Raw genomic sequence first — 126,147 nt, forward strand, 5'->3', positions numbered from 1 at the left:
TCAGAAAAATCTTTAAATGTTGGGAAACTATCAAGTTCATACTGGTGGGTACAAGTTTTCCAAAACTTTAATTTTTACTTGCAAATTCAAATTGTATCACTGCCAACAAATACTATCAATCATTGTCCTTAAAATGACAGGTTCACTTCATTCATTTTGGAGGAAATGCCTGCCAAATATTCAAGTGTGAAAAATGTAGTTTTTCTGTTAGATGTTCTTTCAGAAAGTAAAAAGGGTGCTCCATGAAAAATGTAGCTAGTACAGTCTGCAATTCAAACAGTGGTTCAAATTCTCTTCTTGGACAACCATTGGATGCAGGATGCAGCAGAATGCTTTATGCATACTTATTTCATACATAGGATATTAAAAAGATGTGTATACAAGAAATAAGATTTGACATAATGAGTGACTTTGTACTGCGTTATCAAGAATATTCCTTTTTTAAGATTATTTATTTATTTATTCATAGAGACAGAGAGAGAGAGAGAGGCAGAGACACAGGCAGAGGGAGAAGCAGGCTCCATGCAGGGAGCCTGACGCGGGACTCAATCTCGGGACCCCAGGATCACACCCCGGGCCAAAGGCAGTGCTAAACCACTGAGCCACCCAGGCTGCCCCAAGAATATTCTTACGTGATATTGGCTTTTAAGACAATCGCCAGTGCATGGAGATGAAGAATGCCACCAGGACATACAGTTTGGTGCCTCTGCCACTGTTTTTCACCATAAGTCAACACAGTATTTAAAAAAAAAAGTCAACACAGTACACAGGCAAATAAAATCTGATGTTCAGAGGCAGGTGATAAGAGGTTGTAAACTGAAACAGTATTCTGGTTTTGTTGTTTTTAAAAGATTTATTTATTTCTTTTAGAGAGAGAGAGCATGAGTAGAGGGAGTGGGAGAGGGAAAGAGTCCCCTCTGAGCACAGAGCCCGATGTGGATCCCATGAACCATGAGATCATGACCTGAACTGAAATCAAGAGTCATATGCTTAACCAACTGAGCCACCCTGGCACCCCTGATATAGCATTTTTATTTTTTTAAGATTTTATTTACTTATTCATGAGAGACATAGAGAGAGAGAGAGGCAGAGACATAGGCAGAGGGAAAAGCAGGCTCCCTGTGGGGACCCCGATGCGGAACTCGATCCCAGGCCCCGGGGTCACGACCTCGGGGAGTACAGTCTCCTACATTTGGAAGGTACAAGTGGACACAAGTGGTAAAACCCTAAAGGATGCTCCCCTATGCGTGTGCATTTCTGTAGGGGAGCAGAGCACATGGAGACCTTGCTGTGCCAATTCCACCTGCGGAGGAATATAATTTTCTGTTCTTTTTAAACTGCTGCCAGATGGTCGGCAACATCCATTAAAATCTTTACACAAGGGATCCCTGGGTGGCGCAGCGGTTTAGCGCCTGCCTTTGGCCCAGGGCGCGATCCTGGAGACCCGGGATCGAATCCCACGTCAGGCTCCCGGTGCATGGAGCCTGCTTTTCCCTCTGCCTGTGTCTCTGCCTCTCTCTCTCTATCTGTGTGACTGTCATAAATAAATAAATAAAAATAAAAATATATATATAAAAAATAAATAAAAAAAAAGTTTCCTCTGAAAATCCTTTAAAAAAAAAATAAAATAAAATCTTTACACAAGACTCCAGTTCATTTGGAGCTAGGGGGAGCTAGTGAATCCAAGTCAAATGAAAAACCAAGAGGTATACAACTGAATCGAGAAAGCATCTGTCCTGGGTTGAATAGGGTCCCTACCCTGCCAAATCCATGTCTGTCAGAAACCTATGAATGTCACTTTATATGGAAGTCAAGTCTTTGCAGATGGAATCAAGTTGAGATGAAGTCATAGTAGATCTAGGTAGGCCCTAAATTCAGTGGCTGGTGTCCTTTTAAGGAGGGATATTTGGAGACAGAGATGCAGAGACCCAGACACAGAGAGAGGAAGGCCATGTGGCCATGGAGGCAGAGACTGGAGGGACGCAGTGCCCCAGCCGCCAGGAGCTAGAAGAAGCAAGGAAGGTTTACCTACAGGTTTCAGAGGCAGCATGACTCTGCTGCTACCTTGGTTTCAGACTTCTAGGCCCCAAACTGAGGCAATTGTACAAACCACCTTTGTGGACCTTGGTTACAGCAGCCCTCGGAAACTAAGACAGGACCTTCAAACCTTCTGTTTGAGAAAATTTAACATCAGTAATTGTGAAGAGTTCTTGGACATCTTTAGGCCTAAAGGTGTGCATTCGCTGGAAACATGGCCTTGGGGCTGTGACTGGTAATTAAAGATAGCAGTTTTAAAAAGGTAACAGTGAAAACCCATGTCATTTAAACCAGGAGGCCTTAGAGGTGTGACCTGTGTTTTTCAGATGCAGGCCACTGGTTCCCTCTCCCTAGGAAGACACAATTTTCCCACACAATTTTAGGAGACCCCAGAGCAGGACCCTGACTGGGGTGAGGCAAAGGGGCGACATGCGTGTTTCCCTCAATGCTGCACCCCAAGGCTGGCTCTTACACCACCTTCAGCTGTGCCCCAGTGTGCCCACAGTGTGCACAAACAGAAGGACATATTGTGAAACCATATCGAAGACACCCTGGGTAAGACTTCCCTGGTGGGCAGGTGGACTCTGCATTTCATGAAACTCTCCAGGTGACTCTAAGGATGGTCCAGGTGGTGCTGGTGGAAGGGGTCACAGCCAGGCCCAGGAATATGATTCAAATATATATATATACATATATATATATGTATATATATATTTATGCTTTTTTCCTTATGCCTGCTATGTTCATATGGGTTTAAAATGCAAAAACTCCAAGGGATGTTAACACAGTCTCACACTTTGCAGAGGGAAGTGCTGAGAAGCTAGAGAAGTTGGACATGGCAAATGAATTAAAGACCAGAAAGTCAGGACAGTGAAGGATGATTACATTTGAATAGGTAGATCCATAGAGACCGAGGGTAGATCAGTAGTGGCCAGCGGTCGGGTCGGGAGAGAAGATGGGGAGCGAGTGTTTAGTGGGTACGGAGTTTCCTTTTGAGGAGATGAGAAGCTTCTGGAATCTTTGTTAGGTGAATGGATAAATAACCCCTCGTTACAACATGCGGCGTTACTGAGTGCTAAAAAGAAGTGAACCATCAAGCCATGGAAAGACGTGTTGGAAATTTAATTGCAAAGTGAAAAAGTTCATCTGGGGGGCTCATCTGTGGGATTCAAGCTCTACAATGATGTTCCAGTTGCCAGGGAGGAGGGAGGTGGGAGCGATGGCTCTGAGCGAAGCCCAGAGGATTTTTAGGGCAGTTAAACTGCTCAGCTGGATACTGTAAGGGCAGATGCAGATCCTTATAAACACGTCCAAACCCACGGAGTGATGACGGCCAGAGTGGACCCCAGTGTAAGCCATGGACCGAGGTGGCTCTAATGCCTTGGTAGTCTATGTGAATAACCCCAAACCTAAGCCAGAGTCAGTGCACCCAGAATCCCAGAAAACCAAATTTAAGGACAAACAGCCAACTCATCTATCCCAAATAAGGCAACTACTCAAGCTACTGCTCCTCAAATCACTGCTTTGCTCTGCTCGCCTGTCTTCTCCAGAAGGACCTTTCCGCAGCCTCCTGCCCACGGAGTGCTCCTGCCACGGAGTGCTCCTGGCCACTCTCTGCCTGATTCAAATGACGCCTGCTCAGATAATCCCCGGACTTGTAACGTGCCTCAGTCTCTTACTGGTCACCGCGGGCAGGTGTGCGCACGGCAGGGGCAGGATGCTGTGATGGGGGCCACCCAGCTGGGCTCGGCGGAGCTCAGACGAAGTCTCGGGTTGGTCTGTCCGTTCTCCTGAGCCCACAGACACTTTCTCTGCCCACCTAGGGTGATGTGGCACTTTATTTTCCTGCACCTTGCAGCGTATCACTTGACACTAATTTTAGAGGCGCTTCCGCATCAGCACATCCTTCCCGACTGCGGTAGAGACTTACAGCAGGACACACAGGTTTGCTACAAAAAGCGCCCAATTTAGCCCGTGCAATTGATACCGCAGGGAACTCTCGGAGCATAATGGGAATTTCACACGTGCTTATGCGTGATTTCCTTTTCAAGAAATGCCAGGTGACGCAGAAAGCTGCTGGCTGCTGCACGGAGCCACAGCAGGACCCGTGAGCTGCAGGCAGGTGCACACCTCAGACCCCCTCTGCAGGCAGGTGCACACCTCAGGCACCCTCTGGGGGCTCGGGGGCTTGGGGGTGTGGCCCTTGCAGGGAAATGTCACTCTCCAGCCAGAAGAGAGCCACCCAATCTGCATTTCACTTTTGCAAACCAAACGCCCCGAGCCTCTGTGTCTGGCTAGCTCCTGCCAAAGCACCCAAGCACCGGAACGGTGAAGTCACAAGTGGTTGAGACATTTAAAGAGACACTGAAACTTCTCGGATGCAAGAGAACCACATTCCCTTCTGACACTAAAAGAGCGTGGGAGGACCTGATTAACACAATGGGGAGAAAAGTAACAAAATTGTGAGCCAGGAGGTGGCGCCTGGCACACAGCTGGGGGCCTGGCAGCCCAGATGTGGCCTCCTGGAGAAGTGAGGCTCCCCCAGCCATGGGGATGGGGTGGCCTGGAAGCAGGGCCCGGCCTGAGGGGGAGGATCTTAGTGACCCAACAGTCCAGACCAGAAACCGGAAGAATGACTTTTTGCCTCTCCCACTCACCCCCCAACAAACGCTAGAGATTCACAGATGCCTTGGGCTGTCCAAGGAAATGGACCCCAACCCAAGATTCAGACCAACAAAATCTGCATTATAAGCAGCATCGCGGAGATCCTGGTGTGGGCGTGACCCTGAGGTCGGGGCTATAATGATTTTTGATGAAACCAGCACATTTTACAACTTCAGGTTTGAGCACATTAATAACTAGAATCGGATCTCAGCTCTCCAGTTCACACAAGGCTTTCAGTCAAAGGGGGGTTTTTTGGAGACTCAGAATTACCTTTATAAAAAGGAGGAGGAGTCAGGCCAGCCCACCACCAGAGCCTTCCGTTTGCAAAGCACAAGAAACAATGTTTGCAAGGAACAAAGTTTGTTCCTGGGCCCCAGGCAGCCCCCCTCCTAGTGCCCCAGGTCAGGGCCAGACCAGGCCTGGGTTACCTGGATAGTTCTCCCAACTTGAGAACCAGATCACCTGGGAACCTGCTGCAAGTGCGGTTTTGTGGGCTCCCACCCAGACCTATGGGTTGGGAGACTCTGGGGTGGGGTCCAGCAATCTGTGTTTTAACAGGGGCTGCTGACACTGAGAACCACTGAGCTACCTCGACCAGGCCCTAAAACCTGATGGCATCCTCAGTGTCCAGCGTCTCCATCACGCAGCTGAGCGAAGGAGGGAGGGATCACAGATGATGGGGGTGGGGGGGTGGGCAGGCCTGTTTCTAACCTTTCCCTCCAGGCCCGCATAACCTGGTCCTTGGGGCTTGCCTATCTGTTTCCTGCTTCTCTAAATAGCCACCCCCCACCCCCCCACCCCCACCCCACTCCCCAGGAAGTTTATCTGAGATCAGATAAACTGCATCAGGGCCCTCTCTGCCAAGTAAATACATCAAATCTTAAATAAAATAAACAGAATGCTTATCACTAACTCACTGCATCAGATTAGAGGGGGAAGTTATTCCCATCACAAAGGGATTCCCCCCTTTTTTTTTTTTTGGTGTTCAATTTGCCAACATATAGAATAACACCCAGTGCTCATCCCATCAAGTGCCCCCCTCAGTGCCCGTCACCCAGTCACCCCCACCCCCCGCCCACCTCCCTTTCTACCACCCCTTGTTCGTTTCCCAGAGTTAGGAGTCTCTCATGTTCTGTCTCCCTTTCTGGTATTTCCCACTCATTTTTTTTTTCTCCTTCCCCTCAAAAGGGTCCTTTTAAGAAGCAGCTTCTCCCTGCACCCTCACAGACTAACATGCCTAACAGAGGGAGAAACCAAAGGCTGAAGTGTTCCCGCTTGCTGCCTATTAAATAGAATTAGGCACGGCGATCAATGTGATCTGCCATTATGATGCTGAAAAAAGTATTTTTTTTAGGAATATTGTATTTATTTATTCATGAGAGACACACACAGAGAGAGAGGCAGAGACACAGGCAGAGGGAGGAGCAGGCTCCATGCAGGGAGCCCTGCGTGGGACTTGATCCCGGGACCCCGAGGTCATGACCTGAGCCAAAGGCAGACGCTCAGCCACTGGGCCACCCAGGTGCCCCTGAAAGAGTATTTTTATGTGTTTCTCCCTCAACGGTCCTTTCACCAGTTATGTGTTTTACTTCACTGGGAAGGAAGCTAAAGTGCCAGATTGTTCTGCTCGATTTTGGCTGCAGGGAGAGGCAGGCGACTGGCAGAAGGGGCAGACCCGGGACTCTGACTCAGTCTCCCCGGGCTCACCCACCTCCAGCCAGGACCACCTGCCCAGCCACCTCCAGCCTCCAGCCCTCCGCCAACCCCCATCCCCCGGTCCCTTGGGTCAGCCGAGTGCCTCCACGTAATCCTGCAGGGCTTCCCCACGCAGGACTGGGCCTCATCTCAGGACAGCCCCTTACCCACTGCATCCGGGCCGCCAGCATCATTCCCTCTGAGTGCACTCAGCCTCTTCCCACCTCAGGGCCACTTCCCAGGTGGTAGCTGGTCTGGAAAGTTCTCGCCTTCACTGGATCACCTCCGGAATCTCTCCCCCCGTGGAAACTGAAAGCTCTGTACGTGCTTTTTACATCATCTGTCTGGTTTATGGCCTTCCTCAGCCTTAGTTCCTGCATGTAGGGAGTATGGGTGAAACGACCCCGTCTTTAGACCTCCCCCGTCAGCTGGAGTAGAAATTCTGCAGCAACTCCCCAACTGGGAAAGCTTCCAACACCACCAAGCAATTTCAGATTTCTCTGGAATTTTATGTTATCTTTTACCACCATGCAATTAAAAGCCAAGGGGACATGTTATTAAGTCCCTGTGAGCATTCTAAATGGTTGTTTACAAACAAAAGAGACAAGTAAAATTTCTGTAAGATAACTGAGTTTCTAAGCAGTACTCATTTTTTTTTAATTTATTTATGATAGTCACACACACAGAGAGAGAGAGAGGCAGAGGAGGCAGAGACACAGGCAGAGGGAGAAGCAGGCTCCATACACTGGGAGACCGACGTGGGATTCGATCCCGGATCTCCAGGATCGCGCCCTGGGCCAAAGGCAGGCGCTAAACCACTGCGCCACCCAGGGTTCCCCTAAGCAGTACTCATTTATTTCTTTGGCACAGTGTCCTTGAAAGACCTCCCTGGGAGAAGCTCCTATTTACAAAGGCAACCAAAGATTTAAGGTACCGGGGCATAAACTTGAAAAATAAATGCATCAAATGATGTGAAGGAAATTATAAAAACTTCACCAAGAGACATAAAGATCTTAATAAATAAACACCAAATGAGGGGTGCCTGGCTGGCTCAGTCGGTGGAGCGCACAACTCTTGATCTCACGGTTGTGAGTTTGAGCTCCATTTTGGGTGTAGGGATTGCTTAAAAATAAAATCTTTAAATAAAATGAGCACTGAATGAGAATTCTCAAAATTACGATACTGAATTAACCCTGTGCTCTGCCTTATCCAGATCAAAACACTAACAGTTAACTTTTCTGAGGTTTTTTACCAAATGGTAGGAAAGAATATATCTACATGGTATAATGACACACAAAGACAGCCCAAGAATTCTGAAAAGGAAAACTACTGAAGAGGGACATTTCCCCTCCAAATGTTAAAGACATGTACAAGAATGTTCATGTAGCGTTATTAATAATAGCCAGAAATTAGACATAATCCAAGTGCCCAGCAGCAGTAGAATGGGTAAATAAATCATTGTATCTTCATGAAATTATACAGCAATAGAGAAAGAAGTCCTGCTATACCCAACAATGTGGGTGCATTGGAGAGAAATAACAATGAGGGAATTAAGGCAGTCATCAAAGAGTACACATACTATATGATCTATTTATATATAAAGCTCAAAAATAGACAAAACAAATCAAGCATGATCAAAACCAGAAGAAGGGTTACCTCGGGGAAAACATTGATGGGTAGAGGGCACAAGAGAGGCTCCTGGCATGATGGTTACACATGAATACACACTTTTTATTTGTTTAGTATAATTATTATTAAATATTTTGTTAAGCAATCTCTATACCCAATGTGGGACTTGAACTCACAACTTCGTGATCAAGAGTCACATGCTCCATTGACCGAGCCAGCCAGCCGCCTCGAATATACATTTTTTAAAACTGCACTATTAGAATATACCAAAAAATACATCAGTAAAAATGAATGAACTGCTGCTGAACCAACAACATGAATAAGTTCACAAAGATAATAATGAGTGAAAGAGATCAGACACAAATGAGTGCACACTTGTATGAGTCCATTTATGCAAAGCTAGAAGAGCCAAAATCAATCTTTGATGTTAAATGTCAGAAGAGTGGTTATAGGCCGCCTGGTGACTCAGTTGGTTAAGCATCTGCCTTCAGCTTGGGTCATGATCTCAGGGTCCTGGGATTGAGCCCCACATCTGGCTCCCTGCTCCGTGGGGAGCCTACCTCTCCCTCTCCCTCTGCCCCTTCCCCTCCACTTGTGCTCTCCTTCTTTCTCTCTCTCTCTCAAATAAATGAATACAATCTTTAAGAAAAAAAAAAAGGTTACATCCGGAATGGTGAGAACAGGAAAGGGTGGGGGGAGGGATGAAAGCGGTATTGGTTGTTCATATTTTTCTGTTTCTTGATTTGGGTGGTATTTTTTTAAGATTTTATTTATTTATTCATGAGAGACACAGAGAGAGAGAGAGAGGCAGAGACACAGGCAGAGGGAGAAACTGGCTCCACGCAGGGACCCGGGTCTCCAGGATCACGCCCTGGGCTGAAGGCAGCACTAAACTGCTGAGCCACCCAGGCTGCCCCGTTTGGGTGGTATTTGCACAAGTATGTTCTCTTTGAGATTATTATTTTTTGTATATTTTTTAATTGGAATTCAATTTGCCAACATATATAGCATAACACCCAGTGCTCATCCCGTCAAGTGCCCCCCTCAGTGCCCATCACCCAGTCACCCCATCCCCCCACCCACCTCCCCTCCCACTTGAGATTAGATCAAACTATCCACTGATGATGTGTGCCCTTTCTGTATACAAGATATACTTTAATCTGTAAGTTCGTCTTTTATGAGGTACGTGCATTCCCTTTGACCTTGCCATTTCCCTTTTATCATTTTCTTTTCTAAGGAAAGAATAATAAAATCATCCAAAGATGTACAAAGAAATGTATCAAAGCACTGCTTCTAAAGTATAAAAATAAGAAACAATCTAAATGTCTGATGATAGGGGAATCAGATGAATAATTTAGGAAACATGCATACACTGAGATACTATCCAGTCAACCAAAGGTGACACAGATCTACATTTATTGACCTAGAAAAAGTCTCACTACAAAGGTTCAGATGGCAAAAGCTGGTAGATATACTGATGTTTTCAGATATAACACTAAAATGTTTTCTGTGGTAACTTTGGACAAGGGATGATTATTTGATTGCGTTTGTATTTGCCTCAATCTATTTTCTGCCTTTCCTATAAAACCCATCTCTTTTCTTTTTAAAAATCTGTTTATTTAAGTAGGTCCTATACCCAGCATGGAGCCCAACGTGGGGCTTGAACTCACCACCCTGAGACCAAGACCTGAGCTGAGCTCAAGAGCCAGGCACTTACCTGCCCAGGTTCCCCATAAAACCCAGGTGCCCCATAAAACCCATATCTTTAAAAAGATCTTTAGTCATTTTATTTACATCAAGATGGCCCAGCCATTAGCAAACAGATGACTTGCCTCCCTTAAGAACATAGACTCTGTGGATAGATCCAGAATGGCATTCCCGGCTCAACCACTTATGGACCACGCTACCTTGGAGGTGTTGCCTCAATTTCAGAGCTTCCTTTTTTAGGCCAAGAAAACTGAAGATAATTGTATTTAGAGGATTTTAAATATTTCAGTATCTGTAAGGCATTTATCAATGGGTGACACACAAAGACACTAATAAATGTCACTGCCCTGCCCATAGGGCTCTTAATTTCAGAATTTGGATTTCAGATACAACGATCCTTTCAACAGACGCTCAGTTTCCAGGGAAGTAAGAAATAGCCTACAGTCTCTTCTGTTCTTGTGAAGTTGTTTTTTGACTTGTGTTAGCAGCTTTTGATCAAAACTGTTGACAGTTCCCGGACCCCTTTCCTTCAGGAAGGCAAAAGAAATGGCATGACCGGGCCAGAGCAGAATATTCTTGTTTACCCGTGTCAACAGGTGCAGTTACTGCACTTGCGCCTCCGAGTTTGATATCTGAAGGGTCAGCAGCCCAAAGGGCTGGGGAGGACCTCTGGTGACACAGCAGACCCGAGGCGGCAGAGAGGTCAGGATCCCGGAGCAGAGCTGCTGGCTCCTTGACGGTGTCTCTCCATCCAGGACCCATAACCCAAGGACTTCACGCGGACAGGGCACGGCACGCCCAACGGTCCCTGCCTCTAAAGTGTCAGCCTCAGGCGCCTGGGTGGCTCAAGTGGTTAAGCGGCTGCCTTTAGCTCAGGTCATGATCCCAGGTCCCCGGGATTGAGCCCCATGTCGGGCTTCCTGCTTAGCTGGGGGTCTGCTTCTCCCTCCCTCTCTCTCTCTCCCTCCCTCTGCCCATTCCCACTGCTCTCTCTCTCTCTCTTTCTAATAAATAAATAAAACCTTTAAAAATTTTTGGGAAGATAATTTCTGATGTTGAAACCTGGCTTTAACTTTTCTTTATTTTTAAAAAAAGATTTTATTTATTTATTCATAAGAGAGCGAGGCAGAGACACAGGCAGAGGGAGAAGCAGGCTCCACGCAGGGAGCCCGACGTGGGACTGATCCCAGGTCTCCAGGGTCACACCCTGGGCTGAAGGCGGCCCTAAACCACTGAGCCACCCGGGCTGCCCTAACTTTTCTTTAAAGGCAGTTTGCTTTATATACAATAAAATCACCCTTTCAAAATAAAATCTTAAAAAAAAAAAAGAGAAAGAATGAAATGCCCTCTCAAACATGGCAAGTCCTAGTGTAAACCCCAGCGTCTTGCTGATGTTCCAAAGGAGGAAAATGCGATGATCGAAGCTCCCCAGAACACGAATCACGTTAGTAAAAGACAGCTACATGCTGTACGAAACCGAAGTTCACCTAGGCTGCGTAAACACTGCCGTGTTCTCATTACGAGGAACTAGAGACAAAGTCGCTGTGAACAGCTTCCTGTGAGGAGACCCCACGGGTAGGGGCAGGGGGCCCCTATTTTATCCACTGAACGAGGTCCCCCACTTGCTCACCCCTCCACGCAGCAGTAATCGTAGCTAAGGCTTGCATCCCACTTGGTGCCACTTCACTGCACAGACTCGTTTATTCCCCATCGCGACCTGTGAGGCAGACGACCTTCGAGGTGTCAACCCATTAGACTGGGCAACGCAGCCTTGCTACGTCTCTTCATCATCCAGCTCTTTCAGCCACTTTTGGGCTCTGGCTAAAGACCAGTCTCCCCCAGCCAGGCCTCTTGGCGATCAGCTCAGAGCTGCCAGACCTTGAAACACCTAGAGATGGCTCCCTGCCACCCGTCGACATCGGTGACACTGGGTTGGGTGTAGTTGTCTAGGGCTGCCAGTACTGAGACTGCTGGTCACACTGCCAATCCCAGGGATGTGCCACCCAAGTGGAGTCTGAATATTGTCCCACTAGGCCGCTTCCACCACTTGAGCAGAAGGGAATCCTGATGATGCCTCGGATCTATCTAACAGTGATTCTCAATTTGAGGGCTGTACATTGGAATCACTTGGGGGAACTTTAAAGAATCCATTGGCCAGGGACAACTGGGTGGCTCAGTGGTTGAATGTCTACCTTTGGCTTAAGTCATGACTCTGGGGTCCCACGTCAGGCTCCCCACAGGGACCCTGCTTCTCCCTCTGTGTATGTCTCTGCCTCTCTCTGTGTGTCTCTTATGAATAAATAAATAGAATCTTTAACAACAACAACAACAACAACAAAATAATCCATTGGCCAGCTGCATGCTAGGCTAACTGCACCAGAATCTTTGGGGGTGGGGACCAGGCATCAGTATTTTTTAAAACTGCAGGTGAGCCCCAGCTGAAATCCCCTGTCAGCTGTTACTGACCTCAGTGAAAACAGTCTTGGAACTAAAGTGTTAGAAAACCCAATACAGAACTGTGATCTGGCCCTCCCTTCTTTTCAATTTATTAAAAGTATAAAACTTCTAAATGGGCTAGATTTCATTTTCTTATTACAGAGAACAGAAAGATAAGCCTTCTGTAGTAAACATCTGGACCCACTATTTCCCCAAACTAGGAGGCCTGAAGAGAAGAACCTTCTTGGCTAGACCAGAAAGAACAGTCAAAGAATGGCCACTTTCAACAAACAGCTCTTGAGCAGCTACTCTATGCCAGGTATTGTGCTTGACGCTGGGGAAGACAGGCAGGCAGACAGACAGACAGACAGGCGATCACAGTTCAGCACAATATCTATGATTCAGAGGAATACCATGAAACCGTTGAACAGACAAGATGAACTTTTGTCAGTCGGTCAACTGCATTAGGGACGGCTCCCGGGACGGAAGGTCAGAGTGTGTAGGCAGGGCGGTTCGCCTTAGACTTCTGCAGGGGGGAAGAGACAGGTTGCAGGGGTGGGGGACTTAACAGTGGGGCTGTTTGGCAGTTAGGGGAAGTCTCCAGCTAACCGGGGAATGTTCATCTCTGTGTCTACCTAGTTTCAAGGGGACAAACAGTTCTAAGCTAATCACTCATGAGACACAGAACAGGACATTGGCCAAAGGCAAAAGAGTCCACATGTCAGGAGAGACCTGAGCTGGCAACAGAGATTTGGCAACCGTCTGCACAGATGTGCTGGAGGTGGGAAGGGAGCCTAGGCCCGTGATCAGAGCGAGGCCAATGTTTAAGTGCCCAGCAGAGCAGTCTCATGACATCTTGGCATAATTTCTTTAAGCTGCATAAGTGCATTGGTTCATTATTTCTCTTGTAATGTGTTCCTGTGTGAAAAACAAAACTATGAATTAGGGTCACCTGGGTGGCTCAGTGGTTGAGCATCTGCCTTCAGCTCAGGATGAGATCCCAGGGTCCTGGGATCAAGTCCCACATCGGGCTCCCTGTATGAGCCTGCTTCTCCCTCTGCCTGTGTCTCTGCCTCTTTCTCTGTGTCTCTCATGAATAAATAAACAAAATCTTTAAAACCCCCAAAACTATGAATTATGGCAAAGTCTATGCCTTTTCTTTGGAACCAGTAAATCTATGAGATGGCAGCAAGTTGGGGTACAGCTGGGGGTGGTGGAGGGGATAATGAAATGATCAGGAGGAGAGAGAAGCAAGCTGAGTCCCTGGGAATAAGACGTGAGGGTTGGGGGAGGCAAAAGCACCGGAAGCCACACCCGCCAAAGGGGCAAACAGGTAACAGAATGAGCCTGGGGACCCCACGCAGAATACACATTTAACAAAAATCCATTTTCTTTACTAAAAATTAAAGACATCATAATGACCATTTCTTAAGAGCCAGGGGCTTGGCATCTTCTCTCCGTGGTTTCACAGTCTCCGGGACACCCCACCGCGGAGGGATTCACCTTCCTGTCTGCAAATGAGGAGCCGCAGGGGGTGCCTTGCCGGCGAGAAGCGCTGGAAATGACCCGTGTTCTGACTCAGCCACTCGTCCCGCTGTGCCAGCCGGGGCAAGTCGCTTCACCTCGAACCCCTTAAAGACACCTGGCAGGTGAGAGAGCCCCGCTGGAGGCGCCAAGCCGCAAGGGCGCCAATGCCCCTGCACCCCCAAGCCGCGGCCCGGACCGCAACATCCCCATTTTACAGATGAGGCCGCGGAGGCCAGAGGCAGAGCTGGGTCTGGGACGCTGGGCTCCCGGTTAGTGGGAAGCTCTCGTCGTGAAGCTGCAGGTGCCGGCGCAGCGGCGCGGACAGCCAGTCCCTTCTCTCTGGGGCGTGATCCTGGGGTCCTGGGATCGAGTCCCGCATCGGGATCTCCCGCTGCCTGTGTCTCGGCCTCTCCCTCTGGTTCCACATAAGGAAAAAATGCGCAGAGGAGATGCCACAGCGAGAACAAAGCTGGCGGGGCGCACTCGCAGCCCGGCTGCAGGCTGGGGACACCCCGCCCCCGCCCCCACCCCACCTCCACTTCTAACCCCACCCCACCCTCATCTCCACCCCACCCCATCTCCCCCGCCCCCACCCCCACCCCCACTCCGCGGCCGAGCCCGACCCCGAGCCCGAGCCGGGGGGTATCCGGCTTCCGGCTTCCAGGCCCTACGGATGCACCGCCTCTGCCCGGGACCCGTCTCCTGGAGCCGGGGACGCCAGGTCGGTTCCCTCCTCGCGGCCCGGCGGCAGTCGCCATGGAAACCGCTGCCCGCGTCACCCGGGACCACAGCTCCCCTCCTTCCCACGCAAGGGGGAGAGAAATTTCGACCAATGAGATGGCGAGAGCCCCGTGACGTCAGCAGTCGCTGGGTGGGCGGTCGGGGCTGGAGCCTCGGGCTGGGGGTTGGGCAGGAGGGCGGGCGCGGGGCGTGGAGGAAGGGGGCGCGGGGCGGGGGCGGCAGGGCTCCCGGTCCCCCGGACGTCCTGCAGGCACCTCCTCTCGGGTTCTCCCGACTCACCCCCCCCCCACATCGCATCCCTCCTGCTCCTCCCCGGGAGCAGGGCCGGAGAAGTCTGGGCGAGGAGTCGGGTCGCTGACTTGCGGGGAAGGTGGGGCTCAGGCTGCAGGTGCAGGGGAGCGGAGGGCGGGGGACTCCTAGGGGACGCCTGGGGGCCGGGGGCGCCCGCCAGCCCCGCGGTGAAGGACGGAGCCCGAATGCCCGCCGCCTCCTTCCTCTGCCGCAGACCTGGGTCTCTAAGCCGCAGAGGCCGGCGTGCGCCTTCCTCGTGGCAGGCACCTCCTCCCTGGTATTTGTGGTTGGGGTGAGGAAGGCGGGTGTCCCTGTCAAGGGTTCCTCGGCCCAGAAGGTTCCTTAGCAGGCGCCCGAACCCGGCTCAACCCAGCTCGAGAGGCTCCCTGCAGGGAAGCCCCTCCTGCCTCCCTGCGTCCCTTGCTCAGCGCGTGCAAGGGCCCCCTGTGAGCCAGGCCCAGTTCCCAGGACTGCAGGTGCGGCCCTGGGGAAGACAGGAGGCTCCTGCCCTCCGGGAGATGGCACTCGGGGCGGCCTTCGAACCTGCATTCTCCACTCGAGACCAGGACGGCGCTGAAAGTGCCCCTTTGTGCTGAAGGCAGTGAGGAGATCATGGCCAGACATGGCCCTAAAAGAGGGTAACCCTCCCCTCCCCTTAAAAAAAAATAGCTTTGTTGAGGTTTAATCAGCACCTACAATTGTAAGATATTTGAAGTGTACATCGCAGAGAGTTGACATACATACACGTTGTGGAAGGATTCCCCCCACGTAGTTAATTGACACATTCATCACCTCACATGCTTGTCTTTCTTCTCTCTCTCTCTCTCTTTTATGTGGGAACATTTACAGTCTACTCTCTTAGCAAACTTCAGTAACACAATACAGTGTTTTCAATGTGGTCACCATGTTTTACATTTTTTAAAAAGATTTTATTTATTCATGAGAGACACACACAGAGAGAGAGAGAGAGAGAGAGAGAGGCAGAGGGAGAAGCAGGCTCCATGCAGGGAGCCCAACTCAAGACTTGATCCCAGGGCTCCAGGATCACACCTTGGGCCTAAGGCCCCGCCAAACTGCTGAGCCACCCAGGGATCCCCGTGTTTTACACTATAATGCTCCTCAGATCCTACTGATCTTAGAGCTGAAAGTTTATATCTCTTTACCAACTCTCCCTATCTCCTCCCACACCCCAGCTCCTGCAGCCACTTTTCTACTCTGTGATTTTTTAAGATAAGAGGGGTGTCTGGGTTCATTAAGCATCTACCTTTGGCTCAGGTCATGATCCCAGGGTCCTGGGATAGAGCTGGCATCAGGCTCTCTGCTCAGCGGGAACTCTGCTTCTTCCCCTCTGCCCCTCCCCGCGCCTCTCTCTCTCTCTCTCTCAAATAAATAAATAAAATCTGAGGGACCTGGGTGGCTCAGTCAGTTAAGCATCTACCTTGGGCTCAGGTCATAACCCAGGGTCCTGAGATTGAGCCCCACATTGGGCTCCCAGCTCAGCAGGGAGCCTGCTTCTCCCCTTTCTCCCAGCTTATTCTCTCTCTCACTATCTCTTTCTCTCAAATAAATAATAACATCGTTTTTTAAAAAAATCTGATAGCAAGAGTGAAACCATACAGTGTGTGTGTCTGGCTTTTCACTAACAAGTGTATCCTTTCTTGATGACATCCTGACCATATCCCCCACACTACCCTTCCCTGGTACTAGGTAGGGACTGAGGCCTCAGGGCCAACTCTCCGGGCCCTGTGTAGTGTCCATCCTCTCTGCCCCAGAACAGTCTCTCTCCTTTGGTCTCAGATGGGAAGATTCACCCAGGAAGAATGAGGCCTCAGTTCGAGCCTCAGCCCTATCCTGAGCCAACGTCTCAGGAAGGAGTAAGAGGGGTATGGTGTCGAGGTTCAAGGGGTTTGGGGGCTGGCCCAGGGAAAACATGACCATGAGGGGCAGTAACACACAAGATTTAACAAGTTTGCCCTCTGGAGGCGGGGCGGGTGGGGGGCGGTGACCCTCTCATAGCATGAAACCATCAGAAGCTCTAAGTGAGCTCAATGAGCCACCATCCAGCAGAGGCAGGCAGGGGAGCCCCCAGGGATGTGGGACTCACAGAGGGGGCTTCCTTGTCTAGCTACTGGTGCTCAGCAGCAGGGTGGAGAGAGCCTGGGTCAAAGGGCAGCTTGGGGTTTATAACTATCAGACTGTCCTCTCTCTGGCTCGCAGATATGGGGTGAGCTGTGTCTTGCAAAGTGTGCAAAAGCAGGCCAGCTCTAAATGGTTAAAAATCTGTTTGAGCTATTTTTGAAGTAAGTGGATGTGTAAAAAATTTGAGTTTTGCCCCAGGGATGGGGTGGGCTTTGGAGCTGATGGGTCTCAGCCCACAGCCGAGGAACAGCAGCCTAGGGACTGACATGTGGAGGCCGTCTTTGGCTCATTTGTGTAATACACAAGCAGAAGGAGCCTAGAAAGATCTGCTGATGGTGAGGGCATCTCACTGTGGGTATTTCCCACCCTCGGAGGACTCGGGAGCCTGCCATTCAGGGTGCTTCAAGATCTGGCCCCCACTGGCTTCTACACCAGCCGCTAAGTATTGTAATGGCACAGGGGGGAGACGGTCTCTGTAGAACCACCCTCCTCACATCATTTTCCCCCTCGAAAGCCACCGTGGCCTCCCTATTGTCCACTTTGTCCCACAGGCTGGGTTGCTTGAAACGACCAGATTTATTGTGTTAGAGTTCTGGAGGCTAGAGGTCCGAAATCAAGGTGTTGCAGGACCCCATCCTCTCTCTGGAGGCGCTAGGAGAGGAATCCTTTCTTGCCTCATCCAGCTTCTGATGCTTGCTGGCATTCCATGAGTTCCTCGGCTTGGGGGCGAAAATCTGCCTCCAGCATCACATGCTGTCTTCTCCCTACGTGTCTCCCACTGTCTGTGTCTCTCTTCTTACAGGGCCATCGATCACATGGGGTTAGGGCCCACCCTTAATGACCTCATCTTAACCTGATTACATCTGCAAAGATCTTATTTCCAAATGAGGTCATACTCACAGGTGTGGGGATTAGGACTTCAGTGTATCCTTTTGAGGGATACGATCCAACCCATAATACCAGGTGACTTACGTCCTGTTGAGTGGCCGTGCTGGAGATATGCAGGTGCTTCCAGAGACCTTTCTTAGGAGACAGCCTGTGGGTTCCCTTTGCTTTGTCACTGTCTCTTCCTCCATCCTGCTACCCAGCACTTGGACTCTGATGTCGAGGCCACGGGAGACGAAGCAGCAACATAGGGGAGCCTGGGTGCTACATGGCGTGGAGTACGCTTCCAGCCCTGGACAGCCAACCTGGACTTTTACTTTTAAGGGGAAATAAATTTCAGGCTTTGCTTTGCTACACTAAAAGTTAGAACTATATTGGGAATGATGCAGAGAAGATTAGCACGGACCCTGAGCCAGGATGACGTGCAAATTTGTGGGGTTCCATATTTTATGGATGGACCTAGAGAGTTTCATGCTAAGTGAAATATGCCAGTCAAAGAAAGACAAATACTGTATGATTTCACTCATATGTGGGACTTAAGAAGCAAAACAAATGAGCAAAGGGGGAAAAAATACCAACAGAGAGACAAACCCAAAAAAAGACTCTTAACTCTAGAGAAAAGACTCATGGTTCCCTAAGGGGAGATGGGTGGGGGTGTGGGGTCCCAGGGGAAGGGGCCTAAGGGGTGCACTAGTCAGTGGGGAACACCGGGCGATGCAGGGAAATGCTGGATTACTATGTTGTACACCTGAAACTAACGGAACACTGTATGTTAACTACATGGGAATTAAATTAAAAAGAATTTTTTTTGAAGCATGTAAATCCCTTACTGGGGAGAAACCCATTGCAGCAGAATCCTGTTCCAGGGAATACATTTTGTGCCATCCTGGACTTGGAGCTTGGCCGTGGGGTTTGGGTTCCCCTCAGAGTTCCCAAGGGGGAGATGAGCCTGGGTCCTTTCGCTTCTAGATTTCCACACTTACGTGGGGAGTCCAGCCCGTACCACTCCCCTTCTCGGGGCCACTCAGCCATGCCCCGTCTCCCTCTGTGCTTCTTTTTGATCCCTTCCTCAATGCAGAGGGTCTCCCGGGGCAGGGAAGAAATTACTCCCTTGCATTCACCCAAATCTCTGGTTTCTGCCATAAGCTGCCTGCCCTGAGTCCCTTGGGGCTTTGGCTTTTGAAACTCAAAACCTTTATCTCTCATCCAGTTGCCTCCAAGATGTAATCTGCGAGCCAGAAATCCAGGATGGATATTTTTGTGTTGCTGCTGGCCTCCTCCTTTCTCTGGGGTTCTGAGCCCAGGAGGCTACAGCTTATGCTCTCGTAGGGGAAAGGTCACGACGGCCTAGGAATGGCCAGGAATGAGGACACGCTGGCTAATTTATCAACTATGACCCTGCTGGAATGAGCCATCGCCTAAATGCGGCATCAGAAACTGCCAGTACTAGAAGATGCCTTTACGGGTCCTCCTCAAGGGCGCCTGGGTGGCTCAGTCGGTTAAGCATCTGCCTTCGGGTCATGATCCCAGAGTCCTGTGTTGGGCTCCCTACTCTCTGGGCCTCTGCTCCTCCCCCCTGCTCGTGCTCTCACTCATACATGTGCACTCTCTCTCTCAAGTGAATAAAAAAAATTATTTTAAAAAAGGAATCTCTGAACACCAATAAAAAATAAATTTATAAAAATAAAAAATAAGGTAAAAAAAATAAAAGGAATCTCCCCCAAAAGAGCAGTTCTGGGTTCAAATAAGTTTGAGAAACGGAGCTTTTGCTATGCAAATACACACTGTGCAGTAGACAAAGTGCAGTATATCCTAAATTTATCTTCCTTTCCAGAACCATACACAACACACCAAAGCACACGAGAGTTCTGTCTTCTAAAAATGCATCTCCACTAGGAATATAGGCGTGTGTTGTCCAGGAGGGAACATAAGCTGGGACCAAGGGTGGCCTCTGGGGATCCAAGGTGGGAAGTAGATTTCCTGTTCACTGTACAACTTTTGCTCTTTGGGGTTTATGCTTTCCGTGTGTCTCTGTTACCCAACGGTCTATAAGGGGCACTAACTCAGGACGTGAGCGGGTGAGCCCTGGCACTGCCAAGGCGAACTGCCCCATCCTGGGGAATCCTGGGAGCTGGACAGATCCAAGCATAGCTCCTGGCTGGGTTTGCCAACACTGTGGCTGACCAAACTCAGATAAGCTTGTTGCAAGAGAAGCCAATAACTCAAGAGACAAAGGTTTGGAAAAGAGAAGGAGAGACCTATTTGGGGTGCTGGTATCTGGGACAGGTGCGACAGAGAGGGCAGAGAGCAAGGGGTCCCAGGTGAGGGTGGGGGGTATGTGTTCAGCATGTGATCGAGGGCAGGGCAGGGGACGTGTGGGGTTTGGTCTTCCAGGCATTCTGTTGCTACTGCGGCTTTCCTGAGCTGGCGATCGGAATGTTCGGGTCATTGCAAAACATCTTCGGCGCCTCAAGAAGGTGCGATGAGACATAGGGACACGTGCGGGCAAGCCCCCTTGCTCCCCTATAGACCCCAACCACTGAAATCAGAAACAGACGAGACCGCTAACTCATGCTCTACCTGAAACCCATGGCTCTCTTTCTCTTTCAAATAAATCTTAAAAAAGTAAAATAGATGGAATAAATTGATGGAAGCTTAGGTAAGCCCAAAACTGGTTACTGAGTTGACATCAATCACATTTAACCAAATCCTCCTGGGGATTGATAGCTGCTGACTTTTGTCATTGTGGGAAGCATCCTTCAGATGCTCACCACTGGGGGTGAGTGATGCCAGAATGACATTGAGGATGCCGGGAAATAGGAAAGCAAGAAAAACAAGAACAAAATCTACTTTGAACTGCTCTAGTGTGGAACTGGAAATAGCAAATGTTTTAAAAGCTGGAATGTGTAGCCAGAGTTGAGACCCACTGGGGTCTGAGAGTAAAATTAAGAGGTCTTCTTCCAGAAGCCATTTCTCTTGTTCTGGATAAGGCAATGGGGTGAATTTATTTATTTATTTATTTATTTATTTATTTATTTATTTATTTATTTTTTTTATTTTTATTTTTATTTTATTTTTAATGGGGTAAAATTTAAAAAGTGAGTAAAACTTGGCCACTATCTTCAAATGGCTCCTGGAGCTGGAAGTTGCTCTGTGTCTTATCAGAGATGTTTCTGGAAAGAGCCTCTCCCCGGCTCCCTGTCTACCCCCAGCTTCATTACGTAAGAGCTGAGGTTGGGGCTGGGTTTGCTCAGAGAGAGCTGACCTGGGGGCTTGTGTCCGCCTTGGGAGACAGCGAGCTTTGGGACACTTGGAGCACTGAGGGCAGCTGGCCCTTCCAGGAACTTCTGGGAGAATTCCACATTCCAGGTCACGCGTGCAGGCCTTGAAATCCAGGCCGGGTCCCTTGGCTTGTAGAGACAGATCCAAACTTTGCTCTAGAAAAGCCTTTCTGATCGCCAGCCCTCGGACGAACTAACGATATTTCTTACCAGCCTGGTACAGAGTCACACAACCTTTTTTCCAACTCTAGCAATGGAGAAATCATCATTTCTCAGGAGAGAGCATTCCAATTTCGGAAAATTCTATTTTATTTTAAAATTCTTACCTCAACATAATTATAGGCTCGCAGGACACGGCACAATTAGTACAGAGAGTCCTGTGTGCCCTTCACCTCACCCCCCCCACCACCACCATGACATCTTATTTGAAACTGTGACACAGTTTCAAAGCCAGGGGATTGGCATTGCCCATTACTGTTCTATAGGCCTTACTCACTTTTCATCACTTTTTAAATTAAAAAAAAAAAAAAACACCCTGCATTCACTTGTGTTTGCAGCTTGTATAGATCCTGTATAGAAATTCCTGTATTTGAGATATAGATCTGTTTCATCACTAAAAAAGAACTCCCTCCCGCTACCTCTTTGTGTTCACACCCACCCATTTCTAGACGGGGAATGTTCTATAAATGGACTCGTACAGTACACAGTCTTTATTTTAACTGTAACAGTGTGGGTGATATATAATTCACAAACCACTCATTTAAAGTGTACAGTTCGGTGGCTCTGAAGATACTAAGAGTTCTGCAACCATCACCATCGTCAAGTTAGAGCCCTTACATCACCCTGAAAGGAAACTTCCCACCAATCAGCAGTTGGTCTTTATTTCTCCCAAAGCCTCAGCCCCAGGCAACCACTAATCTGCTTTTTGTCTGTATGGATTTGCCTGTTCTGGACATTGCATTCAAATGGAATATATAAATATACATACATAAATTGTATTTATAAATATATATAAATAATAAATAAATATATAAATCATATATTTATAATCATATATTTGTAGTCCTTTGTACCTGGCTTTTTTCACCGAGAATGATGTCATCAACGTTCATCCATCCATTTATCGGTTGTTTCCACTTTTGGCTCTGATGAATTGATTGAACGGATTGGCTATTTTATGGATCGAACTGATTGACAATTATGAATTAACTATTTCCTCTTTGGGCTATTGTGAATAGTGTTACTATGAACATTTACATACAAGTTTTTGTGTGGATGTAGGTTTCTATTTTTTTTTTAGGTATATACCCAGGAATGGAATTGCCAGATTATACCATAACTCTATGTTTAACCGTTTCAGATACTGCTAATGAAGGATAGCTGGAAGAAAGGCAGGCAGGGACAAGGGGCCGCCAGGCACCCCGAGAGGAAGCCACCCTTAAAAGGGTTTTACTTCACCCTGGCAGGAGCCATCCACTTTTGCTCACATGATAGGTAGATGACAAAACCTGATGGGGTGACATGCTTGGGGAGGGTTGATGAGATTAAACCAGCCTGCTCCCAAGCCCATAAAAGCCCCTAGACTTAGGAACTCTGGGGACAACCCTCTTGGGTCTCCTCCCTCTTTGGGAGCTTTGTACTATCGCTCAATAAACTTTGCTTTGCTGCCCACCAATCTTCATCTGGTCGGCCTCTTCACTCTTCCTGTGACCAGGAAGCCCTGGCACTGAAGGAGAAGGAATCCTGTAACATTGCCAAACTGTTTTCCTAAGCAGCTGTGCTATTTTCCGTTCTCACCAGCAGTGGATGAGGGTTCTGATTTCTCCAAATCCTCACCAACACTTGCTATTGTCTGTCTCTTTGCTTCTAGCCATCCGGGTGGGTGACGAGTTGGACCTCACTGTGGACTTCTTCAAAAAAGATTTTGTTTTGGGGGCGCCTGGGTTGCTCAGTTGGTTAAGTGTCTGACTTTAGCTCAGGCCATGATCCCAGAGTGCTCATGTTGGGCTTCTTGCTCTGCGGGGAGCCTGCTTGTCCTCTCCCTCTGTCCCTCCCCTTGCTCTTGCTCTCTCTCTCTAAAATAAATAATTAAAATCTGGGATCCCTGGGTGGCGCAGCGGTTTGGCGCCTGCCTTTGGCCCAGGGCGTGATCCTGGAGACCCGGGATCGAATCCCACGTCAGGCTCCCGGTGCATGGAGCCTGCTTCTCCCTCTGCCTGTGTCTCTGCCTCTCTTTCTCTCTGTATGACTATCGTAAATAAATAAAAAAAAATTAAAAAATTCTTGGTTTAAAAAAATAATTAAAATCTTTTTAAAAAATAAAATGAAAGACTTGACTTTAAATAATCTCTACACCCAACATGGGGCTCGAACTCACAACCCCGAGATCAAGAATCACACACTCCTACCGACTGTGCGGGCACAGTGCCCCTCACTGTGGTTTTGATTTGAATTTCTCTAATGACTAGAGACATTGGGCATCTTTTCCTGTGCTTGATGGCCTTTGCAAATCTTTGGAAAAAATGTCTACTTGCATCCTTTGTCCGTTTTTAAATTGGATTATGTCTTTTTATTGTGACTGTTCTCATATAATCTAGATACATGTCCCTTAGATTTATGACTTGTGAATGTTTTCTTCCATTCTTTATGCTTTCTTGATGGTATTCTTTGAAGCACAAAAGATTTTAATTTTGAGGAAATCCAATTTATCTATACATTTTTCTTATGTTTTTTTTTTTTTTTTTGTCTTATAGCCCAGAAGCCTTTGCCTAATCTAAGGCTATGAAGGTTTGTCTCTGTATTTTCTTCTAGAAAAGAAGGACTCTTCTAGAAAAGAGATTTGTAGGTGTAGCTACGTCATTTGATCCATTTTGAGTTAAAGTTTGTGTATGGTATGAATAAGAAGTCTAATTTCTTTTGTACATGGATACCCAGTTGTCCCAGCACCATTTTATTGAACGACCATTCTTTCCCATTGAATTGTCTTAGCACCCTTTTCCAAGATAGATTGACGGTAAGTGTAAATAAAGGTTTGTTTCTGGACTCTTGATTCTATTCCATCAATCTGTTTGTCTATTCTTATGACAACACTACACAGTCTGGACTGCACCAGCTTTGTAGTACATTTTAAAATCAGGACTGTTCTTTGACAACAGTGTTTTGGCTATTCTGCATTTCTTGACTTTACATATGAAGAATCAGTCAGTTCCTGCAAAAAAAAAATCAGTAGGAATTTTGATAAGGATTACATCAACTATGTAGATCATTCTAGAAAGTATGGCCGTCTTAGCAATATTAAGTCTTCCACACCATGAGCACAGGGTGTCTTTCCATTTATTTAGGTCATATTTAATTTCTTTCAACAATTTTTTTTAATTTTTCAGACCATACATGTTATATGGCTTTTGTTAAATTTTTCCTAAGTGTTTTACTCTTTTGACACTATTGTAAATGGAATGCTTTTTTTTTTCTTGGAATTTTTTTTCTTAATTCCAGTTTCAGGTTATTCATTGCTAGTATATAGAAATACAACTGATTTTTGTATATTGATGTTGTACTCCCTAACCTTGCTGAACCTATCGGTTGTAATCATTTTCAGTGGATTCCTTAGGATTTTTTATATACAAAATGTCGTCTGCAGATAAAAAGGTTTCTTCTCACGCATTTTTATTTATTTATTTATTTTAGAATGAGAGAGAGAGAGAGAGCATGCGCACGAGCAGTGGAGTGAGAGCAGAGGGAGAGACAGAGAGAATCTCAAGCACACTCGGTGCTGACCATGGAGCTGGACACGGGGCTCGATCTCCTGACCCTGAGATCACCAGCTAAGCTGGAATCAAGAGTTGGAGGCTTAACTGACTTCACCACCCAAGCGTCCCTCCGCGTTTTTAAAATAGACTTTATTTTTTAGAGCAGTTTCGGGTTCACACTAAAATTAAGAGACATATACCCTCTGCCCCTATACACATAGGCTCCTTCATTTTCAACATTCCCCACAAGAGTGGTGCATTTACTACAATGGGTGAAGCTACACTGGTGCATCATTAGCACCCAGAATCCACAGTTTACATTAGGGTTCACCCTTGGTGTTGTACCTTCCATGGGTTTTAACAGATGTATAAGGACATGAATCCATCATTATGGCATCACACAGAATCTTTTCACTGCCCTAAAAATCCTCTGTGCTCTGCATGTTCATTCATCCCTCCTCTTGAAACCCTGGCAACCATTGGTCTTAACTATTCCCATAATCTTGCCTTTTCCGGAATGTCATTTAGTTGGAATTATGTAATATGTAGTCTTTTCAGGCTGGCTTCCCTCAGTTAGTGGCATGCATTTAGCTCTTTAGAGCCGAACAATATTCCATTATTGGATGGATCACAATTTATTTATCCATCCCCCTACCAAAGGACATCAAGGCTGCTTCCAAGTTTTGGCAATTAAAAATAAAGCTGCTATAAACATCCAAGTCCAGGTTTTGTGTAGATGTAAGTTTTCAACTTCTCTGGGTAAATACCAAGGAACACGATGTTGGATTGTATGGCAAGAGGATACCTAGTTTTCTAAGAACCACCAAATTGCCTTGCAAAACAGCTGTTCCATTTTGCACTCCCACCAGCAACAAACGAGGATTCTTTTTGCTCCACATCCTCAGCAGCATTTAATATGGGCAGTGTTTTGGGTCTTGGCCATTCTAATAGGTGGGTAGTGGGATCTCATTTTAATTTCCTTGATGACTTATGATGTGCGGCATCTTTTCATATGCTTATTTGCCATTTGCATGTATCTGTTAAGGTCTTTGGCCCATTTTTAAATTGAGTTGTTTGCTTATTGTTAAATTTTAAGTGTTCTTTGAGTAGTTCTGGATAATAGTCTTTTAACAGATGTGTCTTTTGCAAATATTTCTCCCAGTCTGCGACTTGTCTGTTCATTATCTTGACAGTGCCTTTAATTTGCATTTTTCTAATGGCTAATGGTGCTGAACATCTTTTCATGTGTTCATTTGGCAGTTAGTGTAATACCTGTTTTTGCCTTTTCTCTGTTTCTTTTTTTTTAAATTTTTATTTATTTATGATAGTCACAGAGAGAGAGAGAGAGGCAGAGACATAGGCAGAGGGAGACATAGGCAGAGGGACATGCACCCGGAGCCCGACGTGGGATTTGATCCCGGGTCTCCAGGATCGCGCCCCGGGCCAAAGGCAGGCGCCAAACCGCTGCGCCACCCAGGGATCCCCTTTTTCTCTGTTTCTTAATTGGAGTTTGTTTGTAACTGTTGAGTTTTGAGAGTTCCTTACATATTCTTGACATAGGGCCTTTGTTGGATATGTGCAATCATATACTTTAAAAAATTAGTTTCAACCATGTAAGTAGTACATGAATGCATTCTTTTTTTTTTTTTTTAAGTAGGCTCCATGCTCAACACGGAGTTTGAACTCATGATCCTGAGATCAAGACCTGAGCTGAGATCAAGAGTCAGACACTCAACCAAATGAGCCACCCTGGTGCCCCCCATGAATGCGTTCTTTGTTTAAAAATAGTAAAACAGGTTTGATAAAGTTTAAACCCCCAAATCCTTTCCTTTTCCGCCATCCTCCCAGGGATGACCATTATTATGGATTTGAGGCATATCGCATCTAGGTTTTTTAAAAATACTTTTCTCAAGATACACAAACTCACAGAATGTATATGGTGCTGTTTTGTATCTCAGTTTGACAAAAAGGTTGTACTGTTTGTATCACAGTGCAAGTGCAACAGATGCATTTTTGAATTAAGGATATTTTAGAGACTTTCTTAGTGTTGATACATATCTCCAGTCTGTTCCTTCACACTATTGTAAAAGCCTTGCGTTGTAGGACTATGTTATGTTTAGCCACAACTCTGCTCCTCGACTTCCAAGTGGTTCCCAGTGCCTCTCCAGCAAACAGTGCTGCAGTGAACCACCTCATACAGGCCTCTGGGCACACGTGGGAGTGTTTTTTAGCAAGATATAGAGAAAGGGAATGATGTGAACATTAAGGTATGTGCTCTATCTTTATATGTAGTGTATATATATATATATATTTTTTTAAGGATTTTATTTATTTATTTTAGAGAGGAAGGGACAGAGAGAAAGAGATGGGGCAGAAGGAGAAGGAGAGAGTCTCAAGTAGACTCTGCGCTGAGCATGGAGCCAACGTGGGGCTGGATCCCGCAACCCTGAGATCATGACCTAAGCTGAAATCAAGAGTCCGGATGCTTAGCCGACTGAGCCACCCAGGTGCCCCGTGCTTTTTGTATTTTCATAGATCCTGCCAAATCACCCTCCAAGATGTGCATTTTCCCCACACCTTGGCCAACAACCAAGAAAACCACATCTTCTGAATGTAAGGCACACTATTTTGTAGGCCAACTGCCTACCAGCTGCAGTGAAGAAGGCAGTCAGAGGGTGGGGGAGAGGGGTGGGGTTCAGAAACGCTGCCGCCGAGGATAAGGGGGCAGCTCTCACTGGGCCTTCTGTGCCACGGGGCCTGCGCCCACACACTTCCAGCTCCTCTCTACGAGGAATTGTCATTGAGCAGAGGAGACAGAGGAGACATGAGGACTAAGTTCAGTGCGGATTCTGGATTAGAACATGAAATAGGAGAAGTGAGAACACTGGTGCGACCCCACGAAGTCTGCAGTTTAACTGTTGTGCACCAGTGTCAATTTATTCGCTGTGACCAGCGTGCCCTGGTGATGTTAGCATCAGGAAAGGCTGAGAGAATGAAAAACAGGATGTCAGATCTTGGCAACAGGCCTGTAAATCTAAAATTATTGTAACATAAAAATTTGTAAAAGAAAAGACTTGAACGTGCAATAAAATACAATGTGTGGACTGTACTTGGATCCCAATGGAAACAAACCAAAAAGAGACTTTTGGGGGGGAGGAAACAGCCAATATTTGAATATAGACTGGGTATGGGTATTAGACAGTATTAAGGAATCATTATTAATTTTGTCAGGTGTGATATCATGTTTTATGAACAAAAATTACCTACTGAAGGTGCATGCTGAAGTGTTTATAGGTAAAATGATATAATAGCTGGAACTTGTTCTAAAATATTCAGAAATGATGGGGGTGCCCGGCTAGCTCATTCGGTGGAACATATGAGCCTTGATCTCAGGGCCATGAGTTTGAGCCATGTTGGGTGCAGAGATTACTTAAAAACATAAATAAAATATAAATGGATAACTCTTTTTTTAAAAAGTGAAAATATTCAGAAACAGAAGTACTTTTGGGTAAAGAGATATAATCTCTTGGGGTTACTTTAAAATAGCCCAGAAAAACAGGGCACCTGGGAAGCTCACTGGTTGAGCATCTGCCACCTTCGGCTCAGGACGAGATCCCGGGGTCCTGGGATCGAGTTCCGCATTGGGCTCCCTGCATGGAGCCTGCTTCTCCCTCTGCCTGTGTCTCTCCTGAATAAATAAATAAAATCTTAGAGAAAAATAGTCCAGAAAAGAAAGTGTAGTTGGGAAAAAAGATGAAAAGCAGTTGGTAAAATGTTGCTACTTATTGCACCTGGATGGAAGATGACAGGGTGTGGGTGGGTGTCTATCAGCCTTTTCTCTCTGCTCTTACAAATGACTCAGGTTTTCCGTAAGAAAAGGCTAAGTAGACAACGCTGCCCCAGGATTGGAGTGACTTAGGGACACTCCACTTTTTCTTCTCACCAGACTTTTTCACACTTCCATAGCGCTTCCCACGTTGTTTGACTTCGTCCATAGAACTTGTCTCCTCTCCAGTCTGAGGGATCCTCGTGGCTGTTTCCTCTCTGCACCAACCGCATCCGCCCCGACAAATGCTTGCTGAGCATTTATCTGTACCAGGCCCTCTGCTGCCCTGGGGGGTGCGGGTGGGCAAGATGATAAGGAAAAGCAACTGTTGCCAACTCATTAAATTTATCATCCAGGGTGGCTCATGTCCATGGGCCAGGGCCCTTGGCTCTCAGCTTCTATTGTCCTACTCGTTTTCTCACTTTAACTTTGACTTTTCTGCCTCCAGCTTATAAGGACCCTTGTGGTAACACTGGGTCCACTGAGATAATCCAGGATGATGCCCCGTCTCGAGAGCCTTTACTTAATCACATCTGCCAAGTCTGCTTTGCCAGGTAAAGTAGTGACGTATTCACAGGTTCTGCGGGTGAGGACGTGGACATCTTGGGAGGGGTGTTTTCCAGCCTGCTACATCTTTTTTTGGAATTCTATGTTTATAAAAGACTTGAAGTCAATGAGATGGTTTAAGTGAAGGGAGGACCTGATGGGATCTGACCTCTGCTCTGATTATTGTATCCAGGAAGGACTGGGTGGGGGTAGCAGGGGAACAGGGGTGGGAACAGTGTTAGGAGGCTGTTGGGATAGCTTAGGTCAAATCATCCAGCTTGGATGAGAAAGGAAGGGTAAGGATGGGGAAGAATGAAGAATCATGTTTGATGGATGGATGGATGGAAGGATGGACGGATGGAAGGATGGATGGATGAGCAAACAGCCTGTTTTGCAACAAAAGGGACCTGCTTCCTGGCTTTCAGTTTCCACTCTAGAAGCACAGTGTGCTCCTCTGCTGCTGGGACGTGCAGCCCTTGACCATCACAGGATGGCCCTCCAAGGCCCACGTGGCCGATGACCTCAGAAGGCTCCTTGTGCCTTCTTTCCTGGAAACTTTTATCTTTGGCTTCAGGACCATGACCCAGCTGAGGCCTCTCCCAGCAGGGGAGCAAAAACACCCAAGCAGTTGCTCTAGTCGTGTTTCCACCTCCGTTCGAGCTGAGCTGGCCTTCCCAGGTCCTGCGCTGGAAACAGCCCCTGAGTGTTGACCTCAGTTTCAGAATAAACAACTATGACTCCGGTTTCACAATTTACTTAGCTGATCTGTTTGTGTACTGAGAGGCCCGGCACTTTCCTTCTGGAACTTCAGGCGTGCTGTAGGCCGGCGGCCAGAGCAGCCAGAGGCAAGGTGTGATGTGGGTACAGCGGGGCATGTGCCCACTCCACCCCCTCCCTCATGCGTGGGCCCCTCCAAAGACTGCCTTTGTGACTGCAAGGCGACCCCCGATGGAGGATCAAGGTGGAGGCAGGTCATTCTATTTTGGTGTCTGAGTCGATGAGCCAGCCCCCCCCCCCCCCCACTTCCCAAAAGGCCACCTGACTCAGTCTATGAAGTGGGGCCGGCTCATTCAACCCCACAGACTCTTGGAGCTGGTTCCTCGGATTGCTTTACAAAAATTCTTGGGGGGGCAGTGGTGCCTGGCGGGCTGCGTCGGGGGACTGTGCGACTCTTGATCTCCGGGTTTTAAGCTTGAGCCCTGTGATGGGTGTAGAGATTACTTAAAAAATAAAAACTTAAAAAAAAAAAATTCTTTGGGAATGAGACTCTTCAGCTGTGCCCAGCTGTAGCTTCCTGCAAACCAGACGTCAAAATGTGGAATGTTTGGACGGCCCCAGGCTCAGTCAAGGAGGAAGGGGGGGCTCGGCCCGGCCGGAGGGCGCTCCTGGGGCCCAGGGACCGCGCAGGCCCCTGCCAAGGACCCCGGCCTTTGCCCCCCGCGGTGCTCCGGGGGCCGAGGAACCAGCAGCCCTGTGACCTGTCCTTCCCCCGGGACCCTCCGACCTCGCGGGGAGGAATTCCTGACCCTCGAGGTGGGCCCGGGTCGGGCCCACCCGCGGCAGCTGCTCTGGTCCCGCCGCCCCCCCCTCCCCCCGCGACCTCGGCTGCTCCCCCGTGACCTCGGCCGCCCCCCGCGTGACCTCGGCCGCCCCCTGTGACCTCGGCTGCCCCCTGCGACCTCGGCCGCCCCCCGTGACCTCGGCCGCCCCCCGTGACCTCGGCTGCCCCCCGTGACCTCGGCTGCTCCGCCGCGACCTCGGCTGCTCCCCCGTGACCTCGGCCGCCCCCCGTGACCTCGGCTGCTCCCCGCGACCTCGGCCGCCCCCTTCCCAGCCCCTGCGGCTCCCCCTCGGAGGCCCCTCCCGGCGCCCGGCTTCCGGGGCTGCCGCCCGGGGCTCCCCGAACCCCGCCCTCCCGCAGGCCCCCCGGCTCCTCGGTCCCCGACGCGGACGAGGCACACGGCCGGGGGGGGGGGGGGGGGGCGGGGCGGGGGTGTTTGTCCGCCTCGATCCGGGCCGAACAGGACGTGGCCCGGGCCGGCGAGGACCTTCCTCCGCGTCGAGAGGTCCATCCTGGGCAGCGGGTCGGCGCCGCCTTCGGCCCGGGGCGTGACCCTGGGTCCCGGGATCGAGTCCCGCGGCGGGCGCCCTGCAGGAGCCTGCTGCTCCCTCCGCTGGGTCTCTGCCCCCCCCCCCCGGTCTCCATGAATAAATAAATAAAATCTTAAAAAATATATAAAATAAAGAATGCGTCGTGCCCCGCGTGCGGCCCCGGCGCTCACCCACCGGCGGGGCAGGCGGCCCGGGGACCTGGGGACCCGGGGACCCGCCCGCGCCCGCGTTTCCCCCGGGAGCACCCCCGGCGGCGCCCGGAAAGGGGCGCAGTGCCCGAGCCGTGACCCGGGGCCTCGGCGGGGTCGGACGCGCAAGTCGCTGCGGGTCCCGGCGGGTGAAACCCACCGAGCGCGGGCTCCGGCCCCGGGCGGCGGCGCCGCAGGACCCGGAAAGGACACGGACGAGCCACCGCGCCCGGGGCGCCAGGGTCCTGCACCCCCCCAGGGGCGAGCTCGGCGGGCGCCCCGGAGGCGGTGGCTCCCACCCCCCCCCCTCCAGTTCACCCCACTCGTGTTCCTCGGCCTGGGGGAGCGTCGGTGCTGGGTGCTTGCGAGCACCTGAACACCTCGGCCGCTTCTGTTGGGGCTTTTGAGCTTTTTTTTTTTTTTTTTTAGATTGTATTTACTCATGAGAGACCCAGAGAGAGAGAGGGGGGCAGAGACACAGGCAGAGGGAGCAGCAGGCTCCACGCAGGGAGCCCGACGCGGGACTCGATCCCGGGACCCGGGGTCACGGCCTGGGCCCAAGGCAGCCGCTCAGCCGCGAGCCCCCGCCCCCCGAGGGGCGCTGCTCCTTCCTGAGGTTCGCAGTCGCACGGGGAGGCCGCCCCCAGGGTCGAGGGGCGCCTGTCTCTGGCAACCAGGCTGCGCCCCAGCGCCCGGCCGGCTCACAGGCAGCCGAGCTGTCCCGTCCAGGACGGTCGTCAATCGGCACGCGTGGCCCCGGCCCGGGAAGTCTGGGGGTGGGGGTGGGGGGCTCCCACCTTCGTGCGGCCGCCAAGCCTGCCCTCTGCTCCTCACCCTGCCCCCCTTCCGCCCCCTGCGCCCAGGGCCGCCACCTGGGGCTTTGGGGCCCCGACACGTGACCTCACTGCTCTTTGGCCGGTTCCTTCGTCTGCAGAGTAGGGGGTAGTGATGGCACCGGCCTCATAGCAGGAATATGAAATTCAGATACGTATAGCCGGTGTCTGGCATAGAGGATGCGCGGTTTGCTATCATGACATTATTTTTTTTAAGCAGGCTCCATACCCAACGCGGGGCTCAAACCCACGACCCTGAGACCAAGACCTGAGCTTTGGTCAAGAGTCGGATGCTCAAGAGCCAGATGCTCCACCAACAGAGCCGCCCAGGTGCCCCTTATTGTTGCGATTGTTTTTACCTGTTGACAATCAAGAAATAGGGGGTGTAGCCCAGAGTAAGGAGCCCTCATCTTTTTTTTAACTTCCCCTCCTTCCGCAAGGGGCACAGAGCTACCTTCTGCAGCATGGGTCTCCGGAATGGCACTGGTGTCTGTCCCTCCCCTGCTGCGTTCCCAGCAGCGCCGGTGCCCACGAGGTGGACACACTATGTAGGAAAGGCACAGGCACGCACGAAGCCCTCTATTTAGCTGCCGCCCCTGACTTCCCAAGTCAGCGGCTAAAGGAGGCTTCAACCACTGGATTCAATCAAAAGGATTACCTCGACGACCTCGACGACCTCACAGGCACTTTTGGTAAATGCTTTGAGGCTTTTACTCTACAGGTAGTGATGCAAGGTTGCCAAATCCATTTTACCTTCTTGTCGTACAATTTTGAGACATGACGCTCTGATTTAGGACTGGAACTTAACCTGACCTTTATTTGGTGTACATTTAGCATCATGCCCCATACTGGTGTTAAAAGTGGGCCCAGGGGCTCAGTCCGCTAAGCGTTCAACTCTTCTTGGTTTGGGCTCAGGCCATGATCTAGGGTTGTCAGATTGAGCCCCACGTTGGGCTCCACGCTTAGCGGGGAGTCTGCTTCTCTCCCTTTGCCCCCCATCCCACTCGTGTGCTTGTGCTCTCTCCCCCCCAAAAGAAATACTTTAAAAAAAATGGGTCCAGCGAGGGAGGTTAAAACTACATCAGTTAGAACTTACATGTGCTTATGAATTAAGAAATTAAGATCAACTGGATTTTGCAAGGCAGTGCTGAGTCAGTACGGGGCCGATCGGTTCTAACCCAGGCTGGCCGACAGTTAATACACCATTTCCCACCGACATGCGACGCCAGACAGAATGAATGATCTGAAGCTTGATGAAATGGCAGCAGGGTGGGGACTCCTGCCACAATCTGGAAATTAAATGATACGTGAGGATCATTCTGATTAGAAGGTGAATATAAAACCATCACCTAGCCACTCGGGACTCTGGGAGTATTCTGAAAGTACAGCACACACCGTGACCTTCGGGACCACCCAGGGTTTCTCCCACGTAATTGTGCACATAGGATTTGCCTGCTTCTGAGCCTGGGCTGCCGCTGACCAATGATGCTGCTGTCTAGGAAATCTGGGGTTACACAAAAGCAAACCCTAAACTTGAGAGCTCGAGATTTAGTGTTTGTTTTGTTTTGTTTTTTAAAGATTTTATTTATTTGACAGAGACAGAGAAAGCGCACAAGCAGAGGCAGAGGCAGAGGGAGAAGCAGACTCCCTGCTGAGCGGGGAGCCGGATACGGGGCTCGATCCCAGGACCCCGAGATCATGCCCTGAGCCGAAGGCAGATGCATAACTGACTGAGCCACCAGGAGCCCTGATATTTAGCGGTTTTAAAACCTCTGGTCAGGGTGCCCAGGTTGATAAAGCTGAACGCTGCGTGTTATATATATTATAAACATCAAGTAACACCACAAGCATTTTTAAAAAAGGAAGTTTATTGGTCTTTAAATGGCTCAAATTGCAAATAAACCAATCGGGTAGTGGCATCAGCCTAAGACATGTGATGCATCTTTGTCAGTTGGCTTCATAGCACCTCAGTACCCAGGAGAGGAAAGGTCTCAGAGCGAAGTCACAATGTTAGTGGTTAGGACCCCTGGTTAAATAAGACTGCAATGAGTACACGTGGAGATCGCTGGGCCCGCCGGGCCAGTGTTACATCGGCAACTTTAATTCTGCACATGGCATAGCCTATGAAAAAATACGAAATGAAAGATGTACATCTCAAACCCTTTAAGGACAAATATTTAACATGACAAGTCAGATGTAATATCTAAAGAGCTGAGAGTTCCTAAAAAGCCTATTTTTGTTAACTTTACGTACACACCTGTTACCTGGAATGCCTGAACACACCTTTGACTTGTGGAAATTAGGACTGAGCGAAAAGAAAGACGAACTTTGTTGAATCAACTGCCTTAGTCCCAGTCCGAAGAAGAAAAGAAACCTCTTGACAGTGGTGTATTTCCCATTGAAACTACGTCCCCGAATAGCATGCTAGAATTTTCCCAGTGGGCACAGCACACAATGGCGACACAAGCTAACGTCTGGCCTGCGTGTGCCACACGTGCTTTCCGCACTACACTCAGGCTGCCCGCCGGGTGTTAACTTTAGGGAACCGCGCTCTGGCGTTCTTCATTATGAACGCGGACCAGAGAGACTCCCGAGCACTCCCCGAGCCCAACTGCAGCCTCCTGAGCGCACCCTGAGAAATGGCCAGGTGGCAAGCACCCAGGCTTTCCCCAAGTGTTCCAGTGCAAAGGGCCTCAGCTCTAGTGACGTTCTCCGTGTGCCCCGTTCCGGAGAGACCAACGACCTCACACACGCTCACCACTTGTGGGAAGGGATTTCCAGGGACCGGCGTCTTAAAGAAAAACGGGCTCACTGAAACAGAAGTGTGCTGAGTCCTCACAGTCTAAAATTATCTTACAAGTAGATGCTGGCCCTTCATTTCACACTACCTTACAGTTAATTAAAAGTAATCAAGGAGCTCTGGAACCTTACTTTCAAGAACCAGAGTATGGCACACATTTTAAATTTTGGACAGACTCCTAGCAGACGGGTTATTTTTCAAGAATCTTCTATACAAAAGTTGTACTTCATACCAAGCAAGCATTCTCTCACCAGGACACACGCGGCGACAGGCCCACGGCACCAGTGAGGACACACCCAGAATGATGTCACCGGGTATTTTTCGGTTTCTAAATTAAGGCATATTCAAAAATTTCCATGTACAAGTTTACACCACTTTCTACGTTAATCACCAGGTAATTAATGCAGGTTCACAGATGAATTACTCTCAATTTAACTATATGCAACAATCATGCCAATAACTTTTCTTCTATGTTTTGCATAACAATGGTTAAAAAAAGTGGTACAGTTTAACTACCATGTTCACAATTGTCATTTTTCAAGGCAGTAGAAGACCAAGACATTTTAAAATGATATAAAATTTAAGCTTTATAATAAACCAGAGGAAGTAGCCTTTCCTCCCATTCCCCCCACCCCGTCTCAGCTCTAACAGTTCCAGAAAGACTGCCCGCAAAACACAAGCCCACACGCTACATTCGGGACTGCAATAAATGTAGGCAATTATGAAAGAAGTTGAACTTTGCTTCTTGGTGAAGCCACATTAATTTCTTTTTTAAGTGAATTTGACTTTCAGTGCAGTTCCAATTCATGCTTTTAGTGATACATAACAATTTCCAAATTGTTAAAGTAATTTCAGTCAATTGAGCCTTCGATGGCAATGCTTATAAATTATATTTATTAGTATGGTCAAGATAAGAAAGGAGTTTGGGCTTTGATTATAAAATGCAACATCTTTCTCTGATTCTCTTGGCTAAACTTTTCCTCTTCTTTTTTCCATTCTTTTCTTTGCTGTCTTCCATCTTTCTGGCTCGAATTTCTCTCATTAAATCAAAAAATACCTAGAAAGAAGAAAACAGGGTAAATAAAACCAACATATCATATGAGCTTGGTACTTCTTGGAACCAAAGCCGCAAACCTGGGAAATAAGCTAAGAATGACGACTTAAGGGTTCCTGTTCGGGGAGCACAAGGAGAAGATGGCACAAAACCAGAGAGACTCGGCAGGAGGGGGCCGGTGGGGAAGGATCGCCGTTGAGATCCCGCCCCGGCCCCCACCCAGTCCCACCCGGTCCGCCGGCTCAGCCATGATCAAGGCGATCCTCAGCTTCAACAACCACGGGAAGCCGCGGCTCTCCAAGTCCTACCAGCCCGACAGTGAAGATACACAACAGCACATCAGCAGGGAGACATTCCATTTGGTAGCTAAGAGAGATGGAAATGTTTGTAATTTCCTAGACGGAGGACTGTTAATCGGAGGATCTGACAACAAACTGATGTATAGACATTATGCAACGCTGTATTTTGTTTTTTGTGTGGATTCTTCAGAAAGTGAACTTGGCATTTTAGATCTAATTCAAGTCTTTGTGGAAATATTAGACAAGTGTTTTGAAAATGTGAACTGGATTTAATTTTCCATGTGATAAGGTTCACGATATTCTTGCAGAAATGGTGATGGGGGAAATGGTATTGGAGACCAACATGAATGAGACTGTTACACAAATTGATGCACAAAATAAACTGGAGAAATCTGAGGCTGGCTTAGCGGGAGCTCCAGCCGTGCTGTATAAGCTGTAAAGAATATGAGTCTTCCGGAGATCCCAAGAAATATTAACATTGGTGATATCAGTATAAAAGTGCCAAACCTGGCCTCTTTTAAATAAAATTAAAAGGCCACTCCCAGGTAAAATCCAGGGGGAAAAGTCATCTAAGTTTACCATGCACTTATTTACCAAAAATAAGAGGAAGAGAGTCTTAACTTTTGCTCTGGATTTAAGTCAAGGTACTGTATAAAAGTTGTGTAAAATCGTATGGAAGTTCAATGTTGCTTTTCTTGCTCAGTGATTTTGAAGAAATTGAGTAGTTCCAGTGTGATATTTCTCTTTCTTTTCTAAACCGCATTCCTGTGCCCACCTGAAAGCATGCCTCTATGTATTGGCTACTACAGTAATTCAAACAGTGTTTGAGACATTTCTTTAAATTATGTACAATCCACAATGTTGGTGTATTGTATGGATCACAAGTGCAGCATCCCATAATTCTTTGTGTTATTTGTCACGGTTGTTATTTAAACAACCAAATATGTATTGCATGAAAACATTATGACCTTTCCTCTTAGTTTAAATAAACTCCAAGGTAACTGGACTTCTAAAGTACCTTTCTATTTGCCTGATATCTACTTTAGCAATAATTTTTTTATGACCCTCTGACTCAACAAAGTAAATAAAAGTATATTTTATCACTGTTAAAAACAAACAAACAAACAAACAAACAAACAAATCCCAGAGACTCCTTCCCCAAGGTACTGGGAAAACTGGGAACTTTCCTGTACTGCACTTTTCGGTAAAATTGTTCCCATCATTAACCTAATCTTCCCATTCCAATTTTCAGGGGAAAAAAAAAAAAAAAAAAAAGACCAAAGCCCTACAAATGATGATAGCTCCAAAGTTAAAGCTCAGTGGATTCCATCTGAGTAACTTAAAACGAATGAATGTATTTTACTCATTCACATTTAAAAGTAATTAATTTAATAAAATTTATAGGTAATAACTATAGTTTACATATAGATATAATATCTAGTTAATAATTTGACTTTTCTTCAGCTCCATTTTTAGAAACAAAGCTAAGGAAAACAAGTCCTTCCTTTATCATTTTGATACCAGATGCGAAGAAAACAATTTCTTTCAACATATTTGAGAATTTATCAATTCTGATGCCTAGAAACTGGCAAATGAGAGATATTCGCATAATCATTTAAAAATTACTAGTGTAACCACTCAAAAGTTAAATGTCAGTAACAAATGTCTGAGGGCAGACAGGTCTACAGGGACGTGGGCTCAGACTGCCCAGTCATGAGTGTGTGTGTGATGCCTGGAAGAATGACTTTCATGGGTTACATTCTAAAATTCTGAATTAAAAAAAATTGTTATAATTTCTATTTTATTTTTCTCATAAGCATGAAATAAGATGTGACATCACACCAATGTATTAAGAACTCACTCAACTGAAATCAGAGATTTAAAAAACTCTAGTTAGCTTGTGCATTGCTGAGTGTTGTAAGTAAGCAAACGTATGCTATGGAATGGCTGCTGGGCCTTTTCAAACACTCCTCCAGCTGTCTAAAGGAAACACTAACTGGAAAAGACAGGTGCTGTCAAGGATAGCAGAGAGCTACCTGCATGTGTGCAGAACAGGAGTTATGTGGATTTGCCTGCATTTGAAATGGAAACAATGAAATGATAAACCAGACGCCAATATTATTTTCAGGAGGAAGAGAACAGGGGACACGGAACAGTGAGGCATCTCTGAATATACCTCGTCATACAACTTCTACTTTGGAAATGTAAGTGTTTTACAGCTTAAAAAACAAAAATAAGGGCAGCCCCGGTGGCGCAGCGGTTTAACGCCGCCTACAGCCTAGGGCGTGATCCTGGGGACCCTGGATTGAGTCCCACGTCGGGCTCCCAGTATGGAGCCTGCTTCTCCCTCTGCCTGTGTCTCTGCCTCTCTCTCTGTCTCTATAAATAAATAAAAAAATTAAAAAAAATTAAAAAAAAAACCAAAAAACAAAAATAAACACAAAAAGCAGCTGCCCAAAACTGAAAATCAAACTAAAACAAGACTAACTACATGTTCGTAGTTATATACAAGATATATACAAGTATATATACAAGAATAAAAAATAAAACCTCAACAAATAAAAAACAAAACAAGAAAAATCTTAAACTTCACTTTGTAATTTAGCGGTTGGTAGTTACAGTGGTATTACTCTTTTGGAAGAATTTTATATATACGCTGCAGGATAGTGTATGAGCAATTATGTGGGTTAGGAATGACGATTTTCAGTGTAAGAGAGATGATACATCTTTCTTATATCTAAGTAAGATATAAAGTCAAAGAGGTAGAGATCCTGAAAGCTAAAATTGAATTAGCAGTAACAGTATGATCTCATGATTTGTTTTCTTTCAATTATACGCATTTCCCAGCACTTCACTGAAAGGCCATGAAGCAATGACAACCCAACAGCAGTAAGCACATTAGTCCTCAGGCTGTTGCTGCTAAACACCATTCCTCCCAAGAGAACCAGTGTTCCTTAGATAAACGGCTGATTCCTGATCTGAAGCAAGAAACAGAAAGTAAATCAGAAGGCAAGGAAACTACTGGGGGGAAAAAAAAAGGCAAGGAAGCGACCAGAGACTAATGGCTTAAGTCAAACGGACACAGGACCAACACACAAAGGGGTGTGAATGGTTAGAACAGGGAAAAACTGAGCAAAGCAAGCCCACAGAGAGTGCAGGAGACTGAAACACATGGGTAACACGACCCCTGGGGTCTCTGCCCTCACTCCTTGGATCTTGGCTTCCCTGCGGCGATTTTAGAATGTCTGTGCTTGGAGTGCACAGCTGGCCAGCTCGGGCAGGAAGCTTCCAAACTAGCTACATATAGTATCAGAGGACTTGCTTGTGGCTTCCTGATGCACATAGATCACTATGGAGTGAACTTCAGAAGAAGGTTTTTTTTAAAGTAGGCTCCACACCCAGCATGGAGCCCATCACTGGGCTTGATCTCATGACCCTGTGATCACGACCTGAGCTGAAATCAAGAGTTGGACGCCCGAACAACTGCACCACCCAAGCGCCTGTTATAAAATTCAAAAAGTAAACTACAGAAATGGATGATCTTCATACACAGAAATATTTTATATATATATACAACATATATGTGTGTGTATGTGTATATATATATTTATTATTTATATAAATAAAAGTACTATATATAAAAATCCTATTTATACAGGGAAACACAAGCAAACACAAGCTTTCCCTTAGACTCTAGATATTGGTCTTTAAATGCAGATAAACGTCTGGAAAGACATACTTAAGTTAGTACGAATTTTTCTTATACAATAAGCAGGTGTTCACGTTTTTAATGACAAAAAAATTAAAAATACAGTACATTTCTCCTAAAATTCTTTTCCCAACATAAAATTGGCTCTCTTTATGTAATAAATCATATTCTCCTTTTTGACATCTACTTGTTCAATCTCTTTCCATTCCTCCAAGGTGTTCCTTAAAAATTAAGAGCAATCTTGGAGTTATGCATTAAAGAACCAGGACATTTAGCCAGAAGGCCACTAACAAGGTCATGAAGTGAACCTGGCACCCAGTGAGTCTAAAAAGCAGGTTTGCCAGGTGGACCCTTGCCTCTGGGTGACTCCCCTGTGACAGGCATGGCCTCTGAGACAGGCGAGGCCCCGGCTGGACCACTCAGATGGTCATGAAGCTTTTTACAGGGTGGACTCAAAATCTGCCTCTGAAACTTCGATGTGATGGTCTATTTGGAATCCAGATGAGGACACGGCATGAGCCCTTAATGTCTCGTAGGGGAGTTGAGCGTTTGTTTTCTGTGACAAAACAAGATACTACCTAATATAATAGAAGGAGACAATATTAACACTCACTACCCCAGAAAACTTGTCCAGGCTTCATAGTGGGTGACGTACGCTCTGGGGGATACCACAGGTACTCCAACTGTTGTGTGTTGTAAATAGTCGGGAGATGACACAGGCACTTAGGTCGGCCACACCTAGAACCAGCAGACGCCATCACAGGCCTTTTGAACTTGAATCGGGTATGTAATCTCTCTGCATCTCAGTTTCCTCATCTAAAAAAGTGAGCATGGGAAGAGTACTTACACCTTACGGGGTTAAAGATACCTGGTTAGTGCTGCCTACAGTGCCTGCGTCTTATAAGCACAAATGAATATGTGCTCTTCTAATTATTAACTTTATTTCCTTAGCAAGAAACCAAATATAACCTAATTCTAGAAACTGGATAGTTGCTTTAAGTTACTTTTATTTAGCCACTGAGGTATTTTATCTGGCATTTACACTCTTCGGGCTGTTGTGGTACGTGAAATGACGGTATTTATAAGCCGCCACATTTAATGTTATTTTGCTTTGGAGAGGTGACCCCTGACTACAGACTACATTTCCCCAAACTGGCCACAGCAACACCCCCCTTCCTGCTTTTCCAGCACCTTGCCACCCCCATCAGGAAGTGGAGTGGATTCCCCTTCCTCCTGAACCTGGGCGGGACTCTGTGACCACTGCAGTTAACAGGGCAACATGGAAATAATGCTGCATAACTTCCGAGGCTAAGTCATAAAAGGTGATGTGGTTGCTGCCTGGTTCTTCTCTTGTGACACTTGCCCCTGGCGCTCACCATGCCACCCTTCTACAGGGACGGGTTTTTGTTTGTTTTTTAAATATTTTATTTATTTATTCATGACAGACAGAGAGAGACAGAGGCAGAGACACAGGCAGAAGGAGAAGCAGGCTCTCTGCAGGGAGCCCAACATGGGACTCGATCCCGGGTCCCGAGGATCACGCCCTGGGCTGAAGGCGGCGCTAAACTCCTGAGCCACCCGGGCTCGGCATGACGCCTAAAGCACGACACGTGGAGAAGGTCCCATGGTGAGGAACGGAGGAGTCCCTGGACAACAGCCAGCATCAACTGGCTGACTCAGACACGTGTGAACAGTCTTGTGAACCTAAGTGGAGATGCTTCCAGCTGAGGCACCAGATACTGTGAAGCAGAGACAAGCCACCTCCACTGGGACCCGTCCAAATTCTTGGCCCAGTGGTTCTCAGAGCATAGTAAACGGTGGTCTGCTCGTGATACAGCCAGAGTAACCAAAATAGCCTAGACCCAGCCCCGCCCCTGCCAGGGCCGCAGTCTGCACCACTGGGGAGCTTGCAGGAAATGCAAATTCTCAGCTCCCACTCATAGCACATGAATCAAAATCTCTGCGGGTAAGACCCAGGAATCCGCGTCCGTCCGTGAAGTCTCAGAGACAATTTACAGCTAGCAGTTGAGAGGCACTCGGCACAGCCTAGATGCCGGGGGCTGGCAAAGGCCCCATTGCGGGGCTCAGGGAGCCTGCCCTGCCTCAGCCGATGGGCAGTCTTCCGGAAGATGTGCGTCTCCGACAGGAGGATGAAATAAGGCACCTGGGCCGGCTCCTAGAAAGGAGGCAGGACTCGGGGAAGGGCCACCTGAACGAAGGGGGAAGATCGGATAGAGGAAAAAACAGGGTGGGGAGCGGAGGCGTAGTAATAGATTTCGAAGCCCTCTTCTCTGGGGCTCCTGTCTCGGGAGGCACCTTTACTTCGGAGCACCGGTATGGGGTTGGGCAGGTGTCAGCTCAGAGGACTTCTGCCACGTCTTTTAAATTATCCAGCCGATCAGGATTAAGAAACGAAATTTTTTAAAAAGGCAGGGATTCAGGTCAGAATCCTGTCAGCACGAGGAAAAAAGTCTCATGTTGCGGTGTCTCTCGGGAACCTGAGGACAAGGTGAAGTAGGAAATTCCTCACGTGCTGCACTGGAGCATTCAGGGCGGATACAAATCAGCACATGCTAAATCACCATTTGCAAGTTTCACAAATCTCTAGACAGTGGAGCTGAGACAAAGCGAATCAACTTATTGTTAACATGATGTGCAGTAAGGAGGGCCACCCTTTACCTTGTCGACATTAGCTCGGGTTTTCGCAGATGTTTCCACATAGTTAACATTCCACTGGTCGGCTCTGGTTTTTGCCTCTTCTACAGAAACCTGCCTTTTATCTTCTAAGTCTGATTTGTTACCAACCAGCAGAAATGGAACATTCTCATCTTCTTTTACTCTTAAAATCTGCTCCCTGGACAAGAGGAAATGAGAAAGAAATATTAAAATTACCCCCACATGTTATACTAACAAAATAACAAAACCCATCTGCAATTAGCATTTGTTTACATGTTCCTTTACAATAGCAACTAGCTCATGCATGGTAGGAAATGAGCCGCGCCTCCTCCTTATTCCACCATCGATCACCTGAATTACATACTCACTTCACAGATGAAGGAAAAATGCACTAGCGAGGAGAACATAAATACGGCAGTAGAGGCACAAAATCCAAGTGTCAAACGCAACTTTCTCCAAATGCTTTTTAAAAATCAACTTCTACTGGAAGGATGGTTTTAGATGTGTAGGACAGTCGCAAAGACGCTAGAGTTCCCATACCCTCGCACCCACGTTCCCCTTACGGGCAACATCTTAACGTTAGTGTGGTACATTTATCACAACTAATGAGCCACTCTTGAGACGTCTTTATTAACTGAAGTTCGAATTTTATTCCAATGTTCTTAGTTTTTACCTAATGTCCTCTCCCTGTTCCAGGATCCTGTCCAGGATCCCGCGTGACATTTAGTCATCACATCTCCTCAGATTCCACGTGGTTCTGACAGTTCCCAGACCTCCTTTGTTTCTGATGACCTTGACAGTTTTGAGACATGCTGGGCAGCTACTTTGTAGAAAATCTCTCAGTTGGGATTTGGCTGATGTTTCTCTCATGATTAAAGTGGGGTCACAGGTTTGGGGGAGGACTGCCTCACATCACCGGTCCCACTAAATGTTTCTAAAAACCCCACAAAGGCCAGACATCTCTCGAGTACAGATGTTTATTATTATTATTATTATTATTATTATTATTATTTAAGATTATTATAATTTAAGATTTTATTTACTTATTCATGAGAGACAGAGAGACAGGGAGAGGCAGAGACACAGGCAGAGGGAGAAGCAGGCTCCATGCAGGGAGCTCGATGTGGGACTTGATCCCGGGACTCCAGGATCAGGCCCTGGGCTGAAGGCAGCACTAAACTGCTGAGTCACCCGGGGTGCCCAGATGTTGTGTTTAGAGAGAAGTTATGTGCCATCACCAGTTTTAAAGGTGTCATGGTTCTCGGCCCTTCCCAGTCATGTGACTCTGGGCAAAAATGCTTCTTTGCCCTGGTCTCCTCACATGGAAAATGGGGCTAACCACAGAACCTTCTTCAGCCAGGTGCTATGAGGATGAAATGTAAAGTACCTAGACTTGTGTCTGCCACACAGTGAATCCTCAATGAATGATAGTTGCTCTTAGTGATTGCTGGAGAAAGGTTTCTTCCAAAATCAACACTCTCTGGCTATCTTACTGATGCCCCTCCTTTGAAATTATTAAGGGATTTGAAACTACAGGAACAATATTTTAGACTAAGAGAAAAGGAGATGAGTAACGGGGTTATTAGCATGACAGATTAGCAGAGGACACGGACTTTGCAGCGATCTCTCGTGATGTTTGAGATGGAATACGAATCTTTGCCAAGCCTTAATCTCACATTTGTCTATTCTGTGCTTCCTTGACAGCATCGCCTGAATACCACCACCATCTCCACTGAATACCACCACCACCTCCACTGCTGCTAGCATTTTACTGAGTGCTCGCAATGGCCATGGGCTTTAAATGTCACTAACTGCACGCGTTATGTTATGCACCACTAAGAAAAACTGCTGCCAGTCATAATGAAAGATGTTCTACTAGAAGACAAGGGCCTGATTTTAAGAGATGATAAGATGTAAAAGAATGTGTGTTTTAGAATCTATGAAATTCGCTAGTATCCAGCTCGTCTTGTTCATCTTGTTCACTGAGAGCAGTGCCTGGTGCGTGGTGAGCACTGTGTATTAGGCAGTGTTATTTTTAGTATTCCTTCATTCACCTGGTTACCGATGTTGTCGTAAACATTCCAACACACTCAGCGCTTGCAGGCAGCTGTCTGGACCTGAATTCCTAGTTTTCTAGCATGAGCAGATTATGGACCACACAGTCACCTCCATCTTTCACTGATCTGTACTTACCTTAACCACCCTATGAGGAATGAAACAGGTCAGGGGGCCCAGTAACTGGGGGACGTGTGCTAAGCTGTACAGGACAGGAGGGCTGTGATGTTTTCCTCCACTCACGTGACCTCTTGCAAAGACCATGGCCACACCACCATTACTCCTATTAAATTTATGTGTTTGTGAAGAGGACATTGGCCAGTCATAATCTTTTTCCAGTGTTGGGGACAACAATGTGCTGTTACCTTCTTAACCAGGTTCTTTTGTGATCAACAGCCTCAACGAAGATGTCAACAATAGACTTATGACTTGATCTCACTAACTACCAGAGACTGACTCTGGTTTCTTTGACTCTAGTACTTCTGGTCATATGTATACACAGTCATTAATATATTTCTTAGTAAATACCTACTAGGCTCTCTGCGTCAGGGGCTTCAGGAAGACCAATACTTCCTGTTACTGTGTGATGAATGCTACCACAAATGTAGCCGTGGAAAGCCCATGCACTTCCTGGGTTCAGGGATGAGAAGACATTATTTCTTAGAGTGAATTAGTTGGTTTTAATTAGCTACTTTCCTGGATGTCAGAGAAAGGCAATGCTCATCTTCATTCACATTTTACTTAATGTGATGCTCCCTTTAAATAGAATTTAAAGGCAACTATAGAATTTTAGAATAGGAAAGTACCTTTACAAACTGGTCCAACTTCTTCATTTTTGACGTGCGAACTAAAAAAAATAAGAGAGTTTTCTAACATTTCTTTCTTTTTTTTTTTTTTAAATTTTATTTATTTATTTGAGAGAGAGCCAGAGTGAGAGAGTACAAAAGCAGGGTGAGGGGCAGAGGGAAAAGCAGGCTCCCCGCTGAGCAGGGAGCCTGACGTGGGGCCCCATCTCAGTATCCTGGGATCATGACCTGAGCTGAAGGCCGATGTTTAACCTACTGAGCCACCTAGGTGTGCCTCTAATGTTTCTATCAAACGTTTACTCTAATGTTTCTATCAAACGATTGCTAAGCATGCCCTGTATGATACATGCCAGGAACTGTGCCAAATATGGGTACTAGGGATACTTGGCTAGGAAACAGGTCCTGCTCTCAAGAGTTTTCCCCTTGTCAGAAAAAGCACACAAATCAAGCTGATTCTGAGAGGGTAGTAAGTGTGCTAGTGGTGCTGTTGCAAGCATACCGCTCACGCAGATGAGGAAACGGGGGCTCTGCCTCGGTGATGGGAGGCCCAGGAAGGCTCAAGAGAGGCCCTACCACTGGTACTACACCCTGTGGGCGAGACCGCGTGGTGTGTAACCATTCAGACGGTCTCAAAAATGTTTTCCTGTTGCTGCTGAGTCACTGGGACTATTTTTATTTATGGGAAGGGGAACACGTCGGAGGTACAATAGAAGAGTAATGAATGATTCATTTATTTTCTGTCACAGCAGTGCCTAAGATTCTTACTCTTGGCGGAAAAATACCTTATTCCCTTGAGATACCACTTTGTCTTTGGCAACTATGGTGACAACATTTATCCCATTACCTAGACCAGGACTTGCTGCATAACAAGCACTCAGATATTTGCTAAATGAGTGAATAAGCACCGACATTTAAATTAACTTTCAACATGTCTCCCAAGATTATAAGTCACCAGGGCCTGCCACCCTTTGTACTTTCTTTATCATATATGAAACTCTTTCCTTAGAGAAACCAACAAAATTAATTTTATAAATTAATCTGCATTTTAAAAGTTTCTCAATGACTTTTGTTTTTTCTACAAAGAATGCTCTCTTAAATTTCTTCAGTTCTGGGACTTTCAAGTGTATGTGAAAAAAGAAGCTTTATATAAAGCCAGGTTCAGTTTTTGCTCGACCTCCAGAAAACTTCTTTCCTTGTCTGTGGAAATCCTTCTTATCCTTCTGGCTCACCTATGTTACAAAAGCCTCCTGGATCCCTGTAATGAGCACTGTCTACATCTCCTACTCTGTTACTACCTTGCTCTTGGTTTCATGGTTTTTGCTGCTAGGCTGTGTCAATCTTTAAAAGATACACTACAGGGGCACCTGGGTGGCTCAGTGATTGAGCGCCTGCCTTTGGCCCAGGGTGTGATCCTAGGGTCCTGAGATCAAGTCCCACATCCGGCTCCCTGCATGGAGGAGCCTGCTTCTCCCTCTGCTTATGTCTCTGCCTCTCTCTCTCCATGTCTTTCATGAATAAATAAAATCTTAAAAAAAAAGAAAAAGATACACTACATGCTCTCTTCTTTTGCATCCCTCATACCAAGGCAAACTTGAAACAAAAAAAATAAAAAAATATAATGAAAAAAATACTTTTTTTTGGGGGGGGGGCCTGGGTGACTTGGTCGGTTGAGTGTCCAACTTGGTTTCAGCTCAGATCATGATCTCAGAGTTGTCAGATCAAGCCCTGCACTGGGTTCCATGCTCAGTGCAGTCTGCTTGGGAGTCTCCCTCTGCCCCTCCCCCTGCTCGCACTGTCTCTCTAAAATAAATAAATAAAATCTTAAAAAAAAGGGATACTTTTGATTATACACGTAATATTGGAGACTATTCAAGAACTTATTTATGCTGTATTTCTCTTATAACCTCTCTCCCCTTTACCAGCTGCACCCCTGCAAACCAAATGGATGACAGATTTTGATTAAGCAAATGGTAAGATATAAAAAATACTATATAACAAAACCTCGTGTGCCAATCTATGGTATTATTTCTATTAAAAGAAATCAGGGGTGCCTGGGTGGCTCAGTTGGTTAAGTGGCTGCTTTGGGCTCAGGTCACGATCTCAGGGTCCTGGGATTGAGTCCTGCATCCCGCTCCCTGCTCAGGAGGGAGTCTGCTTCTTCCTCTTCCTCTGCCCCTACCCCTGCTTGTGCTCTCCCTCACTCTCAAATAAATAAAATCTTAAAGGAAAAATCAGTGTGTGCTGTCAGGGGATCTGTGTTGTGAGGAGGATGGCGATGTGCCTGCTGAGCATTACACAGGGGCTGTAAAACTGGTGACTAACACAGAAAGATCTACAATCTGGGTCAGAGCTCTATGATGTGATCCAAATGTCAACCATTACGGCAGCAGTAGTATTATACTGCAAAGAGAAATACTTCAGTAATGCATAAGAGACCTTTGGTACTGAGGCTCACAAACTTACACTCCAATACAGCTGGCACTGCGACAGCTCTAAGATTACTCGAGGTATACCGAGTATCTGAGTGTAAGTACACTGTGGGTGGAGTCACAGACTGCCATCAAAGAGGGAATAAGCACAACTACACACAGGGTGAAAGACTAACAAATAACAAGCTCTAGTTGTCCACTTGTTTCTGGGGACGACACCACTGCGTGGTATGCTGGTGCAAAGGCATGAGTCCCTGCCATACCTGAAGTCGGCTGTGGCTGCAAAGGATTCCATTTCTGTAATAGAGAAGACACAGAGGAAACCCTCCCCACTCCGAAAGTAGTTGTCTCTAATTGCAGCATAATCCTCCTGCCCAGCTGTATCCAAGATATCGATCTGCACTTCCTCCCCATCCAGCACTACCTTCTTCCGATAGCTGTCTGCTTTGGTAGGCTCATAGTCCTCCACAAACTAGAAGAGAGGAAATATAGATTCATGTGAAGTTGCCAAAACAGTACAGAGAGGTCCCATGTACTCTTCCTTCAGCTTTCCCCAATGGTAAAAATTACACTAATCTACATTTCATTTTAGATAATTTGGTGGCTTCCACTTTTATAAAAAGCAAGGGTTGAATGATGAAGTCTAGATTGTTTACAGCTTGAAAACTGTGCCTTTTCCTTCCTGAAAACACCATACCTGCAAAAGTGATTATATGTGTATTTAATCAAATATATAACAACTCCTTTCAATGTGATTCTCTATATAAATTTTCATGCCAGAATTGTAGAAATAACTTGAAAGTGAGTCAATTGAAAGCTGCTGTGAAATCTCTTCTCTAAAATGAACCAATTCAATAAAGTGGCTTATGCTACTTACTCAGTAGAACAGCAAATCACAAACTTTGAGGTCGCTCTCTACATGCCTCATTTTTTAAACAGTACTATTAGACAACTTTACATTCCTCCATCTATCTTCAACTCTGTAAATCTCACCTTGATATTTTGATCAGTGTATCATTGCTAGCATGTGTGTATGTATACATACTTTTGCACGTTTTTAAAATTAGTTCCTATAAATATTTTCATTTTCCTTATCTGATATTTTCTTATTTATTTGCTCAATGTCCATATTCCCCTACTAGAACATAACCCTTGGGAGCAGGGACCTTGACTATTCTACTCATCACTCTAGCTCCCCGATCTACCTGGTTCAGGGAGGATACTCAATATGTAATTATTTAAAAAAAAGGAACACAGTGTATTTGTAACCATAAAGGCTACAAAACAGTCTACCCATATTTACATACTAATTTTATAAGTATTACATATGATGATTTAACAAATACACATATTCTGATATCAGATACTACTGTGAATATTAATATTTATGAATACTAAGTGAGAGCTTAGCCATTTATCACTCATCAGGTATGTGAATAGTTTTACCTTTGACCTCTTCCTTATTATTAAGAAGGGGCCTGACTGAGCGATTACTTTGAAAGACTATCTATTAAAATGAATAGTATGGAAAACAGATTGCGCACTTAAATCAGCAATTTCATTTCAAGTATCATTTCAATCTTCTTTCTTTCCAAATGTTTTATTATAGTCACCATTGAGCAAGAGAGCTGATTAGATTTAGGCTTTTTTTGTGTGTGCCAAAAATGCTGATGAACAGGCAATGGAAGGAGACAATGGGTGGTAAGATCTGCAGGATTTGTTATCAGGAGACCAGGCTTTGGTTACTCATTGGAGATCACTCCTCTTGGGCAGGCTGAGAAAACTCTCTGAGGTCCTGTTTTCTTATCTGTAAAATGGGGATATCACCTACCATGCAGGATTGTTTGGAGGATTAAGTAAGAAAGAGTAACCATAAAACCTTGCTTCTATATTGGAAGGAAGAATTGAGAATAAATGCTTAAACCAGATTATCAACTCTTAAATTATTTAGGCTTGACAAAAGTCTTCTGGGGAAAGAATATATTGCTGTATAAAGGCTATGACCTTAACTCTGGGTGGTAAAGTCTGATATAAATACAGGCACACAAATCTGTAACCTTCTCTTAATTATATTTTAGGGACACAGCTTTTACCTAATGGTGAGTGTAGTGCCATGCCAGATACTACTGATTTTTTCACTATTATTAAAATCATTACTGTTAAAGTTACTACAGGACACCTTATTATGCTAACTTTAAGTCTCAATTAGATACTATATCTACCACTTCTATTAACTCAAGATGGGAACCTCCATTAAACATTTGAAATGAAAAAGCCAAAAAGTTAGATTGCTTAAAAAATAGGTACCGTTTCCAGTTTTATTTTGTTTTTAAAGTGTAAGTTCTTAAGGATCTTGAGCTATTGATTTGTTGAGTCAAGATGTGCACAAATTCTGTCTCTAAATTTAAAAATGGGAAAAACAATGAGTAGCTTTCAAGGATTCAGGTATACATTTAAAAGAGCACCAAAACTAAACTACTGAAATACTCTCTACAGCCCGAACTTTGATACCCATTATAAAACCGGCACTTACCTCATCATACATGAACTGTAGAGTCAGTGCGGACTTGCCCACACCACCACTGCCCACCATGATGACTTTGTGTAAGGCCAAAGAATTCTGACCCTTGGGCTTGTTTGCAGCCATCTTGTGTCACAGAGTGATTTTCAGCAAAGGATGAAGAAGAACCTAGAAAGAATGAAAAACTAAGTACCAGCCAGTACAATCTTCTTCAGAGTTCCAAGTGTAGGAAAGAGATACAGTGTCCTTGGGCTTCAAGATACTAGTTTTCATTTTCATAAAATCATTGTGGAGATTTTAAACAGACAGCAAACAAAGTATGCTCATTTAGAGGAAGAACGACTTATCAGAGAACACCATGACGATACAAGTATACAAGTCAAGGGCATTTCTCCTATAACAGCTAGCTTTCAGTAATGAGCTGTGACCCAAAGTGAAGATTTCCCAATGCAACCACATGCAGACAATAATGGAGTATTCAATGTATTTGAACAGAATCACACAGATTATGAAAACAGTCTCAACAATCACTTTGTTCTCACATTAACCTTTATGGGCAATAATAAAGGAGATAGTTCTTCTAATTCTAGTAAGAAATAACTGATTCCCCTGCACCCTGCCCTCCTCCAGAAAAGGTTGCTGATTGAAAGGTTCGCTCACTGTCAGTTTATAAATGAAGAAATCTCATCCCAGGAACTTGGCAGTAGAATTACAGACAGAATCCAATGCTGTCTATCACACCTCCCATGGGACATCATGGAGTGGAGGGCCAACCTAACTTAAATACCTGGATCCTGCATGCCCTCATTTTCTTCAGAACATGCGTCTGTTTACCACTTTTACATGCTCCATGTGGGAAGACCAGGTTCCTCCAGAAGCTGCAGTGCCGCCGTGTGCCAAGGGCACCCAGGACCAGGCCTTAGAAAGAGGCCGTAAGGTGGCAGCAGCCAGCCTGTGTGCAGCCCGAGCTAGGAGACTTTCTGTTATTAGAGGTTCGAGGGGGTTGGGTTGCAGCAGCCTTTCCTCCCGGCATCTTCTGACTATTTGGTCACAGCACAGCTTTCCCAAACTGCAGCTCCTGGAAACCACATTTCATCCTGCCCGCCTCTCTGTCCTGTGCCAGTGTCTCCCAGCTCAGCTGCATCGCCCCCCGCCCCCACCCCCGGCCTCCTGCAGTCCTTCACGTACTCTTCTGTGCCTCTTGGTCCCTGCCTTTTGGCATCTTCTCATTCTGTCTGGCTAAGACCTCTCAGTTTTGGGGGTCTCAGCCTTACCTGAAACTCTCAATCTAAATCAATTAGGCTCTCCCCTGCCCTGTGCTCTCATATAGCATCTGATACTCTCCCTCTCAACCATTATTACAAGTTGAAACTACTTGAATGTGTTAGTTGCTTGAGTCTTCTTCCCTAATACAACAGAAGCAACCCAAGTGCAGGGGGTCATGTCTGCTTGGGTTACTTTATGTTGATTGTGACTACCATGGCTTGGCAAAATCAGCCATTCGGTACACAAGTGTTGAATGAACAAATAAATGTTCTCAGTCTGACAACCATGGGGAGTGATTTAGAGTGTACTAGTAATAAAGCCATCATTGCTACTAGAAATTCAATCACAGGTCTGGGCAAGGACAGTCTGCTGTGGGTCTCTGCCTCACACAATGGCTTAAAGGCACTCAAGAGCTGGGCAATTCTTGGGCTGTGCCCAGAAATCAGGCCCATATGACTATTTGCTCGAACAAAAGAGTTGGTGGTTGTTGTTGTTTTTTTAAGATTTATTTATTTTACAGAGAGAGAGAGAGAGCACGTGCTGGTGAATGGGGGTAGGGTAGGAGACATTCTTCGAGCATACTCCCTGCTGAGGAGTCTCCCACACCACAAAGAGTTTGATCTCACCACCCATGAGATCATGACCTGAGCTGAAACTAAGAGAGCCTCATGCTTAACTGAATGAGCCACCCAGGTGCCCCCTAAACAGAAAAGTCTTAAGGAAAAAAAAACAAACAGCAATCCATAATCTTACCTACTTAGCAACATGAACATGTTATACTTTGAGACTGCTTTCAATCTATAAGGAGCATAACTTGAGCTGACACTATATATGCAATTTCTGATCCTGTTCTTATTTTGTAACAAACATTTTAGCAGAAGCAGCTTGCGCTGTCAAGTGTACTGTAAAGAATCTATACTTAGAGGCTAGCAATTCGATCGATTTAACAAACAAGAATTGAGCCCTCCCTTTTTTTGGGTACCAAGGACATGATCATTAGATTATGAATGACTATCACTGCTCAGAAATTGAAAAAGAATAGCATTATTTCAGGTAAGGAACTAAAAGCCTGAAGTCTACCAAGCCTAAGCAGTTGATGGAACATGATGTTCCTACATGAATCAGGAAATGACTTCTCACCATTATGATCCTTATTTGCTGGTAGCTGTAATAACTTCATGACTATGTACCTACTGTCTTATTTTTAAAACAGTTAAGTATACTCTAAGAGCTGTGTGTGTTTCGAAAGCAAAACATTTAGCAGTCACACCAACTGAGAACACTTTTATTTCCAGAACAATTTAAAATACTGTTTAAATATTTGAAGTATATAAATATTTATATTTATTTCATATAACTATTTAAATATGTAAAATATTTAAATGTGATAAAATAGTGACTTAGATATAAAGAAGGAAAAGTCCCAGAGATATTTTTCCAAAGTGCAATCAGTCCCTAATAACTATGAGCTGCATATCCCATACTTTCAAGAGGCAATGCAAGACAAGAAGCTCCCACAGAGGAGACACTCCTCTCTCCCCATTTCAAAAAGTTGGCATTCCACAATTTAGCTCCCAATCCCTAGTTTAGAGTTGTTTTGATGATAAACAAACTGAAGCCTGTGCCTACCTAAAACAGATACATAAATAAGAAAATTCCATAGTGCTAAATGCAATAAAGACGATGACGGGCACAAGATGAAGAGCAAGGGATGGGCAAGTTGAACCAGGCCAGTCAAGGATGACTCCTTCTCAGAGGTAGCATTTGAGCTGAGACCTGAATTTTATGAGAGAAGCAGGCAGCTCTGAGGGAAGAGCATTCCAGAGGAATGACAAGTGCAAAGACCCAAAATGGGAGAGTTCGGCATGTTCTAGGGACCTGGAGGAGGCCAGAGTAGATGGAGACTTGGGGAGTAATGGTGGGGAGAGTAACAGGGGTGAGAGCGAGAGGAAGGGGAGGCCAACTGACAAAATGCTTTGCAGGCCATGGAGAGGTGTCTGAGTTTTATTGTAATTGTAATGGAAAGCCCCAGGGAGTTTTTAAGCAAGACAGTGACATAATTTCACTTATATCTTGAAAAAGATTAGCTTGGCTGGTGTGTGGAGAGCGGATGGTGGAGGAGCAAGAGCAGAGGAGTCTATCTTTAGTCCATGCTAGTGAGGGCAGGGGGCTGGCCTATAGCAGCTGTAGCCCAAATGGTAATAATATTAGTATCCATAACTTGTACTTGCATAACTATCAATACTACCTATACTGGGGACAATGACGACAAACCTTTATGCTCAGAGCATCATACATATATCAATTTAGTTGGGCACCACATGTTATGAATGAACAGTCCTATGAGATGTGTACTATTTTAATTTCATTTGAAACCTGAAGAATCTGGATCACAGAAGTTGACTTGTTCAAGGACAAGTCAGGATTCAAACTGAGGCTGCCTGGCTCTCCCAACTACTATGCTATCCGACATACTTCTGGAAAAACAGCTGACATGAGGAAAATGGCGGGAAACAAGAGTATCTTTTAAACATACTGAATATGTGGTGGTACCATTACCTGACATGGAAAAAGACAGGAAGGAATAGGTCTGGGAAAGAAATCCCAAGCTCTGCTTGTGTACTAGATATCCAGTTGGGAGTTGAATAGGAAACTGGATGTTCCAGTCTGGAGTTCAGGAGTGAAGGTAGAGATGGACACAGAAATTTGAAGATGAGTTCACAGATATATTTAAAGATATTTGATTTGATGTATGTATGTACATATGTATGTATGTGAGAGAGCCCATGAGTGGGAGGAGAGGCAGAAGGAGAGGGAGAATCTCAGACAGACTCCTTACTAAGTGTGAAGCCTGATGCAGAGCTTGATCTTATAATCCTGAGATCATTACCTGAGCTGAAATCAAGAGCTGGACGCTTAACCAACTGAGCCACCCAGGTGTCCTGGTTTATAGATGTATTTAAAGTCACAAAACTGAATGAACTCACCTGGGGATAAGATGCAGATGGATAAGAGAAGGTGGCAGAGGACAGATCCCTAAGATAACCCAACAGTCTTGTTCAGGAGGAGGAGTGTCCACTCAGGAGGAAATCCAGTGACTGTACAGTCATAGAAGCTGGTTAAACTGTCAAATCCTGCTGAGAGACTGAGCTGAGATACAACGAGATAGTTTTACAGAGAACTGATTGCTAGATTTGGCAAGATGGAGGCTGCTAATGACCTTGGGAAGAGTCATTTCACTAATGAAGTAGGAATCATTGCCTGAATAGGGTAGGTTGAAGAGAAAACAGGAGGTATAGAAATGCCCTTTAACTCTAAAGATGAAATGGGGCCATAGAAAGACAAATTTTGTTTGACTGCTTTTAAAACATTAATGGATGTTCCTATGATAATCATTTAAATAAGAGGCAGAAACACATTAACAAGAAAAAGGATAAAAATCAGATGGGCATCTCAACAGATGCAAAAAAACCCATATGACCAAGTACAATACTGAATTTCATGATAACTCTCAACAAAGTAGGTTTAGAGGGAACATATGTTAATATAATAAAGGTCACATGAAAAACCCATAGCTAACATCATATTCAATGGCAATAAATTTAAGAGCTTTTTTTTTTTTTAAAGATTTTATTTATTCATAAGAGACACACACACACACAGAGAGAGAGAGGCAGAGACACAGGCAGAGGAAGAAGCAGGCTCCATGCAGGGAGCCCAATGCGGGACTTGATCCTGGAACCCCAGGATCCTGGGCCGAAGGCAGGCGCCAAACCACCGAGTCATCCAGGGATCCCTAAGAGCTTTTCTTCTAAGATGAGGAACAAAACAAGGATTTCCACTTACCGCTTTTATTCAACATTGTACTAGAAGTTCTAGCCACAACAATAGGACAAGAAAGGGAAATAAAAGGCACCCAAATTGGTAAGGAAGAAGTAAAACTTTCACTACTTGCAGATGACATGATGCTATATATAGAAAATCCTACAGTCCAACAAAAAACTACTAGAACTGATAAATGAATTCAGTAAAGTTACAGGATACAAAATTAACTTACAGAAATGTTTTCATTTCTGTACATTAATAATGAAGTACCAGAAAGAGAAATTAAGAAAACAATCCTATTTACAATTGCATCAAAAACAAACAAATACCTAGGAATAAACTTAACCAGAGAGGTGAAAGACCTGTGCTCTGAAAACTATGAAACACTGATGAAAGAAATTGAAAATGACACAAATGGAAAGATACTCCATGCTTATGGATTGGGAGATCTAATGTTATTAAAACATCCATATTGCCCAAAGCCATCTACAGATTTAATGCCATCCCTAAAAAAATACCAACAACATTTTTCACAGAACTAGAACAAAGAATACTAAAATTTGTATAGGACCACAAAAAACACTGAATAATCAAAACAATCTTGAGAAAGAACAAATCTGGAGATTTCAAGATTTACTACAAAGTTGTAGTCATCAAAACAGTGTGGTACTGGCACAAAAACAGATAGATGGAACAGAACAGACAGCTCAAAAGTAAACCCATGGTTATATGGTCAATTAATCTTCAACAAAGGAAGCAGGAATAGAGAAAGAGGAAAATACAGTCTCTTCAACAAATAGCGCTGAGAAAACTGGACAGCTACATGCAAAAAAAGAATGAAACTGGACCATTTTCTTCAACATACATAAAAATGAACTCAAAATGGAAAAAAGAGAACCCCTCAAAATGGACTAAAGACTTAAATGTGAGATCTAAACTAGAAAACTCCTAGAAGAAAACATAGGTAGCCATCTCCTTGATACCAGCTGTAGAACCATTTTTCTAGATACGTCTCCTGAGGTAAGGGAATAAAGGCAAAAGTAACCATCAACAAAACAAAATGCAACCTACTTAATGGGAGAAGATATTTGTAAATGCTATATCTAATAAGGGGTTAAAAACCAAAACATACAAAAAAGTTATACAACCTAACACCAAAAAAAACCCCAAACTATCTGATTAAAAAAATGGGCAGAGGACTTGAACGGACATTTTCCCAAAGACAACAGATGGTTAACAGACACATGAAAAGATGCTCAACATCACTAGTTGTGTCAGGGAAATGCAAATCAAAACCATACTGAGATACTACTTCACACCTGTTAGAATGGCCAAAATAAAAAAAAAAAAAAGGACAAGTGTTGGCAAGGATGTGGAGAAAAAAGCACCCTCATTTCACTGTTTTTAAGAATGCAAATTGGCACAGCCACTCTGGAAAACAGTACAGAGGTTCCTCAAAAAATTAAAAATAGAATTACCGTATGATCCAGTAATTCCACTAATTGGGAATTTACCAAAGGAAACGAAAGACTAATTCAAGAAGACAGGCAACCCCTATGTTTACTGTAGTCTTATTTATAAAAGCCAATATATGAAAGCAAGCCAAGTATTCACTGATAGATGAATGGATAAACGTGTGCTAAATACACACAATGGAATATTATTCAACCATAAAAAGAATGAGATCTTACCATCTGCAACAATATGAATACACCTAGAGGATATAATGCTAAGTGAATAAATCAGTAGGAGAAAGACAAATACAAATACTCTCAAATGTAGAATTTAGGAAACAAATGAACAAAGAAAAAGAGAGAAACAAAGAACCAGACTCTTAAATACAGAGAACAAACTGGTAGTCACCCAAGAGGACATGGGAGGGAGATGGGTGAATAAATAGACAAAGGGGGTTAAGAGTGTACTTACTGGTGCACCTGGATGGCTCAGTTGGTTAAATGTCTGACTCCTGATTTTGGCTCAGGTCATAATCTCAAGGTCATGAGACGGAGCCCCGTGTCCAGCTCTGTGCTAGGCATGGAGCGTGCTTAAGATTCTCTCTCTTTCCTTCTGCCCCTCACCACCCTCCACCCTCCCCGAACACTCTCTTAAAAAAAAAAAAAAAAGAGTGCACTTAACGTGATGAGCACTAATATATAGAATTGCTGAATATTATGCACCTGAAACTAACATAACACTGTATGTTAACGATACTTCAAAAATAACTATAAATAAAAGAGACAGAAATTAATGATATAGGAGAGAGGGTGCTTCCAGGAGCAAAGTGTCTTTGAGAGTGGACCAGAGGAGTGGAGATGGGTCATGCACGAGGAGGGCTGCCTCTTCTTTGTAACAGAGGTGAGGTAAAGTGAAGAGAAGGGGTATGGGTGAAGGTTGCAGACAGATCTGATCATTTATTTATTTTACTGAATCTATAGTTCCTCAATGAAATATGATCACACAGCAATTCAGTGCGGGAGTTGTAACTCAAAAGCAAAACCTTGTCTAGATAGATCAATGGAATAGAATATACAGCAATAGATCTGAATATATACTGTAGTGTAAAAAAGGTGGCATTTCAAATGGAAGTGGGGAGGGAAGCATGGAAAATATCTCAATAAATGGACTTGGGACAATTGGTGAGCTATCTGGAAAAAAAATAAAGTTGGATTCATTTTCTTCACACCAATATAAACTTTAAGCAGATCAAAGATTTAGATGATAAAATAAAATCACAGTAGCACTGGGGTGCCTGGGTGACTCTGTTGGTTAAGCATTCAATTCTTGATTTCAGCTCTGGTCTTGACCTCAGGGTTGTGGGATCAAGTACTGCAGTGGGCTCCTCGCTAAATGGAAAGTCTGCTTGAGATTCTCTCTCCCTATATCCCTCTCTCTCTTTCTCAAATAAATAAATATTAAACACACACACACACACACACACACACACACACACACACAAAAACACCAGAGGGGGAAAGAAAACAATCCTGAAAGAGTTGTTTGATAATCTCAGAATGGGAGGGCCTCAAGTATTACATAATACTCATCAGCAAATAACAAATTTTACTACTCGGGCAGCCCGGGTGGCTCAGCAGTTTAGCGCCACCTTCAGCCCAGGGCCTGATGATCCTGAAGACCCAGGATTGAGTCCCATGTTGGGCTCCCTGCATGGAGCCTGCTTCTCCCTCTGCCTGTGTCTCTGTCTCTCTCTCTCTCATGAATAAATAAATAATCTTAAAAAAAAACAACAAATTTTACTACTCAAAACATTTCTAGTGAACAAAATCTTTTATGAGTAAAGTAAAAGACAAAACTGAGGAAAATGTTTGCAATTCATTTCAGAGATAATTTCCGTATATAAAATCTTACTATATATAAGACCAATAATTATAGGAAAATGGGCCAAAAAATAGGAATAGTCACAGAAAAGGAAATATAAATGGCTCTAATATGCTCTACTGATAAGAGAAATACAAATAAAATACATTGGGACACTATTGTTTTACCCATCAGGTTGATAAGTTTGCAAAGGTCAGCAAACTATAGCTCCTTTGGCCCACTTTTTGTATGGTCCATGAGCTAACAATGGTTTTATGTTTTTGAAGGCTTATAAACAAAACAAAACAAAGAATATGCAACAGGGAATGTATGTGGCCCACAAGTCTAAAATGTTTACTTCTAGTCCTTTTACAGTTTATCTATCCCTGGTGTAAAGAAATAGGCACATTTATTCATTGCAGTGAAGTGTAAACTGAATGTATGGAATAACCCTAACCACAAAAAACAAGGATGTTCTGTACCCACTGATACAGAGGGAGCTCCAACATACTGTTAAAGTGGAAAAAAAAAAAAAAGACACAGACAAGATACAGAACAAGCACAGATGAGGAAAAGGCTTTTTTAGGAATTCACTTGTTTATTACATCAGAAACGATATAAAATAGTGGTTAACAACACGGTTGCCAGTGAGGATGGAAAGGAAGTCACTGGTGGATAGAAGTGGGACAGTGGCTTGTAATGTATACCATTTTGTACATTCTGGTTTTTGTATCACGTGTACATATGTTTTAAGCAAAGAACTAGTCATAAAATAATAATATAAGCTTGTTTATTTCTTACACTCACTTTGACACAAGTGCAATTATCTACCTTGTTGGAACTTTCATTCAAATTAGGAATTGGGGGACTGAATCTACATTTTAAATAAAATATGACATCTCCATGTATGTGGATTCATTTCCCTACCTCAACTAATGAGACAAGAATCCTTGAATTTCAAATGGTTTATTTGGTTTCTCAGTTATCTTCTACCTTTTACTGTTTAATTTTTTCAAAGTGATATCCTAGAATAAGACTACAGAACATATCTGGTTATGGGTGGGTTTCAAGTTTTCAACCTTACTGTTTTTCTGCTTCATTCAGAAATGAGACACCTATACCATGCTCAAAATATTTGTGTGAAATATGAATTCCCTGATTTTCCCTCCCTCCCTGCCTTCCTTCTTTCTCTCTCTCCCTCCACAAAGACACTGTTCTCAGGGCTGGGGGTGTGGAGTCGAACTCCACAGGTCAAGGCCTTGCCGCTGATGTTTAGTGGCTGGGTAGCCACACTGTAGGAGTTTCCTGTGGCCGCTATAACAAACCGCCACAAACCTATAGTAGCTTCAAACAACATACATTTATTGTCTTACAGTTATAGCTGCTGAAATCCAAAATGAGTCTTAAGGCTCAATCAAGGTGTCAGTTGGGCAGATTCCTTTTGGAGGCTCCAGGGAAGAATCTGTTCTTTGCTTTTTCCAGTTTTTAGAGACTGGCTTTCCTTGGCCCTTAAACGGTCTTAAATCCCTTTGCAAAAAAAAAAAAAATTAAATCCCTTGGCTGAATCATTACAATCCCTGCTTCTGTGGTCATATCGCCTTCTCTTCTACTGTAGTCAAAATCTTCTCTACCTCCCTCTTAAAGGATACTTGTGATTACACTTCAGGCCAAATTCTCTAGAATAAGCATCCCATCTTAAGATCCTTAATTAACTTTTTTAAAAGATTTTTGTTTCGGGGAAGGAGAGAAAAAAGAGTGGAGGGGGGAAAGGGAAAGGAAGAAACAGACTTCCCAGTAAGCAGGAAGCCCAACCTGGGGCTTGATTCCAGGACCCCAGGACTATGACCTGAGCTGAAGGCAGACACTTAACTGACTGAGCCACCCAGGTGCCCCTCAAGAGTCTTAATTTAATCAAGTTCCTTTAGCCACAGAAAGTAACATTCACAGATTCCAGGGATTAGGTATAGATATCTTGGGTTTATTCAGCCTACCACCTACAGAAAGGGGGTCAAGGTGCTTCAGACCACAAATCTTCAATCCAAATTCTGCTCTGTATTTTCAACTTCAAGAAACTTTCTAACAATCAATCAATCTAGCTCTCCAATACTGAATAGAGAATACTCTTACCAAGTAAGATATCAAACACTCTCCGCCCACCAAAACTGAAAAAGCTAACAATCTTCATATTTCCAGAGTTCATTATTGTCTTTAGACTTTCCTAATAAAGGCACTTATTATTAGGCTTTAGTCTAAAAAAAATATCAGCTGTAAACTTCTTAATGAGAGATTCCTTGTAATAAAGAGGTTAAATGAAGTATTTACTTCCCCTCCAATTTCAAAACTGCATTAAAGGTTTATGATCACTAAAGTTTAGTTCCTATCAAACCATTACTAATCACAAGTAGGTAGACATCAAATTAGTGACTCATTCTCAAAAAAGTATTTCTTTTCGGGCAGCCCGGGTGGCTCAGTGGTTTACCACCTCCTTCAGCTCGGGGTGTGGTCCTGGAGACCTGGGATCGAGTCCAGCGTTGGGCTCCTTGCATGAAGCCTGCTTCTCCCTCTGCCTGTGTCTCTCTCGAATAAATAAATAAATAAATAAATAAATAAATAAATAAATAAATAAATAAATAAATAAATCTTTTTTAAAAAGTATTTTTTTTTTTTAAGATTTTATATTCATCCATGAGAGACACACAGAGAAAGGCAGAGAGATAGGCAGAGGGAGAAGTAAGAGATAGGCAGTAGGGAGCCTAATGGGGAACTCAATCCTAGGACTCTGGGATCACCACCTGAGCCTAAGGAAGATGCTCAACCACTGAGCCACCCAGGCGGCCCTGTAAAGTATTTCATACAAACAACTCACCCATGATACTCCCTATCTGCATTAAGAGTATCTGCTCAGTAAAAACAAAAACAAAACAAAACAAAAAAACCCCACCAGGAATTTAGTATAAAATTAACAATTTTAGAAGAGTATACTCTAGTATACTTGAGCAAGGAAACAAGACACACTATTCTTTTTTGAAAGGGATTTAAGACTATTTAGGTTTATACCAGGCACAAATAATACCACTGGTACAATTTTCCAGCCACTTCAGGAATGGGTGAAGGAACTGGGGCACCCAGGTGGTTCAATCAGTTAAGTGGCTGCTTTCAGCTCAGGTCATGATCTCAGGGTCCTGGGATCGAGCCCCACCAACCATCGGGCTCCCTACTCAGCGGGGAGCCTGCTTCTCCCACTCCTCCCTGCTTGTGCGCTTTCTCTCGCTGTTTCTCAAATGAATAAAATCTTTTTAAAAATAAAGAACGGGTATTATCAATACTATTTAATGTTTCAGAGAATGTTTCCAATTATCCTCAGAGATCTAGATTAACACTGATGAAGTCTTAACAAAGAGACTAAAGGAAATGTAGATTAACTGACCTATCATGTGAATACAGGGCAAAACTTTAAATAAAAAATGTTACCATATAGAATCCAGCACGTTAAAGAATAAACCAAAGTGACCAAGTGGGGTTCAACCAGATATTGCAAGAATAGCTTTATATTTTAGGAGGTCAATAGAATTCCTCATATTAATAGATGAAAATAATTGTATTAGTATATTTATAAGGTCTAGAATATTTGATAAAATTCAAAGTCCCCTACTTATAAAAACACAATAAAGTAGAAATTTATTGGTACTCACTTAATACAGAAACTGGTGATCTTAAAACTAAACCCTAAAAACATCTCATCATGCTTCACGATAAAATAAAAGCATTTCCATTAACGCTTTTGTCAGGAATAAGATAAGAATGCCCAGTACCATCACTCTTTTGCATTGTCCTGGAAGTAGCAACTGATGACATCAGAAAGAGATATAAGGAGTAAATGATCATTATTAATTGGTAACATTTAAGTCAAAGGAATCAACTGAAAAACTGCTCTAACGAGATTTCAAAGGATAGATGATTCTATTAATAACTTTGTTATATAAAAAATAGAATTCTTTTTTTCTTTAAGATTTTATTTATTTATGATAGAGAGAGAGTAAGGCAGAGACACAGGAAGAGGGAGCCCGACGCGGGAATCGATCTCGGGGCTCCAGGATGCGCCCCGGGCCAAAGGCAGGCGCTAAACTGCTGAGCCATCCAGGGATCCCCCAAAATAGAATTCTTTTCAAAGAACCAGTTAGAATATACAATGGGAGAAGGGGTCAAAGCAATTAGATGGTGGGAATGACAATCTTTGCAACAAATGATCCTAGAACAATTGTATAAACCTTGGGAAGAAAGAACCTGTATGCATGTCTCACACTACACCAAAAAATTAATTTGACATGTATGAAAGACTCAAATGTTAAGCTAATATATGAAATTTTCAGAAAATAGGAAAATACCTTTGAGACCCTGAGGGAGAAAAAAGATTTCTTAGAGAGGACACAAAATATATTAACTACAAAAAAAAAAAAAAAAAAAAAACCCACCAACTGAAAAACTGAACTATTAAAACTAAAATCCTCTGCTCATCAGAAGAGATTGTTAGGAAAATTAAATGGTAAGCTACAGGCTGGGAAAAAATATTCACAACATATATGTCTGTAAAAGGACTTGCATCCAGAATAGATAACTCCAACAAATTAATGAAAAAATATAAGCAACCCAATAAAAACTGGGCATAATACTTGAGCTTCATAAATACTTCATAAAAGGTATTTCTTTGGCCAAAAAGTTCATAATAAGTTGCTCCACATCAGATGGAAATTCAAATTAAAGTGACAAGGATATATCCTACTTCATGCCCACTAGAAGTTTAAGTTAAAAAGACAATATTGAATGTAGGCAAGGATGTTGAACTATGAGAACTCTTATGCTTTGCTGATGGAAGTATAAGAATGGTACAATCGGGGATCCCTCAGCGGCTCAGCGGTTTAGCACCTGCCTTTGGCCCAGGGCATGATCCTGGAGTTCCAGGATCCAGTCCCACATCAGGCTCCCTGCATGGAGCCTGCTTCTCCCTCTGCCTGTGTCTCTGCCTCTCTCTCTCTCTCTCTCTTTCTCTCTGTCTCATGAATAAATAAAATCTTAAAAAAAAAAAAGAATGGCACAATCATTTTCAAAAGTGGCTATTTCTCAAAAAGCTAACCATACACGTATCCTACGACCCAAAGTTCTACTCCTACAATTAGGTACGTGACATGAAGACATATGTCCACAAAGACTTGTACAAGAATGTTCAGTTTTATTCACAGTAGCCAAAACTGGAAACAACCAAATGTCTAACAATTTTTTAAAAAAGTTTATATATAAAATGGAAGAAAAGCCTGAATTTACAACAGCTTTCACAAAGGGTACATAACAGAATAAGATTAACAAAATGGTCTAAGATATACATGAGAATTTAATAATGTACCTAGGTAACTTTATAAAGGGTGACTCAAATAAATGAAATTAAGATCCTGTTTTGGGGGTAAGAAAATTGTATGTTGGTAAAGGCACAAAATCTGGTAATGAAAAAGACTACTATTTTTTTAATATATAAGAATTTATTTAAAAAATAGGAGTCCTCTGATCTATGTCCTAGAGTTTTCTTTACCCTTAATTTTGTGAAGATATGGGGGCCTGGGTGGCTCAGGTGGTTAAGCATCTACGTTCAGCTCAGGTCATGATCTCTGGGTGCCGGGAGTGAGCCTCACGTCAGGCTTCCTGCTCAGCAGGGAGTCTGCTTCTTTTTTTTTCTCTCTCTCTCTTCCTCTGCCCATCGCCACTGCTCATTCTCTTGCTTGTTCAAATCAATCTATCTATCTATCTTTAAAAAAAATTGTGAAGATAATTTCTGATGTTGAAACCTGGCTTTAACTTTCCTTCAAAGGCAGTTTGGTTTAAATACAATAAAATCACCTTTTTAATGAATTTGGATAAATGTATAGTCATGTAGCCAACCACAATCAAGATACGTAACATTTCCATTCCCCCAAAAAGGTTCCTCTTACCCCTTAGCAGTCATGCTTCCCTTCTGACCCCATCCCCTGGCAGCCACTGATCCAACTTTAGTTCCTATCACCTTTTCCAGAACGTTATATAAATGGACCATATTATACATACAGACTTCTGTGCCTGGTTTCTTTTTCTTAGCTATGGCTTTTGAGATACATCCATATTGTTACATGTACCAGTAGTGCATACATCTTTTTTTAATGTTGGATGGTACTCAATTGTCTGGAAGTAGCACAATTTGCTTCTCCATCTACATTTATTTGGGTTGTTTCCATTTAAAATATGTTAAAGATGAAGAAGCTATAAACATACAAGTTTGTGTGTGTGCGCGCATATATGTGGATGTGTGTGTGTTTCCACTTCTCTTGGGTTAATATCTAGGAAAGAGACTGCTAAACTGCATGGTAATTTCATGTTTAAATATGTTTTCCAAGTTGCTATGCCCTTCTCCATTTCCACTAACATGTATGTGATTTTTAGTTGCTTTCTATCCGGGAACTGTCAGTCTAATAGTTTGAGTAACAGTATTTCACTGTGGTTATAATTTTCCTAAAAACTAATCATATTGAGCATCTTTTCATGTGGTTGTCTACCATCTATATGTCTTTGGTGTTCAAATCTTTTGTCCATTTTTAAAAATTGGGTTTTTGTTTTTTCAGTGAGTTTGAGTTGTAAGAGTTCTCTATATTTTCTCGTATAAAAGCCTTTATAAGAAAATATTTTCTATCTGTAGCTTATCTTTTCATTTTCCTTACCTGTTTTTTGAAGAGAAGAAGCTTTCAATTTTGATGAAGTCCAATCATATTTTTTTTTATTTCATACTTTTGGAATTCCAATAAATCTATGACAAATTTTAAGTGACAAGAGAAACTACTGTTTTGAATATTTATAAGCAAAACCTTATTAATTAGTCATTATGAAAAAGAGAAGGTGGAAGAAGTCCAGGTGAAATAATAAATAACATTAGTAGTAACTGACACCCTAAACTCATAGGAGATCTTCATTTTAAAGTATACAATCAACATCCAAGTTAGAAAGTCCCTGAGGCACTGTTTTATTTTTGAAATGTAACGACATAATATTTTCCAATTCAAGCTGCACTGAATAAGGAGGATACAAAATTACAATAAAGACTGAACTAAGGAAAATAATACTGTTATAAGGGTACAGTAGCTGGAAACTGCTTAAAGATGGTCTAACATTTTGCCTTGTCGAATAAATTTATATGACTTGCCAAACATGAGAGATATCAAATTACACCCTTAAAATCACAAAGGCTCGAATTACTTTATCTCCCTGGGTCTCTGCTCATTTGCAAAGCCAAAGTTAACATGAACAAAACAGCAGTATGTAAGATGTCTAATATGGTAAGTATAGGAAATAAACATTCATCTTTTTAGAAGATCCTACCTTTATATGCAGCATATATTCAGCCCAGGGCAAAATTACTAACAGCACCACAAAGGTAAAGCCCTTGCGGCAGTTAAAACTAACAAAAATTCTCTAGAACAAATGAGGAAGGGTAAGACTTGAAAGACAAAGCATTAGCTGACCAGGTGACTCCCAGAGCGAGAGTGAGAGATGAAGCCAGAAGTAAAAAGGGACAGAAACAGAACTTTATGTACTAGGGATTTAGATTCCTGTCCTCCAAGCAGTGGAGACCCACCAGGAGTTTTGAAGCGAGAGACTATGACTCAGAGGCAGGCAGATGGCTGGAAGGCTACAGGCCCACGTGGACTTGACTGTGGACCAGGGAGAGGGTGTGGATGGATTCAAGAGACACTCAATATGGGGACAGATTAGATATGAGAGGTGAAGGAAAGGAAAGTTCAACCCAAATCACCCAACTTTCTGCCTAGAATGGACATGGGTAAGAAAAAAGAAGAGGAACAAGCAGCTTTTTGTGGTGGGGAGGGGTAGGTGGTGAGAATTCATGAACGGAAATTATGGAAATCAATACTGATCTTTTAATAGATCAAAATAATTTAAAATAAGAATCTAAGTATAGCCCAAGTATAAGTGTTTTTTTCACCCTGGCCTCAGTGGCTTTGTTACCACTTCATGACTTGATTCAGTAATGCTGAGAAATAAATAACAGGGTGGAACCCAAAAGGTAAAAGAGTAAAAGAGCTGTAAATCACTATCTACAGTTATTTTAACATCTGTCTTTGAACACCTAAATGTGCTTCTGAAATAAGATTATGTAGTTTATTAGGAAAACAGCAAATAATTATTATAAAGGATATACATATCGCTTCTGTATTCCTATGCTAACTCTGGAAGGATACACAACAGAAAGTAATCATTTGAATTTTGAACCATGAGAATGTTACTTATCTGAAAATTAAATACATTAAGTGTTATTTACTGAATTTACCAGCTACAAAATTGGATAAAAAAATAATATTCAGAGCCTGGATGCTTAACAGCTCTAACAAAAAAGTATAATTTGGGCAACTTATATTTGCTTTAGGTTCTACTGTGTGTGAGCTATAAATTAAATATATATGTGTGTGTGTGTATATATATAAATATAAATAATATATACTGTTATAGTTTCTCTAGTTTATAGATTTATGAACTTCATAGTGTCTATGGAAGCTTTGCTAATTTAAAAAATGCAACCAGAAAAAAATAATTAAACTAATTATATCTAAATGATCCTGCTTAAAAATTATTCAACTAAATAAGACTTATATCAAACCTTGGTATTAGAGGGGTGCCTGGGTGGCATGGTCAGGTGACCAACTCTTGGTTTTGGCTCCAGTCATGATCTTGGGGTTATAGGATTGCGCCAGGGTCAAGCTCTGTGCTCAGTGCAGAGTCTGCTTGAGTTTTTCTTTCTCTATCCCTCTATCCCTCTCCCCCTACATGCACATGCTCTCTTGCTCTCTCTCTCTCTGAAATAAATTTCAAAAAAAAAACCCTAGATATTAGAAGAAATACTGACAAAAAGTTTAACAGTAAACAGTCATTAGCACATGAAATATTTTTAAGGAACTTAAGTTCACATGAAGACATCTGTTAAATTCCACTTCTTAATGCATGTTTCATTAGTAAGTTAGCTCTCTCTGTGTAAAGTGGCTTCTCTCATCTTTTGGCTTATTTTTGGATTTCCTTCCTGTTTTTTCCTATGCCCATCTTCTGAGCCAACATATAATTACTGAGGGTCAGGTACCATGCCAAGGCATGGGGTGGGGGGCAGTAGTGGGTGGGCACAAAGATAAGCAAGTCTGGATCCCTGACTTCAAGGATCTCACAATCAAGTACTGAGACACCGTGGGAAGAGGTTATAAACACACAAGTTTGCCTTCTGCATCCCTTTCCAGTTAAGTCATACTTGTTCTTCTGGGTTGTTCTATTGATTTCCTGGCTATAATTCTTAATGGCTATTTAGTATGTCATTCTGTAGATGTATTATAGAAGCTTACTTACCAAGACCTGTAATATAAAATGTTATAGCCGGTTAGAATTATTCAGTGTAACGATGAATGACCATCTATTTCTACATTTAAAATGCTTTCATGAGGTAGACTCCAAGAAACAGAAATAAATGAATGGACTGTTTAAGGTTTAGCAGACATAATATTCAACTCCTTTTCAATAGGACTGTATAATTAACTGTTCACAACATTCCTATTAAGCAATCAGAATTCTTTAAAAAAAAATCTGCTTTTATATTAGAAAAAAGATCTCATTGTTATTTCTATTCCATCTTTGATTACATGAAGAGGGTGAATATTTTTTCCATTTACTTAGTTATTTTGTGAATTGTTAATTCACATCCTATACTAATCTGGCAATAACAGCATACTACATTTTATTTAATTTCAAGTCACCACTGGCTAGGCTTTCTTCCTCTAGCTTCCTCAGTCCAGCAAAGCAGGTTTTTCTGGTGGTGACTAGATCTCCTTCCCATGACAGATCTGGAGACTTCACGTTCACTGGCATTTTCACAGAGGAGCTCACTTCAAGGTTCACAGGCAAGGAACAGGTTGCCAGGTTAGATTCTTCTCCAAAAACCAAAACAAGCAGAGGTTACCTTCAGTCACTAACACTTTCACTGGAACTCCCAGTCGTCCTCAAAATGAGAGTTTAAAAAGAAACTTTTTTCAAAAGTAGATTTCCAAAATTAGCACGGGAACCAATGTTACTGCAACACTTGCATGGGCTGGTATGTGGGTAGGATACCCAGTTAGCTCTTAATATACACATATATAATACCTTGTCCTATCATCTCTTCTGCTCTGTTCCTACTGCCTCAGCTTAAAGTCTCTTCAGCAATCTATGGGGAAGAAGAGATTCCACTTGCAGCTTTCCTCATGGGTATGCTGGCCTGGGGCTTCCTCTACCCTGGTTCCCCCATCAATGCCATCTGCTTTCTGTCTTCTAAAACCTGGAAAGTCTCTGCTTTGCTGATGGTCACTCCATCTGTTCTCATTCTCAATGCTGTTATGAATTTACAAACTTCTGTCTGTAAATTTTATTTTCCTCTGTCTTTTCACTGGGAGCTGGGGATACGGATGAGTGAGTCTATGGCTTTCACTACAACCTGAGTTAAAATCCTCAGTTGGCTTATTTGAAATCCCAAAATATTTCAAATTCAGGAATTATGAAAATTTCAAAGTCATCTAATTAAAATTAGCCTCAGTTTTAAAAGATTATGTATTTATTTACTTATTTGAGAGAGAGCAATTGAGAGTGCATGAGTTAGGGTGTTGGGGCGGGGGGCAGGGGGGAGAGGCAGAAGAAGGACAAGCAGAGTCCCCACTGAACAGGGAATGATCCCTGGGCCCTGACATGGAGCTCAATCCCAGAACCCCGGGATCATGACCTGAGCCAAAGGCAGATAACCAACTGAGCCACCCAGGCACCCGAAATCAGCCTCAGTTTTAAAGAAAACAATTATTCAGTACCAATTTTAAGACTAAATAGGTTTCCTGAAATGAGTGGCCAAATCATCATAAATAAGGAAAAAGTTAAGATTAGGCAATATCTGGCACAGAAAAGGAGTAGGAGTGAGGCACAAGCGGGAGAAAAGAGAAAGGAGAGCCAGTAGTCTTCACTGCTAGAGAGAAGTGTTGAAGTGATTTTTTTTTTTAAATGTTTTCTTCATAGCACTGAGACAGGTTGGCTAAAAGTAAGAATTTATAAGGGCCATAGTGATCAGTCATGCTCTGCAAATTAAGTACTGAAACTATTTTTATAAACCAGGAATTTATTTTTTAAAAATATTTTATTTATTTATTTATTTATTTATTTATTTATTTATTTATTTATTTATTTATTTAGTGGGGGGGGAGCGCACACGTACAAGCAGGCAGAGGGGGAGAGGGAGAAGCAGACTCCCTGCTGAGCAGGGAGCCCAATGTGGGGTTTGATCCTGGACTCCAGGATCATAACCTGAGCTGAAGGGAGATGCTTAACAGCTTGAGCCACCCAGGCACCCCATGAAACAGGACAGATGAACTCTATAGCAATAAAGAGAAATTCCCTTTGTACCAAATAACCTCTACTATAGTCTTTAATTGATCACTTGCTGAGTTTCTATTTTATGGAAATGTGGTTGAATAGCCAATGCTTTTTATTTTTTTTGGGGGGGGGGCTATAGAAACTTTATTATAACAGAGAAACCAGGCTGTAATAAGTCTACATGATTGGAGCAGACTGTAGTGATCTTTCCAAAGGGTGAAGCCTGAGTCCAGCCGGCAGCACACACAGGTTAAAACCAAAGCCCAGATACTCCTCTGCCCTGGTGCTGCCCTACCCTGCCTGCTGCTGATGTGACATGAGAGACTCAACTACTGCACTGAATGGAGGAAGAGGTCCAACCAGGCAGAGGGAGCATCCCGACAGGAGACAATCACTGAAGAGGATGCTGAACTAATCCCTATAGGCTGGGGTTGATGGTCAATTGAACAGTAGAACAGGATGAAAATCGAGGCTAGTTATAAAGCTTTGTGCCAAAGGGAAAGAACAGCAATGCGAAGGGAGAAGAACATTAAAATGCCCAAAAGCATTAAACAGCAGAGCTTTTTCTTTTTCTTAAATAAGACAGGAAACAGCATCTTTTATTTCCCTGGCTGCAGTGGCAGCACACTTGCTGGTTTTCGTGAAACAGATTTCTGTAACGAGGTGTGTGGATAAGCTTGTTCAATCACGAGCGGACAAACACGAGGCTGCCGGCTAATGTTAGAGCCAGGTCTTCCCGCAACGCCTCTCGTAGGTGCTATTCTCATGCTGGATCTACAGAGGTGTCCCCAACACCATAATGTGCTGCAGTTAAAGCTTCTGGAACTTCACAATGGCATGATCGATGGGGTTTTTTGGGCCATGTCTTTCTTGTAAGCTCTTCTGGAATAGCTGGAGTTAAAGGATGAGCAGGAGCTTGGTTTTGAGCCACAAAGTTCAGACACCCACCACAGATGCCTCTGCCCTATTTCACTACATGTTCTTTTCTGAGAAACTTATTCAGTGGTTGAGTGTTTAAGTACTGTGGTTGAAAGAATGACCTGCTTGCCACCATCCATCCACCCTCCTTCTTCCGTGTGAATCTCACAACAGTGGAGGCTGTAGACAGGAAGGTCGGCTCTGGTCCCTCTCACAGGGAAATTACTCAGTGACCTGGAGAAAGGCTTGGGCAAGGAAGCCCCCTGCCGCGGGGTGTGTCCATCCTTTCTCATGCAGATGAAGAACTCCTTGGCCTCTCCACCAGCTCAAGCTTTAGTCCCCTGAAATAGAACATGGCAGTCATGGCAGTCCAGTCAGTGATGTGCTACTGCCGGTGTGGAAGGAGCCCTCCCTTCTTGAGGCTGAAGACCAGCTGAGTCCACATGATCGGGACTTGGTCAGCCAAGCCTTTTACTTCCTGCCACCGCTGTTTTTGTAGGTCAGGGCTGGTCAGGATGGTCGAGGCAATCTGGCCTCCACTGATAGGGAAGGGCTGGAATACATGGGACAGATCAAGATCTTCAACTGTGACTCCACCCTTCTGGCTTCATCAGCATCTTTGCTGACCACAGTGAAGGCTCCCATGTGCTCACCAGATAGGCCCATGATCTTGGCATAGGACTGGCAGGGACCAACATTAATGCCCCGTTCCACGAAGTGGCATACAGTCCAGGCATCTTTGTTGCCATCACTGTTGGCAAAGCCTTGGGAGGCCATGTCAAAGAACGTCAAGAGACTGTTCCTTTCATCACTGTTGCCACTTCCTCCTACGGCACATGGTGAGGGTCCACTCCCATGGGGCAGTGGGCTCAGACAGGAAAGCAGGAGAAAATGTTGTGGCATTTTCAAAATGTCCTCCACAGAGCCTGTAAAGTCAAAGCTGCAGTCTTGGGGTTATTGTATCAATTAATCTTGTGGCTGCATGCCAGCATCCCTGAAGATGGGTGTGTGATTTCCCCAGGGTGGTTTGGACAGAAAGACACCTCGGCTGAACTTAAAAAAACCTTTGCAGAAAATTGGCTCCAGTCCTCAGGCCCTAGTTGCAGAAATGGTCTGCAGGGTGACGTATCTGCTGCTTTTCAACCTTTAGTTGTTCTCTCCTGGGGCTAGTTTTGGAGCTGCCTTACAAAATTCAGCAAATCTCACGATGGGTAGGTATTCTTTGTCCATATTGTTTGCAGCAGTCTGGGCTTCTGCCTTCTGGATGCTGGGGAGCACATAGGCTTTCCATTATCATCTCGGTAGGCACCAACTCCCAGATTCATCTTTTTGCTGTTGGTGTCTCTCTTAAAGACTCTGGGGACTCCCAGGATGGGATTTGAAGACCCTATTTCCACAAGGGTCCACCATGAGCTGGATCTGGAGGAGGCTGCAGAGCGAGACGTGGGTGGAAGGCCGTATTGAACCCAGACAGCATGTGGGGCGGTCAGAGTGCAGTAGGGCTATGCTGGATGAAGAGAAGGCAGCGGGTAGCTGCAGGGCAGAGGGGAGGGCCAGCAGCCAATTCTTTACACCAATTCTTTTTAAATAATAACAGGGAGTCATTCAAAACACAGAAAGAAAGAAAAGAAAAGAAAAGAAAAGAAAAGAAAAGAAAGAAAGAAAGAAAGAAAGAAAGAAAGAAAGAAAGAAAGAAAATGTAAACTGGTAACCTCTGAAATTTTGACTTGATATTATACATGGCACCAGGCATCCATCTAATCACATTAAGCTTTTGGTATGTGTAATGCTTACTGTGTAAGTAAGGCACAGCAAAAAGACAAGAGATATCACTGTTTTTAATTTTTAAAAAAATTCTTTTTTTTAATTCTAACAGTGAATATAAGAAATATCCAATCTGAACTTAGGTTTAATAACAACTTGAGTATTTATCAACTAAATTCTCCATTGCAAATCTGTTTACTACAGACTCATTTCCGAGGGTTATTGCAAATGCTGTTGAGTACTCTTTTTTTTTTTCTTTAAAGATTTTATTCATTTATTCATGAGAGACACACAGAAAGAGAGACACAGACAAGGGATAGGGACAGGCAGGCTTCCTGTAGGGAGCCCAACTCAGGACTTGATCCCAGGACCCCGGGATCACTCCCTGAACCAAAAGCAGACACTCAACCGCTGAGCCACCCAGTCATCCCTGTTAAGTACTCTTAATGTTATCATTAGCGTTGATCACCCTCCTGTGCACACGTACATGCGTGTGCATGCACACATGCATACACATACATGAGACATGAGCTCCTCCTTCACTCAGTTTTTCATGATGATTATAAAAAGTAACATGTACTCATCATATAAAACTTGGGAGAGTAAAGGGACAAGGGGAAAGTTTACCTGTGTGGTCCTATTACCTAAGGTTAATATTTTTAAGTTTTTATGTTCTTCTAGGACTATCTTACAGAGCATTCAGCCAAACATGGTTCAAGAAGCTGGGAGAGGGGCACCTGGGATGAAGCCCTGTGTGGGGCTCCTTGCTCAGATGGAAGTCTGCCGCTTTTTTTCCTACTCGGCCTGCTTGTGCTCTCTCTCTCTCTCTCTCTCTCTGTCAAATAAATAAAATCTTAAAAAAAAAAACAAAGAAAGAAGCTGGGAGAAAAATTCCAAGGAAAGTAGGAAAAAGGGGGGGGGAGGACAATTAAAAAATACCTGAAGACAATAACATTGGAGGAAAATATTTTCATCTATTGAGTATTTATATTAGACATTTTTTCAACTACTTGATTAATCTCGAGACTATTAAAGGACATTAAAACCATTACCCACATTTTACAGCTCAGTCACACAGAGTTTTAACAGGTGTCCAAAGTCACACTGCTGGTATGAATCTAGGACTTTAAAAAATATAGATCCTAAGTGTTTACCATCTAAACTTTACTATCATTATGGAAGAAACTGGCAAGAATGACCTCTCCACAAGGCTTGAGCCCGAGACAGTTTTTGTTTGTTTGTTTTATATGTACTCTATGATGATTTTATTTATTCATTTGAGACAGATTTTATTTATTCATTTGAGAGAGAGAGACAGAGAGAGCAAGAACATGAGTGGAGGTGGCAGAGGGGGAGGGAGAAGGAGAAAGAATCTGAAGCAGACTTTGCACTGAGCACAGAGCCCAATGTGGGGACTTGGGGCCTGACCCAACAATGGCAAGATCATAACCTGAGCCAAAATCATGAGTCAGAACCCACTGAACCACCTAGGTGCCCTGGGACCCAGACAGTTTTAAAGGTAATTTCTCTTAAACATGAAAAGATAATTCTCATGGGTAGCACAGAAAAGCTACCCAAAACATTTCATTTGGGTAATAAAAGTCAGTGGTACCAAAACAGCAATAATCATACAAAAAAAAAAAAAAGGTCTCATTACCATTTCACCAATAAAGAGACATTTCATAAAACACAAATACTTGGATTTTACCTCTTAGTAAAGAAGAACACATTACAGTTAAGTATGGTTTTCTTTTTCCAGCTAAATGCGTTTTATCCCAGAAATATTAACAGCTTAATATTAAGAATGCCAGAAAACAATAAATAAAATATGGTCACATGAATAAGCCAAATGCGAAAACCCATGTAATCAACAGAAGAGAGAAGAAGGCATTAGGTAAAATTCAAAATATATTAAAATGAGAACACTAAATATGTGCACCTAAATTCAAACTGGGGGTTAGAAGCAAAGTTGTAGCATCTCATTATCATGTAAGACTCACAGGCTTCAGTATAGAGGACAATCTGATAATCAGAGAGAATATCTGGAAGGTCCAACCCCCTCAGAAAGTGAGATTTACCTAGGGACCTCATCCAATACAATATCCCCTTCAGTATACTAGCCTATTTCTTCCAATTTTACACGTGATAGGGTTTAACAAGTTATTTTCATTCTTACCTCAAAGTTTCACTGTGAGATGTTAAGTCAAGTAAATAGAATGTCACTGAAAACCCACAGAAGGAAGTCTTAAAATAGTCTAATCTTCTCATCTTTCATTAAAACAAAGAAGAATTAAGTCACTTGCAAGAAATTCCGCAGAAAGTTGTGGCAGAGGTAAAACTGGAACTGACCCAGGATGGTATGAACCAGCAGAAACTATGTGTCTGTGTCAGTGTGGTTAGAGCAGACATGAAATCACTGCGTATTCACAAATGACTTTTGAAGCCAGTATTCTAATCCTCATTTTTTCACTCTATCCCAAAACCCAGGGTTCAGGTCAAGGGATGGGCTGAGCGTGTTTACCAGGAACTGGTACCTACTTCTGGGCTTCCACAGCCACCAATCCATCATACTGGAGGGCTGAGTTCAACTAACCTCCTAAAGAACTGGTTTCATATGCTCTCTAGTAGTTTCGTGTTAAGCCAGGTGTTGAAAAACACGGGCAGTGACAGGTGCTGTATGAAGACAAAGAAACTTTTAATAATAAACTCTCTTTTGCAACAAAGCATTCCAGTTGCCAGAAAACTGTCTGCTGCTCATAAATTACCTTTATCCTTTCTGGGTTCTTGCCATCTCTTGCTGACATCAAGAATCAGTAGTGCCTTACAGAGAATCATATCTAACCAAAATTAGTGAACGTTGACTCAAAGTTTGAAAGGAAGAAAAATAAAATATTAAAACCTCTCACATGCCCTTTTAAGATTTCATACTGAAAAACAGTAAGGATGAATACATGAAGCCTGTATTTTATTCCAGTAGACTAAATTCTGAAGCCTAAATATAGTTGTTATTCTCATAAATCCAAGAAGCAGAAGCAGGAAAATTCAGTTAGTTCTGAACTCTGAATTGCTAGTCATATTTCAGTAGATGGGATGCAACTATAACGTACAAAGCCTGGGAAAAATTAAAGTATTAGAAGAAGAGCTTTGACCCTGCCACCCCAAAAAACTATATATTAACAACAACTAGTTTATCCATTCACCTGCTGGTGGAAAAGTGGGTTCTTCAGTTTTTGACACCTGTTGAGAAAGGTGAAAAAGGCAATGCAGTAAAAGAAAGGATGGTCTTTTCAACAATGATATTGGAACCATTAGGATATCCATATGTTAAAAAAAAAAAAAAAGGTAAGTACCCATACAAAAGTTACCTCAAATTGGACCATTCTTTTCTTTTATTTGTTTTTATTATTTTTTAAAGATTTTATTTATTTATTCATGAGAGACACAGAAAGAGAGGCAGAGACACAGGTAGAGGGAAGAGAAGCAGGCTCCCTGTAAGGAGCCCGATGCAGGACTTGATCCCAGGAATCCAGGATCAGGGCCTGGGCCAAAGGCAGACGCTCAACCGCTGAGCCACCCAGGCATCCCAAATTGGACCATTCTTAAATGTAAAGGCTAAAATTGCAAAACTTCTAGAAGAAAGCATAGAATTAGGCATGTGGCCTTGGATTAGGCATGTGACCCTGGGTTAAGTAATGATTTCTTAGAATACCAAAAGCAAAATCCACAAAAGAACAAACTGATAAATTGGGCAACAAAATTAGAAACTTCCACTCTTAAAAGACAGTTAAGTAAATGATTACACCGTTATCCACTATATTCCTGTGGTGTACCTTTTATTCCTGTGATTTATTCATTCCATAACGATGACAAGTGGTAGCTACATTTGTGGTGAACAAAGCATCACACAGACTTGTTGAATCACTATGCTATACACCTGAAACTAATATACTGTTGTACGTCAGCTATACTCAAATTAAAAAAAAATTAAAAAGTATTTTCTGTCTTCAAAACATAAGAGACAGTTAAGAAAATAAAAGGAGGGGGGCTTGGCTGGCTGAGTTGGTAGAGCACGAGACTCTTGATCTTGGGGTCATGACTTTTTTAAGCAAGCTCCATACTCAGTGTGGAGGTTACTTTAAAAAAAAAATGATGCAGGTGGAAGAAGAAAGTGAAAGATTCTATAGAAAGGTCCCAGTGGAGAAGCAGAGGTCAACACAAAATCTGAAATTTTCAAAATAGATACAAAACTGTCTCAGTACTGTAGACAAATAAACAAGTGCATTGCTGTGGGCGATGGTGTCGCTGGAAAGACCTATCTCCTGATAGCCTACAAGGCGTATTTCCATCTGAATATGTACCAACTGTTTTTGACAACTATGTAGTCATGGTTATGACTGGTGGAGAGCCACATACTCTTGGACTTTATGTTTTTCACTGTTTTCTCTGTCCTCATTCAAAATGTGAAAGAAAAGTTGAGTGCCTGAGATAATTCACCACTGTGCAAAGACTCCTGTCTTGCTTGTTGGGACCCAAACTGATCTCAGAGATGACCTCTCTACTACTGAGAAGCTTTAGGAACAAAGAGAAGCCTATCACTCCAGAGACTGCTTGAGGGCTATCAAGAATGTGGAGTGCTTTGAACTCACACAGAAAGGCCCAAAGAATGTGTTTGACCATGTAAGACTGGCTGCCCCACAGCTGGAACCAGAGGAGTTCCTGGTGTGTGTCACTATGAACTTATCTCCAGAGCCCTTGCCGCACAGCTGGTTTAACATCCTACTAAAGCCATTTTTAAATCAGACTAAAGATGAAAAATTAAAATCTGTCTTTCCAATCACAACTAATACCCTGAACCTTGCCACATGCACTTGTGTGAGACTAGGTCCATCGGTTTGGCCCCTTTACCTCTGATGCTAATTAATTCTGAGTAGTTCTGTATTGTCAGAAAAGTGATCAGTACTAGTTTTTGATCTGTTGTTTCAAAAAAAAAAAAAATTTTTTGTCATTGTTTAAAAGGCAAGTCATACTTGTGATGACTGTTAATGGACTACTTTGGATTGCCGAAGCTGCTCCCTGATTCTGCTCTGGAGAATAACCAGGGATATCTTGGTGGTATTTGTTTCTCTTCCATTTTGGGGGTATGCGTTTGGTTTTTCTTTGATCTTTAAAAAAAAAAAGAAACCAAAGTTATTAACCAGCAGACAGCCCTTAAGGTGTAGAAGATAGACTGATTCCATTTCCTAGATCTAGTTTAGAAAACATGTCTTCCCCACCCCACTCCTGCCCAAGTGCTCTTAGGAAGGTGTGTAGTAAATGCCTCACATATTCCTTTTTGAGAGCTGACTTTTCTGTCCACCCTTGAGTAGGCAGTATTTGATGAATCTCATAAAGGCAGGTGGTATCCAATCTGTCCCTCCTCTCTTCTCTGTATGTGACTGTGACTTCCAAGGACATTTGTTCGCCATTTGCTGAGTTTTCTTAAAGCTGATTTCTAACTTCTTTTACTGATAAATGAAGAAAAGTATTGCATCTTTTGAGAGGCATCAAATGGATTGAGTTCATACTTTAAACATTTTTTTTCCCTTTCAAAAAGAAAATGAGAGGCGCCTGGCTAACTCAGGTGGTAGAGCGTGTGTCTCTTGATCTCAAGGCTGTAAGCTTTAGCCTCATTTGGGTGTAGAAATCACTTAAAAATAATATCTAAAAAAAAAAAAATGAAAATGAAAGGATAAGCAACAGACTGGGAGAAAATGTTTAGAATTTAAAACTAAAAATATTGAAGAAAAGATAAAGGCAAATTTTGGCTCACTGGAAAGTTCTTTTCTGATTATTTATTATGGTGAAAAATGAACGAACTATCTATAAACTCTGAAAATAGGATTCAGAGTAGGAAAGAGGGTGGTAGACACTCAGATAATTAAATTTAAATTGCTTCTTACTCTATAAATATACTTTTTAGTTATTTCTAAGATGACCAATTTTTTTTTATAAATTAATTTTTATTGGTGTTCAATTTACCAACATACAGAATAACACCCAGTGCTCATCCCGTCAAGTGTCCCCCTCCGTGCCCGTCACCCATTCACCCCCACCCCCCGCCCTCCTCCCCTTCCACCACCCCTAGTTCATTTCCCAGAGTTAGAAGTCTTTATGTTCTGTCTCCCTTTCTGATATTTCTCACACATTTCTTCTCCCTTCCCTTCTATTCCCCTTCACTATTATTCATATTCCCCAAATGAATGAGAACATACACTGTTTGTCCTTCTCCGATTGACTTACTTCACTCAGCATAATACCCTCCAGTTCCATCCACGTTGAAGCAAATGGTGGGTATTTGTCATTTCTAATGGCTGAGGAATATTCCATTGTATACATAAACCACATCTTCTTTATCCATTCATCTTTCGATGGGCACCGAGGCTCCTTCCACAGTTTGGCTATTGTGGACATGGCTGCTAGAAACATCGGGGTGCAGGTGCCCCGGCGTTTCATTGCATCTGAATCTTTGGGGTAAATCCCTAACAGGGCAATTGCTGGGTCGTAGGGCAGGTCTATTTTTAATTCTTTGAGGAACCTCCACACAGTTTTCCAGAGTGGCTGCACCAGTTCACATTCCCACCAACAGTGTAAGAGGGTTCCCTTTTCTCCGCATCCTCTCCAACATTTGTTGTTTCCTGCCTTATTAATTTTCCCCATTCTCACTGGTGTGAGGTGGTATCTCATTGTGGTTTTGATTTGTATTTCCCTGATGGCAAGTGATGCAGAGCATTTTCTCATGTGCATGTTGGCCATGTCTATGTCTTCCTCTGTGAGATTTCTGTTCATGTCTTTTGCCCATTTCATGATTGGATTGTTTGTTTCTTTGGTGTTGAGTTTAAGAAGTTCTTTGTAGATTTTGGAAACTAGCCCTTTATCTGATATGTTATTTGCAAATATCCAATTTAATGTATATTTGATACCATATTAAATTAAGGGTGAAAAAAGCTCCTGATTCATACAACTTGATCAAAACATTTTCAATGACAACACTTTGGCCTAACAGGGTGATGTGAAATGTGGGTAAAGAAAGCTGTTTAGGGCAGCCTGGGTGGCTCAGTGGTTTAACGCCGCCTTCAGCCCAGGGCCTGAGCCTGGAGACCCAGGATCGAGTCCCGGGTCGAGCTCCCTGCATGGAGCCTGCTTCTTCCTTTGCCTGTGTATCTGCCTCTCTCTCTCTCTCTCTCTTCTCTCATGAATAAATAAATAAAATCTTTAAAAAAAAGAAAATAAAAGAAAGCTGTTTAAACAGAACCTCTTCTGTGAAGCATGTCAAGCATTCTGACTGCTTTCTGGGCCTGACTGGGTAAATCCTTGCTGGTTCCAGAGCATTCTGGACAAAACCTCTATCAGTGCTTCTCACCACATTAATTACTGGGGGCTTTTAAACAGCAAAGAGCTTTTTGTTTTCAGTTCTGAAATACTAGCACCTAGCACAGTATCTAGCAAATAACTAATACATATGTACACTTTTGAAAAAGAAATTAAACTCTAGAAAATGACTGGAGAACAGGTAGTCAGTATTGTTAAAATCCTGAGACATTTCCCCAACAAGAACAGGAACTCCAGGTTAAGAACTGCTGATGGGGATCCCTGGGCGGCGCAACGGTTTGGCGCCTGCCTTTGGCCCAGGGCGCGATCCTGGAGACCCGGGATTGAATCCCACGTCGGGCTCCCGGTGCATGGAGCCTGCTTCTCCCTCTGCCTGTGTCTCTGCCTCTCTCTCTCTCTCTCTCTCCCTGTGTGTGTGACTATCATAAAAAAAAAAACAAAAACAAAAAACTGCTGATGGAGGGGATGGGCAGAGAAAGGAGAGCCAGCAAAGGAGATAAACAGCCTACTCCCACATCTGATAATATGATGTTGTACTACTCGGAATTACAATGTATTATGCATCTTGGGCAAATTAAACACTGGTCTCAGAAGCTAAGTTAGCTTGTCCAAGACTAATGTTCAAAAAAAAAAAAAAACCCTCAGAAAAAAATGAAACGGAATAGTCAGAGATAATTTTAAGTTCAGCAGATACTTCATGCAATTTTCTTAATAAATTAATATAAACATGTCAATGTTATATAACATCCGACTACAAAGCAATTCAATCTGCTGATAATGAAGTCATTTACTAAAATCACTATAGCAAGTGGCAAATCTCTGCAAACATTTTTTTGGTGCTTACCTTACATATATAAGATTTAGGAGTTTGGGGGGCATTAGACGTACCATGCTCTTATATACAACCCAAGGTTTATGTAAGATAAGTTTAGTCACGGTAAGATAAGTCTGTAAGATAAGTTTATGTAAGATAAGTTTATAGCCACTGACCTATTTCTGCAAACTGACGGAGGACGTGAATATCCCAGCCACTTCTGAGAACCTAGTAACATCTCTGGACCATCAACACAGAAGCCTCATCATGATCCTATTTAAAAACTAATTTATAGGGATCCCTGGGTGGCCCAGCGGTTTAGCGCCTGCCTTTGGCCCAGGGTGCGATCCTGGAGACCCGGGATCGAATCCCACGTCGGGCTCCCGGTACATGGAGCCTGCTTCTCCCTCCGCCTATGTCTCTGCCTCTCTCTCTCTCTCTGTGTGACTATCATAAATAAATAAAAGAAAATTTAAAAAAAAAACTAATTTATATATAACAAAGTTTATACCTACAGTTTTTGCTTTTGTTGAATTTGTATGTGAATTATTAGTAAGAACTGATACTTGAAAAAAAGGATATCATAATCAGGGTTGTATAAAATAAATATTTACTGTAACATTGTTCATAATAGTAAAAAAAAATGAAGAATTAAATTATGGATAGCCATAAAATGGGATTACGAAACAATCATTAAAAATGACACTGAGTACTGAAGGCCGTTGAAAAATGTTCACAAAATATGTGAAAGCAGCTCACAAATAATGTGAAGTATGAAAACAGATTACGTATTAGTACAAATAGGAAAAACAGCAGATAGCAAAGTAAAATCTCAGTAAGAGTAATCTAAACAGAGGCACATGAAAAGTGTTTAATTTCCAGAGCTTTTTACTTATCTGAATTCCAGTTTTCTATCATGAATGTTTCTTCTATAACCAGAAAAGAGAAAAGCTTAGGAAAACAGAAAAAATATTTAAACCGTGTTTGTGGCTGGGCTTTAATATAATCAAACTGTCACTAATAGCTGCTGTGGGCAGTAATGAAAACACTGGTCACACCTGGCAAAGCTGGAGGCACATGACATAGTTCTGTAGACATTGAAGCGAGTCTGTGTAGTTGGCCTCCAAGATAGCCCCCGACCATCCCCACCTCCTGGTACTCACACCCTTCGGTCCTATCTTCCGGTTAAGGTGTCAGGGTTGAGCTGTACGATCATTACAATACAGCAGAGGTGAAGGCATGTCACTTCCAGAACTATGTTAAAAGATTAAGGCTTCTGTCCTGGGCACTCTCTCTCATCTGTCTCTTGGTAGGGTGCAGCGGGGGGACCACGTTGTGAGTCCCTGGCTAGGCATGGAAGCCTCCTGCCAGCAACCATGCGAGTGTGAGAGGAAGCCAGACCTCTAGACCTAGCCAAGTCTCAGGTGATGGCAGTTCTGGCTGACACCTTGACTGCAGCTTTGGGAGAGACTGGTCAGAACCATACCCCTAAGCTGCTTCTGACTCCTGACCCACAGAAACTGGGAGACAATACATATTGGTTGTTTAAAGCCACTGAAATTGGGGTCATTTGTAACATAGCAGTTGCTGCCTAGATGGTTAGCTTACACCCCTGGAGACTGTGGTCCTTCTAAGAACCCACCTTAAGAAAAAGCATCTAGGCTGTAACTCATTTTGCTCTAAATGCAGAGTTCTGATTTCCTTCTCATCTGACCCAAACCAGAAAAGACATTCGAATACCTCTTACAAAATGTTCAGTTCCTTAGATCTACCTTCTAATTCCCCTCTCTCACTCATATTTCATCTCCTCTTTCAGTTACCGTAAATCTAAGCAAACTCCTTCTGCAAAGAGCCAGACAGTAAGTATCTTAGGCTTCTCTGTAGCAACTTTGCAATTCTATCACTACAGCTTGAAAGCAGCCATAGATGATATCTAAATAAACTGGCATAGCTGCATTCCAATAAAACTTTATTTCAATAACAGGCTGATTTTAGCTCCAGAGCTGTGGCTTGCCAACCTGCTATAAATGACAACTAGTAAGACCAATACTCCAAACTCGTGCAGCAGATCCCATGCCCTTAAGCTGACTCCAGATATTGCTCCAGGAGGCCCAGAAAACCAGTATATTTGTCTGTCTCTACTGAATGTAATCACGTATTTCTTTCTTAAAAAACAAAATTAAAACAAAAAACACAAAAAATAAACACTCTCAATCCTGATTCCATTTCTCCAACTCCCTAATTTTCCTCCACTCACCTACTCTTATCAGGCTTTTGTTAAGATCATCAATGATCTTCATGTTGCTAAGCCCGACTGTTAATTCTCAACCTTCACTATATACTTCACTTAGCAGCAGCTGGCCCAATGATTACTCCCTTTTTCTTAAAACACTTTGATTTCCAGGATACCATAATACTTGTTTTTCCTTAAATTTCTATGGCTGCTCCCTTTCGATCTCCTTTGTTCAAAGTGTGGTGGATCTCATGGTTCAACTTGAACCTCTGTTTTCTGTCTCTAGTCATTCCTTCATAACCACACTCAGTATACTTCTGTATGAGATGACACCCAAATTTATTTATTTATTTTTTAATATTTATTTATTCATGAGATACACAGAGAGAGAGAGGCAGAGACACAGACAGAGGGAGAAGCAGGCTCCATGCAGGGAGCCCAATGTGGGACTCGATCCCAGGACCCCAGGATCATGTCCTGAGCTAAAGGCAGGCGCTCAACCGCTGAGCCACCCAGGCATCCCAACATTCAAATTTATAACCCCAGATTTTACCACTCCCCTGAAGCCAGACTTACATTCAGCTGCCTACTCAACATCTTCAACTGGTTGTGTTCCAAACTCCCAAATGTCCAAAACTAAACTCCTAGTATCACCTACCTCAACCTGCCTCCCTCTCTGTTCTCCCCTTATCTTAGTTAACAGCAACCCCATTCTTTGTGTTGCTCGGGCCAAAACCCTTGAGTCATTTTTGCCTCCTTTTTCACAGCCCACATCTGATCTGCTGGCAATTCTGTAAGCTCTACCCTCAAAATAGATCTACTCCTGAGAAGAATTTCCATGTTACTCTGAATAACACAGTCTTACAATGAAATGTAAGGTCCTAAGTTATCCTGCCATCCCTTCTAACTAGGAGATAAACACGTGGCTTACTCCCTCACATCACTGAGGCCTCCTCTGCGTAGAATATGAGATTCATGGGGGCAGGGAATTTTTCTTTGTTTATCGTGTCACACCTCCCTTATTTTATATAGTGCATAGCACACAGGAGTAGATCCTTAAGTAGTATTTGTTGAATGAGTGAGTTAACCATGAAAGAGATAAAAAGAATACTTTCTAAGTTGATGGTAAACCTACTAGTAAAACAAATTGGGTATGTCAACTTTTTTTCATTTCCTACATTCATAGTGTTTTTTAAACATAATCAAAGTCCCTGGTAACTTACGGCACAAAAAAGACTAGAGTCGGTGGTTCTAGGTTCCGCCACACACTAGCCTCTAAAGTCTTTAGTTTTTCTTTGATGACTATGTATACAGGGACAGATACTCTCCACACCCACAGGCATCTGACCACAGCCTCTATAAAGGTGTGTTGATAGGGAAGTGTAAGGCTGACTTCCTGGAAAAAATGTCTGTCATGCTGTAGAGGAAAAACATCAGCGCAGCTGATAAGCCGGTGACTCGAAGGTGAAACACACACTTATTTAAGGGCTTTAAATGTCCAAAGCTTTATGTTAGATACAATAGTAACAGGAAAGTAGATCTTCTTGGTTTATTTATTATTTTTAAAGATTTTATTTATTTATTTATTTGAGAGACAGAGATAGCAGGAGTAGGGGGAGAGACAAGTAGACTCCATGCTGAGCAGGGAGCCCGACATGGGGCTTGATCCCAGGACCCTGATATCATGACCTGAGCCGAAGTTGGATGCTTAACCCACTGAGCCACCTAGGAACCTCAGGAATTTTCTTTGTTTAGATTTTTGTAACAGATCATGTAAATGAGCGCCCAAAGTTATGTAACATGTCCAAGGTCACACAGCTAATAATGGCTAAACCATTTATTCAAATACAGGTTTATGAAATTCCAAACCTACACTATTCCCAATGTATCACACACCAAAAGTTTTAATTACAGGGACACAACATATGTGAGATAGCAACAGAAACCAATGAAATATTTTTATCAGAAAGACAACTAGCTGGACTCTATCTCTACTATATTTACAAAAATTACCTTCATAGCTAGAGTCATGGATTGAAGGGTAGTTCTAGAATTCCCAGAATAAGCCCCATAAGGTAGAGGCTATGTAGATTTCCTATTAAAAAGAATCTGCTCATAAGCAAACAGGGACACTCAGTTATATTTCTTAATGCAAACTAATACATATTCCTACTTATATTTTTTCTACTTATTTTTAAAGGAAAGGAAGCTAAATTTTGTGGATGAATACCTGCAGTGTTCTAGTACTTTGCAGTATTTATCAAATGACCTTATAAGGCAGGGATCACATAAGTGCAAGAAACAAGACTCAAAAGACTGTGTAAGAGATTATGAATCTTTGATATTAACAAACTGAGTGGATGTGAACAAAGCCCATCTGTTTCCAATATGTTACTCATATTTATTTGGGTATTCACAGACAACTGAAACTCAAATGATGTTGTTTTTCCTTCTATCTGCCCCATTTCAGTGAATGCCATCCTCGTTCATTCAGGCTCAAGGACTCATACCAGAAACTAGTTATTCTTGTTGCCTCTCCTTAACTTTCCATGTGTAATTAACCACTCAAGCCCTACACATTCTACTTCCTCAGTATTTCAAATCCAGCTGCTTTTCTTAATCCCCCTGATCCTATTTAGGACATTATCCTATCAACCTGGGCTGTTCTAAGAGTCATATCATCCCAGTCTGGTAGCCTGACCCCTTCCAGCGCATTCTCTAGAACACTGACCTTGAGAGTAGGCTTATGTGCACCCTAGCATGCATATAAAATGAGCCACTAGAATATGGGAAAATATTAGAACTTGTATTTACATGTGTTTCTAACCTTTAAAAAATGAGGAAGAAATTAAGCTTTACTAATAGCCAACATACTGCCTGACAACTGGCATCCTCACTGGGCCTCTGTCAAATGGAGAAGGTACATCTGGAGTTTGAGCAGTGGGACCTATGGGAAGAGTGAGCAACCAGAGAGAGGTGGAGAGCAGTGCTCTCTCATAGCTGTTCACTAACTGGCAGGATATGAGGGTGTGTTTTAGTTTACATGACCCAGGTAGGTAGAGACAAAAAATATTATCTAAGTTTTACCTAAAACATTTTTACCAGATAGATAATTTAATAAAGCTTCCCGAATATACACCATGAATTGAAAAGATTCATGCAAGCGCAGGTGAGCAACAAGACAATGGCAGAGGGTCAATTCATTTTTACTTCTAATATAAGCTCTTCATCAGTTTCATGCAAGAAAACAATGACAGTAAATCAGATCTGAGAGTAGGCCAAATGCCAAACTGAAATCAAAGACGGAAATGGTAATATGGATTTATGTATCTAATTCTGTGTTAGGTTTATGTCTGGCTGCTAATGACAGAAAACCCAAAATAACAGTTAAAAATAGAAATTAATTTCCGTGATGATATAAGTATACAGAGATAGGCAATCCACGGCTGATAATGTGGCTCGCAAATGATTTAGCAGCCGGCATGCTTCCGTTTTTTTAGGGGGCCACTATCCCCACAGACGATTCCTAGTCATTACAAGTAAGTCTAAGTGTGCAACCCTCTCTCTTTTTTTTTATTTGTTAAAGATTTTATTTATTTGACAGAGAGCACGAGCAGGGGGAGCAGCAGAGGGAGAGGAAGAAGCAGGCTCCCCACTGAGCAGGGAGCTGGATGCGAGGCTCCATCCCAGGACCCCAGGATCCAAAGGCAGAAGCTTCACTGACTGAGCCACCCAGGCACCCAAGGTGTGTAACCTTCTCAACTTTAAGAGTCCTTCCTGGAGTTTCACAAATCATTTCTGCTTGATCTCATCGGCCAGAAATTAGTCACCTGGCCACAGTTAACTGTAAGGGAGAGTGGGATTCACAGTGTTATTCTGGGCAGTGGCATGCCCTATTAGGGTCTGAGAGGAAGGGGAATGCCGAGATCAGCGGACTCTAACTCATATACAATAACCCTCACTGCTGTTCCTCACTGTTAACCAACAGTGAGCCGTAGTATCACAATACAAAAAGGTCTGAATAATGAAACTTTTTCCAGGTAAGTATGGTGCAAACTGATGTGAGGCCAAACCTAAACTGAACAAGAGACTATTTGTACTATTGATTTATTTAGTGTGAACAGTCATACATTTTGCTGTAGAAATATTATTTGATTAATGGGTACTACCCCAAATTATGAAAGTATGAAATATTTAGTATATGTATAAAATTATCTTTCTTAAATTCTAAGAATTCCAAATCCTAAAACATATTCATTTTTGGATAAAAGGATTATGGAATGGTAGTATGAAACAATTAGAATTATGAAGGTATTTAAAAACTAAGTGTCTAGAACAAAAAGAAAATCTCCATGTTTTTTAGTCATCTTTACAGTAATGCAATACTGAATCAAGACTTCATATAATTACTCTGAACTTAATGATAAAGGTTCACAAGCATCCATTAAGGCTTCTTACTTAATAGCAAAATCCACATGATATTCTACTAATACTTGTTCTTCCTGCCACAGTAAAAACATCTAAAATAACACAAATAACAAAAGGCAAAATTAAAATGCAAATACTGCTGGAAATCATATAGGTTTTAGGGTTAACATGAACAAGATTCTTGGACAGGTTAGACTAAAGTGCAAAAGTTTATAATGTGTCAGCTAAAATATTTTCTGGATTCTAGAATAACATAATACACAAGAGCTGCTTTTTATTTGCTAAAAAAGCAAGAGGCACCAGGGAAGAGACCTCTGAAATTAAATTACTTCTTTCATAAAAACAATGTGTTACATGGAAAACTATGTAAATATGTTACTGATGGAACCAGTAAGACGAATAAGAGGAGGATTCTAGGATAAGCAGACATAGAACCACATCTGAACTTTATTCTCTGCATAATTCACAGCTAGTGTGAAACAAAACTGAAACTGGAAATGCACAAAATTTTATGCCATTTATATGGTTCGTTTTATAAAAAGAAGACCCTTAAAATATAGAAGAGAAGAAGAACCATATCCCCATTCATTTTGTAATACCTACATAATCTTGATATGAAAACCTGAGAAGGAAAAGAAAGACAATTACAGGCCAATCTCTCATAAACACAGATATAAAAACATTCAAAATTATTAGCAGACCAAAACCAACGATACATCAAAAAAAAAAAAAAGTACATCATGAGCCAACTGGATTTATTTGAGGAATACAAGGTTCACATTCACAAATTGATGTGTAATTCACAAAAGGGAACAAAATCATATGATTATCTCAACAGATACAAAAATATGTATCTGACAAAATTCAACATTTATTCATAAGAAAAGCCTTTTAGCAAACTAGAAACAGAAAGAAACCTCTTTATACTGATAAATAATATTTACAAAAACTTTACAGGTAAAATAGCAAATGTATGCCCCATAAGACGAAGGATAAGACAAGACTGCTTACTCTCATCACTGCCAGTCAGTAAGGTCCTGGAAATTCTAGTCAGTGCAATAAAGCAAGAACAGAAATAAAAGGCAGAAGATTTGCTTTTTCCTAGGAAAAAGCAAAATTGAGATTATTTATAGGCAACATTCCGAAAGAATCAAATATTAACAAGTGAACTTAGCAAAATTGCTGAAAATGTGGTCCTAACTTACAACATTATATTTCAATTACTTTAAAAAGTAATTACAAGATCAAGGACCTAAATATAAGACCTAAAACAATAAAACTCTTGGAAGAAAACAGGGCCAAAGCTTCATGATATTGAATTTGGCAATGGGTTCTTGGCTACAATGGCAAAGGCACAGGTAACAAAAGAAATAGACAAAATGGACTTCATGAAAATTAGAAGATTTTGTGCAAAAAATAAAATAAATAAAATAAAATAAAATAAAATAAATAAATAAAATGAAAGATTTTGTGCATCAAAAGATGCTATCAACAGAGTAAAAAGGCAACCCACAAAACAGGAAATGCTCAGTCAGTTAAGTCTCTGACTCCTGATTTCAGTTCAGGTCAGGATCTCAGGGTTGTGTTACGGGACACGGAGCCTGCTTAAGATTCATTCTCTCTCTCTCTCTCTCTCTCTCTCTCTCTCTCTCTCTCCCTCCCTCCCTCCCTCCCTCCCTCCCTCCCTTCCTCCCTCCCTCTCCCTCTCCTTCTCCCTCTGCCCCTCCCCTGCTTTCTCTCTTTCAAAAGAAAGAAAGGGAGAGAGAGAGAGGGAGAGAGAGAAGAGTAAGTTGCTGATATGATGCTTTGTCTCACCTGAATAGTTCTGAGTTTATCTCCAACAAGAACAATCCCCTATAAACCATAATAGGGTCATAATAGGGTCATCACCATTGGGATATGAACATTAACACAGTCCTATCATAGGATCCTCAGACCCTATCCAAGATTCCGCACTGGCTTAGAATCATGTGTTCCATTTAGTTGTTGCATCTCTTTGCCCTCCTTTCAGTTGGGAACAATTCCTCACACTTTGACTTTCATGAATTCAACAATTTTGAAGATTACTAACCAATTATTTTATAGCATGTCTCTTAATTGAGTTTTGTCTGATGATGAGATTCAGATTATGCATCTTCCATAGGAACAACACAGAAGTGATGCTGTTTCTTCTGTCCACCTTTCTTTTTAATAGACTTTATATTTTAGGGCAGTTTTAGGTTTATGGCAAAATGCTTCTTTTTGTAAATAAAGTTTTAATGGGACATAGCCACTCCCATCTGTTTATGTACTATGGCTGCTTTTTATTACAACAGCTGAGATGAGTGGTTTTAACAGAGACCATATGGCCTGCAAAGCCTAGAGCTGACATTTAGACCCCTTGAGAAAACCTTTACTGATTCCTACTCTACTGACGATGAAGACTTCTCATAAAGCTAAAGTAATTAAGACAACATGGTATCAGTGAACGGATACATCAGGAGTTCAGCAAGCTTTTATTGTTATGAACGTAAATGTACCCACTTTAAAAGATAATCTCACCTGACCACCAGCTTGAAAATTTCTAACCTGTTTAAAACTGTAGTTTCACTGGATTTTGAAAACATTTACACACCAAAAATACACACCAAAAAGGAAACTCATTCTGATGAGTTTCCAAGAACTGACATCAGAGAACATGGAAATCAGCAAGACAAATTTCACTAAAAATCTGTCCTTTAATTGTTAGATAAAATTAAAAACTGAGGACTATCATTAAGCCAACACAATCAACATCATTCTCCTAATTTTGATCTACATCTTAAAGAGGCATCTATCGCAAATGGGACATGCATGAAAACAAACATAAAACAGACTGCACCTAAAACCAAGCCTTTGAATCACCATTTCACAAAGTGTTGATTTTCACTAGAATGAAGATAATATAAGCAGAGACTTTTTTTTTTTTTTTTTTTGGTATATATTATGGTCTACTGTGTCCCTTGGCACCTAAATAATACTTGTTTTTTACTTATCTTTTTCCACCTTTATTTGAGGTAAAATTTCTATTTGGAGAAACTGTATGCAACATGATGATATAATATACTATTTATTTATTCTATGAATGAACCAAGACTTGTAAAAGTTTTAATAAAGCACATTTGACCACAGTGCTTTCACTAAGCAATGTTTTAGTATCACTGAAAAATTTTTATATTAAAATTTTTAAATTTTTTTAATTTTTAAATTTAAAATAGCTTATATAACCTCCCATTACTTTCTATTTTAAATTTTATAATGTATATTGTATAACCACACAGCAGTATATGTGTGTGATTTAAAAATAAATATACACATGGGAGTTTCTAGAATTCTATAGTGATGGTGTATATGATCAAAAGGAGGTAACTCCTCTGTAGCAGAGGTAGCCAGAACTTAACTAGTTAATGACCAGGAAAGAACAAATCTGAGAGTATATCTTTGGAAACTTATAGTGAAACTTAGAAATAATTTTGTCTGTTCTACCTAACTTTTGAAATGGGCTTTTGTTCTTAAAATTTCTTTTTTTTTAAGTAATTCATCTTTATTGTATTTTAAAATCTTCTCAGTCTAATACATATGGAAAATTTTAAAAATAGTTCTTCACCAAAGATAATTTCAGAAGCACTGGTATAGAGAATGATCAAAACACAAATCTGATCATAATGCTCCTAAATTTATTGCTGGCTCCCCAGGGGCCTGAGATGAAGGGCCTTGTGATCTGTCTGTAACCCTTCCGTTTCCCCAGGGCCTTTTCACATGCTCCTCCTTAGCCCTCAGGAATACGCCACATTCTCTCAAAATCCATGGCATGGATTTGATTCCCTGGTCCTGAATCCCCAATGGCCAATTCAACCCAATCCTGATTTCTTTTACCAAATTCCTATTCATCCTCCTGGTGGTCACTTCAGAAAACCCCTTGTTCCTAAGCCTAGGTTGAGTGCCTGTCCTTTTATGAGTCCAGCACAGTACCTGCATACAACAGGTGCTTCTTCAACAAGTATTTTATTAAATGAAACCTACGCTCATGTCACCGCACCATACGGTCTCTCCTCAAATCTTCTATACAAATCTTCTATACTTCTCTTCAAAACATTTCATTCTACGGACAATAAATGGATGTCTAGCAGCTTCAAATATTAAAGAATAAACAAACTATAATTTTCTAAAGGGAAAAAAACCCTCAATTACTATCAATCATCCCTTTCTTCTTTCATTTATGAAACATTACTGCCAACATGTCCAAGTTTTGGAATGAAGAAGACACATATTACTAACCACTTTTATCTCAAAATTACTTTCATATGATTGCCTTAATAGGAAATGCTTCCTGGGGCGCCTGGGTGCCTCAATCAATTAAATGTCTGACTCTTGAGTTCAGCTCAGGTCAGGATCTCAGGGTCGTGAGATCCAGCCCCATGGAGGGCTCTGCTCTGGGCCCCAAGCAGTGCTTAAGATTCTCTCTCCCCCTCCTCCACCCCCCGCTCCCATAAGCTCTCTCTCACAGAAAAAGAAGGGAATGCTTCCTTCTAAACCCTCCTGCCCCACCTTCCACATTGTGACACAGACCTAAAACAGGTTTATTGACTAATCTAGCAAAAATAAACTACAAAAAGGAAATCTGCTGCTGTTTATCCTTGGCCCAAACTTTCACTTTACGTGAAAATATTTTATACTGACAGTAAGCCGAAAAAATGAGTCCTGAGTTCTGAATCCAAATGATGTTACAATTACAGTCTCAGTACTTAAAAAAAATTATTTATTTGACAGAGAGAGAGCATGAGCTGGGGGGAGGAGCAGAGGGAGAAGGAGAAGCCGGCTCCCCACTGAGCAGAGAGCCCAAAGCAGGACTGGATCCCAGGACCCTGGGATCGTGACCTGAGCTGAAGGCAGACACTCAAGCGACTGAGCCACCCAGGTGCCCCACAGTCTCAGTACAAGATGCCAAAGAGCACGTCACACTTTTAGGAAAGTTACTGAAAAGTCTGGATGTATCATACTTCTTAATCTATCAACATAAAGAAATAGCACAAAGTAATTTATAAACAGAGGTTGGTTTTCCCACATTTTTCATGCATCTGTCACGTAATGAAATACATTCTATACTGCATGACAAACTGTTCTTAATATGAAGTTACTAAAATTTCACTGAAAGCAGAGATAAGTTTATGATTTTATACTTCTCAAAGGTAGCAATGTTCTGATAAGATTGCTAGGTTTTAAACATCCAAAAGCCAAAAATCCCAACAATATTTTGGCACTATACATTTTAATATTTCTTTGAAGAATAAATTGTCAATATGTGCATCAAAGATTTAAAGATGTAGTAAAATTAGAGATAGTTGAAACTTATAAGAATAAAGGGCAGCTGACTACTTACATCAAAACAGCAACCAAAACAGCTGGGGTTTGGAAGAAAAGGAGAAGGAGGATAAAACCTAAAGTATTGTTGAGTGATACAACATTATACTCTTATTTCCTAATCCAAAAGAATGCAACTCTTAACTAGGTAATTTTAAAAGTACTCACATACATTTTTATATGAAAATTTGAACTGTTTTTGCTTAGTCTAACAAGCAGGGGAAGTGGACCAGAATGTGCTAACCCACAAAGGGAAGACAAATTGTAATGAACCGTAACACATCCAAGATGGAAGAACCTTGCTTATTCAGCTAAAGTTATAGGAAATGACAAATTCTAACTGTACAGATTACCTCTCGCAATCAATCATCAACAGATGAACAGCTACTATTTACTGAGTGCCTTATTTTACTAAATGCTTAAACACATTAATAATCAAGAGACTTTAGTAAAGGGGATAATCGATGAGAAACAAGCAATTTAGCCATCAGAAGTAGTATCCAGGTAGGATAGTATTTTAATTTTTAAAGTGTATTCAACAAAGATTTTGAGTTCAGAATTGTATGTCTTACAAATTCTTCAACGTAACTGAACAGTTTTTTTTTTAAATTCCTTGATAACCTAGAATCATAACTAGCAACTATTCTCCTGCCCTTAGGAGCTATTATGAATTGCCCTGGAATGCAGAACTCTGAATTCCCATATGGTCATGTTATTAAGTCTTTCTGCCTCTTGCCTTCCTTTCACAGTTGTCCCTCACTGATCACTACTGCCTGCGGTGCTTGCCTTCAGCAGCATCCCTTCACTCCTACAAACTGTTTGGACGCAAACTACCAGGCTTACTGTAATTAGATATAAAGTAAGAGTTCTGAAAGATGGCCTAATTATTCTCTTGAACATCAGATGTTAATAGCCTTTAGTGCCAGGACCTCACATTTCTACTTTGGATGTTCAAAGCTATGTTGTTTTTTCTATTTCTTTATTTTTAAGCTTTACTTCCTGATTCTTACTGCCTTTAAGTTTCCTCATCTACCTCATCTAAGTGAATCTGGATAATTACATGGAAATAATAAATCTGAAATTGCTTAGGGTCAGGGCCTGGCCACAGAAGGAATCTACAGATTCTAGTTTCGTCCTTCCTCTTTCGGTGTATTTCAGATTTTAAGTTGTAAAATTTGACCTCAAAATAAGTGTCTGTTACTGTCTTATTTTTGGAAGCCTGTGATCAAGATAGTCAGGAACTAACTAAAGAAATGAGGGATGTTTGGCCTGAGCAGGCAGGCGATGGGGAAGCTGGCAAAGGAGTTGTATCATTGCCATCTTCAATTACTTAAAGAAAGGTATCTGTAAAATGACTGTTCTCGATTCTGTCAACAGATGTACTGTTTAACAAGGGCTCAAAATAGGTTTGTGTAATAAGTGCTTCTTCAGAGAACAAACCAGGCACAAAGAGAAGTCACAGGACAATACACTTCAGTACAAAACAGGAATGAATCTTTAAATGAAAACATCCAAAAAATGACCCAGATTTCCACAAGATCACTGCAAGTGTTTAAGCAATGGCGAGTGGTTGGGTAGTTTTGAGGAGATTTTTGCAAACAATGGAAGAATACATTAGAAAATCTTTCAAGGCCCATTCTTCTCACTGTATGAGAGATGATACATCTTATACAGACAGCCCCCAAACCATAAGTTCTCATTTCTGCATTCAACTTTCATAATGAAAACAAATCTTAAAGAGTACTGGAAAAGTATGGAAGCAATACAAGAGCCAAATAGTATCCAGAGTTATTTGTTTAATTTCATGACACTATTTATATAGCAGTTATATCTATCAAAGACTTTAGATAAGAAACATTTTAAGTGATAAAAATTATTTCATTTTTAGAGCAGGAAAATCATAACTACATCAACAGCATCGTCACCCTCCCCATACACATCATACACCCAATGTCATGAAAAGGAATTGGGATCTTTACTTAAAAAAAAAAAATCACTTTGAAGATGAATCATACAACATATGGACACTGACAGAGCTTGAGAATCCAAGTAAATGAAAGAGGAGAGGAAGGAAACTAATTATAAAAAATTGATTTCAGCAATCTGTAGGAATGTAAGAACTCCAAGACAGTTGGATATAACCCCACTCAGAGAGCTAAAGAAAACTACATGAAAGAACAAGTAGAGAAAAATCAGACATGATTACCAAGTTACCACTGTTAATGTTAGTTGTTTCCCACCTCCACTGGAGAGTGAAACAGGTATTTGGAATGTTTTAGTTTAAAACTGATATCGGGATCCCTGGGTGGCACAGCGGTTTGGTGCCTGCCTTTGGCCCAGGGCGCGATCCTGGAGACCCGGGATCGAATCCCACGTCGGGCTCCCGGTGCATGGAGCCGGCTTCTCCCTCTGCCTATGTCTCTGCCTCTCTCTCTCTCTCTCTCTCTCTCTCTGTGTGTGTGTGACTATCATAAATAAATAAAAATTAAAAAAAAACTGATATCACATCCATTTGTTTAGATAAGGAAAAGTACTACCAGTAAAGGCTCATTTAGCATTAAAATTAATCAGATAACAAATGTGATTTTTTCCAAAAGCTCCAGATGTCAACTTTCTACGTATTACTTTTGGTTTAAGTTCATAAAAGTGGGCAAAAAATGCATGTTACCCCTAAAGTAGCAGACATACGGTTTGTCTGCCCAGCATCCCTTCTCTTGGAGGTAACCACCCTCTATTTACTGCATTACAAAAGGACAGCAAATCTGGATGCTCTGCCTCTCTCCAAAGTGGCCAAGATACGCAGGCTGGCCAGAGTGCTCCATTCCCTGGGCCAGGAAGAAAGACTGGCTCTTTCCACTGAGCTGGGAAAAACTGAATATGGAGATGAAAGTGGCCACCATGTGAAGAGTCAGTCAACAGAATGAAGAAACAGGTAGAGCTGGAGAGGGAGAGAACACCAAACTTCTGTTTTGCTGAAGACAATCTAAACTGGATTTCTGGTTCTTAAAACTGAGAGAACCCTAATATCTGTAGTATCTCTATTTGCCTTCAGAAGGAGTTTCTCACTGCTTAATTGTAGAATGAAGATGAAGGTGACTATCATTGTCTATAATTATTTACTCTGCTTCTGTACTAGCTAGACATGTGGAAGAATTAAGAAAACATTTAGCTTTTATTCCAATTGTCTAAAAAAGCCCCGTGGCAAATGATTTGAAAAAGTAAGCAAGGCTCATGGTTAACATCATTACAAAAACAAAACAGTGTTCTCTGGGAGAAAATCTTTGCAAATCACATGTTTGATGAAGAACTGTATCTGGAACACATAGAGAACTCACAATTCAATAACAAGCTAGATAACCCAGTTTAAAAAAAAATAAGAAAAAGATTTGAGTAGACATTCCACCAAAGAAAATTTGTGAATGGCTAATAAGCACATGAAAAGATGCTCAACACCATTAGTCATTAGGGAAATGCAATTAAACCACAAGATACCAATTTATACCCAGTGTAATGGCCATAATAATTTCTAAAAAGAATATAACCACTGTTAAAGATGCAGGGAAATCGGAACTCTCAAACACAGCTGGTAGAAATGCAAAATAACATGTAGCCACTTTGGGAAACAGTTTAGCGCCTCCTTAAAAGGTTAAACATAAACATTCCATACAACTAAGCATTTCTCCTCTTAGGTATATACCCAGGAAAAATGAAAACATATGTCCACACATAGGCTTGTACATGAATGTTCATAGCAGAATTATTCATAAAAACCAATAAAGGGAAACAATCCCAATGTCCCATCACCTGGTAAATACATAAGCAAAATGTGGTATATCCATTTAATGAAATACTTACCTACCATTCACCAATGAAAAGAAAAGTTATGGGCCCATGCCACAACATGATGAAGCAGAAAAAAACCCAAGGACTATTTCTGGAATGATTCCATTTGCCCAGAAAAGGCAAAACTGTGGAGACAGAATCTAAGTTAATGGTCGCCTGAAGCTGGAGGTGGGAATGGGGATTATTAACCACAAATGGGCAAAGGAATTTTGTTGAAGTGACAAAAATGTTTTAAAACTGGATTATGGTGATGGTTACACAACCAGCTACTAAAAATGACTATAAACTTAAACAAGTGAATTTTATGATACGTAAATTATACCTCAAAAAAGTTTACTAGAAAAAAATGAAATAAAAGGGTAAAGAAGACGTAATAAGGAAACACAAATCACAAACCTTGATTAGACCCTGGATCAGAGGAAAAACAGCTATTAAAGGCACTGGGTGGCAACTAGGCCAGGAAATCTGAATCTGGGCTACATATTAGATGATGTTATGGAATTATTACTAATTTCCTTATGTGTTAAAATAGCATTATGGCCATACAGGAGAATGCCTTTATTCTCAAAAGATGCAAGATAAAATATACAGAGGTGAAGTTTCCTGAGGTTTCCAGCCTTCTTTCAAACAGTAGAGAAAAATAAAAGCATCTATACTTAAAAAGATCAAGCAAATGGGGCAAAATAATTGGAATTGGTGACTGGGAAATAAAACTCTTAACTTTTCTGTAAGTAAGAATATTTCAAGATACAAAGTTGGGGGTGGGAAGGAGCACTCTTATTTTAAAATGTAACCAAATGTAAAAGAATCACCAATGTAGTTCTTTACGCATTTCAGAAAGAGGCATATAGTTGAGATATAAAGACTGTCATATCTTTATTTTATAACTGTGTTAACATACAGATAATAACAGGGAACAGATGGGAACTAAAAGTATAAAATAATTATGCAGAGAGACTTAGCAAGTTAGAGCTTTATGAACATACTAATGCTAACCAATACTTCTTGAAATAATCGTTTAAGACAAAGCAACATCGTTACTAGTTGATGTGGAAATCTTTAGGTTTATAGGTATATCCAAGAAAATACTGTTGAATGCAGGTCAATAAATTTTCCCATCCCAAAGAGCACTCATCCCACCTATATCTTTTGGCTGATAGAAAGATCAAATGAGATTGTGTATATGTATATACACAAAAAAAGGTTTCAATTTAAAAAAATTTAGTCACTTACACTTTGAAACTTCCTGGTAAGAACAGGAATACAAACGTAGGATTAAACCTAGTAATTTTTGGTTACTCTTGTATATAACTGGTGTTCCTCAATTTTGTAGTCAACACTACACCAACAAATCTTCAAAACACTGTCAGTGTTCATTATGAATGATTCCCCTTCACTCTCTAACTTAAGGTATTTTGTCTACTTCTAATGTCACAATTTTTAACAGTGTGCTTTATAACAATTTAAAGTTGTAACAGCTTGAAACTCATCAGACACACTAATGGAAAACAGAAATCTTGTTATGAATCAAAAGCAAAGTTCACCTGGAAGTTCAAACAAAAAGCCACGTTTATTGTTTTTACAATAAAGAAAACATTCCAGGAATTGGACCTCAAGTTAAAATGTCTAAGAAGAAAAAGACATAATACACTAAGATGTACATTAGTTCACATACACTGGGCAGCTCAAAGTGTTCCAGCAGATGAAAGAAGATAATCACACTCACTAGGATGGCTGTAATTAAAACTATGGGCTATAACAAATGCTGGTGAGGATGCAGAGAGCCTAGGAAGCCGCATACACCGACAGTGGGTAGAAAACAGTTTGGCAGTTTTCTCAAAATGTTAAACATGGAGTTACAACACGACTGAGTAATTCCGTTCATATATTATATATATATATATATATATATATATATATAATACATACACACACACACACACACACAAAATTGAGGAACACCCATACACACACACACACACACACACACACACACACACCCAGGAGAAATGAAAACACATGTCCATGCAAAAACATGTACATCGGGGATCCCTGGGTGGCGCAGCGGTTTAGCGCCTGCCTTTGGCCCAGGGCGCGATCCTGGAGACCCGGGATCGAATCCCACATCGGGCTCCCGGTGCATGGAGCCTGCTTCTCCCTCTGCCTATGTCTCTGCCTCTCTCTCTTTCTCCCTCTGTGACTATCATAAATAAATAAGAATTAAAAAAAAATAAAAAAAAACATGTACATCAATGTTCATGGCAGCATTATTCAACATGAGCCAGGTGGAAATACCCAAGTGTCCATCAACTGATAAATGAATAAACAAAATCTGGTATATCCATTCAATGTAACATTACTCAGTCTTAAAAAGTAATGAGGTACTGATCCATGCTATAACCTGGACAAACCTTGAAAACATTATGTGGAGTTAAAGAAGCCAAACACAAAAGGCCACATGTTGTATGATTCCATTTATGGAATCCAGAAATGTTTAGAATGGGAAAATCTGTACAGATGGTAAGTAGATTATTAGTTCCCTGGGGCTAGGGGTGGAGGGAATCAGGGGTGATGACTAATGAGCATGGGGTTTCTTTCAGGTGTTATGAAAATGTTCTTACATGAGACAGCAGTGGGGCACCTGGGTGGCTCAGTTAGGCATCTGCCTTTAGCTCAGGTCACAATCTCGGGGTCCTGGAATCGAGACCTACATCGGGCTCTATGCTCAGCAGGGAGTCTGCTTCTCCCTCTCCTTCCCCCGTCTATTGTTCCCTCTCTTTCTCTCGCTCAAGTAAATAAATAAAATCTTTTTAAAAAGTCAGATAGTGGTGATGGTTGCACAATTCTCTGACTATATTAAAAACCACTGAATTATATTTTAAGAGAATACATGTTATGGCATGGGAATTACATTTCAATAAATCTGTTATTTTTTAAATCCAGCCCCTACATTCCCCACAAATAAGCAAATGACATAAAAAGACAATTTACAGAATTAAAAATATAAATGACAAGTTACTGTACAGAGTTTAAACAGCTGTACCAAATAAACTTTAAAAAACAAAACAAAATATAAAGACAAGAATGAGTTTTATTATCTGAGCCAAAGCAAAGAATAATAAGAAGAGATAAACAGAGCAAATGGCCAAGTTTTGTTTATTCTGAGTGATCAAGAAAGTTACCAAAACCCACAAGCAGCAAATAAGAATTAATGAAGTAACAGACACATAGAATTATCTTAGTTGTAGCATGCAGACATGGAAATAGGGACACCTTAGAGACCAACAGGGTAGTAGGAAAGTCACTAATAATCCAAGCATTAAGACTAGAGCAACCAAAGACCTCAGGGAATGAGGATTTTCTGTCACAGACATAATGTCTTGGGCAGAAGGACGGGGGCAGACAGACTGTCCTCAGACTTAAAAGACGAGGATAGGTGAAGGAACCTTTTTACCTCATTACTTTCCCCGTGAAGGAACTTTTTTCCTTCTGAAAAAAAAAAGGAACAAAAAACAATTTGCTTCCTCCCCAAGCTCTGCTATCAAGGTGCCATCAATGTACTGGAGGGTAGGACTTGAGGGTCTTCAAGGCAGGACAATCCCTACACCCCCTCGAGGCTGAACTACATATCAGTGAGGCAACATGGCCCAGAGAGAAAAAGGCAACAGTCCTAGGAAAGTGCAGATGGACAAATGGTCATGGACTACTCACCTGAGTGAGTGAGAGCTCTTCAACTTAGGAAAAAGAAGAGATTACAGCTACCTACAAGTGTTCCTGGGACAGTGAAGATGGCAAACAGGCCATGGACCAAGAGTTGTAGAAACTTCTGGGGAGGAGCTCCTCAGCATAACAGGCAAGAAATTAATAAATATCCTATATCTCCCAGCACTCCTGGGAAAGGAAGTACTTAAAATGACAAAGGCAACACAATGTGGATTGGGAATTCACAAATGGACCTAGGTAATTGTGAAATTATAAGAATCTACAGAAAATATGCTACTTAAACTTTTGGGGTGAATTAGATGGCAGTGAATGAAAGCAGCCTCTAGAACCTGGGAAACAGCACTGGTGTGTATCCTAATTGACATATAGATGGAATGTGTGCTGATGTCCAACACCTGATTCCGGACAAACATACACTTTCAGCTAGAGGACTAAGTCATTCAAAAATGAGTTCTGGAGAAAGAAAAGAGGTTCCAAGCCCTACAAACTTGTCTGGAACCACCCCACATCTGTGTACTTTAGGTCACCCCCATGTGTAAACTTGTCTAATTACAAACCTGCCTTGCCATATGAACTACCGACCCAAGAACCCAAGCAAGCCATAACCACATCAATACAAGGTAAGCCTAATTTACGTGTCTATAACACAAAGAAACCACCTGAGGCTGCAAAAGCCTAGAAGGGAGCCCTCAGATTGTCATAGACCCACGGCAGCTTTAGTCTGGAGAAAATGAGGTCACCCTGTGGCATCCATGACTGGCTGAGAGATGACTGAAATGAAGTTCAACAGAACTGTGTGGCAAGATAAGAACAAAACTTAGGACCTGCTGTGTGAACTGGAAAACTACAGATCAGTCCTCACCTTGCTTATCTTTGTACTTTGCTCTGCCCACTAGCAAAGTCCATCTTTCCTGCCTCTCACCACACGCATCTCCATTTAGAATCTCTTACAGAGACTGCAGTCTCTGAAAGGTATTAGCATAGCTAAGTTAATATCTAGTACAATGTACATCTGTTTATCCACAGAAAAAAATAACAAAGCAATCAGAATCGCTCTTATTAAAGACTTGTTATACTGCAGTTTAACACTGTTCTAGAGATATTAATCAATGCAATTAGATAGGATAAACAATTAGAAGCATAACCATTGGAAAAGAAAGGATTGAAATCTCTACAGGTGACATGACAGCATATCTGAGCCTAAAAGAAGCAATGATAAAAATAACTCAAATGATAAGAATTTAGCAAGACAGCAGGAAAACATGCAAAAATCTGCAATATTCATATACATGAATAATAACCAGTTAGAAAATAAAATGTATAAGAAATTCTATTTATATAACAGCAACAACAACGATAAAATGCTGTGGAATAAATTTAACAAGAAATGTTCAAAACCTATATGAAGAAAACTATAAATCATTCCCCAAAGACACAAAGGGGATTTAAGAAAATGAAGAAGCATTGCTTATTCTAGGTTAAGACATCTTAAGATGTCTCCATATCAAGAAATCAGTTCTAAGTTAAATCGTTAAGTTCAATGCAATCTCAATAAAAACAGAAATGAGCTTTTTAATGAATGGACAAATTGATGCTGAAGTTCATATGGAAAAATAAAATCTGCAAGAATAGCAGGGACAATACTGAAGAGGGTGAGCTATAATGGGGACTAGGTCTACCAGCTATGAAATCACATGCAATGCCTCTCTGATTAAAACAGTCAGGGTGATGGAATAAAATACACCCAACTCCATACAGAAATCTAGTGTATGATAAAGGGAGCAAAGATTAAAAAAAAAAAAAAAAGGCACTTGTGGTAACATTACATCCATTCTTCACATAATCTACAAAAATATACTCCAAATGGATCAGAAAACTGAATGTAGAAAATGAAACTACATGAACACTAGAAGACGACATGACTGAATTCCAGATAAAGAAAGGCTCTTTGATAACTAAAAATCCAAATGTAATAAATATAACAATATATTTGACTACATGAAATCAAACTTTTGCATGTCCAAAGACACCAGAAGCAAAGACAAAAGATGACTGGGCAAAATACTCACAACATATATCAAAGTTAAATGGTTAACATTCTTAAATATAGAGAACTTTTTAAATCTGAGCGGAAAAAAGGCCAAAAATTATTTAACAAGTGGGCAAGTAATGTGAACAAATTATTTTTTTAAATGTAAAAAATGGCCCTTTGATATACAAAAAAATGTTTAATTCACTAATTAAAACTTATACTGAGATACTATTTCTCACCTATTAGGTTGGCTGCAATTCAGAAGCTTGACAGGGTACTCGGCCGACGAGGCCGTGGCACTCTTACGTACTGTTGGTAGTATTCCAAATAGTACAGCTCCATTAAGGAGAAGAATTTGGCAATATCTAACAAATTTTATATATGTATTTATCCCGAATATTTACCTCCAACAATACAAAGACACAGATACATAAAGATTTTCATTATAATGTCATTTGTATTTGAAAAATATTGGAAAATAGGGATCCCTGGGTGGCGCAGCGGTTTGGCGCCTGCCTTTGGCCCAGGGCGCGATCCTGGAGACCCCGGATCGAATCCCACATCGGGCTCCCGGTGCATGGAGCCTGCTTCTCCCTCTGCCTATGTCTCTGCCTCTCTCTCCTTCTCTCTCTGTGACTGTCATAAATAAATTTAAAAAAAAAATTAAAAAAAAAAAAAGAAAAATATTGGAAAATACTTAAACGTCCAAGTACAGGAGGCTGGTTGAATAAACCATGGAGTACTATGCAGTTAACAAAGAAAGTTATCTAATTTTTGTTTATTATTTTTTCAAATAGCTACTAGATTTTTAGGACGTAAATACTTATTAAGTTGTTTGGGCCTATTTAATAAACCGTTAGGTGTTTCTTTTGATCTAGGGATGTTGTGAAAAAATTATTGATATGATAAGGATGTCATGAACTAAGAAAGTTTGGGAACTTCTGATAAAGCCCTGTGAAGGCTTTTAAGAGTATATTTATGTGTGTAGTTATGAGTTATGTGTGTAGTTACTATGGATTGTGGTCAACAAATTTATAATAGACTAATGAACACACTGCCCATAGTGGTAAAAGTCCTATGTTGGATTTTATGGCAGCCCATAAAAAGAGCAACTAGCAACTTGAAAGTTGTTGGGGTTTTTATTTGTTTGTTTTTTGGTTTTTTGTTTCTGAGGGATGAGATCAAGAAAAAGGATCTAATCAAGATTGGTTTTGGAGAGGTATACCCTACTCTGAGTGCTGGAAGACAAGCCAGCATGTATGAGGTTGGGGTTAGGAGAAACAGCTACAACCACAAGAGAAAACAGGGCACTAGAAAACACTAGCATTGCAGAAGCTTGGTGTTGCTGGAACAGAATATCCTGGAAGAGAAGAGATGGGGCTCGAGAGTTAGATAAAGAGTAGGTCTTGGACGTTTTGTATATGAGATGAAGGACTAAAGGAGTTTGGATTTATTAATAGGCAAGAAAGGATCTGCAGAAGGGCTGTAAGCAAGGGAGCATCACGCCTGCCTTAACTAAATGTGGAGAAGAGATCAGGGTGGGGTGGGCAACAAAAGGCCAGCAGACTGCAGCAGTAATCCAGAATAGATCTAGACAGGGAGGCTGAACTAAGGCATTTGCAATCAGTAGTGGGCAACCTTCACTTCAATGAGTTACTATGTTAGCTACTCAACCGCAATAGAAAGCAGGGATCCCAGCAGGGATCCCGTGGCTTGGAAGACTACAATCATGATCTTTGTGGAAAATGGAGGTCTCTGCCCACCCTTCGTGATGCATTTGGGAGTAGAAGTCGTTTCATAATCTTGCTATGTTTTATCCTCCAACATGACATTGTCAAACCTTGATATTTAGTTTCAATAAGTGAATTCAGCAACCCAACTGGAACCCAGACTTCAAAAAGATTATGTGTGTCAAGCATTAGGGGTGTTAAATCTAATAGAGAATTCTAACTGAAGGCCTTTAAGAATAGTATCCTAATATTTTTATGTAAGCTTGCTGTTTTGGGCTTGTACAGACTACCCTATTGATGTTGAGGAATTATACCTTCAGCTATAATCACATCAAAGATTCAAATTATCTTCTAAAATTTACTCACATGACTCTTAAAACTCATAGAACTTTAATTTCATTTTTTCTATATTGTAACCAAATCCTTTTAAGTGTAATAAGGTAGTAAGAGAGGTGTCTTAGAGCTAAAGAAATAAAACAAAGAATAACTGTAACTAATGGGGGCTGGAGAATGAGCCATTTTTTACTTAGAGCTACATACCTTTTCTTCCTCCTTTTTTTTAAACCAAGAGATGAACACATTCTTCAAATTAAGCCCATTAAAAGTGCATATTTCAAAAAAACTGCACAGGCTTGGAAAGAGTAAAGAGAATTCCAGCACTGAATAGAAATTAGGCCTTTACAAGAGCTCTGTCGCCTCTAAGCCTCTATATTAAACCCAAAGAGAAAATGACATATGGTTTGAAATGGTAAAAACAGACCCAGGATACCTCTACCTCTCTTACCATTCTTCACAATTACCCCCACAACTCCCCCGCCACGTCATTTAGTGAAAGAACTAAAAACAAGATTTCAGAAAAGGTCACTACAAAATAGGTTTTCCAAAGTCCCCTCAAGTAGGGAGCATTCAGGTATTTCAGAGGTAAAAAGCAGTAATCAACGCCAACTGCTGAGTTCCTAATACTCTAATCCTCCAGGACACCTATCTGAATCATACCCAACCACTTTTTCATCATGGCACACATAGTGGATGGTATCTGTAGGCAAGCTGGAGATAAACAGGGTAACCCCAGGGCCCACCTGATCGTCAAGAGTGCTGAGATCATTAGATCGATGTTCCTGAGGCTCAGCTCAATCAGAAACTTGTTTTTCCTGAGCCTTTTAGGATTAAGTGCAATATGCAATGCTCTCAGAAATCATTACTTTCAAATCCAGACTCTCCTAATACTAGCTTCCAGCCTCTAGCCAATCACTTCACTTAGCCTTAGTGAAGTATGGAAAAACTACCCATCTTACAGAGGTCCTGTGGAGATTAAAAATAATATAACTAAAGCTCTTATCACAGTGTGTGACAGGCAATCAATGTATACGGATTGTTATTACCAAGACAGTTGCTGAATTAAAAAAGAGAAATCTGACCTCTGTTCAGTGGTGATGTTGCTGAGATAAGAAACTGCAGACTTCCCACTATGTCTAAGAGTTAAAACACTTTATAAAACAAGAAAAACCATAAACTGTCTCCCTATATCATAATGTTTTTCTCCACTAAAAATATATACTATATTAAAAGTGATTGTCCTTGCCACCCATCTACTAAGGATTAACAGTATGGGTAACAATGATACACACATATATACAAGAAGTGATTCTGGTACATTCATTCATATCCTGCAGAAGCTAAGCTCGGAAAACCAGTACAGGACCACAACCAGACATTTGGAAAGGAAAGAAGGTATCAGCACTTTTTTTTTGGGGTGGGGGGTAGGTCTCTAAAGTGAAAATAACCCAACCTTCTACAGACAAAAATTATTCCCCCACACAAATGCTAAACAAGATTCTTCCCTATAATTAGCCCCTTTTTTCCCTGAAAGCCCTGCAAAGAAAGGGTTGTACGAAACTACTTTAAAATAAGTGATACAGATGACTGCATATTCAGCAGACACATTAGAGAACATCTGGATCTCTGCAAAGAAATGTGAAAGTGGCTACTGGTAAATCATGCCAAGGTCGTATCAGGATGTCAGAGGATTTCACATACCCAGGGGAGAAATAAGCCACTATAAGCAATTCTGGGATGTATCAACGGTTTTCCAAACAGTGGTGACTCCCAATTTCCTCTTTTTGGTTAAGATAAGTTACGGTTATCAACCTCCAAACATAAACTATCACTAGGAAATCTCTTTTTAATAACCCAGGATATGGGCAGCCCAGGAGGCTCAGCGGTTTAGTGCCGCCGTCAGCCCAGGGCGTGATCCTGGAGACCCGGGATTGAGTCCCGTATTGGGCTCCCTGCACGGAGCCTGCTTCTCCCTCTGTCTCTGCCTCGCTCTGTTTCTCTCATGAATAAATAAAATCTTTTTAAAATAATAATAATAATAATAATAATAATAATAACCCTGGATAAACTTGCTTAATTGGCAATTATCGAAGACTGGAATACACTGCCCAATCACAACACCCTAAATATAAATTTTAACCTTCCAGGGGAGGATAGTTTTGGAAGGACAACAAAGGATTCTTCTTGGATTGTCCTTTCGCTACGCCAAGAAAACATTTAAGACAAAGCAAAGTCTTTGCGCCAAGAAACTGGAACACAACACAAAACCAAAGAAATAAATGACTCCTGAGGCAGCTGTGGGATCATCTCCACATTCATTCATTCAGTGAAGAAATACGGGAGAGCTCCTATGTTCCGGTAATCACCTGTGAGCAACAGGGATGCATAAGACACGGTTCCTGCCCTGAAAAAATTCAAAGCCTAAAAATAACGTCTGAAGAGTCACAAGAATCATCTTACAATAATACTGTATTCACAGACACAGAAACGGGTAAGATATACACTTAGATATATTAATGAAGGAGCTGGAAACAAACAAACAAAAGGCCGTCCACTGCGAGTCTATTAACAAATTTTGTTATATGAGTTAAGGGAACGTGATGACCGAAGTTCTAATGTACTTTCAGGACAAAAATTAACTTAGGGCACATGTTTTACAAAGGCCTCCCTACCGCCCCCACCCACCCACCCCTCGACACACACACACACACACACACACACACACACACACACACACACACACCGACCACAATCTGCAAATTGGGCGCTTTTCAGCTTGACACGTCGGGCGTGGCACTGGAGTTCTCGCACATCCCCGAAGACACCTGGATAAGCTCGCACAAGCCTGGACATTCAGGTTTCCCAGCCGAGGCCAGTTAACTCCCTAATTCTCCCTAAACCTTGAAACAACACTGCCACCTCTCTGTGCTGTCCTCCCTGCCCACTTACACACACACACCCAGGCTAAAAGCAAACCACAAATCACGGCTCCCACTCCTTCAGGAACAAATCTCCAAGAGGAATTTACCCCCTCACTCAAACAAAGCAAAGCAAAACAAACAAAAACAAAACCCCTATATTCTCTCCCTCGCTTTATTTTACGGGCTAGGTGATGCTAATAGGGGCAGACAGCCCTGTGCAGTTCAAGGCGGAGCATCCAAGGACTTCGGTCTGAAAAAGCCATTGCTTTAACCGGCACAAAACCCTGGCGGAGATGCCTCGGAAGCGACTGCTCCAGTACAGGCGAGGAGTGGAGGAAAGGGAAGGAGGGGAGAGGGGCGGAGTGAAGCGCGGGGCTGCGGCGGGGGCCGGCGGGTCCCCCCGGGTCGCGGGCACCGCCCAGGCGGGGACCTCGGCGCGGCGGCCAGAGATGCAGGGTGACCTTCCGACGAGGCCGGCTCGCGGAGAGGCCGGGCTGGGAGGACCACGCCGCGGCTCGCGGCCCCCGGCCCCCGGCTCGCGGCCCCCGGCCCCCGGCCCCCGGCTCGCGGCCCCCGGCTCCCGGCGGTGCGCTCGCCCGGCCCCGGCCCCGGCCCCGGCTCCCAGCCCGGGCTCGTCCCGCAGCTCGCTCCCGGGCGGAACGCGGGACGTGCAATCTCGGCGTCCGGGCCCTGAGCCTGGGCCTCGGGCCGCCGCCGCCCGGACACACCCCCGCCGCCGCCGCCGCCGCCGCCGCCCCGCGGCCCCGACCCCTCCCGCGGCGGCCCGGGCGGGCATCGCTCACCTGCACCGCAAGCCGGTCCGCCGCCCCGCGGGCTTCGGGCGGACACAGCTCGGCCCCTGTCGTCTGGGAGGCTCCCCGCCGCGGGCGGCAGGAGGACGAGTCCGACGGGCGGCGGCGGAGCCTGGGCGGCAGGAGCGGGAGCAGCAGCAGCAGCAGCAGCAGCAGGAGGAGGAGGACTCGCGGCGCTCCGCTCTCCGGAGATCCACCCTCCTCCTGGCCGCTCTGCAGCAGCCGCCGCAGATCCCTTCCGGGGCGCCGGGGAGCTGGGCGGGGCCGGCTGGGGAACTACTTCCGGTCCGTGGGCCGAGAGGACGGGGCCGCGGGCCGGGGCTGGAGAACAATGGCCGGCGGGGCGCGGGCTGGCCGGCTCGCTCCGCTGCGCTGCCCCGCGGACGGCCCCACCCAGGCCCCCCGCGCCCGGCGAGGTGGGGGTCGCCGCAGGCCTCGCGGAGGTGCCCGGATCTCGGCGTCCTCGTCTCTCGTGTGGGGCCCGGGCGGGGTTCGCGGGGAAGGAGGGGACGCGGAGGCCGCCATCTTGCTCCCGGCGGCGGGGGTTGGAGGTGGTTTGGCGGGTGGCCGCCCGGCTGGCGGGCTTCGGAAGTGCGGGGCCTCGGTCTGCGGAGGGCGGAGCGGACGACCCGCGGGTGCCTCGGGTCTTTCAAGGTCAGGGCCCCCAGCCCCTCCCCCCCCCCAGCACAAGCACAGGGGACGGGGCGGGCGCATCCACGTCCCCGCAAAGAGGACGTGCGGCACGCGGCGAATCGCGTGTCTGGGAGTGTGGGCAGTGATTCGAGGACTTAAAAAGGTCAAGCCTGGGTTGCTGGGGAAAAGGTGGCCGAGACGCAGGGACCAAATGTCTTCACTCCTCGGTGAGGCAAGGAGGAGAGGAGTGACCCTGGACAGCTTTAGGGGAGGAGTGGGGCCCCAGGGCCTGTGCACGAGGGGCCGCGCAGAAGTCTAGGGCGAGGATGGGGCCGTTGTGTGGGTCGCGGTGAGCGTCCAATTGCAGTTGGTTGCTGGGGGCAGATTCTCGGTAAGCGAATGGAAGAAGCAATAATGATGCCTGGAAGTAAGTAGCAATAATGATGCCTGGAAGTAGCAATAATGATGCCTGGAAGAAGCAATAATGATGCCTGGAAGTACCAATACTGATGCCTTATTTTGCTTTTAGAGGAGGGTGAGGGTAAGATCTACCAAATGAGATAGGGAATGGCGGGGATGGGGTCAGGGAGTGCCATTTTGGACCTGGCCCATTGAGTGCGGTCTACTGGCAGTTGCCGCCTGTGTTTAGAGCTCTGGGGAAATTCTAGGCTGAGCTCAGGGACACCACAGGCTCGCGTCCCCAACTCCAAGCCCACTGCAGCCTCCTCTCATTGAGCAGTCTCGAAACCACTCCTTTTCCCTACCTTCTTGTGGGAAGATTGCTGAAATAATAACCTTTTTAAATCCCCCGCCTGGTAGTACATGTCCATCCACACATGCTAACACCCAAATGTCTCCCTGGTCAGGACTAGAAAGGTCAGGCTTACAGAAAACCCAAATATGACCGTGTTAGCTAGTGTAGCAGCACAAACTCCTAAGATGGAATGCCATTGTTAACGTAAAAAAAGTGTTTAAGTTTAATCATTGACGATAAACAGCTTATTTAACGCAGCCACAAAGGATTGTGACGGGAGGTTGCACAAATACCTGTCGAATGGAGAGCCAGGAGGTCGACTTCAAGAAAAGTGAGCAATGGGAACACAATGACCCTCAACCTCGAGTTGATTAGTCAGCCTGTCTCAGCTGCTTCTTGGCTGTTGAAAGCCACGCTAACCTACCTGAAAGCAGAAATAGAATGGGTCGTTTTCAGCAAAGGCTTCGGAAAGCTGCAAATAACAAAACCCCTATAAATAAGAGCTGCAACAGCAAACCAAAGACTATGGGTTTTTATTTGGCACTTTTGAATGTAAACCACGAGGGACTCTCGCCTTTAGTTCTTAGATTATTCAAATACATTATTCTCAGTTTTCTTAGAGTGGAAATACATGTAGGTGTATTAACAACCAGCTAATGGATACCATACTGAACCGGAAATGAGAACAATGATCTTGAGGCCCCTTTCTGTTCTTTGTTCACCATATGACCCTAGCACAGTCACTTAACCTCTCCATGCCCTAGTTTCTTTGTAAAATAGAGATAATAATAACCCTCTACTGGCCTGCCTCTCGGAGATATTATAAGAAATAACAAATTAATGCTTTAAGAGCTCTTTGAGGTACTTGGATGAAAGGGTATAATTGTAACTACATATTATTAATAATTAACACTAATATCCAGTAGAACTCATGAGCATTCCTAAATTTGCTGCCTGGGCAACACCAAGAACATGAAGGATTCTGTTTTTAAAATAGGCTTAAGTTACAACAACAAAAAAGATAGGCTTAGGTTCATTCCTATGTGTTTAATTTTCATTATGATCAAACCTTGTGTATTAAACATAGAATAAGTAAAGAGTAAAAGATTTTAGTAACTAATTCTTATGTTCACTGCTATTATAGCTAATCTGTGTTTTGGACAGATATACAGGTAGGTATGCTTTTGTCAGAATCTTGTTTTAGAATTAGTCATTAGTTTACTGCAGTCATTTAACTGGAATTTTCTATGAAAGCATTACTCATGTCCCTATAGAATAAAAACAGTTTTACCTGCAGTTACATGTTTGTCTGAAACATGAAGCATTCCTGTGAATTATCTGTCATTCTCATCATTGATTAATCAGAAATACAAAATAAAAAATGTATAGGCCTATGAGGTTTTGTCCAATGTCTACCCTGCAGTAGATGAAGTTTTGCCCATTAGATTAGATTCACGGGGATCTGGGTGGCTCAGTTGGTTAAGTGTCTGCCTTGGGCTCAGGTCATGATCCCGGGGTCCCAGGACAGAGCCCCACATCGGGCTCCCTGCCCAGTGGAGAGTCGGCTTCTCCCCCCAACCCCCCCCCCGGTTGTGCTCTCTTGCTTGCTCGCTCTCTCAAATAAATAATCTTAAAAAAAAGATTAATAGCTTCATTATTTCTTTTTTGAAAGGTATATGCATATGTAAACACATTTAAACATTCATGGCTATGTAATCTGCATATTTTTATACACATATGCCAATTTATAAAAATATGAAGGTACATTAACTACACATATAGTAACAACTGTCAACAACAAAACCCTCTTTGGGTGTATTGGCCAGATAAGAAAGCAGTTGGTTATTAGCAATTTGTCACTATTGATGGAGAAGCAACTCAAAATACATGTTATTGTCTATAATATCCACGATACCTTTAACATATTACTTCATTTTGTATTCACAACAACTTTGTGAGGCACACATTGCTTAAAAAAAAAAAGGCTCAGCAGACTTAGACTGGTTACAAATTGTCAAGTAGCAGAGTCAAAGTCAGACTTTTGAGCCTCAAATGCACTGTTCCCTGTAGTACTTGATACGTGGTTACCAGCTTGATATGACAGTTGTGCCAGGATGTATTTATAATATGGACATTTCTGGCTTATGATTGATTGTCTGCAGAATCTAAAATTCAGCCAGGCTTAATTTTTTTAAAACTTAAGCTACTATTATGTTTATGCCTGTGTCTTCACCAAAAACTTTGTTTTGTTCATCTTCATATCCTTCGTGACATCAGGTGTAGATATTCAAAGTATTTTAGGGATGAAAATAAAAAGTATATTGTGATGATCAGTTGAAGAAGAAAAAATACCCATATATATAATCACCTCCAAAACTTAACGTGTGTTTTCTGCACATTCAGGTAAAGATCATTTGTTTTAGATTTTTTTCTAATTTAGTGAGGCCGTTGCCTCAGTTTCCTTCTTCATTTTTATTGACATCGGGCCTTGGAAGGGTAGGCCTACACAGGTACTGTAGATGACAGTCACTTGTGTGATACCACTTCTAATATTTCCGTTTGGACTTAAATATTCTAGATAACTCTTGTGGTCACTCTGTTGAGAATGTATAAGGAATGGCGGTCTGACAACTTAGGCTTTTATTATAGTTCACCACTTCATGTCCACCCTTGAGGGCCACATATTTCCATACTTTTTCAATCAGGGAATTAGATGATAAGACTGTGAAATGAATGATCCCCAAGTGCTGTTGCTCATCAGAATCACCTATACAACTTTATTTTTTTTTAATTTTTTTTTTTATGATAGTCACACAGAGAGAGAGAGAGAGAGGCAGAGACACAGGCAGAGGGAGAAGCAGGCTCCATGCACCGGGAGCCCGACATGGGATTCGATCCCGGGTCTCCAGGATCGCGCCCTGGGCCAAAGGCAGGCGCTAAACCGCTGCGCCACCCAGGGATCCCTCACCTATACCACTTTAAAGGAAAGTCCCAGTCTAAACAAAGTCAATTAGAAAGTCTTGGGTGAAGCCTTACATACATAGTTACATAAATGCAAAAATATAAACTATAACACCCTCTTTTGAATTCTGATCATCAGTCAGGTTTGGGAAGCTCTGGTTTCAGTAACTTATCCAAGGTTACCCCAGAACCGTAAATAGAGCCAGAATCAAACTCAGATCTTGTAAGTCCAAGTTAAATATCCTTTCACTGGACTTTTACTGATTACATATGATAGAGTAGGAGAGAAAAATAGCAACTTCAATTAAAATTTTTTTTACCATATCCTGTTACATGGTTTTATTTTTACTTATTTTTTCTAAAGATTTTATTTTTAAGTGATCTCTATACCCCACATAAGGCTCGAACTCATGACCCCGGGATCAAGAGTTGCGTGCTCCACAGATTGAGCCAGCCAGATGGATGCCCCTCTGTTACATGGTTTTAAGATTAAATGAGTTTCTACCTGTAGGGTGCTTAGAACAGTACCTGGCATGTGGCAAGAAGTGTATGTGTTAAGATTGATAAGACTGTTAGATATAGGCATTTTCTGTGTAGAGAAAAAGGTATGTAAAGAAATGGAATCCTCAGTCTTTTTTTTTTTGTCATAGAAGCTCTGAATTTGTAGAGCTGAAAGTATTTCTATATTGTTTCTTTTCGTCTTTCCTGATACATTAAAAAATGTTGATAACATACCTTAATAGGTATGTTTTGGACTTGTAGTTTTATGGTATTTTCATCATTTTCTTTAAGATACAGTTATAGTTAAGGTGCATGAGAGGATGCACTATATTTTATATTGTCCTCCTATCATTAAACTAGTTCCAAAATCAATTCTTATTGTTGTGTAATTAAGTATTCATCGTTTAGAAGCCATCAGTTGCTGGGATTCATCTTTCAAATGAAATATTCTTTGGAACGAAGTAATAGAAGCTTGGTTCTATTTATTTTCTCTTGTTCTCCACAGGTTTCTCTATAGTCTTTCAACCTTAAACAAATTTTTATACTTGTTAACTATGAATAAAACTGTGCATTTTCATCCCTAGTAAATGAAGAACCCAATTTTATATTTTTAAGGGCTTTTTGATATAGTTTGACAAACTCCGTGAAAATATGCCTTTGGTCAGCCTCTGTGACTGTGAAAACTCCTGCCCATCTTAGTTTTTGTTCAATTTTATAAGTTGGATTACTTTTCAGAGGAATTATCACATACCCAGCAGCAATTTATAGTGTATTCTTTTGTGTGGCAGGGGAGGGGGCCAGGGTATACATCGAATGTCTTCACATCTTCATGCAGACTATGAATTTAGTCTTTAATATACTTCATTAAAATGAATTATACTGTCATAAGTTGATTTGTCCTGGAAAAGGGTAGAGGTGTGGATAGGCCGGAACAGAAGGTATTTACAAAGTCCAGAGGGACCTGGTAGGTAGAACAAATCCTATTATTCCCTGCCTTTTAAAATGCTTATATTGGGGGTGCCTGGTAGGCTCAGTTGAACATCTGACTTTTGATTTCAGCTCAGGTCATGATCTCAAGGTTGTGAAATCAAGCCTTGCGTTGGGCTCCATACTCAGCGATGATTCTGCTTGTCCCTCTCCCTCTGGTTCCCCCCCCCATACTCTCTCTCTCTCTCTCTCTCTCTCTCTCCCTCCATCTCTCCCCCCCCCCCTCTCAACTGGATGAGTGGATAAAATCTTTAAAAAAAACTGTATAAGGGCAGCCCGGGTGGCTCAGAGGTTTAGTGCCGCCTTCAGCCCAGGGCCTGATCTTGGACACCTGGGATCGAGCTCCCCACATGGACCTGCTTCTCCCTCTGCCTGTGTCTCTGCCTCTCTTTCTCTCACTCTCACTCTCTCTGTCTCTCATGAATAAATAAATAAATATTTTTAAAAATACTGTATAGTTTATAAAAAGAATTAAAAATTACATGAGATAGTGCGTATTAGTTATTATAATCAAACCCACATCTTTTGAACCATATCCATTCCTTCTTCATTCTTCCCACAGTAGAATATCATCACTCTGTCTGCGTCCTGAATCTCAACTCCTCCTGTCTACTGGAGGACCTAGCTCCATTAATGGTTTTCTTTTTGTTGTGTATTCACCCTCTCACTCTACTGGTTCCTTGCCATTAGTATTTTCATTTGCCGAAAGTATCTCCCTCATATCCTCCCTCCTTCTAGCTTCTACTCAGATTCTCCTTCCTTTCACTAAAGAAAATTTTCTAGAGAATTTTCTGTGCTTGCTATCTCCCCTTCCTCTCCTCCAAGTCACTCAACTATTTGTAATCAGGCTTTCATTCCCAACACTACTTTGAAACTACTCTGATAAAGTCTCCAATATAACCCCTATTACATGATGTCCTTTTTCTTTCTTTTTTTTTTTTTTTTGTTTGAGGGTAATTGTGGGCAAAGGGAGAGGAAGAGAGAGAATCTTAACCAGGATCCATGCCCACTGTGGAACCCAACACGAGGCTTGATCTCATGACCCTGAAACCATGACCTGAGCCAAAATTAAGAGTTGGATGCTTAGCCAACTGAGCCACGCAGGCACCCCACGATACCTCTAACTTTTTGATGTTTCAATAGCATTTGAATTCGTTGAGCATTCCTTTCTTTTTGAAACAATCTGTTCCCTTAACTCCTATAATACCACACTTCATTGTTTCCTTTCTGGCCACTCCTTGCTGTCCTTGGTCCTTCTGTCTTTGTTTAAATTTTGTCATTCTAAGGAAGTCTAAGGCTCTTATCACTCTAGTCTAGTCCACACATTCTTCTTGGATGATCTCATTCGTGTCCATGGTTTTACTATCCGTATATAGATGACTTCTTGCCATGAGCTCACTCCTGAGCTTGAAACTCATTTTTTTTTAAAGACTCACTGTTTAAAAATTTATTTGGTATTTTAGTTGGTATGACAGTTGGCTGCATTGTCTTTTTACATTATATGGCAATGTATACTATATAGTACACAAAATAAGATCCTTTAGAAGAGTTATGCACAATACATGCAATATTGAATTTATACATTGGATCCCGGGATGTGACTGAAGAAAAACAGATGGACTAGGCATGTCGGGTGTTGGGGTGAAGGAATCAGAAGTTACAGAACAGAGTAAATACACATCTGTTTTGAGGAGTAACTGCAGCATATATGACATTGGCAGTGGTGCCTCCGAGATGGTGGAACTATATTACATTAACCAATTTAGGACTACACGAGACAGGTATCATCCAGCATCAGGATACAGCTTCAGGATTTTGTGAACCATTCGCATTTGTAACTTTCCTTTTCTGATTCTGCCTTGTTCAACTCCCTTGAGAATTCCTCCACTATTGCTCATGCCTTCCGGGTTGGTGCTCCCAGTGTTCCATCTTTGGTTCTGTTCTTGGAAACACCCTATCTCTTGGATGTTTCATAGGCATCCAGCTCAAATGCAGAATGTCCACACTGAGCTGATGCCATCACCCACCCAAATGCTCAAAACCAGAAATCTAAATGTTTACTTTCCATTTTCCATCTTCTTGCTCAACATCCACTCTATCACCACAAGCTTTTAAACTCTCCTCCTTAGTATATCTCAAAGCCATCCATTCCACTCCATTTCTCCTTCCACCTTCCTAATCCGAACCACTATTACCTGCTTACTATTACTGCAGTACAGATGAGTGGCTTCAGTGTATTTCCCCCTCTTCAGTGTATATCCACTCTTCACGCTGCAAGCCTCATGATCTTCTGGAGACAAGCAGGTTCATATAACTCCTCTGCCTTAACCCTTTCAATACTTCAGTAGTCTCAGGATGGGCTAAATTCCTTTGTGTGTCTTATGCAGCCTTATACAATCTATAGTCTCATCTCCGGTCACTTACCCACTTACCATTTCCCTCATCACACACATACACACACACAGATCTAGCTCCTAGAATACAAGTAGTTGTCTGCTTCTGTACATACTGTAGTCCCCCAAAATGTGTGAAAATTAAATAAGCAAGAGGTAAGACATATTATACCAGATTATAATAGAAATACTATAATATTCCTAATTATTGTACAAGGGTTTTATTTTTTAACTCCTGCCCTAACCTAGGTTAAGGGCAGCCCCCGTGGCTCAGTGGTTTAGCGCCACCTTCAGCCCAGGGTGTGATCCTGGAGACCCGGGATCCAGTCCCAGGTCTGGCTCCCATGCATGGGGCCTGCTTCTCCCTCTGCCTGTGTCTCTTCCTCTCTCTCTCTCTCTGTGTCTCTCATGAATAATTAAATAAAATCTTTAAAATAAAATAAACCTAGGTTAAACATTAAAGGTGATAAATTTCTTTTCTAAATTTCTTTTTAAATTTAGATTCAATTAACATAGTGTATTATTAGTTTCAGAAGTAGAGTTCAGTGATTCATCAGTTTTATATAATTCCCAGTGCTCATTATATCACATGCCTTCCTTAAGTCCATTTCCCAGCTACACCATCCCCCCACTCCCCTCTCCTTCAAGAACTTTCACTTTGTTTCCTATGTTTAAGAATCTCTTATGGTTTGTCTCCCTCTCTGATTTCATCTTGTTTTATTCCTCCCTCTCTTCCCCTATGATCCTCTGTTTTGTTTCTTAAATTCCACATATGAGTGAGATCATACGGTAATTGTCTTTCTCTGATTGACTTATTTTACTTAGCATAATACCCTCTACTTCCATCCATGTCATTACAAATGGCAAGATTTCATTTTTTTGATGGCTGAGTAGTAGTCCATTGTGTGTATATATATATATATATATATATATATATATATATATATCACATCTTCTTTACCCATTCATCTGTTGACAGACATCTGGGCTATTAGCTTGGCTATTACAGACATTGCTGCTATAAACATTGGAGTGAAGGTGCTTCTTCAGATCACTCTTTGTAACTTTGGGATAAACACCCAGTAGTGCAATTGCTGGGTCATAGGATAGCTCTATTTTCAATTTCTTGAGGAACCTCCATACTGTTTTCCAGAGTGGCTGCACCAGCTTGCATTCCCACCAGCAGTGTACGAAGGTTCCCTTTTCTCTGCATCCTCACCAATATCTGTTGTTTCCTAACTTGTTAATTTTAGCCATTCTAACTGGTGTGAAGTGTATCTCACTGTGGGTTTGATTTGTATTTCCATGATGCCAAGTGATCATGAGCAGTTTTCATGTGTCTGTTGGCCATTTGTATGTCTTCCTTGGGGAAATGTCTGTTCATGTCTTCTGCCCATTTCTTGATTGGATAATTTTTTCTTTGGATATTGAATTTGGTAGGTCCTTATAGATTTTGGATACTAGCCCTTTATCTGATAAGATATTTGCAAATAGTAAATATGATAAATTTCTTACCACACATTCCAGTTCTCCCATTTATGGTGGCATTTAGTAGACAAAATTTATTTTCATGTTGGAAAGAAGTTAATGTATATTTTGTAGAGTATTGATCATTTCTGTTAATGTCTTACAAACTTTGGAAAAGTACTGAGAGAAACTTGAATTCAGCTTTTTCTTGGTAACAGGTTTATCAGTGAGGTGCATCCCTATTCTGTTTGCACCATGTTCTTTTATTTTGAGTCATGGGAACCCTTAAGGATGGCAATTATCAACCCATAATTTTAACCATCTCTCCATTTCCTTTGTCACTGTATCTTATGTTTGAAACACAGCTGTCAAGGGTAAATTTCCAGTATTTTCTAAATGTGCTTAAATATAGTTCTTTCCTTTCATTGAACTCACAGGAAATCAACTTCCACAAGCATCTGATTTGGGCTAAAGATTCACAACATGAGGAAAACCTAATGACTTTTTTTTTGGCCTTTGTCTCAGTTATACTGTTAATAACAACATTTTAATTTTTTTCATTAATTTTTACAAAATATAAAGTTCTAGTGCAGTAAAATGTTCAAATAACTGCACAAACCCGGCTGCACAAAGATGGCATTATCTGAAAATCAGCTGTTTGTTGGTGATGAACACCGCTGTGTAATAACTGCTTCACATTCTTTTCAGTGAGTATGTTGTGATCTCAGTTCAGCCTAGATGAAGTAGAGGGTGGAGTGGGATTGCATTAAGTGAAGTCTAGTACCACCCCGTGTGGTGTTCTTGTCCCTGGAGAAAAATCTCTCTCCTCCCCCTCCAACCTCCTACTTCCCCTTAGCTCCTCTTTCATATCACTTCACAACGACTCATCACTACTTTCTATTCCCCTTTCACATCTCATCTTAGATGTCACTGCATCTAAGAGAACTTTCCACACCTTCCCTGACTACTGCAGGTGACCTAGGCATATGCTCCCTTTGTGTCTCTGGGTTTTGCTTAGCACCTATCACTGTGTATTGGAATCACTTGTTTGTATTTCTTACTCGCTAAAGAGGGTAGGAATTATATCTACTTTGTGTACAGTTACATCTTATTTTAGATTGATATCAACCCTTTAAAAATATTTAATTTACTTATTTGAGAAACAGAGAGAACAAGTGCATGAGTGAGGGGAGAGGCAGTGGGAGAAGCAGACTTCCCGCTGAGCAGAGACCCAGGACTCCATCCCAGGACCCCCACATGGGGCTCAGTACCCAGGACCCTGACACAGGGCTCCATCCCAGGACCCGGAGATCATGATCTGAGCCAAAGTCAGATGCTTGCTTTGGACTGAGCCACCCAGGCACCCCAGATATCAACTTTTTACATGAATGAATCACGGGGAGAATTATTGAGGTAAATGCCTTCTGTACTAATCAAGATTAGCTAGGCTATACTGCAGTTACAGAACATTTTGCTATCTCAGCGGCTTAACATCACAAAAGCTTATTGCTTGCCTGTGCTCCACGTCTGGTCCCAGATTGCTGGCATTCTCTGCTCTTCGCTGTCCCTAGGAACTCAGCAGTTGGAGGCACCAAGTGACATGTGTTTCTACAATCACCGCAGGCTCAGAGACCCCGGCGCATCCTGCACTGGCTCTTAACATGATGTATTTCTGCTCTTGATTCATTGGCAAAACACATAGTCGCGCCAACTACATTTGATGAACTTTAGATTGCAAATCACTAAACGGTTTTATATGGCTTCTCAAAGCCACCATGTAATGCTCTCTCAGATTTTGAATTTTTTAGATATCTGGGTCTTCTAATTTGCCTCTCAATCTAGAGAGAAAATACAGGGCATACCCTTGTGTCTGCACAAATATAGCGACTGGGATGTTGTCTGTATCCCACCATCCCACCATTTCTACCTCCATGCTCGGGAGAAATCACCCAGGTAGAGTACATTTATGCAGCACAGAATCACTTTTTCTTTTTGTTCTTGCTGTGAGCACAAAGTAATTGCTGTCAAAGAGAGTGAGAGTAACAGCCTTTGTTCCTTTTGTATGTGATTTCCTAATGTTAAAATAAAAACTGCAAGTGGATATTGAATAACATTCTTTTCATTGCTGGAAATTCATTTAATGAAATATGAAGTCTAAATCCCAAATATCTCTATATTTTTGAATTGGTCATTTTAAAATACAATCTATTGTTCTCTCTTTTCTATTTCTGACTCATTTTGCTCAAATTTCCTTTTTCTCTGAGCACAAAAAAAAAGTAAACCTGGAAGTCTCAAAGAGAAAAAAATTATGGAACCAATAAATTAATATAATAATGGGATTTTGATGTTCTAGCAAACTTTTGAAGTGGTCTAGACCAGAGAATTTCTCAAAAATTGTTTTACCATGACCTCTGGAGAAAGGACAAAAAATTCAGGAGCCTGTTTCCATTTTCTTTTCTTTCCACTTTTTTTTAAAGATTTTATTTTTAAGTAATCTCCACACCCAGTTTGGGGCTTGAACCCAGAAACCTAAGATCAAGAGTTGCGTGCTCCACTGACTGAGCCAGCCAGGTGCCCCTGTTTCCATTTTCTAATGAGAACTCAACAACGATGAATGGATCAATAAAAATCAAAGTTGAACCAGAATTCTAGTTTTCCCCAGACCAGCAATAAGTAGAAAGGATAATCTGCAGAACATGAATCATTCGTCTGTAAGAACTGAAGAAAAGACACTCACTTTGTGAAAAATTGTCCATCCATGTATGTCAGGGTTCTCTAGAGAGACAGAACCAACAAGAGATACCTATCTATCTATCTATCTATCTATCTATCTATCTATCTATCATCTATCTACCTATCCATCTATCTGTCTATCTTATCTAGAAATTGGCTCACACAACATGGAGGCTGAGAAGCTTCAAGATCTGTGGTCAGCAAACTGGGGACATAGAAGAGCCAATGATATAAGTTGCAGGCCAGGGATCCCTGGGTGGCGCAGCAGTTTAGCGCCTGCCTTTGGCCCAGGGCACGATCCTGGAGACCCGGGATCGAATCCCACATCAGGCTCCCGGTGCATGGAGCCTGCTTCTCCCTCTGCTTGTGTCTCTGCCTCTCTCTCTCTATCTGTGTGACTGTCATAAATAAATAAAAAAAAAAAAAAAAAAGTTTAAGTTGCAGGCCAAAAGCCAACAGGCCAGAAACTCGAGAAGAGCCAGTGTTTTGTTTGTTTTTAAATTTTATTTATTTATTTGAGAGAGAGAGTGCATGAGAGGCAGGGGAGGGTCAGAGGGAGAGGAGAAGTTGGGCTCCCTCCACTGAGCAGGGAGCCCAACAGGGGACTCAATCCCAGGACCCTTGAGATCATGACCTGGGCCGAAGGCAGACACTTAACCGACTGAGCCATCTAGGTGCCCTGAAGAGCCAGTGTTTCAATTTGACTCTGAAGGAAGAAAAAAGGCTGATGTCCTAGTTCAAAGCAATCAGGTAGGAGGAATTCCCTGTTCCGTGCAGGAGGGTCATCCATTTTGTTCTACTCAGGCCTTCAACTGATTGGATACAGCACACCCACATTAGCGAAGGTAATCAGCTTTACTTAGTCTCCTGATTGAAATATTAATCTCCTCTAAAGACACTCTCACAGACACATTCACAATAATGTTTGACCAAATATTTGGGCATACTGTTGTCCAACGAAGTTGGCACATAAAATTAACCATCACAGCCCATGAAATAGGGTGCCAGCTTACAGTAGGTTACAAAGTCACTCTGACCTGATCTGGTTTCCCACCAAAGCAAGAATTTCTCAATAGCACTGCTGTGAGCTGTCCATGTTCATTTGACCTGAAGGGTGTCTCACTGTAATTTCAGCCAGTTGTCCTACTTCTAACCTGTGGAACTACTCAGAATATATCTGTACTGTATTCCACATACTAACTTTTTGAATAAATCAAGACCCCTATTCTCCCAAGTGTTCCCGTCCCCCCAGGTTAAATAGCCCCAACTTATTCTTCTAATTCTCATAGTACAGGATTTCTTTGATACACTCAACTTTTGTCAGTTTTCATAAAATGTGATGCCTTGAACTGAACACATTTTTCTAAATGGGTTCTAAGTCCTTTATGCTGAAAAAAACCAAAAACCTTTGAGTCTCTGTTTATATTCTTCCCATAAAGCAAAAGGAACTTGTGAGAACCACTAAAACCATTATTTATGACTAATAATCAAACTAGCCTTAATATAGAATATACTATACTTAGTGTATATATGTGTATGTGTGTGTGTGTGTATACACACAAACTACAAACCATATATATGTGTGAGCATAGCTCTTACATATCCTACAATGTATCATTTCCCCTGAGACTCAAATACTGGTGGAGGTTACAGTGTATGTCCAAAATCTTGATTTTTTTTAGGTATCCACCCATACCCGCCTTGTGACTCAGGTGCAGATGACTCATTCCCAATCCAGGAGTAAATCTTGATTGGTCTAAGCCAATTACGGTGTTTCTGGGTGGAAGCAATCTCCCTGGTCAGGAGGTTGGTTTAACGGCAGGTGTGTGATACAGTTCTGGCAAATTAGATGTGTACGGAAGTCTGCTGGGGTTGCTTCTTGGAAAGATTTCCTCATTCATAAAAAGGAGATTCCGAGAAATGCCTCTTTCCTGCCTCTGGATATTATATCGGGATGTATTGCCAGGAACTGCATTTTGCTGTCAGCTGGAAATGTCAGCGTGAAGGTATTGAAAGCACCTAAGTCCTTAATGTCAACCAACCCCTCCTCCATATTTTCTGCCTTTCCGACTTACAAGTATATGAGATAATTAACTATCTTATAATTTAAGTCAGACTGAGCCAGGGTTTTCTGTCACTTGTGTCTAAAGTCCTCTTGATTGATAAACTCTGCCCTTGACCTATTTCAAAAACTGAGTTAACCTTCATCTCACAGTTGGTGGGACATCCAGAATCCTCCCAATGTTTCTTTGGAGCTCCTTGGGCTAACATTCTTCATGTCCAACTTCTTGATTCTATTGAATTCTTGATCACTCATCTCATCTCCTGTGGCAAAGTGTTTCCTTACGCTAAGTGTTCATCCAGCCATGGAACATGACTTCTTTTCCTCACTGTGAGTTTTAAATAATATGTTCCTCCTTCTAGCATTCTTGCAATGCTAATACAATCAGTGTGTGAGAATATTTGCAAAGTGAATCTTCTCAGAAACTTTGAATCTTTTTGTGTGCTAAAGACCTGGACAGCAAAAAAAAAAAAAAAAAAAAAAAGACCTGGACAGCATGGAAATTCCTCCTATTCATGCTAAAACTTTGAGTAATATAAAACATGACTTTTAAAAACTCTTAGAATCATATTGTCTACATACCTCTCTGCAAGTGTCTTAGGTATCAAGGAAGCCAAACTGTGTCACTGTTTTTGCTTCGATGATGTATTGGCTGGATTGGGCTAGAGTATGATGTCTTTCTGGCAGCAGCAGATTAGTGAATTTTCAGGGAGAGACCATATAGGCTTTGTGAGTGCTAAACTTAACCATGTCTCTCTAACCAGATATCCTCTTAGGTCTCCTTTCTGACTGGCTCTTTTTTTGAGTCACTCTAGTCTGTTTCCAAAAAGGATGGAGGTAGCAAACATGAGAAATCAAAAGAAATAGTGCCATAAGCAGATTTGCTTACTAGTGTTACTTGGCTCTGTAAACATTTTATAATGTTTTCATAAAAGCAGTAGAGGTGATTACAGAACTTGGACTCCAATAAAATGAAACAATGAGATTTATTCTGTTGCTGACCTCAGTTTGCTTCCTGTAGCTACCCGCTTGGCCAGCTGTCATGTCAGATACTGAGCATGCTCTTGGCATAGAGCTTAGCAATATGATGCCGTTTCCAAAGAACTTAGATAACTTTTTAGAATTGTGCCTACCCAAAAAGTGATTTCATTTTGCTCTTGATTATGTTGGGTTTGAATAACATTTGTTTATGCAAAATAATACTAACTAAAGCTTCTCTTTCAGAAGAGATTCAAACCACCAAGAACTATACTTATAAATAAACATACACAGTTATTTTAAAGATGATGATGCAACTAACTTATTTCCTTAGGCTGCTATAACAAAGTGCCACAAACTGGGTGCCGGAAACAAGAAGACTACACAGTTCTGACACTAGACATTTAAGTTCAAGCTGCGGACAGGGGTTGGTTCCTTCTGCCAGGATGGGATTGTGAGGGAGAATCTGTTCTGTGCCTCCCCTCAGGTTTCCCTTGGTCCATTGACAATCGTGGGTGATCCGTGGCTTGCAGAAACATCACCCCATACCTGTCTGCATCTTCATTGGATGTTGTCCCTGGTGTATGTGTCTGCCCCCAAGTCTACCCTTTCAATAAAGCTATCAATAATACTGGGTTAGGGACCTACACTTCTCTGGTATGACCTCATCCTAGTTATATCTGCAATTTTTCCAAATAAGATCACATTCTGAAGTACTGGGGATTAGGACTTCAACATAAGAATTTGGGGTGGGGAGGGGCACCCAGACAGCTCGATGGGTTAAGCCTCCGACTCTTGGTTTCAGCTCAGGTCATGATCTCAGGGTCCTGGGATGGAGCCCCGTGTCACGCTCTGTGCTCAGTGGGGAGTCTGCTTGAGATTCTCTCTCTCTCCCTCTCCCTCTCCCTCTGCCCCCCTCCTCATTTGCTCTCAAATAAACTAACAAATAAACAAAATCTTAAGAAAAATAATTTTGAGGGGACACAATTCAACCCATAACATGTGTAATTAAAATTATGTTTTGTAATAATTTTTCTTCCATCCCTCAACAAATATTTCCTATTTGTGCGGCAAGCACTATGGTAAATACTGGCAATACCATAATAAATAAGATATACACCTTGCCTTCAAAAACCTTTAGTTCATGGATTTGTGCCCCTTTTCACTTCTGAGAAAATGAAACAAAACACAAAGGGACTATAAATGATCATAAACCATATGGCAGGATAGCTAAAAACAATAATAATGGCCAACATTTGTTGAACACTGTGCAGTGTCATCCTGTAAATTATCTCATTTAACCCTTAAAACAACACTATAAAGCAGGAATTATTATCACTTCTACTTATAGATAAGGAAACTGAAGCTCTGGGAAAGCTAACAGATGGCCATGTAAGAATTTAACCCTAGCTGGTCTGGCACTCCAGCTGGATTCCCCTGCTACATAATCCATACACTGACACACATCTTGTAATGGCTGGAAGAATCGAAAACATCTCTTTCCATCATCTTCCAATGGTGTGTAAAGTAATACCTATGGTTAATCCAGGATAGAGTTATAATTCCTTCTCTTTCTCTTTGTTGCTTTCTTTCTGACTTGTCAACCTTCACAAAACCATTTGTTTCTTCTGTCAGCATTTCTTCCTGTGTATCTTACTTTGCCTTCCTCCCCATTTTCTGTAGAGGACTTCTCTTTCTACCCCGAAAGTGAATTTGTGCCGCAGAGTCTGTGAAATCCAGGTTCTCTACTGAGAAGTTTATTTTTCTTTAAAAGATTTTATTTGTTTCTTCATCACAGACACACAGAGAGAGGCAGAGACACAGGCAGAAGGAGAAGCAGGCTCCCTGCAGGGAGTCTGATGTGGGACTTGATCCTGGGACC

The 126,147-nt window shown here is 42.4% G+C and overlaps 2 protein-coding genes, 1 non-coding gene and 1 pseudogene across 3 annotated transcripts; 2 read left to right on the top strand and 2 right to left on the bottom strand.

Moving 5' to 3' along the window:
• The first annotated feature begins 18,097 nt into the window (after positions 1–18,097).
• On the top strand, positions 18,098–18,201 carry LOC129494459 (U6 spliceosomal RNA). The gene has a single exon (XR_008661353.1). It is a non-coding gene; the product is annotated as a U6 spliceosomal RNA (small nuclear RNA).
• Positions 18,202–35,957: 17,756 nt separating this feature from the next.
• RALA (RAS like proto-oncogene A) lies at positions 35,958–108,952 on the bottom strand. The gene is made up of 5 exons (XM_055300831.1): positions 108,788–108,952; positions 50,648–50,803; positions 48,378–48,586; positions 42,828–43,002; positions 35,958–36,143 (listed from the first exon to the last, which is right to left on the bottom strand). Exons 2-5 carry the CDS (start codon positions 50,759–50,761, stop codon positions 36,021–36,023), a joined length of 621 nt encoding a protein of 206 aa, XP_055156806.1. The 5' UTR covers positions 50,762–50,803; positions 108,788–108,952; the 3' UTR covers positions 35,958–36,020.
• LOC129494121 (AP-3 complex subunit sigma-1-like) lies at positions 36,150–42,821 on the top strand. The gene is given in 3 exon segments (XM_055300833.1): positions 36,150–36,692; positions 36,695–36,718; positions 36,721–42,821. Coding segments are annotated over 3 exon segments (594 nt in total). The 5' UTR covers positions 36,150–36,280; the 3' UTR covers positions 36,879–42,821.
• LOC129494090 (uncharacterized) lies at positions 71,725–116,777 on the bottom strand (annotated as a pseudogene).
• Positions 116,778–126,147: the final 9,370 nt, after the last annotated feature.

This window comes from Nyctereutes procyonoides, unplaced genomic scaffold (genome assembly GCF_905146905.1).
Source record: "Nyctereutes procyonoides isolate TBG_1078 unplaced genomic scaffold, NYPRO_anot_genome, whole genome shotgun sequence".
Lineage (NCBI taxonomy): Eukaryota > Metazoa > Chordata > Mammalia > Carnivora > Canidae > Nyctereutes > Nyctereutes procyonoides.

Coding starts and splice junctions, on each gene's coding strand:
- RALA (XM_055300831.1), bottom strand. CDS start 50,761: ATGGCTGCAAACAAGCCCAAGGGTCAGAATTCTTTGGCCTTACACAAA. Junction 48,587..50,647: donor TACAGTTCATGTATGATGAG/GTAAGTGCCGGT, acceptor CCTCTCTTCTAG/TTTGTGGAGGACTATGAGCC. Junction 43,003..48,377: donor GCAGCCACAGCCGACTTCAG/GTATGGCAGGGA, acceptor CCTCTTGTCCAG/GGAGCAGATTTTAAGAGTAA.